This window comes from Zonotrichia leucophrys, chromosome 3, assembly GCF_028769735.1.
Source record: "Zonotrichia leucophrys gambelii isolate GWCS_2022_RI chromosome 3, RI_Zleu_2.0, whole genome shotgun sequence".
Taxonomy (NCBI): domain Eukaryota; kingdom Metazoa; phylum Chordata; class Aves; order Passeriformes; family Passerellidae; genus Zonotrichia; species Zonotrichia leucophrys.
The window spans coordinates 12,692,884-12,815,374 of NC_088172.1; the positions used below are offsets into that span (position 1 = coordinate 12,692,884).

Sequence of the window (122,491 nt, forward strand, 5' to 3'; positions counted from 1 at the left end):
CTGCTTCTAGTCTTCCAGGATTTATGTTGTCTTCTCCTAAACAGACTCTGAAAAGGGCACAAGCTCCTGTTTCCTGCTCTTTTTGCAAATTAAGAAGAATCTAGAGTGCAGTCAGTGCAGGTGGGCTTGGTTTGGACTATGGCTTTATGGCTCCTTTAAGACAGATGTGGTTAGGGTTTGTATGTGGGAAAAAAGCTTTTCCTCACCCCCACATTCACTCTCTGCTCACATGTACTCGAAATCATCCATAAAAGGTCTGCAACATAATCACTAAGCTGGTCAAATATGAAAGGCAGTCTTTGAAAATTTTACTTACTCATACTGCCTGTGTGAGTCACCTTTCATTTTCAGCAGTAAGTAAAGCATTTTTTGGCTCCTGTTGTCACCACTGATGAAAATAGGGATGAATAGATTTTCTGTAACTGTAAAGCAAATTCTTCTTCTGTGCTACTTTTCTCATGGCATTTTTGCAAGTTTGAATGCAAAGTTATGCATTTGTATCTGAATACAAATTTTCATCTATTTTTATTTTTTTTCTCAAAATTTATATGCTTCCTAGACATGAAGAGCACCCAGTGCATATGCAGAACCTCATCTTTTGATTTATCTGCAATTTTACTTTTCAGGATTTAATCAAATGACAATGATAGCCAGCTAACTTATGGAGAATTTTCCATGACTTCCTAGAGCAGTGAATAATTGTCTAAGTAGATGTTGCCCTCTGTTGTGTGTTCAGCTGTTGATGTCTAGCACTCCTGTCAATGGACACACTGGTAATGACCCAGTCTTAAACATATTCTGCCGTATTTGTGAAGGTGCCACAAAGTTGAAGATTTTTTCTTTATTCCTGAAACTGATTGATAAACCAGGCTAGATTGTAGGACTTCTGAAGAAAGCAATTGTTAATCAGTTGTGGGGCACTTGTAAGCAAGGAGGAGCAGCTTTCCAATTTTCTCACTCCTGTTTTTTATACATACTAGACCTCTTGGGAGTATCTGAAGCATTGCCAGAGGTAATTTTTATTTTCTTAGCTAACATGAGTAAAAGGTTGCAGATGCTGAATGCAGTTTACATTCTACTTAACTGTGCCACTGATTATGCTCACCTGGAGATGCAAACATGGCCTTCTTAGGAATACTTATGGAGAACTAGCTGCCAGTACAGCAAACAGCTGCCTTTTAGACCACTATTTCTCAAGAAGAGATCAACAAATTCTTAATTATTTTGGTTATTGTTTATGCAATTATTCATGCGGTGTTTTCCATCTGTGCACGTAAGTTCCCTGAAAACAACTTACCAATAGTCTAATTTGTTCCAGTGAACAGGATTCTTCAGGTCTTTGGTTTCTGGTATTTTTTTGATGTGATGATGGGAAGTTCAAGTTCAAAGCACTCACCATCTCTTAAATGTTGTAGTTAAAATCAGAATGAGAAATAACTTTTAAATGGAGGCCCATGACTGTTCTCCAGTACAGTATGATGTTATGTTATACCCAAAGACATTATTTGAGTACCTTGATAGAATGTACACAGAAATTTCCCCTGTGTGTTTTTGCAGCTCCCTTGGTAGCTGTATGCCTTGCAGTCTTCAGTGTATTTACCATAGCATAAATATATTCATTGGGCCTAGTCCCCACAATGGCAGACACTGTACCAGGTAATCCCTTCCTAAGACACTCTCTGGGTACCAACTTTGCCAGAATCAGATTGCTCCCGTAACATCCCACTCCTTAGACTCACCAATCCTCATCTCAAAACTCAGTGCATTTGTATGTTGAGCTTTTATCAGAGGTCTGTTTTCAAAAGTCACTGTGTTCCTACTTTCCAGGCCATTTTCAGAATTACACTCCACCTTTCCTGAGATTTACTAGTTCCTGCCCAATATGCATCTAGCTAGGAAAGTTTTTGTTATTTTTCTAATAGCTGAAGACTTGAGTCACAAGAAAATCCAGCACCCTGGAGGACTGGAACAGGTTGGATAAAGGCATCTTTCTTTTTGTAAGTGTGACTTGGATTTGAAAAAGCTGAATCTTTGAACTCTGGCCCACTGCCTGCATTTCCTGGTAACTATAACAGACATGGACCATTTGTGAACAGCTCAGATATTTGGACGCCACTTACATACACAAGACTTGATCCAAAACCCACTACAGTCAATGGAAAGACTTTTGGTTGACTTCCATTTTCTCTGGACCAGGAATATTTCATAGGGCTAGAACATACATGCTGTCTTTTGCTGCTTTTTCTCCACGTAGTAGCACATCCATATTGCCTTTTCAAATATTTTCCAAATAATGGTCCAAAACAAAGACTCAAGTGCCTCAGCACAAAGTTCCCTTCTTCATAGAAAAATTCCAAAGGGCATAAACAGCAACTGTGAGTCACCAAAACAACAAATCAGTGAGTAGCAAATGCTCAGTAAAGATAATACATCATCTATAATGTGCAGAAAACAGACAGAAAAGCTTTGAAACAGGATTACCACTATGAAGGCATGAGTCTGTACAAAAGCTGATCCATTTATGAAACACTGCAGCAATCAGAATTGCCAGGGAAATTAACAAGAGAATAATGTGGGATTGTACCCTAGAAGCCACAGGCACATTATTTTTTGTATATAAAAAATAAAATATTTCTGCCAGTTTCTAGTGGAAGTCATTGATTGTTTTCACTGACAAAAAAATATTGTTAGATTGCCAAAATTGTAAAATAATCATAAGATGTTTCATCAAGCGTGACAATTGCTGAGCTCCTGGAAGAACAGGAAAACTTGGCACACTGAAAACTTTGGGCTTTTTGCACAGCCTGTGAGCAAAAGGAGATTTTCCCCGCAAACTGTTATGAAAGGATCTTAATGTGTCTGAGAGAGGGAGCACAGGAACTCCTCTGCCTGGGGCTGCTGGACTTGGATTTTTTGGAGAGGGGAAACCCTAGAGCTCCTGGGACACTGATGGGCTAATTGCATGAGTGCAGCTGGTGCTGGGAAAAGCAGCAGTGGCCCTGCTGGCTCTGCAGCCCATGGAATCACAGCAGTCTCACTGAGGTGGCACAAGTGTCAGCGTGTACATCCAGAGCCACCACAGCGGCACAAGGCAAAATTAGGGGTTGTTAGTAATAGAACAGCAGATTCAGTCTCCAAGGAGGGCACCAGGTTCAGAGCAGGTGGACCTGCTGCCCTGCCCAGACATGCGGGCACTTGGAGGCTCTGGGCTCCAGGCCCTGCACACACAGCCACTGTACACTTGCCCTGTTGCTGCTCCCCACTGAGGAACACCCAGCTCTCACAGCCATGAGACCCTCAGAATGGTCTAAGGGCAGAGCCCAAGGCACTGCCATGAAAACAGTCTATTTATTGTGTCCTTGCTCTTGTGAGGCTGCTCCTGGGTTTGAAGGTGGGGCCAAGTGCTTCAATTCATGAATTTCCAAATGTTCTGGAGTAGCGTTATGGTTTTAAATCACCCAAATTTGATTGTAAGGTTGAAGTAATTGAAATTATCATCATAAATCTGAATATACCAAACCAAAGTTTCTCTTTGGGAATGCAAAAATAACAGGAAAATATAGAAATCCACCTGGTTTTCCAGTTGCAGGTAAACACTGTACAATCAAGGCCACTGACCAACCCAATCAATACTGGATTAGTGTCAAGGAGGACTAGAACAACAATCAGAAAAATTAAAATTACAAATAAAAGATCAAAAGAGAAGATGTCTATAGATATAAAACATAATATTTGTTTTTCTTTCCAAACCATGTGTGAGAACCCAACATTCTTCAAGAACAGACTGTACTGGCACGGGCAGACAAAAAGCAAGGGAAAGACCAGTAAATCCCCCTTCAACCACATAAACAAACTTGTCTCTAGGCATGACATCACAACCCATAAAAGCCTCCAGTGCTAGGGTTTCATTCTGCTTCGAGTGTCATAAGCATTAATTTCAGACTTGAGCTGTTGAATAACCCCAGAGGGGAAAGGAAAACAAGCCATCAAGACTTTCCTTTATTCATCAAGTTCTGAAGGCAGTTTCCCACCAGCTGACACTATGTATTTCAGCCTTTTTCTTGAACAGCAGCATAGCTAGAAAGAGCTATGGGGCATGGATTTTCCTCCCCAGCAGGGATGTGAACTGCTGGTTTATATACTGAAGAGTCAGATGCTTTTGTTTGTTCACAGTATACTGACAGTAATAGAACCAAGAGGGTCTATGTTGACATATATAAACATATAATTCATCCTTTCCTGAAAATGTTTTTGTTTGTGATAATGCTGGGCAATAAAACCAGCTTTCACTGAAAAGCCTGAATCTACATCTCCAGAAAGAATAATTTAGTGATAATGTCAAAATAATATGTTATATCCAAAAAATAATGGGCCACAAAGTGACAAACCACTGAGAGACAGATGTCAGTGATCTGTAAAGTCAACAAACTCCTTCAATGAACAAGAAGTTTCCCCCTTGGGCAAGTCACTGGTGTTCCATTTAGTGCTGGAGACCGTGCTCCAGATTTTTCTCTGTGTAGCAGCTAATGGTTAATTTGAAAGCAGAGCATCTGAGGGAAGGGAAAGATTCTTTCTCTTCCCTTGCTTTCAGAGCCTTAGGAGGAAAGAGAACCAAATCGGACAAAAAAGAGCTGAATCTATTGTTGCTTAACCTTTTAAGTCTAAAAATAAAAATTGTTCTTATAAAAATCTCATTTCCCATGCTGTCTACAATTATTTATTTTGCAAGGTGCTAGGGGAAGGTTAAGAGCAGAAATTGGATGAATACAGTCAGAAAATCAGCTATATTATGACCTACCAACTCCATTTCTCTTCATTTGTCCTAAGATGGCTCTTTCCCTAAAAGCTTTTCCATGGAATAAATCACCTCGATTTTGAATTCTACACAAAGCAGTTCAGAACTGCAGTCTTTCAAACCATGGTAGAAACTGATGTTTGAGATGAAGCACACAGTTCCTTGTGTGTGGGATCAGAGCTTTGACATGCTGAATAAACTGGGTGGGAAATTGTACAGTCCCTGGAACGGGGTCCATGGAGGACCCAGCAAAAATGCTTACATGCCTCTGCACACATCCTCCACCAAAACTGCAGCCACTAATTAGTATTTTGTCATCTGTTTACATAAAAATTTTGTCCTCTCTAAGGGTTCACTTCTGAAAATAAGCCTCTGTTTTAAATGCCTTGACAGTGACTGCATAAATTTACATGGTGCATTTCACAATCCTTGGAAAATTGCTTTGCTTATGATGGATACTCAACATTTCTTTGAGATAAGTTTGCAGTGGGAGCTGCGGGGGAAGGCTACACTGGCAAGACATCAAAATCTGAGGAAATCATAGAACACTGCTAATAACATCTTTGTGCTTTACCTCAACAATTATTTTTACAGCATAAGGAATTGTGCCAGAAATTCAAATTACATTCATTTTATTGCATTTGCCCAAGTGTTTTGTATGCAGGTATAATCCACTTTGCGTCACAAGAATTAAGTAGGGCTTAATAGTAATAGAACATATTACTGAATCATAGAATTAGAGAACTGTTGAGCTTGGAAGGAACCTCTGGAGGTCCAGTCCAACTAGAGCCAGTGGCCCAAGACTATGTCCAGAGAGTTTTTGGATGGAGGGAGCCACATATGGATGGAGATTCCACATAGTCTCAGGACAGCCTGTGACACTGCTCAGACACTCAGTGAATGAAAAAGCTTTGCCTGATTCTCAGAGGGAGCCTCCTGTGTTTCGGATTGTCCCCATTACCTCTGGTCCTGTCACTGGATACCACTGAAAGAGCCTGGCTCTGTCTTCTTTTCTCCCTCCTTCAGGTGTTTATACACATTGATGAGATCCACCCTGAGCCTTCTCTTGCCCAGAATGAACAGCCCATCCAGGTTCTTCCCCCACTGCCATGAGTGTAAATGTCCAGCTGGCAAATCTGACCTGTTGCTTCTTTACCCTCTGCCCAGTGCCCTTTGGAATGTGCTTAGATGATTACAACATGGGCATTTACTACATCGACTTTTTCCCCAGTTAAGAAAAGAAGCACTAAAATTGACCTAATTTTTCAATACATATGAAGTCACAATTGGATTGGAAGCAATCTCTGAAAATATTGTAAATGTTAAGGCAGAGAGATAAGTTGTTGTTGGTTTTGGGGTTTTTAAAATGTTCTTGTTCAACTACCTACATTTTATTTAAATCTATATGATGACAGAGAGACTTGTAAGAATTATAAAACTGATTTCAGTTTTATTTATCTTTTGCTAAAATAATTGGGCTTTAGTATAAAGCTAGCTCATATGCTTCTGTTCAGTGGGAGATTTCTGAGCAGATGTGCAGCTTGTGTCTTGCTTCTAAGGAAAGATGGATGGATTTTTTTAATATTAAAGACACAATTATTTTATCTATTGTATTTCTCCTTGGGGTATTTTCTTGTTTCTACACTAATGATTGCCCACGGGAAAATTATTCCGCATTATGCTTTTGTGCAATGTATGTATGTAACACATTTAGCTAAGAGATCCAAATTCACCCACTAAAAAATGATATTTTCCCAGTCTTGTGCTTGAGAAAGTTCAAGAGGAACTGAGGTTTTGTATCCCAAAACATCAACTAGGCATGAGATCCCCACCAAAGAGCACTTGCTATGCAATTTCTGTCCACATGTCCTGGTTGGCTAATCAGGGAGGAAAAGATTTTAGCAAAAGGCTTCATATTTTACTCTTGGCTCTCCACCTTTCTGCAAGATGGCATCTCCTCCTTCCCCATGGAAAGCACTGGGTGACTGCAAAGCACAATTTTATGATGTAAAGGAAGTGAGTTTACTGTAGTTATGGATGGCAAGTAAACTAACCAGTGCTCTATATGCACATTCATAGAAGCCTCACAATGAGTTCTTACATGGAAGGAATTCTTGAAAACATGACCACTTCACTTAAATTAAGGCTGCACAGAGGCACATGCTAACCCAACCTGCATCGGAAGATGGGGAGCTACAAGTCACCTCCCGTTCATAGGTTACTGAGATGTACTAATGTGATACTAGATCTCAGCAAATGCTGATATCCTACTCTGCCATCATCAAATCCCGCTAGTTGGGGCTCAGCACCATGGCAGCACAGCTGAACAGGCCTCTTTAGAAAGCTAGTTCTTGTCTGAAACCAGAGTGTAACCAGTTCCAGTGCCAAACAGAAGCTGAACTTTCCGGGATTAAAAAAATTAACTTAACTCAGGGTACTGAGACCTAATGAAAATCTGGCCAGAATTCATGAAATCCCATGCTGATTCATTTCCAATGAGTTTATTAAAGGCAAAACTCAATTGGTTTGGAAGGAACTTGCTTTTTCTCCAGTGGCATTTCCACCACACTGAGATGTGGCTTTTCCCACAGTACAATGCACAATGCTACTAATGTTACAGGATAACCATAGTCCAAGGTAATGTGCCAAAAAACTGCATTCTAAGCGAGAAATATTGGTTGTAAAATTTGGCTGCCAGAGCTGAATTGATTCATTCAGCTTTAGAAATTTGTATCCTTTTGCAGCAATGTGTGTAGTTATGCACCTGGGGAAAGACTAGCAAGAATAAGATCCAGTGCAGCTTATAAAGGAAGGTGAATTTTAAACTGGGACAAAATGCCATCCAATATTGGTACAAAAGGAAGATCTTCCCAGCTGCTGTAGCTGGAGCCATTCTTAAAACCATCAAAGCAAAATCAGTAGTATATGAGAAATATGTATATAAGACTATATATGTATATCTACAACTTATTAATCACTAATTTTCATAATTTGTCATAATGACCATAATTTATCATTCCATTCATTCTGTTTACAAAGAATGCAAAACAAGGAGAAAACAAAGCCATTTACATGTGAAATATAAGTTATTTGGATCTTGGGGTTGTAAAAGCACAGTTGACTACGCTTTCTTAATTTGCCATGTAGTGGAATGTCTAGGTGTCATAGTAATATTCTTCCAAAATGAAAAATATTTTCATGAAAGTTATGGTGTTGTAAGTTACCACAAAACCAATGTGTTATATTCTGACTTCCATACATCTTTGAAGCCTTGCAAAACATGCACGAAGTCTGACAAAGACTATTGACAGGTAAGAAAAATAAGGGAAATCTGCCTTTTTTTATAATTTCTAGGTAAGACCTATACCTTGATCTCAAATGAAACTGTTCTTGCATATGTCCTTACAGAGGGTTTTATACCTCTCCAGCATTTCTAAGTTCAGTTTGAACACCACCATCTTGTGAGACTATCTCAGAAGTACTTTTAAGAAGGAATGAAAAATATATTTTGGTTTTGAGATCTCAAGAACTCTTCATCTACTCCATCGTGCGAGATGGATCTATTGAAGTTCATTATATTACTATGCATAAAATAGTAAAAACTCTTCTTGTGATACCTAATCATATGTGTATAAATACACACAGACACACACACACACACACACATATATATATAGCTGTAATATTACCCATTCACCTCTGAATTAGAGACAAAGAATGATTCAGAACTAAGAAATTATTTTTTTTCATGTGAAAGAGGAATTTGAAATTATAAGTTGCAGGTCTGAGTAATGCATTTAGACTGAGTTTGAGACATTAAAACTAGACTGAGTCAGTCACACAGCTGAATGAGTACGGTTGTTAAAGAAAATCTTTATTTCAGGGAATCGGTAACATTGCTCCTGACACAGTCAGTGCTTGGCTGAAAGATTACAATTTATGTCTCCTTCTAATGTCTTTCCATTTAGAGCAAATTTCAATGAGAATTGTCTACAATATCTATTTATAAAAACTGCTTGTGACTCTCATCCATTCTACATTTCTAGGACTATATATACTGGTACAAAAGGCAGGATATAGCTATCATTCACATTTCTAACATATTCCCTTTTGAAAAAATATCAATCGCATTCTGCTCCCAATTACTGTGTTTTTAGAATATGCAGAAATTGTGCCTGTGTATCGTCTGCCAGAAAGGGATGCTGAGTGCATTTATTTTAAAGCGTAGACCTCTTACTTCTATTTTTATATTTCTGTAGATCATCAGTTACAATCTTCACCATGTTTCCACATAAGTCCCAATTAATCACAGCACAAAGCAATTTCTTAAATATTAACAAGAGGATTTGTGAGCAATACTGCAGGTTTTCTTAAATTTTACTTCTACTTCAGCGTCTGTAATTCAAGTATTTTATGCGCAATATCTCAGTTCTTAATTTATTCCACTTCTCTGTTTCCAGCAGAGGCCTCATTTTTATCTTTATGTAGTGACAAAACTCACCCTTTTCCATCCGTCCAGCAAGACTCTGCTGTGTCAACAGCCCTCCTAGCACACCTTCATTCAGCCTTGGTAGGAGCAGCCTGTACAGACCTGTCCCAAGGGAGAGGTTTTGTACAGTTTCACCATCCAACCCAGTGAAGGAATACTCCCAATGACAACCATTTAAGGATTTCCCAAACTAAATATTGTTAAAACACGGCATGAGCAGAAAATAGTATTTTCAGAGATAAATGCTGAGCCTGACTGTCCTTTCCAAACAAACATGGGGACCTCCCCACCCTCCTGTGCCCCAGGATGCCATTTCAGCCCAGCCTGGGGCAATCAGCCCCTGTCCCAGCACAGTTATGAATCATGAGAACACTTTAATTTCATATCCCTGTGTAAGGAAAGCTTTGGATCTTTACTGTACATATAAGCATCTTTCTCTTCAGTTTTCTGGAAGCTTTCTATTTCACTAGGAAATTTCTTGCCTTATTTGTAGGGTGTTGGATCTCAGGATCTCAGTCCTGAGGTGCTGAGCCACCGAGACCACCTTGGGGGGCTCGGGAGTCCTGGAATGTTGCCAGAAGTGTCTGGTAGCTGGACTTTGGTCCTACACAGGAGACGACAAGGATGAGGACTTCACCGGGGTGAATGGTGAAGGGATTAGCTAATTAGAGGGTGAGACAAAGGGTTTAGGATTTATGTACAGGGGGGTTTAGAGAAGTAAGATGGAGGAATTGGGGTGTGTCCTGTTCTTCTTCTTCTTTTTCTCCTCCATCTTCTTTGGCCATGGTGGCACTTTTGGATTGGTTATTACTGAGAGTGCACCGAGTAATAAGAATAAATGGTATTGGGGAAAAATGATAAATATTGTACACGTAACAATGGGTATAAAGATACGTGGCTGCCCCGGAGGGCAGACAGTGTGCTCATGGCTGACTGCTGAGAAGATCTCTGTTCGGCTGAAAGAAAATCTTTTAGATAAACAATTAATAAACATAAAAACCGAAAGAAGAACTGAAGCCTCTTCTCGTCCTTCGATACGCGGGCTGCCCCAAGGCCACCTCGGGCCTTTCCAGGCCCCTCAAACAGCCGAGATAACCGGACAGTAGGGAAGCAAGTGCCATAAAAGGAAGACACATCTTTAGACTGGACAGAAACTAGACAGATATAGGAAATGTTTGGTCCTGTTTTGACTTTTTTTGCTACTGAAAAGAGATCAGTTCAGGAGACAGAAATATAACTGCAGGATACTACCTTAGAGGACAGTCTGCAGGCATTTTCTGTCAAATATACTGTACACAAAGGCACTGCCAAATAACAACAGAGAGTATTCATGGTATTCTGAGGAGCTGCCAAAGAAAACAAGCCTGCAGATTATCCTTTATTTGATGTTATGCTGACATTTTTCACATGAGTGGGGTTTCTGGAACTGAAAATTAAAGGATGAACATCTAAGAATGGATTCTGGGCCAGGATTCCTGCTTTCTATTCAAACCTTGGTTATGGTTTTTATCTTTGCTTATTTACCCATAATGCAAAATAATGTTGAGATTAAAGGCCGTTGCAATTAAAAGACTCTTCTTTTCCACTGTTTTCCAGTGCACCAAAAAAGTATTTATGTTCCTTGGAATTGCAAACAAGTAATAGATTTGGGTTAAAATCATGATTTGAACCATCTCACTTCACAGTTGACAGCTGTGTAAAGCTGTTTATAAGAAGAAAATAATATAATCTACCCAGAAGACTTCTCACTTGTTAATCTATCACAACAGGAGTATAAAAACTGGAAGAGGTCTAACAGTTCAAAAAGATACAAGGGGACTTGGAAAGGCCAATACTTATAAAAGTGTCAGCTATAAGAAACCCTAAAACTCTGTGTCCAAGCCCCTGCTTTGGAGTTCTGGATGCAAGATGGAAAATAGCAAAATGCAAGCCACACAGAGTACATAATTCAGGAACCCTCGAGACTTTCCTAATCTTTTGTCCATATACTGCCAGAAAAATAACAAGTGCTTGGAATAGCAGGAAGGCAACGGGAGGGGAAGAGAGCAGAAAGATTCCTTCTTGTCAGACTTTCCTTTGCCAGGCTAAACAAGCCCAACTCATGAGCAGGTTCTCCAGGCCCTGGACCCCTTGGTGCTGCTGAGATGAACTAGCTGAAACGTGCCCTTATCCTTCATGGTTCCCAAGCTAAACAGGCAGGAGGCCTTAGAGTGGGGAAGGGCACATGAGCCTCAGGAAGGAAAGAGGGCATGGAAGGAGGGAAGGAACACCGTGCCAGGCATGACATGTTGGCATAACATGCGACACAAAAATGCTCCCCTACAATGTACAGTAATTTTAATTGCTTTGCTCTGTTCATTGTCATGAACGGAACCCAAAGCTGCAAACATTGAATAAAGTGTTGCAATTTTCCAGTAGAGGTTGTTATGAGGCATAAACATCTGGACACTAAAACTGATAAACTTTTTTTTTCAGTTTGGCAGCTGCAAAACCGGTATGACTCAAGGTATTTATCAGTTTTAAATACTTCTGCTTATTCTAGACAAGAATACTTTTTTTCATAATGCTGGAGCTCTGTTTCTTTCTCAGAGACCAATAATTCTGGTGAAGTTCACGACAGTAGGCCCTGGATATGTTCCCTATCTAATGGAAAAAGAGACAGCTTTTGTTTTCTTCTTTCTGGTATTTCCTGTGTATCTGAAGACTTTCTACTTTCATTACAGATGAAGGAAGAAAATACATCTCCTTCAGTATTTTTAACTTCAGAACTTTACAGGGACAACACACTCTGAAAATGAGAAATAGAAATTATTTTATTTCTTCTCTGTCCCATTTTAATTGATTTGTTCAATATTTAATATTATAGAAATAATATTTGTTGTGACTTGGAAGGTAACTCAAGGCTGGTTAAAGAGGCCAAGTTACGAGGGCCATATTGCTTTCTGAAACTCAGAGATCAATGGATGTCTCAAAGTAAGCACCCAGAAATGTCATGTTCTTAAAACTTTAGGAACTCTTGAAAATCCAGTGAGTAGCTTGCATCAGCCCAGGAAGTAATAAATATGAGCTTCACAAAGAAAATGTACAGTGGTAATGAATAAAAACCTCATGATGTCCTGGACTGCGTATAGAGGAATGACAGACAGGGGAGTCAAACTGTGCACAAAACTATTCTTTGTAAACAGTTCAGAAACAAACAGGAGTGCTCAAGGATGAAGAAATTCATAACCACAAAGCTGACACATAAATGAAACTGAGACCAGTGCTTATGTGGCAGCTCAATACAATCTTGCTGCATTTCCTCATCAAAAAGCAAATCTCTGATTACTAAGGGCTTTCTAAGTCTCCAAGCTTAGGGAACAGACTTGTTCACTCAAAGCAGGAGTAAAAATGCAACCTCACTAAATTTGGTGGAAAAAACATAGCTGATCATACAAGAGAATTTTGCAATCACTCTCAGAGGTGTAACAATCACAATTAGCTCAATGATTGCACAAAATAACAAAAACAAAAAGGTGGAAACATATTAAGCATAAATCAATGAAAACGCTAGTGTAGGAGTGTATCAGCACTAAAACCACTGTTGTATTCTATTTAGCTGAGTGTCATCTAAGAAATATTCAGATCTGGAGAAGTATTCAAGAGAATTTATTTTAATCCTCAAGTCCTTTTCCAGAACGTGAAAGTGATCAGGAAGCATTCTTTAACTAGTTGGTCAAGGCAAAACTGTGAGGAATTCTGCAGGATATTGAAGGTAATAAACCCTTTATTAGAAGCTGTGTTTTCTTGAGGGCTATAAGTTATATAAGGTATGATCTTTCCTACTTTGAAGACCAGAAATACAACTACCTTCATATCAGTAGGTTCAATGGTACATCAAAAATAAAATTATAGACAAGGTGTTCATTCTTATCTAAAAACTGACATGAAAACAATTTCTATTCTCACAATGCAACATCTTCCCATAATTTTTTCCCATCCATAGCTGTGATCTGGGCTGCAGTAAAAATATGCCAACACATTATTTCTTAACATCAAGGGACAACCTCCGGGATTATTTGCCTTCTTTAATGCGTTTTCCAGAAAGGATATATTTTTGAAACTTGCTAATAAGAATTATTAAGATCTTTAAGATCTGCACAGGTTGATCAATGTATCACTAATGTATGTATTTTAATTTTTTTTAGTACAAAGAGGGGCCTTCATGGGAACAAAGATCAACTGCTTGTATTGTTTTTGAAACCCTTTTTGTCTGGCCAAATAATTTTTTTTCCCTGTATCTTCTTCTTTTAGAAGTCTCTCTGTGCAGTCAGCACTAGGGAATTCTACAGATTACTGCAAAACCACAGCAAAAGTAAAAATGAAGGGCAGCACTATTACATCCTTTCCTTTGCTCTATTTTTGCACACTATTGCACAAAGAATTCAACAGAGATGCATTGCCACAATATTTAGCCTCCATAAATCAGGAACATTGGGTATTTTTTCAGTTTGGCTATCCATGCTATCAGAAAGGCAAAGCAGTTGCTCTCTGAGCAGGGGGATTGTGGAACAAAGACTGTCTTCATTATGCTCCTCTCTGCAAACACGGAATCACCAAAATCACAGAGTCACAGAATGGGCAAGTTTCAAAGGGATCACAGTGGGTCATGTGGTCCAGCCTCCCTGTTCAAACAGGGTCATCCTAGAGCATATGGCACACGATTGTATCCAGATGTTTCTTGAATGTGTCAAGTGAGGGAGACTCCACACCCTCCCTGGGAAATCTGTTCCAGTGCTCAGTCATTCACAAGAAGTTCTTCCTCATATTCAGGTGGAACTTCCTGTACAGCACTTTGTGCCCACTGCCTCTCATCCTGTTGCTTGGCACGGCTGAGCAGAGCCTGGAAACCTCCTCTAGGCACCTTCCCTTCAGGTACTGATGGAGTTTGAAGAGGTCCCCTCCCAGTCCTCTCTCCTCGAGGCTGAACAGGCTCAGCTCCCTCAGCCTGTCAGGGCTCCACGCTGATCCCAAGCAAGCAGCAGCCCCTTCCCACCTGCTTGTTTGTATCCTCAGCTTTTGCCAAAATGAAAGGAAATGTGCGTGCAATTTAATTCTGCTTTCAAACAATTTCTTTCTTTCGAACTGCCAGACTATGTAAACTGCTCAGTTGTATATGAAATATTCAGGAACTGAAATTTGTTTGTATCTGCATTGAATCTGTATTTTTCCAGAATTTCTTTGGCTTGCCTTTGCAACAGCTTTCCTAGAAGTGTCATTAGTAGCCCTTACCACCTCCTTAGAGCCATTTCCCTGAGAATTCCTGGAAATAAGTTTTCTTCTTTGTTGGCCTCCAACAGTAAACACTAGTTTATAATCTGCCCAAACATCTAAAGTATTTTCTTAATATTCTGCATGGCCCATTGAAAGTTCTTTTTGCTTCAAAATGTAGTCAAAAATCTGACACATGTCAAACAGGTGAAAGAAGTGTTGACCAGCTTTGGGGATTATGGGGATTTTTAAATGAAACATAAATGCTTATCAGCACTAATCTGAAGTACACAGATGGTCACAACTCATACTTTGCAATTCTGCAGGGAGCACACAATCTAGAGCTTACATCTACCCTACAGATCTGTGAGCAGAATTTTGTCATTAAAAATGCATTGACTACAAATAAGTTCAGGTTTCATTGAATGTTTAAATATTTTAGGCCACCAGATAATCAAATAGTGGCATGTCTATAAGGATTGATATCAAATAAAGAACACCAAAAAATCAAGGCATCCTTGGCAGACATTTGGTGTATTTGGTGTATTTTGTGAAGAAATAAAAAATTATTTAAAATATACGTTTTAAAAAAAGATAAAATTTTTTGTTTAAAGGACAGAAAGGAATCTTTTAAATGAAGACATGGGCATCAAGTTAAATTTGTCGTAGAGACAATGCCAGAAACAGACAGATGCAAGATCAATGCAAGATATCATTATTTTTAAATACAATTCAGATAAACCTTTTAATCACTTCTCCAAATTTCTACTTCTTCTTTTTCTGCCTGACACATGCCTTTCGTTATTGAACATGAAACTGCAAAACATGTTTTTGATACTCAAATCTGAACACTTAGAAAAAAAGCATAAAGAATTAATAGCTTTGATTCTCCTTCCTCAGTTCAACCCAGAATTAGTCTCTTGCAGACTAAAAGACATGTGGATGCAATCAGGACCGCTCTTTGAAATGCCATTTGTTTGTATTTCATTTCACTGATAACGAGCCAGGCAGTCTAAGGAACTGTGTAATTTCCATTTGTGGGCACTACAATTTGCCATGCAGCTTCCAGTGCAGATTCAGTGATCAGGAAGCCAGCCTACACGTCTAGCTTCACTTCTGTGACAGATGTCTTGCATGATGAGAAACACAGCTCCAGCTTTCCCAGTTGTGTCAAAAGGCTTTGCTCCAGGTCCTATGGCAAAAGCCATTTCTACTTATCAGGACAGTTGAGATACCATGGAAAAGGAGGATCACCACAGTCCGCTCTTTCCTCCTCAGTTAGTAAGTAACTCTCCAGGCCCACTGCTGCTCTCTCCCAAATCACTCTTATGACCCTCTGCAGGTAAAGCTCCATCACTGTGGCCAGAGCTTGTGTGCACACAGATGAGCTCCCCAGGAGGGAGGAGCCCTCTCCTGCAGTCCCAGAAGGATGGAACTCGGCAGACTCCACACCCCACTTCCTCAGGCAAGCTGTTTGCTCATGTCAGGGCGGCCACAGCGCTCACAGCACACCAGCACTCAGAGCCTGGGCAGCTCTAGGCACTCTCTGCAGTTCGAGCAGCTCCTCAGGTGGAAAGTCTCTCTCCCTGCAGCAGCCATCCACCAGAAATCCCTCAAAAGACAGCAATTAATCCTCACATTCGATCTCATTTTCCTCACAAAAAGCCTTGCAGACTGAATTTCCTAAAAGTTATTCATACCTCAGACAGAGCAGGCATCTCCTGCTTTCATCCCCCCACTTCTAGCCACCACAGCCCAAATACCTATTAAACTATGCTCATTCTAACTGATTTTTGATATCTGGCATTTCCAGATTATTGAGTAAAGAACACAAATACAATACAAATATGTCAGTCCCAAAATGCCTTTCAAAAAATGAATAGACACATACATTTTCAGTAGTTTTATTGAAAAATGCCTCTTTCATTTCAGAAATAAATAATATAAGGCAGTGAAATTCACAATTTGCAGTTAAAATATAAAAGCAGCAATTCTATATCCATAGTCTTGCAAACAATTTCCAACTGCTTTTGGTAACTAAGAAACATTGTATTCTGAAAAAAAAATCCATACTAAATATACAACATAAACATGCAATTCCATCTCTGCAGGATTGACTGCAATTTGGCATAAATGTAACTGTGTCTACAAACAAGGAGATTTCAGGCATTATTAAACTGTATCCAGTTGATACAATGATTTCAGCTACTTAATGTTTGTGGTGTTTAGAGGAGATGTATAAGAGCAGTATATGCTCCACAGATTGTAATTCAGAATAGAAGAAAATTACAATGATACTGGAAGGAGAGGGAAATTTTTGGTTCTTTTTAACTAGATATTGCAGACCTGTGATCTGACTGAACTGAAAACATGCATTTGAAAAAGAAGAAAAATGTAGAGCTAAAGCAGACAGTCCTTAGAAAATTTGCAACAGCTCTGTGGTTATTTTTGTTCTGGTTTTTGGTTTTCTTTTTTTTTAATGTATTTGTTTTTACATTATTTTAATGAAAAGGCAGCACTGGGATAACTGAATGCACACCTTAATCTGTATGCAACCACTATAAGCAACAGTATTTTACAAGCATTTCCAGAGCAACATGAAGTGTTTGGGTACACACATTGCTATCCCCACATAAGCAAGATACAAAACAGGGGTGCGTCTGACATGAAAAGGCCAGAAAGCCACATTGCAAAAGGATTGATGCACTCTCCCTGTGTGTATCTGCAAATGCAAGCACAGCAAAAGAAAAAACAAAAAAACCCCACCAACCAAAAAAACCCAAATCAAGACACACAGATCTTTTACGGATTTGTTTTTGCATTTCTTGATAGTGATCTTTTCCAGCGCATGTGCTCAGGGTATTCTGGTGAATGCATTTCAACTCCATAGTCCTCATACTCGTCCTCTCTCCTTTCTGACTCCATAGGTACTATAAAGGGTTCACCTTCAGGCTGATAGGGTCCACTTTCAGGCACGTATGGTTCTGGTTGAAAATAGTTGTCCGATTGAACATAATAGTTATCGCATGTCTTTGAATCCACATATGCAATGAATGTTAGTCTGGCTACATAATGTTAGTTCAACCTTATTTTCATATAATAAATATATAAATAATTAGTTCACTGGGGGTATTTCTCAGTTTTGCTCATGAATGCTTTTTTGGCAGTAAAATAATAAAAGGCTTTAAATTCATCTTGAAAGGCTTTGTATTTATAATACACAAAACAGTGCAGAAAGAGTCATAAATTAGGCAAGGGACAAATCATGGTAAAGCTATTTAAAAAAACCAAACAAAACCAAGAAAATCAAATAAAATTACTATTTTACAGCTACTTCAGTAAATCTAAGCATTGGGCTTTATTTTAAACTGCATAATTAATAGAAGACATGGAGCAGGTAAGGTGAAGAGATGGGTTTGGTGTATGCTAATTTTCTGTGAGAATGGGAAAGTAAGTGTAGACATAACTATCACCAGCGGCAATATACAGTACATGTCATTTTGTCGTGCTGTTCCTCGTAACAAACCGAGTTACAGCTGGTGCTTCAGGAACACCAAAAACTACAGCAAAACAGAAGAAAAATTATTATAAAACTTTGGTATTTATAACTGCAGTTACAGATCCAACAAGATTACACATAAAAAAAGGTATATGCCCCAATTCAGACATGTTGGTAACAAGCAACAGACAGGTAGGTTTCATAAGTTGTCAAAGATGTTATTCTGGCATACAGCAAGCAGCAGCAGGCTTTTATGCAAAAGTATCACATAGAGTTGTTAACAGATTTTAGTGGATACAGTCCCATACAAATCATCTACAAGCCACAATTAGTTTACTATTTACATAAGCTATTTCTCATTTTCCAGGTTAAATCTGTCTCTCTTCTAATGGCATTACCTTCGCTGGTTAGTAGTTTTACAAGCCTCCTTCGCCACTGAGGTTTTTGGTGGTCTAGATCTTTTTTAAAAAAGAAAGACTGTCTATTTTATTATTGAAATGCAATGGGCTTAATGAATTGATGTAACTGTCCTTTATCTCATTCATGAGTTGTGTTAGTAAAAGTATCTCCCCGTTCTATGAGGTCAACATGGTTCAAGAACCATATCCGTGGTGAAATATCCATACGGACTCATTTTCTAATAAGCACGTGCGCAAACATCTCAGAAACAGGATTTTCATGTATTCAAACTGTAAGCAGCACTGGCGACTTAGAAAATGTGTTAGCCGAAACCTGAAACAGGTCAAAGATGATGTTAGTCTTTTAAAAAGTCCATCTGATGTGCAAAAACATACTTTCATCCAACTAAATACATAACAGTTAAGTCTTAGGCATATATTTATATATGTATACAAAGCTGCTTGCTAGAAAGAACACTGCTGAATCACACGCACAATTTTCTTTATTTTTCACTTAAATAAGAATTTTTTTGTGAGATCTGCACAACGACCTGGCTCTTTAACCAGTATCACTGAGTCTGCAAGTGTGTACATATATATATATATATTTTTTCTTTTCTTCTTTTCATGGATACATGCACAATTACACTAACAGCAAACCACATCCAATAGTAGTATCACATACACTAATTTTGAGATCTGGCAAGGCATACATATTAATTTGTTACCAATACTGTGGTCCTGCAGGATCCCCATGTTAAAATATATTAGAATCTTTCCAGTCAAAAATTGGTGGTCACTGGGACCCCTCATTTTGGTTCCAGAAGCAGCCTACTGCTTTGAGCAAAGTCACAAAGTGGAAGGCTTATATGACTCAGGGCTAATCAGAGACTCCATGGCATTTAACTTGGTAGATATTGTAGGACAGTGGTGCTTTTCAGTTGTCTGCACTGTTATTAGCAAATGGATTTCCTTTGTGGAAATTTTTTATTTCAGGTATCAATTTTCTATAAATCCTGACATGGCTCAAAAAGAGACACATGGAAACTGCCAACCACAGCATTCCTTTTATTTTTCAAGAGAAACATGGAGAATTCAACCTTGTTCTGAAGACGATTGGAAGGGGTGGTGATAGAGGGGGAAAAAAGAAGAGAAGAAATTGGTCACTTAAATCCTATGAGCAACACCACCAGCTAATAACCATCTAAATTAAATAAAATAAAAAAAAAACAAGACTACAATATTTACTCAGTACTTCCTATTTAGAACAAATCATGCATAACATCAAGCAATCCTAGAGCAAAGTGTAAATGTCTGCTCATATACTCGAACATTACAATGAGGCAGGCCTGCTCACTGACCCATCTCCTCCTGACTCATCATGTTCAGATTAGCAGGACTGTCTCATGTAAAGCAGCTCAATATGAACAGCCACACCTGTGAAGGCTATTTAGGGCAAGGTTAAGGTTAAGTTGCTCATAACCTACCTGGGAATCCTTGGCCATTGTAAGGGATGCTAGCACACTGGGATGAATCACAATATCCTGGTGGCCCTGGGGGACCCCGAATGCCCGCATTTCCAGGACGGCCTGGGGGCCCTGGTGGTCCTCGTGATCCTGTGGAGCCTGGTGGACCAGTTCTAGATTCTCCTTGTGGACCTAATTTTAGAATTGAGAGGTTGAGAGGTTGTTTTTTTTTTTAAGAGACATCTTGATAAAATAGCTATCAATACTTCTGTTTAGACTATACAGCCCAGGCTGTCTTCGGTGAGAAAGCACTCGCAACTCTGTTGCTATATGGGGATCAACAGAAAGAAATACAAAAGAAATCTAGAAATGTGACTCATCATGAGTTGCCTCCCTGTGTGTGGCTTATTTAAGTATTTATTCTTAGAAACTAATTTAGTAAGGTTTGAGCCAAGTAAGAAATGTCAACGTATTCTCTGGTTAATTTCCCCTTTGTGTAAGATATGATCATCTCAAGGGAAACTACTAGATTAGACAAGCACACTGGATTTCTATTAAAATATAGGAGTACATCAATTATACTGCCCAGTAGCCCCAGGATAGATGAGGTAATGTTGTTTTTGGAACAAATCTTATTATGGTTAGCAGAAAAGTAAAGCTTCAAATAACTGGGGCTACAATTTGCTGCAAGCATATTATGATTCCTGTAATGAAAAGCCATTTTAGCCTAGTAAACTACAAGCAGAAACAAATGATGCAGCTGATTTATGCTAAGGCGTAAACAAAATTTCGTAACATGAAAACCAAAACTTATAATCAAATAATATGTCTCTATTGTCCAGTAACTCTGCATTTGGGAGTATTTTATAGTCCAGCAAGTAAAAGAAAAAAACCTACATACTACAAAAGAATCGTCTGACAAGACTTATGAAAATTATCTGTCAAATATTTGGACAATGCATTTTCATGAAACACATTTTCACATTAACAAACATGCCAGATGACTAAATTAAAAGATGAAGATAAACACCTATTAGCCATGTCCAAAAATCTTTCTAAATTGCTATTTTTGTGGTGATTTCCTACAGATTTATTAGAGTAAACGCTAATATATGTCAAAAACTTGAAGTGGGCAAAGGGTGTTCATTCACTATATCAAGTCTAGTTCTCTATGAAGAAATATTTGCTTTTCTCCTACTTTTCTGTAATCTGATCAAACAAAAAAAATTACCAGGTGGTCCTGGCAAACCTCGTGGTCCTTGGGATCCAGTCCCTCTTTCACCTTTCTCTCCAGGGATTCCTACAGAATAATACAAAGGCAATGAAAATCAAAGAAAGGAAACCACATCAACAGATATTTCTTCACACTCTCTCACTGACATTAATATTTACTTTCCATGATTTAATACAACAAAAGTGGTTAAAATGGATGTTTTGCAGATGTTCAAATGTTAATTTGCAAAAATAATTTGGATATAAATATAGTAACCCAAGAATAAAATAGGATGTAGATGTAACATAACATGAATAAACTCTCTCAAACATAGAAAAGTTTTGAGATACTGAAGCACCACAGAATCTTCTTATTTTAAACTAGAATCAGAAAGGCCTTTTCAGTCTTGCATACTTCTGCTATAAAGGATGGTTTACACTCTCTTAGGAACAGTTACAATCAAAAATGTTTAAGAAATTCTTCTGAATTCCTTGATTTATTCCTAGCCTTTTTAAAAGAGTGTATAAAATATATCCTAGAAAACATAGCACGGAGTCTATGCTATAGTAGAGTAGTGGAAATAAGAAAAGGCCACAAAAAAGTAGACTACAGACACCCCATGTGATTGCAGTGATCCAAGATAGATGTAAAGTAGTTTACCCATATGCTTACTTTCAGTTCAGTTGCTTCCCTCCCTCAGAATATTGTAAAGAGCTAAGGATGTTGATCTAATTCTTTAAATTCCTACATTTATATTTGTTAATAACTCATTTTCTCTCTTAATCAGTGTTCTACTTTGCAAAGAGTTGTCTTACTCCAAACAGCCTTTCAAGATGTAGCTCTATAGTGCCAAAACAGATCTGAGAACATTTGCTCTCCTGAGATTTTATGTGGAAGTCTCAGACAGCAGCCAAAATGTTATACCAATTTGTATTTCATGAAACTTCAGCAAGAGAGAGACAGGAAAGCACTGATCTAGTTAACCTTGTCCTTCAGTACCCCAGTGTTCCTCAGGCAATCCAACTGGCCTAGCAGAGCTTCCTAGTCTGACATGGTGAAAGGAGCAGACTGCTCCTCTGGCAACCTCTGCACTACGTCCACAGCACAGCTGCCTTGGAATTTATTCACCTCTTTCACCAGGTGGTCCTTGAACCCCAGGAGGTCCTGGGAATCCTGGTCTTCCTCCAGGTCCAGGTTCTCCTCTTGTCCCAGCAGCTCCTGGGGGACCAGGTGGACCTGGTGGCCCTGGCTGGTTTCGGTTTGAATAATAATCATTCGGGATTTGATTCAGCATTTGATTGAACCGGCTCATTTGACCTTCAAAAGAAAATAAAAATGTGAAATGAGTGAAAATCTTTCATCAGAGTGGGAAGGAATAAAATATTATCTCTCTTAATTAAATTCTATTCTTGTTTCTATTCAAGAAATTAGTACAGATTAATTAGAAAGACTTAAGATGAATGTCCGATAAGAAAGCTGAACATAAATGAAGAAGGGAGAGGGTTAGGGAGGAAAGGTAAGGGAGCTTCTGGAACCCAATGGCATTAAAACAATTATCACAGAACTATTAAAATCAACAAAGAGGCAAGTTTTTACAATACTCTTGCCCTTGAAGTTCTATTTAGAAGTTGTTTTTACTCTGACAAACAGAAAGGATTTGCTCCACTTCTAAAGCTGAAGTATCAAATTTCTCTGTACTTTCAGACCTCTGCAGCTACCACAGGCAATATAAATTATTCATGTGTAGAGTTAGCAGCACAATCCATGAAGTAAGTTTCTTAAGCCTGTAGGATGCACAGGCTTGTACTTATACACCTTCTGCATATGGTCAAATTTCATTTCCAAAAAAATGGTTTGTGAACAAAAGCAACACCATTTTGAAGCTATGCAGGAAGGAAGCATAATGGAAAGACACATCTGATTAGTATAATGTGTCAGTCCTAGCATAACACTGAAGAAAGAGATCAGCTGAACACGAAAAAAATAAGTCAGGGATGCACTAAGAAATGTTAAAAGATCTTGGACATGACATCCTTATTCATAAACCTAACACATTCACACATGTACTTTACTTCTTCTGTGATGGCTAACTATTAGAAATGTTTTTATAAGCAGCCATCACAGACATTTCAAAGGACATACTGTCCTCCTCCCTGTACACAAGCACTCTTAATGATCCAAAAGGGATACCTGTTTTCCTCTGTCAGCACTTAACATTGTAATAGATACAATATTAAAAACCAGTTTGCCTTTGTCTTTCTTGGCAGGTCTAGTGATAGCAAAAGCACTGATTCAAGATCAGAGAGAAAGCCTCTGTAGAGAGCAACTTCATGGGCTGCAGAGCTGCACTATGTGGCAGTAGAGGACTGAAATTAAATTTGAAGTCATTTTCCAAATAAATACTGTTTCTACTTGCATAGCACCACTGATTCTGTGCACAGTGTTTAACCAGCACTCATTTGTCTTCCCTGGCTGGCAAAGTACCTGCAGCAAGCATCCTTTTTCTCACTGAAGATCCTTTTTCTTCTCTTGAAGATAAGACATGTTTAATGAGAAAATATATGCTGATTTTATTGCAAAGATGAAGTAATTTTGGAAAAAAATTACAAAGGAAACTTCAGCAGAATGTTTAAATTGCATGTGTATTTCCAAAGGTCACAGATTAGCTCCAACTCAGTTTATTCTGTTATTCTGTGATTATCAAGCTAGCGTCTGGAACTAGCAAAAAATTGCTGCTACATTTTTTCCACCAAAACATTTGCATTGGACAGCTATCAGCTTGTCAAGATCTTGCTGTGCTCTGTGGCCAATATTTGTCACTTCAAATTTAAACCATTGTTTTATCTTTTTAAGAAAGTAGTTAATTACTTGTATGGGATACAAAGCAAGCAACACTGTTTACCATTTATAAGTTGTTCACAAACTTGTCTTGCAACTGCTCGCATCATGTTCTGAGAAGCAATATCACCCTAAATAATCAAATCCAAAACAAGTGTTTCATTAGCACTTTGTACTTTTAAACACATAGTGTTTAATTTTAAAATTATGAGAAGAATTGACTTTTAAGCAGACTTACTCTGTCACCTTTTTCTCCCTTCATTCCAGGTGCACCCTAAAATAAATAAGTAAAAATTAAGCAACTGATTATGTTATTTTGCCCCAACTATAAGTTTGAGATGTGTAATTCTAGAAAAAGTTTTGACTCCTTCAAGAAGAAATGTCTGGTTCTCATTGAACTTCTCATTTCAGAGATGCTAAAACAGATGCCAGAAAAGAGTGGAGAAATGATGATATTTTGTCTGTCATCAAACACACTAATAGATGCAGAAGAAAATGATCTGAAGGAAAAATTCAAACTAGGACCAAAAATGGATCACACTGTCAATTTCAAAGTTGAATTTCTAGCATCATATTTGTTTAAATGATCAATGGTCTTATATGAGTCATATATGACTGTTTAATTTTAAGACAATTTATTATAGAAGGTATGTTAGGAAGAATAACATATGTCAAGAAAAGGTAGTTTTCTTCTTGAATCCATATAAAAAGTATTCTATATTAAGAGAAATTCAGTTATGACAAGATGACACATAACATGGAGAGAGTGCTTATTCTATCTATACTGACAGCTTTCCTCTTAATTCTCAACCATTTCTAGTCTTTAAAATGTCTCATAGAAGTCTTAGTTTGAGCTCCTTTATAATTAATTACATTTGTCAGTCTAGCAGCACTTCCCATTTGCCTTTGAATAGTTTAGTGGTTGTGGTGTTTTCAGTTTTCAAGAGTGCTATGAAAGAAGCAAACCAGAAGGACTGATTCTAATTTTTATATATGTATGTGTGTGTGAAAAACACTGGGAATAATGATAGGGCTTGCATGAGTTCACGTGGATTTTGATTTCTAGGCTAAATTGCTACTTGAACATAAGGCATATTTGAAAGGTGAAAGATCAGTTTGGTCATCTGCTGCTCTGCATGGCTCTCTACATACTAACACACACATCCTGAGTGTTACTGCTTTTTGCAGTGTAGTATTTCTTTAAGGAATCTATTTCTCACCATTAACAAAGCAAAGACCAAGTGTGGGCTGCAGCTGTTTCTCATAACATTCCTACAGTACCCACAATTAATTTCAACAACACAGAGCACCAAATCATTCCACTGAGGTCACAGCAGACACCTCTCGAATGTGGTGACACTGTTTCACACACTTCTGTGAGGCCTTGGGCAGACAAACACCCTTGGAGTATGTCAGGGTGTGAGCTTAGTGTGGTCCCTGAGCGTCTCTGCTGCAGAGTTGCACACACCTACCCCATGACACGCCACAGAAAATATGAGACAGCTCATCCATCACTGAGTTAAGTAGTTGTCGTACGGTACATTTGCATCATGAATAACAGATCGTTCTTGCAAAATTAATTGTACAGACTCAAATGAAAGATTTAGAATGGTGACACCATAAATGTGCCATTGGAATAAATTATGCCACCAATGAGGCAGCTGCTAATATGGATAAAATATACCCATGAAGCTGATGAATATCCTTTCCCTTCTGTCCTTTGCTTTTCATCTATATTTTTCTTACTCTGTGAAGTCCATGGGGAAATGTTTGTCTTTTAGTTTTAGCTTATTACAGCCATATGCTGAAACAGACTATGGACTTGTAAATGCCATACCATAAATAAATGGTAACAAGTAAAACCATCAGGAAAATATGACATTTCTGTCTGTCATTCTCCAATAATTAACATTGTGGTAAATGATGATGTACTGAAATTCTAAAAAAACCTTAATTTGATTCCCAAATAAATAGACATTATTATCTCATTCATAAACTATTGCATGTACCTGAAATATTCATTGAACAGAACTGTAGGTTTTTAATTGCACTAGTCTATTACAGAAAAATATGTGGGGAGGGGGTAGATGGTAAAGAAAGTACTAATGCTTCTCTTTCTGTTTGAAACTTTCCAATTTTTCTATTTCCTACAAGTGTACTCATTTGAAATTATCTGCTGTGTATGTATTTATAATTCATTCTTGTTTTATTCTCATTCTTTCTATGGCTTTCACAGTAAGACCTTCTACCAGAAGCAAATCATACAGTACATCTTTTGTGTATTCACAAGGTAAGGGAAGAGGGAGAGGGATGAGGTGAGGCAAGACAAGGCAACAAGGTCCCCCAACAAGGAAAATGCTAATGCCATGTATGGCCAATTCTAAAATACATTGAAATAAAATGAAACTCATTCCTCAATTTGTGACGTTGCAAGCACACACTGATTCAGCCTTGTGGCTGGAAGTCTAGAGCCTATTTGGAACTACCTTTAAAATTGGAAGATTAGAGACTGACTGGCCATCTTAACAGTAAAGTACATTTTCCACCTGGATATTTTAGAATCAAATTTTCAAAAAAATAATTACAACTTCAGTTACTGCATTACTATTTGCATCTTCCTCCCTCTTGGCTATATGCCTCTTAAATTTCTTTTAATAGACAAAAAAGTGCAGTTTAGCCTACTGCTTGACAGCATTTTGAGAAACAGCAGCTGCTGCTGGCATTCTGGTTTTTTGCTGTCCTGCAGTGAAGGAGTCACTTGGGGTCAGTGCAAGGAGAAGCTGGTTTATGCTGCATGTGGGATTTTTTCTGAGCTGTGGGATGAAGGCTGGGGCCGCAGCATAGTTCTACTGCTGAAGAGGACAAAACAAAGGAAGTTTTGCTATTTTTACTTTTAAAGATAATGTGCTCAATTGTTTTTCCCAAAAGAATGTTCGCTTCCCTCAAGAACCACCAGTTCATTGCTCCCAAAGCAGTGCCTTTTTGAGACTTCATCTAGGACATCTGCATAGATGGATGCAAGAGCAGGGAACACATGGCAGCAGAGAATGCAAAATTCTCAAAACCTGCATGTAACTCACAACAGACTTGGGCTACTCTCGAAAGCTTTTCACAGTTTATCTGGTCCTGGAGGCATCAGTTCAATAGCACCTTACTTATTAAATTTAAATGCCTTGCATTTTTTCTCAGGAACTGTCTAAATCAACAAAATCAGACCCTGTTGTCAGAGAGTCTGTTTTATAAACAGGATACCTCTACCTTAATACAAATTACTCTGTCTACCCATCGTTACTGTTTCCATTCTCGCACCTATAAAACAAGAACTGGAACTTTTCCTTTCTAATAGTCCAGCATCTTTTATTTCCCATTATATTTATTCACAGAAAACATATCCATTATTTCTTGAAACAATATCCTCTTCTAGTTTACTAAGTCTTTCTTACTGTTGATGGTTGTTACCTTATGATATGTGTATGAACCACTATGGAATTCTCACTCTCTGACCAGACAGACAGCAGACATTTTAGTCTCCTCAAGGATAGTATGCATACAGTTCTCAATAAATTACCAACTTGTTTGTGTTCTTACGGTTCCTTTTTCTGTCATTTTGTTGCTACACTGGAAAAAACAACTAAGTTTCTCTTGGAGGCACTTGTAAGCAGACCAAAAAGCCAAATTTCCTACTTCCATGAAAATTCAGTTAACACTTCTAGGATTTACTTGTTCTAGTATAAGTACACAGTGAGGTAGTGAAATGTTTACAGTGTGGTCTGCCTCAGCTTAGCACATTAGTGGTATTGAATACATCAGGAAGGAGCTCCAGCTGACCACATTCACAGGCAGTAACTTCAGAACACCAAGGCTGCTCATAATTTGCAGGTAACTGTATACCTTTTACCTGGAATGCAATATAACCCTTGGCTTGCAGGGGTCTTTCTCCTCACTTTCATTTAATAGTACTAGCAATACAGATTGATCAGGGAGAAGAAAATCTGGCAGGATCTGGTGAAAAATTATTTATTCCTTGTATTTACTAGAGGCAAAGTGAAGCCTCATTATCTTTCTCTTCAGGCAAAATTATGATTCATGACAGTGCAAGTTGCATTTGGCTGTCAGGCTGCACCTTTGGCAGCTGTAATACTGCAAACAAAGGAAGGCCTTGAAATTCTGTCCACCAGGAATCTGATAAAACATCTGTACAAGGTACAAGCCAGAATTCCTGCTGGGATCTGTTCTAGAAACATTAGAAATGGTAAATACGATGCACAGTGTCCCATTACAGGAAAGTGCAATAAGTGCAGGGGAAAACATTTATTTTTAATTGAAAGGAACTCTTAAGAATTAGAGTGCAGGAGAATTTAGACATGGTGCCTGGACAGGAGTTGGCTGCCTTGCTTTGCAAAAGTCTTTAAACTGGGCTTGTAGCCAGAATTCCTTCTAAACACATGATTTACCTGCAGAAGATCTTTACTTCTGAACTGGGTACTTACCAGCTATCCATTGTCCCAGGTGAAGGAAAAATCAGATACACCTGACAATTTAAAGCTCCCTTGCGAGCAAAGCACAGCACTTTGTGCTCCAGCCATGTCTATTCAACATGTAACTGAGCACAAATATCCCACTAAAATGTATATCTAAAGGCAGGAAAGCTTCAAGACTTTCCTAAGACACTCCATGTCCTCTGCTCCAAGGAGAAATAGAATTTATAGTCTGGCAAACACAGACTGAATTCAACGTGTGTATGAGAAAACGACCCAGCTTCCAAGTACTCCTGGAGCTTCCGCTTCATGGCCATCAAGTTTCCCAGCCTACTACATATTCTTTCAAATTATCCAACTTTTTTATGTACAACTACACTGAGGCAGGATAGAAAATTCTAGATGACTGTGATACGTTTTCCACAAGTAACGAATGACTTCTCATTTCACTTGATGTCTTACTCAAGGTATAATTTCTCTGAGATACCATGAATGACTCAAATTAAATTTCCCCTGAAACTGTTGGTGGGAGGCAGCACCTCCTGCTCTTTCTCCCTGTTCAGGAAGCAGTTTAAAAGTTTGAATAGAACCCACAGAAACCACTCCTAAATAACTGTGAAATAACATTGTAAAAATAATGAAACATTTTCAAAACAGAACTGATTATGTAATATTATCAAAGGTTATCCACCTTCAGCAGTTTATCACTTTTATACTACACACGCATGCAGTAGTGTAAAGACTTCACAATCATTTTGCTGACCTAGTTTTCCATGCTTATGCAGTGTAGAAATTAATATATGTCTTGGCACATAATAGCCTACGATCTTTTTAGTGGAAACCAGAGACCACAATTTCCAGCCCCAACTATTAAACTCAGCAAAATGGCATACTGTAAAAATAAAATTATTTTTAAAAAAAGACTTGTGGGTTTAGGTCAGCTCCACTGTATTAACCACCATCATAAGTGCAAAACAACTATTTCAAGCAGCAGAAGTCTCATGTTCATCAACAGACTGTAATTTTAAATTTGATACTCTAAGTGTATCATTATCTTACTGGTGTCCCACGATCTCCTGGTTTCCCTGGTTTTCCACTTGGGCCAGCAACTCCTGGAACTCCGGGAGCACCCTGCAACAGAAGAGAAGTACAATGAATTGTGGAAATACACAATTACCTAAGCCCTAATAAGAAACATGTTATTGTATTGAGTACAAAGCAATATTGAAAGTAGTTCATATCAAGTTGTTTTCTGTTAGGTACATATCAGGCTTGAAAAATTTTTTATGGAATAAACAGTTTGTTTGGAAATGTGTTCTTTTATGTAACACCACAGTTTAACAGGCATTGTGGCACTGAAAGATGCAGAGGGTGAGTATATGTTTCTTGGTATCATTCTTAATGACCAATTCCTAAAACAGTACAAAATAGTTGGGCCTTCTAAGTTCACCTAGCAGATCTGTGATCCATGTTAAAATCCACAACAAGCAGACCAAAAGCCATTCTAGTGATCCCAGATAAATACAAAAAAATTAAAATAACAGTATCAGATTATGTGACAAAAGCTCATCTGCACATTCACAAAGGAACATGAGGAAGACAGTTGTGGGGATGTGGGGCCAGCCCAAATAATACTCTGCCTTAGAGACTGATCTCTATATATGTAATGCAAATATGTGTTCTGTGTGCATCTGCCTTTTGGAAATGCAGCTTCCAACTTGCTATAGGTTAGACCTGATGACATGGGGCTGCAGCAAATTGCCTATCTTGGGTTGTATGATCCACCATAGGCTTTTCTCCAACAGCCAGCCTCGTTTCTAGCATGGTCCCACAAAACACAGTGAAGCAGCTCTGAAAGCAAAAGCTAATCTTCAAATGCTCTTGTCAAGAAAAACTTGTATTAACAGTGTTTGTTTTCCCCAGTGTACAAGTAATAAGCCAACTGGTTTCAGGAGACCTAGCTATGCATTTAAAGATCATAACTAAAGAACCAGATAAACTGGTTCCCTTATTTACTCTGGCAGAAATCAGTTTCAAAACCACTGTTATGAACATTTGTGAATATATGCTTTGCCCAGCTCTCTGCTCACCTTCTACCAAGAGCTTTTCAGACCCATTTAGGAGATTGAGCAAAGGATCCATTACATATTTGACAGAAATTGAAAATGTCAATATGGCTCTCTCTTGGCTCAGGTCTCTTAATTCAGAGTATATCAAAGACAAAATTATATTTACCGCTGGTCCTGGTGGGCCTCTGGGACCTGTGGGACCATCTTTTCCTGTGAAACCCTATTCAAAAACAAAAGTAAGATTAGAGAAATGTGATCTTTACAATTATATAATTGTATATATATGGTTACTACTGTAATTTCTTTTAAAACCTATCCACAATACAAGTTAGAAAATAGCTATCACAAATCATGCTGGAGAAGGCTATGGAACACTGAGCTTCAGACACTTTAGACATTCAGCTGCTGTTGATTAACTAAAAATGAAATCAATGTTTCTTAATATTTTTAAGAAAAGGAATCATTATTCTATCCCAGAGGAGCAAAATCTCTCCTTTCACTGTTCCCTCATTCACAGTTTAGCTGGAATATCAGAGATTTATACTTAACTGGAGACCCCCCTCCCTCTCAGATATTTCCCCTGCAAGAATGAAGGCTGAGCAGAAATTTACTGAAGGTTCCCATTTCAGTAATCCAACATTCAGTAATGCACAAGTCAATGTTGATGGTCCATGACCCACCAATCCAACAGTATCTTCTTTGGCTATCACACAGCCATCTATTTTCATTTCCAGCTTGAATTCCCCCTAAAGGACAGCTATAAATGCATACATCAGCTATGAATTTTGCCTGTAAGGGCAAATAATTGCTTCAGTCATCTTAAAGGTGATATTCTACTGTGACAACAAGAGAGATTTACCTGACTGCAATTAGAAGAAAGGAATTGCAGCTACTCCACAATGACCTGTGTACATGCCCTTCATTAGGAAGACATTTCAGAGTTCTCTATCCAAAGAAGCTCCTGACAGTCAAAGGTTTAGGGGCAAGCCTGAGCTTCACAGTAAGTTTGGCACAGACAGATTCCTAACCAATATGGCATCTCCCAGATGTTGAGATAAGCAGAGTTTCAAAGGGATCCCCAGTAGCAGCAACAATGCAGGCAAGGCAGCAGGGCTGAGCCCCTCTGCAGAGCCCTGCCTGGGGGTCACACTGCCTGACCTAAGGGTGAAGGCAGCTGAGAACCTCGCCAGGAGAGGGAGCAGGGCAATTTTTACAGAACCTGTCTGGCTACCAATAGCTGTCTGGGGAGGTTTTCACCCCTGATGTGTTTCCAACCCTGCTACTTTCATCTCTCCAGAAGGGGTGCTGACAAAAGGACTCCTCTTGAAAAAAACATTTGAAAATTGAAAGACATATAAAGAACGGGAAAAATCTGACAAAACACAAAAATTACATTATTTGATCTTTTCAGAACATAAACTGAGGAAGCCTTACCCTTTCTCCTGGAGGTCCCACTGGTCCAGGTGGACCAGGTAAACCTGGTGTTCCCTGGAGGGACAAAGAGTGAGAAATTGTATCCATGACAGAACAAACATCTCTGTTATGTCATTCCATATATTTCAAGCATATATGTTCTTCCCTCCTTTCTGTCTAATCTCATTGTACACTGACATGTGGCATTGCTTCCTACAGGACATTACTACTCCCTAAAAGTATACTACTCAGAGTTATAAGGACTAATGAAACAGATAAAGAATACAAGGTCCTTGGCCCACGACTGACCTTATCTGATATATGAAACTAAGTCCACAACAGCACTTAAGCACTCCTCATGTAGTCTTTTTATCTTCACTAAATTAAGGACAATATAGTAACCCAGGAATATTCATTATTCCAGAACATGTGCAGATCAATGACCTTAGATTATTTATAAATTTGGTCAATTAAAAAAGGTCCTTTTTTTTTCTCCTCCTTTTATAGTTTACAGTACAGAAACTTGCAAGTAACTGAACTTAAATATTGTCTTCTTTCAGGAAGCATACAAATAATGTCCCAAGGCCATTTGTATTTCAAAAGTAAGTAGAAAGTAATTAGTAATTGCTAAAGAAGAGCTCAGCAAAGTTCTGCAATCTTTATTTTAGGAGGACATTCAACTGCAAGTGGTCAGAAGATGAGAGACCTTCCTTGGGAATTGAGTACTCTTCCTAATAGAATGGTCTGTTATTGTGCATTCACAACAGGGATGGGGATTCACAGTTGGGATGGGCACTTGGCTTGACCAAGCACAGTTGTTTTTTTCACATTTGCTGTTTTGAATGGTTTATTATTACCTATATTTCAAATTTCTAAGAGTAAGATAACTGTGTTTCCAAAACTGTGGCCCAGGGAGGTATGAGAAGAGCCCATGACTCCTAGTGATGTCAAAGACAGCTGTCCAGCAGCCAGGTTTCTTCAGGAATAGTGCAAAATGACATCACCTTGTCTAAGCGTCAACTTACCGATCGCCCTGGGAGTCCAGGCTGGCCAGCATCCCCTTTCATTCCTTGACGACCCTATAATTTTCACAAATGATTACAGAGTGCATCATACTTCCAGGACACAAGGTGTAGGAGGATATAAAGAAGCAATCTGCTGCCTTTCACAGCTAGCTTGCCTTCCATATATGCTACAACACTGTAGTATAAATGCACAGTCCAAACCCACATGAGCTAAACTAGACAAAACAATATTAATATTTTTACAGTGGCTTGCATGATAATCCAGCATTAACAACTGGTACTAATCAAAAAATTTGTAAACATAGACTGAGAACATGATTCTTAATTGATAGGAAAAACAAAAGTACATGACTCAAAAGTGCTCCAAATTTGTGTTAGCTAATGAGAAATTCCACGAATGTTGGTGTTTTCATTCTTCAGACTTTTTCAAGTGGATGTGACAAATAAATGGCTTATTTGCATTACGCATGTAAGAGGAATGTTTTTTCTTTCTTGCTATTTGATACCTCTATGTCTTCTTTAATAAATTTTTAAATTTATTAAATTTAAATTAGTGTGTAACAAAAAAAAATCATGAAAAGAATCTACATAGGGTAACAAAGTCATTCTACTTTGTCCTTACAAAACAGAAGGTGTTCCTAATGTCTACCTTAAAGCACATTTTGTTTTCCATTTCTCAAATTCCATTACAGATGGAGCAGGTAACCAATTTTCAAATGAAAAATGACACAGCATGCAATTAGACATCACTTCTTCTTTCCACAGACTTTATATTTTGATCAAAGACTTCATAAAAACAATCTCCTGAATATATTAAAATTCAAGTTAATCCCAAACAGGGAACATCAGAATTATATTGTTGCTTTCAGGGTGATTATTTATTGAAATAAGGCAAAAGCAGCCTTAATACATTCACGAAGAGTTATGCATGCAATCTTCTATAAAAACCAGAACATAGTGAAACTTCACCAGCATTGATAAGACTTGCTTTGGCTTTGAAGGCATGCACATGAAATCAGAAATAGCATCTTGCTAAAATATGGATGCTGTTGCCAAGAAAACTCCTAGCTACTGATTTTAGCCAGACAACAGAAGTTGAACATGTAAGTCTGTGAAAAAGTCTTCAAAGTATTACTGCATCCTTAATTTTCCTGTACCACAATTTGATATTTTTAAGTCCTTACACTGGAATGCCTAGCAACTCCACAGAATGCCATTAAGACTGATAAGAGAGTAGCACAATTTACATTACTGCACTCAGACCTTGTCCCTTCATTAGAATCCTATAAGCACATGTAACATTCAGGACAGAAAATGCTATTTTATTAAGAGCCTTGTTTCAGAAAGAGATGTGTTTCACAATGCTACTGCGTTGCAGGGACAAATGAATGCTCTGGCAAAGCTGCCACCCTCTTCCCAAGACCACCATCCCATGGGCAGCTCTGGCTTCACACACACTGCCTGCTGATGGCACTCAAAAGGGACACTCAGAGGGGGCACTCACCGGTTCACCTGGGATTGACAGCCCGTTGGGACCCTGTGGACCTGGGGGACCTTGAGGGCCTGGAGGACCTGTCTCACCACGAGGACCAGGAGGCCCCTTAAAGCAGGAAATTAAAACAAAATTGTAAATGACAATCCTGTCTGAAATTCGTAACTAAAATCCTTTGGATAAGACACTTAAGGTACATCAGAAGCCTGGAGACACATTTAATACTTCGGAAGAACAGTGGAAATAGCTGTTCAAGAGGCATACTCTTTCATAAGCTATTCTCTGATTTATGTTGGCAGTCTCAGGCCAATGCATGCCCTCTGGCAATGCCAATTAGAAGTATTGCCATGTCCTGTGTACCAATCAGAGAACAATAATGCTGCAGAGTTTGTACTAACACTCTGATGCACATAATCCCAGTATCCTGATGTGTGGTCAATGTAGCTACATAGACTGTGATATATAGTCTCAAATAGATAGGCTGCACATAAGTAATATAAAGGCATATTTTCAACTAAATTTTAATCAACATTCTTAGACTAAAACTAAGCATAAAAATTTTCATACAGGTAATCCTGTTTTAACATCTTTATAGATGCATTTTGGGAAACATACTTACAGATGATCCAGTCAAACCCCTTTCACCTCTGGGACCTTTAGCGCCTGGGCCACCCTAAATTGAGTATTTGGAAAGAAAATGTATTTCATACACAGAAAGCAAAGGTGCATAATACTTATGTGCATTATGAATTCTCTTTAACAAACTCTTAAGTGAAGCCCCAAAGTTTTGAAGTGTACAGATCATACTGCTAAAAAGAGTAGTAGAATGAAATATGCATCAGGAACTCAGGGAAACCACATCAGCTTCAGCCTTGCCAATTCAGCCCATAAAAAAATTATTATTTTGGTTTTTGTCTCTGCAGACATAAACTTCAATTTATATTCATCAAAAACTCTGAAGACCTCTCTAGTAGGCTACCAGGCAACTTAACTGGGCTTTAGATTCTTCATGCAGAACTTTTGATAGTTTCAAAGTATGACTACTAGGCTGGCTATAACTCCCTAATATGCAAAGCAATTGATAGGACTATGTCCATTCCATAAATTAATTAATATCTCTCCTCATAAAAAAATAATTTCTTTCCCTGACAGAGTAAAGAATCTTTCCTTGGAGTGAAATCTTGACTCTGTATTTAGAAAAAATATTTTTTCAGTTAATTAAAAATGTCTTGTACATGATGTGCAAGATACACCTGACAATTTAAAGCTCCCTTGTGAACAAAGCACAGCACTTTGAGCTGTGCCAGAGTCTTTCAGCCTATCAAACAATGAGGAACTAAACTCAGTGATCACACAGGAAATATAGGAAAAGATCATTCAAACAAGTAGATATGGTAGGATCTGATGAAAAGGGGATGGATTAGCATGTTGTTAAGGATATATTGACAGGAACTATGTCTCTGACTGACATTTGTTTCACAAAGCCACAGACCAACACAAAACTACTTCCATAAATTTAAAAATCAGAACATTTTCTATTGTGTATAGTTACAGCTGGTAACTTACAGCTGGTCCAGGAGGTCCTGGAGGTCCCACACTGTCCTGAGTACAGGTACAAGCATTTGGAAGAGCTGGGCACTTTGCTTCATCTCTCTGAAAATTCAATCACAACTTATTACTGTCCTTTTAAAGAAATGTACTCAGTGGAAGCACGCTTTTCTGAAACAATAGCAGGAAGATTCACTAATACCCTGTTTCCAAGTAAAACTCACAGCTAAACTGTGGTTTCCAAATGTTTCTACAGGATCTTTTATATATTTAGCAAATTTTATCTGTGATCTATGCAAGGCATTTACAATAGAGGCACGAGCAAAGTATTTATATACACTTGACAATCAGCTTGCACTGACAAAGAATAGTTACTTTTCGAATGCCACTCCAAGAACAGATTAAATAAATAAATAAATAAATTCCCCATTGATAATACCTAGAATTTGAAACATCACTGAAATACAAATGTGACAGACATTTTTTTGCAAAATTTCTAAGGGTCTCAATTCTAGCATTACAGCTTTACTGTCTCAGACACAAAACTTTGAAATATGGTGCAGTTGACTGGCTGCTCTGACAGGTGTGATTTAGATGTGTTGTCAGTACAAGGTCTAATGACATCCTAACAGTAATATTATTAAATTTTGTGTCAATACATTTTTCTGGGTAGCCTCTGGTTCATTCATACTTACCATAGAAGGGAGATCACAGCATCTGTCTCTGCTAGTCCAAACTGGACTGCATACAATGTCAAAATTCTGGATTTCTAACTGTAAAAGAAAGAAATACTCTTGAAAGATATATTAAGTTTGGTGTGTTGTTAAGTATGAAATCTATCAACATTATCATTAAAAAATCACTCCTCCACTTATTTCTAATGATAGAGTATCCACAGTATATGCACTCAATCACTGTCAGCTCTCCCTATTAAAAGAAAAAAATTCCTGCCCTTGTTTGAATTTACCTGATTGTGGCTTCCAGCTACTACATTTTTGTTCTTGCAGTTCTGCTAGAACAAGAAGCTGTAAAGATTAGACTCTCAAGTCTACTGACTTGACAGTACACATGCTTGGAAGCTTTGGATGATGCAACAGTGGTTTCCCAACAATCCCTAATCTCTACCCTCAGAAAATGTCAAGGTCTTGCAAAAATTCATATTTCTTGCTTACTGTTGCTGATCTTCGGTCGCCTTTTAGAAGTTTCCCAAGTATTTCATAGCCATCAGTTGTGATATTGCCAGCTTCCTTAATTGGTTTTTCCATTATTTCACTGCAGTCAATGTAAATCTTAACATTTGATGAAGTAACAACAATATGGACCTAAAAAAAGTTTAATGAAATATTTAGACATGGCACATGGGCACAGTTACTTTAACACCTTAATAGTACTTCACTGATTGGATAGTACTGTTTTAAATTTCACTCCTAGTAATCCTGATATACTTCCAGCTGGTGGAAAAATTCAAACTCAGGGAAAGTCTATGACATTTATAATCTCTTCTGAATGTGTTGAAGGTCAACAAGATGAACACACAAGCACAATTAAGAAATACTATTTAATGTAATAGTTGAACTATTATTAACTATTTTAAAAGCTTGCCTTATATTTTTTTAAGATGGCAGAAAAGTAAAAAAAAATAAAAACTTGTCAGAGGAAGTGAATATAAGCATTTCTTGTTCTCTTCTGATGGCTGGGACCACACAAGATGTTTATAAGCCTGGGACTGCCCACTGGCTAAGAGACTGTAGTTCAGAGAGAAGATTGTTTCAGACCCAAAGATGCAGAGTTCAGTTTCCACAGATGACTCAACCAGAGGCATTAATTACATTGAGATCCAGGAAGTGATCAGAGAAGCCTGCCCAGAGCAAGACAAAATAATGGAAGATGCAAGAGAAAATTTCCACAAAAGAAATATGGTTACACAAATATATGCCAAAACAAGGGGAAACAGAGTAGATGAAGAGATTAATTAATTTCCAGTAATTAATTAATTACTGGAAATAGAAGACACTTAGGAGGGAGAAAGGAAAGATTGTAATAAAGAGAGAGTATGTTTACCAGGAGACAAGAATGAAGAGCTTGTGGGAAACATAGTAAAGCTTAAACAGAGGAACATATAAAACCTAAGCAAAGATTATCTTTCCAAACATTTATAGTATGCATGGCAAATGTTACAAAAGTTAAGTTTCAACATTTCTCTGAAAGAGCAAAAAATATTTAGGGGTCTCTGAGAAATAAACAAGGGCCACTTTAGCATGTGTAATATGCCGTTCCTGATCTTCAGGCAAAAGAAAGTTTTCAGGGGCTTTATATACCTTACCAACAGCACATGTTTCATATAAGTCATTATAATATCTATGTACTAGTTAAAATGTCAACACAATAAGATCAGAAGTAAAGAATCCCTGAAATATATATTTTTTTTAAATTTTCTCTTATCACACTACACAACATACAGAAACATATTGCTATTTGATGACTGCTTAAAAATTGGCACAAAGTTGAGAGATTCCCCTAAATGTCCTGGGTCAATAAGTGCCTCAACAATCTCATGGGAATTTTTTCCTTTTTTTCCCTTTTGACTATTTTCCCATGCAGACTTGTCTCCAAGGCATCAGCACAGCTTATCTGAAACTCTTTTAAAATTATGTGCTTACACTTTATATCTCAGTGCTGTGTACACAAGTGGAGAGTTTAATTAAAATTCCCAACCATATTCATTGAACAAATAATAATGATAAAAAATTATTACTGCATCATCCAGTTTAAACACATCACAGATGTAATTTACCAGCTCTGAAAGGTACCTAATATGCAAGTCCTTTTAATGGAATGTTAAGTATTTGTCACAATTTAAATAAAATAGAACACATTGCAGAGCAAATATAGATTATTATATTTTCATTAGCACAAAAAAAATAGTAAAGATAAATCTACATCAGAATGTTGAATGAGATCAGCTTGAAAAAGGTTCAAACAGAAATAACTGCTGAGCATCACCTATCCATCCAAAGAAGAAGCAATCCCAACAATCAAAAATAAGGAGAGTTCTCCCAAGTCATTGCCTCAGTCACTTAAACACTTAAATCACTGCCAGATCTGCATTCCAGCCTGAATCTCTTGGCCTAGGCAATAAATCTAATTAAAGGAGGCATCTGGTGTTTACAGTAAATAACACGTCTCTGCATTCAACTCCAACACATTTTGTTTTCAACAGTTTCTAAGACACCAACATAAAGAATCTGTTCTGATTAGTTCTATTTATTTAATTTATGATATTTTAGGAAAGAAAACATACTTTATTTTTTCTCTCCAGATGCCTTATAAGATAAATTTTGATGGTGTTCTAATCCTCTGCTAAGCGAATCACATCAATAGGCAAAGCAAACTATTTTCCATATGTCTATCAGCAGAAAGATATATACTCATTATCAAATTTCCTCTTGCTAACTACTGCTAAATGGCAAGCTAAAAGGAAGTCTAGTGTGGTAAGAATAAGAAAGTAGAAGCTGTCTGTCTCTCCAAAACATCAGTTAGAAATTTAATGACTGTCTCAGGCAGTCAGAATTTTTCCTATGGAACTTGCCAGATTCAACAGCTTTCACCACGGCTCTGCTACACAGAGTGTTCAAGTATGCCAAAGTAAATTTCCCCACAGTTAGGTGTAGTTAACTGTATTTCAGTGAATAAGCCAGTAAGTCACCAAATGAAAGCCACAAAAATGTTTAATATTTTGGAAAACCTCTCCTTGAATTGTAAGGATTTGTCATTTCTTTGAAACTGGACAGTAGGAGAAATTGCAAACATACCTTTAGAAATGTGTTAATCTTACTTTCCTTCCTTCATCCATCTGAAACTACTGCTATCCATTATTAGGAGCTAATCAGCACAGCTGATGCATAAGGCTTTCCTAGCAGGTGGGCTGGGAAGCCCATTATGCCATCATTAACAACCTGACTGAGATAGCAATTTTAGTAATCATCTGGAGAGAAGCCAGAAAAGTCATCTTAGTTTCATGGTGAAAAATCCCAAATATCATTCTAAACCAAGACTCTTCCAGCTACTTTAAATTTCAAAATCTGAACTTTTGATTCCTTTCTGGGAAAAAAAGACAGGGAATTACATTGCATTAAGTAACTGAGAAATTTTTTTCTTAAGAAATAGTCTCTTCAGCAAGAATTCGTAATTGTAAAGCTTTAAGGTAATTTGCAAATCACTGCTACTCCTCTTCATTTTTTGGCATCTTAGGATCACTTTCTCTCCATATGTATTCATGTATTTCACTATTAAAATGATACAAAATTTTTGATTTTTATTTGCCCTATATTTTTTTTTTTTACTATCAAGTGTAATAGACCATTTTACATAACTTCTAATTTCTGGCAGCTAGCAAGGGTCACAGATTTTTCCCCATTTGCTCTGATAAATGAGCAGAGCATCACTGTAAGGCCTGTCAGATAAGTTTGCTCAGCTTTATCACATTTAGAGAAACTATAACAGAAAACATTATTCTAAACATCAACTAAATTAGCAACAGACATTTAAAACAGACTACTGGCAGTAGAGCATGTGGAGAGCTCCACACCACTGACCCTAAGAAGTGTCAGCTCTCACAGCGAGATCTAAAATGAGGAACACTACATACTGCTTTGCACCTAAACAGTACTTGGGGATAATTCACCCTTCATACCAAAACAAGATACATCCTAGCCTTTACTGAGAGTTTTTCTCACTCCAGTAGATTCTTATACTTCCTTAAAATTGTGTTGTCCTACCAAGCTATTAAAAAAAAAAGGCAAATGTCAAAGATAAAATAAAGGCTGCTTAATGTAGGTATGATCCAAAGCTACTCATAATTATTGGTTACAAAATCAATGACATAAAAATTTCTTCATATAGTCAAAAATAATCAGGCCTAAATTCTAAACTAACCAGGCATAAATTCTAAAACAAGAATAACTGGATATAATGTAAGACTAGTTCGGGAAGTTACTCCATATTCTGAGGAAACCAATAGCTTTTATAGTACTGTGTTATTTTCATAATCACCTGTTTTTTAAACAGATGAAGTCACAAAACATTATAATGCTGGCACCAGTTATCTTTCCTGGCTTTCAGTCTAGCCAAGCTCGGTTGACAATTTGGCCTCCAGTATCAAGAAGTTGACAGAGGCAACCCCTTATCAGTATCCTCAAAGGAATGCTGGTAGTGGCAAGTCATGCAGAAGATGGTATCATAAAGAAAACAAATGCTATACTCAAGCCATATTTAGTCATCAGATGAAAACTTAACTAAACAGAAGGGAGATAAATGAAAACATGAAAATATGCATTTCAGCTAACCAAAAATGTTGCAATTTCAGCTTACTTTCTTGCCCTAAACATATATACTTAACACAGCAAGAAAATGTTTTTAAAATGTTTTTAGGTGTACATGTAGCCTGAGTCAAGCAATTCCTGATGACTAGAGGTAAGAGAGCTTGGGAACACCAAATTTTCATAACTTGGTGCACAAAATTAGAAAAGCAAGCACAGATCTATGACGAGTGAAGACCCATGCAGCAACATGTAAAGATTTCACTAGCCATTTTGTCAATTCACAAACTGCAAGCTTCATTCTAAATGATAAAGTGACCCTTTATGGGCTCTCTCTTTGTTGCTTCCTCAGTTAACATGACATTGGAATATTTTAAGCCCAGTGTTTTTAAGCAAAAAAAAAAAATCACACTTATGAAATATACACACATGTATTATGTTTGTTAAACATACAAATCTTATCCAATATGTTATTTACCTCCCAAAACTGGTTCCCTGCCTACTTACTTTCTCTGGCTGTGTCTTCCTCTGCTCTGAATTATTTCAAATCATTACACTCCCATGCAATCTTTTCTCACCACAACTTCCTTTCCTTTCTTTCTTCCACTTTAACTTTTATTCTTCCTCTTTCATGTGGCAGGAACCAGGCTACAATTTCTTTTTCAGATATATCCCTCCACTTGCACAATCTTAACAAATTAACAAATTCTTGACAAATCTTTTACATTGATTCAAAGAAGACCTATAACTTCAGAGATCGTGTTTTGCATAATCTGCAGGTCCCTATGTCAACTTAAAATACTATCCAAAAACCAGGTACAGTCACCTGACAGTGACTTGTGCTTGGCTTTCTTTTATTTAAAGGAATGGTACTTCAGAAAGCAACATCATAATTTCAATCCTTTACCTTATGGAAGCTTCCATAAAAGATTTTCTTTACGACATCATTATCAAAAGTTACAGTTTGAACCTCTCCTCTTACATCCTTGTTAAAGAATGACAGCACTTTGCTGGCAGCTGCAACAAGTAAAAATAACACATTTCATTTCATACACACTACTGAAATCACCATACTTATACAACCTTAAAGATAAAATCTAGTTTACCCCTTATTTGGGTAAACACAAATCATAGATGATCTTAATGACCTGTAAGTATATAGATGTATTTTCCTTTGATTTTAGAGTTTATACTAAAATTGAAATGCTGTTTAGATTAATTACTCTTAGTTGAACTATAGATCTACAAAGTTTAAAAAAATTTCTTAAAACTAAAAATGTATAATCCTTTTATCATGTAGAAATGCTTTGGGTTTGGATATATTTGATAAGAACATATGCAAAGTAACATATAACTTCTCAATGCAATAAGTATAAACATCCTTACGATCAAGCACAACTCCAACTTGTGGTTTGTAATCTCTGTCTGTAATCTGCCAGATTGCAAAAGGCTCGTTGGGGGATTCAGGCAGAAGGCGGAACAAGAGAATGATCGTGTACGCCTGCGGCAGCCCCTCCGGGTGAATCTCCCTGGCAAGACAATATAAAGGCATTTTTTCACAGAAACACATGACGAAAATTAGATAGTCATCATTTGCTCTTTTTCAAAGAAAAGATACAAGACTAACAGGGAGACCACAGTGTTTAGTGGAACAGAGCATTTTCACTACTCTCTCAAAGATAAAAAAACATTGTGATATAAAAACACTGTGATTTGTTAAGATGAACTCACAACTGTCTTCAGCTGGTCCCAGAACCACAATTAGAAAGGTTGCTTGAGTATGACCAAGAACTCTTGGGTATGTATTCTTGTGGCAAAATTCTGTATAAATTACACATGTTTTAAATTCCTTGTTGGTAAGTACAGAGAAAAAAAGACCACAACTTTATTCATTTTTTCATCTAGCCTGCTTCAGTCAGGCAACAGCATTTAACTATTGCTGCCCTTCAGGCACAGATACAGAGATGGAATACTTAATGTCTTCTTTGCAATTGGTGATGCATTTGGGCTCCAGCTCATTCTTTAGTGGCTCAGGTTTAAATTTGTGATATTTGGACTGCTACACATTAAATAAGCAGAGAGCCAAAAGTACATAAAAAAACCATGCATGAAACAGCCTCCGGAATTTTTCTGTAGGGGAAAGGACGGGAATGCAGGAAGAGAATGGCAAGAAAAAAGATGATCACTGCTTCTCCTTAACAATTTTTATGGAGCTCAGAAGGAGATTCAGTCACATGAACATAAACATAAAAATCTTAAATTAAAAGAGGAGCTGCTTTGTATGCTGGACAAAGCTTATGAACCCATACAATTAGGAACACTGCAATAAAAACCACATCACTAAGTCAACAACATCACACAGTACAGTGCAAGAATTCAAATATTAAAGTAGATATAGCAACACAACTTGTAATTTGGATAACAAATTATTTCAGATATGGAAACAACTATGCCACTAGGATCAGTATGAGTTTATTGCTTTGCTGACTCAGTCTAGAGTTTTATTTTCTGGGTTCTTATGAAAAATAAGTGCCCAGAATACTCTGGCGAGTCTACTCCACCTCTTTAGCAGATATTAGACTATGTACCACAACATTTCTAACAAAATGAAATAAATACGAAGCCTATCTTTTTATTGTATTTTCATCAACTTATCCTAAATGCAATATCTATCAATGCAAGAGAGTTGCAAAACTGGAATTATATGTATTTCCCTAGACTTCAAAAATCCGTGCTGTCAGAGACCTATCATCCCTGCAGGTATTAATGGCATGCCAATAAACTTAAAAATCCTCAAGTCCTCACTTTTGAAGCTGTGATCTCAGAAGGCTAGCAAAAATAAATTATTTTTTCATAAATCTCAGCTTCTGTGCTTGTGATCTTGTCTTTACCCAATCTGGCAGGATTGCAGACAATTTCAAAGACTTCCATGAGAAGAAAACTAAATTTTCCTAAATTTAATGGAAACAATAGGCTATTTTTAGGCATCTCCTCTGAACCAGAATAACCCTTTTTGAAAGGAGAAAGGTATTTCCAGTAAAACTAATTGCGAACTAAGTCCTTTTTCTCTTTGGGAAAAAATGTTGGCAATATCCATAATATTACCATAACCAAGCTCTAAGACCACGGGCCCTTGAAAACTCTGCTCCATTTGCCAAATAAGGCAAGTCAAGTAGAGGAGAAACTATCCTAAGTCAATGGCATCAATGTGCTGCCTACTGCAGTAAGAACAATGCTTCTGGAAAAAGTGATGCTAATCCCTCCATATTGAAACCACTTCTGTCCAGCAACATGGAATTCATTGTACTAAGGAAGTTGTTGTTCAACTGTCTAGGTATAAACTGTGGATTATATGCAACTTGAACGGTTAAGAAGCATAATCTCAAAGAAAACTAAGCAACTAGATTAATAGTGAACTATGATTTCAGAGGGAGAAATAGATTAACATTTAATGAAAACAATGATAGATGTTCTTCAGAGCGCATTTCTTGAAGCTTAGTAAAAAGAACATTACATTAATGCATCTTCCATAACACACATATGCTGTCTATAAACTCTGTTAATCCTTCATCACCTGGTCGCCATAAATATAAGTCTTGAGGTTTACTTACCGTATTGGCTGGCTAACAAAGGCATTTTTGTGGAGTTTATATGCTACATAGCTTGGGAAAGAGCCTGATTCCAGTGAAACTCCTTGTACAGAAGCAAAATGCTTCTCTGTTAGATTGTATGATTCCAGCATCTTGAAACCTTTAAATCCAGAAAGAAAATAAAAAATAAGAAACACCATAGAGTTGTAAAAGACACAAAAGAACCTATGCCAAAATATTAGACAATTACTTACCAGGTGAAGTGTATCCATCCAAGTAAATAAGGGGACAAGCTGAAAGATATGAAACAATATATAATTCAAAACTACTAAGCCTAACAGGATATGAACATATGTATACTTCAGAAAGTTTTACTACCAAGAAGTCTATGCTATTATTAATTCTGAGACAGTCTTTTTTACATTTGTCATAATGTGTCCTATGGTAGTTCTAATGTCAAAATCTCTACCCATCACTTTTAGTAGGGTTTTTCTACTCTGAAAAATTGGAATGACAATATGGAATGACAAATGAACCCCAAATATTTTAAGATTATAATTTATAAGAAGAAAGGAGGACAATGACACAGTCTTTCCATTAATATTTAAGGCATGAGTCAAGCTGCATAATAGCTGTCAGATTCTCAAGAAACAACTGGAAATTTATGTGGCTCCTCAGGAGCCAGCAGATGAGGCAGTTAGGGAACATGCAGTTGCACATGACAGGCCTGAGAATTTCTTATTTTTGCCATAGAAGGATCTAACTTGAATAAACAACTGAGCTTTACTTAGATAAGTTAAAACAGCATCACACAGTATAGCTGTACATCTTTAACACTTATTCCAGGGGTAAATAAGAGAATTTTGTGCTCTGCAGTTAGGGCACATTAGGCATCATTCTACTTTTAAAAGTTTTCAGTGACTGTTACTCTTGCTTTCTTCTAGTAGTACTTTTGAAATGCAAAATTAGATTACATAAAACACAATACTCATTTCAATATTTTAAAAAGTAACTTACTCCCTTGAGCTATATCCAACTATTTTGAAATCTAACTTTGTAATATGAACATATCTTCTGATGTACCTTAAATAAGATGGCAAATTGTATTTGGTTTGCATGGCAAGGCTTTGGTAATGGGGGAGCTACAAGGGTGATTTCTGTGGGAAGCTGCCAGATGTTTCCCCTGTGTCCAACAGAGTCAGCTCCATCTGGTTCCAAGACAGACCTGCCACTGGCCAAGGCTGGGTCCATCAGCAGTGGTGGCAGTGACTGGGGGATTACACATTTAACAAGGGGCGGTGGCTGGGGTTGGGGGTTGCGTGTGTTGGAATGGCACAACAGCCTGCAGCTGCAGAGAGGAACGAGAATGTGTGAGGGACAAAACTCTGTCAGGCACCAGAGCAGAGATTCCAGTGCATTCCTGGTCTTCCCTGTGGTGAGGCAGGCTGTCCCTCTGCAGACTGTGGAAGTCCACAGAGGAGCAGATATCTGCCTGCAGCCCCTGAAGGACCCTAGGGCAGAGCAGGTCTGAAGGAGACTGACACTGTGGGAAGCCCATACTGGAGCAGGTTCCTGGCAGAACCTGTGGCTCCCCAGAGGGAGAAGCCCATGCCAGAATGGGTTTGCTGGCAGGACTTGTTGACCTCATAAGAGACCCACAATGGAGCAGGCTGTGCCTGAAAGACTGCACCATGTGGAAGGGACCTAATGAGGTTCAACAAGGGCAAGTGTAGCATCCTGCACATGGAGGGGAATTACTCCAAATTCCCATTGGGAGCTGACTTACTAGACAGCAGTTCTGCTGAAAAGGACATGGGAGCTTGAGTGGAAAACAGACTGACCATGAGCTGGCAGTGCCCTTGCAGCCAGAGAGGCCAGTAGTATCTATTCCATCAGGAAGAGTGGCCAGCAGGTCAAGGGGAGTGATCCTCTGCTCAGCCCTAGTGAGGCCACATCTGGAGGGCCATGTCTAGTTCTAGGCTCCTCAGTACAAGAAAGACTGGGAGCTACTGGAAAGGTTTCAGCAGCAGAGCATGAAGATGAGAGGTCTGGAGCAGCTCTCTTATGATGAGAGACTGAGGCAAGTGAGCCTGCTTAGTCTAGAGAGCACTGAGACTAAAATATGTATCTCATTAATACATATAAATATCTCAAAGGTTGGTCAAGAGGATGATGTCAGACTCTTTACAGGAGTGTCCAGCAACAGAAAAAGGAGCAAAGGCCACAAACTTAAACACAAGAAGCTTCACCTCAATATGAGGAAGAACTTTCTTGTGTTGAGGGTGGCAGAGCACTGGAACAGGCTGCCCAGGAAGGCTGTAGAGTCTCTCTCTCTGGAGAAATTCAATATCGACCTGGATGTGTTTCTGTGTAACCTGCTCTGGGTGATCAGAGGTGTTGGACTGGATGATCTCTAGAGCTCTGTTCCAATCCTAACAAGGGCATTCTGATTCTATGACTCACACTGGGACAGTTCATGAAGAGCTGCAACCCATGGGAAGGACCCATATTGAGACATTCATGGAGGACTGTCTCCCATGGTAGGGACCCTCAATGGAGCAGGGGAAGAGTTTGAAAACAACTTCCCCTGGGGAAGAAGGAGCAGCAGAGACAATATGTGATGAACTGACCACTGCCCTCATTCTCTGTACTCCTGTGGTGCCCAGGGTGAGGAGATAAAGAAATCTGGGAGTAAAGCTAACTCCAGGAAGAAGGGTGGGGTGGTGAGATGGTTTTTAATACCTGGTTTTATTTCTCTTTATCCTACTCTGATTTCATTGATAATAAAATAATTTTTCCCCACATTGAGTACAGCCCATTACAGTAACTGCTCAGTTATTTCTCCCTGCCCTTATCTCAAACCAGGAGCCTTTCACTGCATTTTCTCTTCCCTGTCCAGCTGAGAAGGGGAGCAATAGAGCAGCTTTGGTGAGTGCCCAGCATCCAGCCAAGGTCAGCCCACCACTCACTTTAAGCAGTATATAACCAGACATATTAATTTGGGTAAAGGGAAACCAATGTCTTCTACTTACTTGAGGTAGCTGTCTCACACACAAAGGTGACAAGGTTATCTTGAATCTTCTCAAAGGCATCAAAGTCATCAACAATAAATACATGGCGTTCACTGGGTTTGCTGGCAATCTTGGCCAGTTCGTTGTAATCCACATCAGCCACACCAACCACAAAGACACTGAAGCCTGTAAAAATAACACTTGTTACTTGAAATGCAGCAAACATACATCAACATTTTTAATGTTAATGTTGCACAAACCATTGACTTGTGATGAGCTACCTATGAGCACACATTCCAGACCTCTTTTCACCTTGTGAAAGCTCTGAAAGATGTTTTGCATCTTTCTTTCAAAACTTTCTCCTCTCTCGTTTTTTTGGGGCATTATCCAATCTCATGTGGTCTTGGCTACATAGTCTCCTCACTCTTCAATACAAAACATACAATTCTCTCAACTCTACAGCATCTCAAATCTGTTCTGTGGCCAAAACCTTACAGACCATTAGTTACCCAGGTGTCTATCTGTTTCCATCTCTTGCATTTCATGCTTCTCAGTTTCTCTTTCCTAGAGTGGTATTCACATCACCAACTTCTACTTTCCAAGCTGTCTAGTTTTTCTCTATAATCACCAGATATGGTCAGATTCAGAAAGCAATTCATCTTAGCACCCTCACATGCTGAATTCAGAATAGGAAAAGTCATTGTTTGTCGTTGCCTTCCTTTGCTCTCTTCATTAGTCATAAAAGGACCCTACACAATGACCTTACTCTAGACATTTAGTTGTCAGATGTCTTAAGTTAAATGAGAAGAACCAGACCACAGAAGTGAATCATATCGCCAGGTGTAAATTTCATTGAAGAGAAACTGCACAGACATTGGAAAAACCAGTTGGAGGCCGAAATTTGGATTCACATTTATTCCAAATGATAAAAGAAGCTTTTTTTTTTTTTTTTTAAAGAAGCTAATTATTCCCCTGTAGCCAATTATGGTGAAACTTTGGCTGAAATACTCTGTCCAGCTTTGAGCATGCTTTGATATGTGTAGAAAACAAAGCAAGAAGAGAGGAAACTAAAAATGATAAGGGGTCTCAAAAACATGATCAACATGACATTGAAGGAAAAATAGGTTTGTTAGGTCTACAAAAGAGAAGACAGAAAGAGGAGATGACAGTAAGTTTCAAATACCAAGGCCCATTACAGTGGACAGCAATCAGTTTCTTTCCTGATTAACTAGGCACATGAAGACAGCAATCTCACTAGCATGGAGAAAGACTTAGGTGAAATGCAAGACAAAGGTCTCCTACCAGTAGGGTAGTTAAGCCCTGAAGCATATTTTCCAGGGAGACTGAGAAACCATCTAGACAGAGTTAATTCTTCCACATTAAAGAGACAAAGAAGATGATAGTTTGTGCTTTACATGCACGTGATTCCCATAAGGATGTACAACATCTCCCTGCTCAGAGATCAGGACTGGGAGGTTCAAGCACTGAAACGCAAAATGCCAAGTGCTGGGACAAGAACAGATTACTACACCCACATAAGCCACAATCAAATCTGATGAGGAAGTGCTTCTTAGCTCAAAATGCAAAAGGCAACAGGTCTATTCAGACCCAGCTCCTCCAAAAACAGTTACTTAAACTGGAGATCCATGGGTTTATACCAGATAAAACATAAACCTCAGGAAACCAGGCCCATTAAAACACAAGCACTAGTATGGAGTATACTTCCCAGTGATTTCTGGGGTCCAAACATCAAAAAGAGGAAGCAGTAACCAAAAGCTACATCTTTGAAATGATATGCATATAAAATCTTTGGGAAGCCACATCCTTCCCCAGAGAGAAGGCTTAAGAAAGAAAATCTAAGTCTAGGTCCTGAGAGCACAAATTCTTTGAATAGTTCTGATGTTTTCTCAAATACTCAGAATACATTTCTGAGTCCATAAAGGATGAGTAAATGATTCCCAGATGATTGAAGCAATACAGAAAAGAAACAGCCAGGTAGGTGCTGTGGACTGCTTACCAGAGTGCTGTATGACTGTCGCTGCTTTCCTCACCTCATCCTGAGACCGACCATCAGTGACAACAACAAGTACCTTGGGAACGCCTCGCCTCATGCCACTCTCCCAAGTCAAAACCTTTTCTTTGATAAATGTTAGGGCTTTGCCTGTAAAGTGTGCAATAAACAAGAAATCATCCATATTATCCACAAGAGAAGAATTCTTTTACTTCTTAAGGGCAACAGCACAGAACTAAAACACCACAGAAAAATCCCCTTCTTCAGCCATTCAATATTTGGATAATTACACATTTTCTGAAAATATTTTATCTTAAATAAATATAATTACAGGCCAGAATTACCTGTCCTAGTGTTTCCTCCTCTGTACTGAATGTTTTGAAGAGCACCCAGGGCCTGGGCTTTGTCATCAAATGTATTCAGTTTAAATTCAGATTTTGCCTCGTCACTGTACTGCACAAATGAAACCTGAAATGGAATATAACAGTGTTCAGTCTTATACCTCCAGATTCAGGCCAACTCTCTCAATTGAAATATCTAAATTTTTTAATTAATAATTTTTAAATAATCAAAAATTATTTTTAAAATACGTCTGATTATGCACACACATACGTATTTATATATATAGACATCACACCAATATGCACACAATTGTTCTTTCTTTCTTTCTTTCTTTCTTTCTTTCTTTCTTTCTTTCTTTCTTTCTTCTGTGTATAAAATGTAATATGACCTTAAATGCATATGATCAAATTCTACCTTTTACTATGGTGAGGTATATATGCCTATTTTCTAATTCTGAGCAGAGGTACAGTATCTACTAAACTTCTTCCAGCTTTTTTTTTTAGGAATAAAAATGAATTTGTCAATAGAATGTCAATAAAGGTGAATACATGCACAAGTACATACCCACTTGCCTTAAGCACTGAACTACAATAACTAAAAATTTATTGCTACATAATCTTTACTTTTTTATTTTGTTCCTTTTAATATTCTGTAAAATTGCAATATCATAGCATTCTATTTTAATGCTGAATAGAAATATTTCTGTTATGTATATATTCACATTTGTTGTAGTAAATTCCCCCTTTAAAAGTATTAATTTTCAATTAAAAACCTCAGATTGTTGCATCTCAAGTGGTATGTGGCTTCAATATTTTATTAAACATTAGTGTTTATATGTGTCTGTCACCTTTATTGTCTTCCCTACTTCCTTATATATTAGCAAGAAAAATATATGAAGCAAAAACCAAATGAACAGGAAAACTACTCAGTATAGACTAGAGCTAAGAATGATAAAGATTGTCTGACACAAAAGGACTTTAAGTACTATCTTTTCTTCAAAAGTCTAGAGAGTTAAAGATAGGGAATCAAATTACTAAAAATATGCCTAGAAGATGAAAAGCAGACCTTTAACAATGTAAATATCCTGTCTGCCTTCTAACCAAAGAAAATGCATTGCACCTGCAGCTCTTTGCAACCAGAAATACCATGCAAGAAACTCCCTTGGACCTCATGTCATTCATTTCATTTAGTGAAAGAGAAGTGTTTATGGGAACCTAGACATTGATTTCATCCAGCCTCCTACAAGTAGAAGAAAACTGATAATGGTGCAATGGTTATGATAAGAAGCCAGACAGGAAGTTAGTTTGACATAACTATGAGCAGCTCAGAACTCCTGAAAGTCTATCCCTCATTAGCTATATCTGTTTACTCCCTCAAAATTCATTAAGAAGACCTTTTCATACTTTTACTATGCCCACTGTAGAGTGGACTCATGTTAGCACAGCATGAAAAGGCTTTTGCAAGTGCCTTTTTCAAAGGCATTCTGCTATTCAGTGCAGTGGGACTCTAGGGAGCTCAGCAATGGCAAGCCAGCTGGACCCTGCAGGCACAGGACTCATCTTTTACACTGAGAATTTAAAATGTGGCTCTCAATCAGAAGTCAGAATCTCACTAAAACAGACTTCTGATATGACAGAGACAAAACCTAGGATACAAGAACTAAGCAGTGTGCCAGATGCCATATACAAAGAAACAAAAACATAAAATTGACCATACATCATCCCAGTTTCTCTACCTGGAGGATTCCCACAAACTGTACTTGTATTTCAGAATATTAACATCTCAAAATAGAATGGATTTTCCTTGTATTTATAAAATGCAAAATATATTTCATAAATAATAGGCATGCACACCCAAATACACGTCTTTTACAGCAATCTAATATAAAAAATGACAGCATTCTGAAAGGAAGTAACAATTCAGGTAATCTTCAATTTCCCTCCAAAATGTACCCAATGGGAATAACAAACCTACCTGGATTCCAGCAGGATTGATTAAATCAAAGGCTCCTACTGTACTAAAAACAAATTTCACTACTTTGTTGAAATTATCATCACCAATACTCCAGGAAGCATCAGTCAAGAATACTATGTCTGCTTTGGCACCTCTGCATACTGAAAGTCCAAGAAAAGGAACCCTTAAAATACATCAACCATACCACCATGAAATAAATATTGCTTCAAAATTTGAAAATTCAAGAATAACAAATATTCAGCAAATGTCTACTACCACACATTCAACCTGGCACATGACTAATGCTCTACACAAAAACATTTATTAAAATATATCAAAGAAAGCTTCAAGAAATGTCAAAGAGTTCAAGATTAAAACGTAAAAATTGTAAATTACTTTTTTTCCTTGATCAGCTACCATAAAACATGAATTGTCTGTTGAGAGCAGAAAAAATCATAGACTTTCTGCAGAGCTATAGAATATCAATAATCTTTTCCCCAAAGGTGTGCATCTTGCTGTTCTAAACCAGGAAATGCTGAAGTCTAGCAAAGCTCTAGAGCAAAGGGATGGCATTAGGAAAGGTCTCAATATTCATTTCCCTAAAAGGCTGTGCTAGTTTTAAATCCACTTAAATTTATGAAAATTTGAGGTAAACTATGAAGTAGTAGAGCAACTACACACAAATATTGAATAATTCTAGAAACAAACATACCATCCCGAGCTGGAGGGATTGTGGGAGGTGGAGGAGGTGTAGGTGGTGGAGTCGGTGCCTCTGTAGGTTTGAGGACTGAAAAGAAATAATAATTTTATTCTACAGCTGAAACAAGACAAATTCTACACCTAAAACTTAAAGTTCACAATATCTGGTACCTACCTGTATGCTCCCTCATAGAGACTGGAGGTCCCTCAAGGTTAGGGGTCTGAACAAAGACAGTAGCATTGTATTCTGTGTCTGGTGAGAGGCCAGTAAAACAGTGGCTTGTTTCTGACCCACGAATTGTGATTTCCTGTCCTCTGGAACCTGTCAAAAAAAGCCCAATGGAAAGAAAGTTAGAACCTATTACTTCCCTTCTGATATATATATATACTAAAGTGTGGTAATGAAGAAACTTCTTGAGAGGAGGTTTGGACAGCGCTCTTATTCTTGTCCCATAACAACCTTTCTAGACCAAAATTGTGTGGTGATTGTGAACCCTGGAGCACACTGGAAAGTACAATTGCAGCTCACATGTGAAACCAGGCAACTGGTAGGTCCACTTGACAATAAACAGTAGTCCCTCTTTGCAGCCTTTTCACCACTCAAGAAAAACAGGTTATACTCAGAGCTTTAAAACTCAGTCAGATGTATCATTATGGCTGGTGCTTACCACCAATCCGAGTAAGTGGTGCTCTCACTGACATAAGACAATTATGTTTCTAGAAAATGCAAAAAAATAGAACACACTTACCATCAGTTGGGTTTAGCTTCAGTCTGTAGGAAGTTGCCGACCGATGAGGTGACCACCGGATACAGAGAGTATCCCAACCCACTTTGTAAGTTGTTAGGTCAGTGACATTCAAATATACTGTGAAAACCAGCACAACAAAATGAAAACCATATTAGCAGTGCTGGTTTGGAACTTGATTTTTAAAAACACTTGCAGAAAGAAAGAGCTTTTCTAGTCAAATCTCCCTATTTTACACCCTACAGATCCCCACCTAGCTATTTGCAAAGGCCCCAGATCTCATAATGGGTAACAGCCCATTTTATGAGTTTTCACACGAAGTTGATTTCTTCACAAAATAAGAAATCTCCAAAAATAAAAATCTGACCCATATATATAGCAGCATGAAAAGAATGTACTTGATTCATCATAATTGAAGAAATTTTTTGAAGTGCCTTAGCTGAGGCCATCATCAAAATCACTGGACATTGCTATGAGGTAAAAGCAGAGTATCAAAAAGCCTAGACCTGCTTAGTAACATGGTTAGATTTTGCAGTACCCTGGAGATGGGTAAAGATTGACTCCAAGTATAGCTTAACAAAATTTTAGGAAATAGACTAGAAAATTTTATTTCATCAAGTCATTACTTTAAAATATATTTTCATTACTCTTTCCACGATCAGTGTTTATAAGATCTACCTCATGGACAGATGACAAGTACTCTCCATGAGAGGATGCTCATGCTTCCTAGCAACCAGCCATCAAAATCTTCTCTTAATCAACATTATCTCTTACCAGCACATGTATCTAGCATGACTACAACAAAATTGTTCTGACTTACACGTAGTGCCTTGATCTGTCAAAGGTATGCTCATTCCAGAATCATACTGGGCATAAACATTCACATCATAAGTAGTACTGGGAGACAGGTTATGCAAAGTGTAGGAAGTCACTTCTCCCACAAAAAACTCCCTGGGCTCATTTGAACCTTGAATCAAGGAAGCATTAAGAACAGAGAAAGAAAGAATCATGATTACATGAACTACAAAACTATTCCGTCTCTTACACATCAGTAAATGTTAACCTCATTTTTCCTAAAATAAAGCATATTGATTTCTTAAATTTTAGCATATTACAATGCTGCAAACAGAACATACACATAGTTTTACAAACTATTGTGCAATTTTTGTTTTCAGCTTCTAGAAAGATATGTATATTGTTTGAAGGCCACATAAAACAAAAGTTCTGCAGGACATTAATACCCAAATACCTGTACAATATCCTCTCATATACACCAGTTCATAGCCTTAGAAGGACAAGAGGCATTAAAGAGGCTAAAAACAAATCAGGTCACTGTATAAAGTTTTAACTATACAATTCAATCCCTGTAATTGAATGTCTGATACTACAATTGACAGTTTGTGTTTATTATAGAATACTGATCATAAGACTAAAGTTTCCATGAAAATTGGTAAGCAGAGGAAATAAATAGATTGTTTAACACAAAATGATACTTATGATTCCTACTCTGGTCCGCCATTAGCTACTCACTGTTCTAAGACTGGTATACTCAGAATGAACAAGTTTTCTTACCCACAGGCTTGTATACAATTTTATAGCCAAGAACAGGGGATGGTGAAGGATCCCAGGAAACTCTGAAGCGTGTATACCATTCGTCAGTTATATACATATTTTGAGGAGGAAGCAGGCCAACTAAAAAGAAAGAAAAAAACCCATTCTAATTAGGCTACTAATTGTTTTTCAGTTTTTAGAAATGCAGATTGTTACTCTGCAAGTAACAATCATATCAAGGACATAATTAACTTAATAAAATCTTTACAATGTTGAAGTATTCAAGGAATATGTCTTAAATTTAAAAGCAATAATCAATATGAAAACTATAATTACCAGTTCTGCCATTTCCAGTCAGTTGACCACCATCTCCATCTTCATACACAGCAACAACAGTAATTTTATATGGCGTATCTGATTGTAGTGGTTGTAGTATCACATTATTCCTTATGCCAGGAACTGTTGTCTAGAACACAAAAGAAACAGAGGTAAACACATTCACAGTCTTGCAACTGATCAGTAGTGACAGTAGCTAGAAACAAAAATTTGTTCTGACATTTGGCACACTATGTTTTATGTCCATCATAGAAAAAGTCATTCAGGATACCTTAAGGGTTATAGCCTATAAACAATTATCAGTGTTTTTTTATTTTGAATGACAAAACATTGTGGCCAATACAAAAACATAAATCAAATTGATTCTTCAGTCCCAACACACATCAGACTGAGATGCTGCAGTTCTCCACCAAAATTTCAGTACTCTTCTCTCACAGAAATATAGAAGTCATAATGATGTGGGTTTTTTCTTGGGAGATACAAGTTATTCTGAGAAGGAACCTCTAAATACATTGACATATAAAAGTACTCCCATTTATGGATCCCTCAATCTCAACGTCCTTATGTAGCCATGCACTATTGCTCCCTTCTAATTGAAAATGTAGGTATAAATCCAAAAGTGATCCTGCTCCTTAAGGAAGACATAAAGCACTGAAACTAAGGGAAGTAATTTGAGGTATCTCTCTCAAAAGTGCATGCCAGTCAGTACTCGCTATGAATACTTGATTAAAATTTTCAGTTGTTTGAGACTTGCTGTTTTTATGGATTGTCCAATCTTTTTTGCAAAGATATGTGTGTTGACAATATGTGTGTCCTGAATAATGAGTCCAGTAGGGAATTTTCAAACAGTGAATTTTCAGCATGTGCTATACAGTAATAGAAAAGCAATCAAAATGTCATTTTGGCTGGTGGCAGTTGGCAGGAATTCTGCCATTGTCCTCTACAGGATCTGAGCTTTGCTTTGCTATAAATACTCTGTGAATTTTATAAGCTTCAGAATAACTTGTGCTATCATTAAGGTGCAGGAAATGAAACACACTTACAATTCATACTGAAACTTAGAACAGCAAGTTAGATGCTGAATCAAAGTTAACATTGGCATCTTATTAGACTCTGTCAATTCTCTTCAATTTAGGAAATGCAGATTTATGTTTATTCTGTATCCTGGAACACTGACTTTGTAATGAATACAGTATGAAGTAATAGATGGCTATTCAATCCATCACACTTCAATGAAATGCCAGGAAGCAGATTCTGTTCAGAATTTTCTGATTAGTGTGTGACTCGTATATTTAACATTATTTCACATACATATTTGTTCAAGAAACCATATATTTTCTTTAGCTTCATGGAAAAAAAAACCCTGTTTTATACAAACCATGGCTTCCTAACATTTACAGCAATGATCAGAAAACCCACAGAGCCTGCACAGTGTACTGCATGTAGAACACATCTTGATTTTTGTGTAGCCTAAAGAATTGACTGAAAATATCTCAGTGCTTACTAAGGAATTACAGAACTTACGTATTCATCAATAGGGTCTCCCACAGTGGGTGAATAAATGATTCTGTACTGCTGGACTGGCCCATCAGCATGGTCCCATTGCACAGAAAGGCTGTTTGTGGTCTCATCAAATACTCTCACATTCCTTGGACCACTGCGAGGCACTGAAGAATGAAAATACAGAAGGTTTTACAGGGCATGATACCTCTAGATCAGTGTCACCCTCATCAATTCAAATGTTGCCCTGAAGCCAAAGTCAAGGGCCCTTCCTGAAACCCTGAATAAATATATATACATGGGGAGATTAAGTCAATGATCATGCCTGAAGATCTTAAATAGAGACAGACAAACTGAAACAGTACAGAAGGGAGAGAATATCCAGATGTGCAAAGTGAGCATCCACACACATTCTGCTTCTCAAACTCCTGCAGACAAGTATTACTGTAGCCTGCCACATCTTCAAGTTTTAGATTAATATAGGGATTTTACAAGGAAAACATAGAAGAAGCAAAATTATTGTTGCAGACAGGTTTTTTTTCATGTTACTTCTAGTGTGAATTTTAAAGAATCTAAGCATAACACAACCAAGATCCTATGAGACAAGGAGATTTTGGTGTTTAGGTGTCTGCAGCAAAAAACAAACAGCTGGGGAGGGCAACACATACAATTACTATGTCAGACAGCAACCATGAAGCCCTTTTTTTCTATTGACCACTAATTCTACTCATCTTAATAGGCTATTTTTTTAATAAAAGTTATATTGTTATTCATTGGTAATTTGATTTTGAAAAGAGCTTTTTAACTCTTATATTTCCCAATTGAAAATACATTGCTAATAATTCAAGTACCACAACTGACAGACAGCGTAGCAAAAATTCCCTGCCACAGAGACCTATAATTGCTGCAGGCATAATTCAGATGCATTAATTCAGAGTTGCACTAAATAGCTTATATTATTTGTAATTGTAACTAACATATACGTTCTTCACACACCAGTTTTGAATTATATTTCACAACACAAGTACTGACTGTCTCTTACATGTTCTTCCCTGTGCTTGGCTTGGATTTCCCTCTCCATCCGCATACAGAGCTATAACATTTATTGAGTAAGCAGTGTCAGGAGTCAAGCGTTCCAGAATCACATCACGAGTATTGCCTGGCACCACAATCTAAACAGAAACAACAAGCACGTATATAAATAAAGTTTCTGCTTATACCATCCTTTTTTAGAAAATAATTTGAATGAAATATAGAAAAATTGGTAACATGACCATGCTGCACACTGTCCAAGAAAAATAACATAAATTCAAAATAAACATGTAATATTGAAAAAAATTCAATACCGGTGAAAAAAAGAACAAACAGTATAAGGAGCTCTCATTTTGCAAACACATTTGTTACTTTTTACATTTTACATTAAAATCATTCAGAAAAAATAGGAGAAACATTCATAATCTGAAACTAAAAAAGTAATTTCTGTAAAAATTTACTATGTATAAATTATACTATGTATAAAAAGTCCTTACAATTCCTTACATAAAAACATGTACATCTAAATGTACAATATGGGTCTTCATTTTATGTTAGTACATTCATAGTCAAAATTTTAAAACTGCACTTATTCACAGGAATTCTTACTTCACACCTGGAGGGTGCTTTTTTACCCATATCCAGATTTCACTGCTCACCAACCCCCACAAAAGACTAATGATTTAGGGTAAGCAGATGGCATCTGGTTTCCTAATTACAATTCCTGATAAATATTTGTTGTCTCTGACTCTCTTGAAAAAAACAATTATTTAACTCATATTTATCCTATGATATAGGATACTCAATCATCAATACAGAGTTTTAAATGGGAGAGTATTATTTCTTATTTCTTTCATTTTACCAAATTAAGCCTCTATTAACAATGGACTAGACTCCTATAAACACTGTGCTTTCTGCAGAGACTCTCCTGGGCAGACAGTTGGCCTGAGTTTACTGTTATTTTTTACACTCATCAAAGGAAGCAATAGTCTCTACACACATTTGACTAATAGTATAAAAGCTAAATTACTTACAGATTCTGATGGCCTTGGGCCAGAGAGTGGAGCATAATTAATTCTATATTGCTGTACTGGACCTGGAGCAGGTTCCCAACGGACATTCATGCTGTTTGGTGTGGGATTGTAAACGTGAATGTTTCTTGGTGTTCCTCGCTCCACTAGATAAAGGATAATTTAAATGAAGTTTTACAAAGTTGTAAGTTCTATTTCTAAATGAATTTACAACAGTGCTCAAAAGAACCTGAAAAGCACCTCAGTTCAAGATAAACATATTACTTTTGTTAGCCTAAAATTTACAAAGCTAAAAATCTCCATGTTCAGTCTTTCCAAACTTCCATACGAGGCAGCAAAGTACGTGTTTGTACTGCAAATTGAAAATATGATCATAACACTTTGTTTTCCTATTGTTGATCAGATATGTATGAAAAATAACCACAGACTACATATTTTAGGTCAAGCTGACATTAGTAGCCCAAACTTCTTAGAAAATTTTAAGTACACGCATGGACATTAGCATGGATTAACAGCAATATTCACTCTTTGTTCACAAGTATTTCTACTAGCACTGCAATTAAAATGTTACTGTTCTGTGAAGTAAACACTAAGTGTGCTGCACAACTTTTGGAGCTAAGCTTGCCTGAGTTAAGTGGACTGAAAGCCTCCACACAAATAAGCAAAGGAAACAGAATAATTTACAAAGCTGCAAAAATAACCAAACAGGTAAACCTTTAAAGTAAAATCAATTTCTAATGATCTGGGGCCATTCATAAAAAAATCCTAACATTTTCTTGAAAACGGCCATTTTACTTACAGGTGCGTCCGGTGTCAGAGGTACGTCCACCATCCCCCTCTTGGAAAACTGGAACCACAGTTACAGTGTAAGGTGTGTTGGGTTCAAGAGTCCTCAGGATGACATAGTTTGTATTTCCTGGTACTGTGGTCTATAAATTTAAAAAGAAAGGGTCAAGAAACTTACAAAAACATGCCAAAAAATAGTTTAAGCTTTTTTATTTATCACATACACCCCTACCATATCTAATTTCCAGACTGGATGTGATAAAAGCTTTACAAAAGGTGAAGCTTAAAATAACATGGTTTTTGGTATCTTCTAGTACTGCTTTTCAAGAAGATTCTCTCTCAGACTTAATACAAATAAGTTGTATTTGTACAACTCCTATTTAGCTCCCCTACAGCTCTCTCCACTTTTGGGTCCAGATCCTGCTGTACTAATGAAAGTAGCAGAATCTGCCATAAACTCTTTAATGTCTACTATTTAGCAGCTCAGATGCATTAAAATATCACTTTCTAAGTTTAAAAAAACCATTACATAGCACTACAACATGCTGATGACAAGAAGTATAATGAGCAGCTCATGTTAGGAAATAAAACTCCACAGCACTTAAGAATATTTGTCATCAGTAGCACCTTAGTTGCTTTTGAAACAATGGCATTCATTGTTTCATTGCATGTACGACTCATTTCATGTGCACATTGATTTGCAGTGATGTAGAAAAAGAAACACAACTGGGAAAAAAATATTTTCCAGTCTGCAGCAAGGGTTTTGTATTTTCAGGATTCTTTTAGCTCTTTAGCAATTAAATAATTTTGGGAGATTAGAATATGGATTTTTCTGATTCCACCAATACCATTGAAGCCTACAGTCACATGACTTCTTAGCAGTATAGATGGGTAGAAATGAAGTCTGCCAACTTTATAAGGTTTTTACACCCTGAAGTCAGCTTTACATTCACACACAGTGCCCTAAGGATAAAGAAACAAAAATTTGTGTGTGGTACTAAATCCCATGCTAAGAACTAATCACTGATGGCCTATTATATGAAATCAAACACCTGTGATACATATGGGAGGAACTTTCATGAAGTTGCTGCGAATTTTTTCCAGGGGGGCTATGAACAGAAAAAAAACCAGTGCATAGGCAAACAAGACCTACTTCACCCAGCAGCATTTCTCTCACCACCACCATGAGGTGTAATTTATCTGAGATGGTTAGTGAGATCCACATGAAGAATTTACCATTTCCTCTGCACCTCCAGCTGTAGGTCCATAAAACACTTTGTACTGGCGAGGACTTCCTTCTGCATGATCCCATCGAACATTCAGAGTACTGGTGGTTGGGTCATAAACTAGCAAGTTCTTCACAGTGGTGAGAGGTTCTGAAACAGATCAGTAAGATGTCAGAAATGTGGAATGCTGTTGTCTCCTTTTTGCTGTCAGTTCACCTCTGTAATGTATCCTTAGAAAAATTTTAAGATAGGTTTAATAGCTCATGTTAAATCTTATTTATCTTCATCACTCAGAATACATCAGCTCTATTCAACACCACAATGCTAAATTAGAAAAAATTATTTCTGGACACTATTTTAGAATTATGCAATGAGTTAATTACAATTTTTTCTTCATTCCTCACCAAACCCATTGCTGTGTCTGACTTCCCATTACAAGCTCATAATTAAAATAAATGCAACTGAATTAATAATTTTGTAGTTATATAATTATTTAAGTAAATACATTGAAATGGGTTTTATAACTGAAGTGTCTCTGATAGCAAATCACTTTGTGATTTCTATATCAGGATCAAACAAATGCATCACTATAAAATGGGAGAGTCCTAAAGTGCACACTATGAAGGTCAGCATCTCAATTGAAGATCCTTAAAAGCACACACATATGAGAGTAACATGCTCTCAGACACCTTGAGGTGTTTACTAAGTTCTGGCATAAAACAATTAAAGAAATTAAAATGAGGAAGAAGTTTCATAGTAAGATTAGGGTTTCTCTCAGCTGTAAAAACTGGGCATCCAGTCAAAGGCAGTGGTCCAGGGCTTCTCTAGAGCCAGTAGACTGACAGGTGCTGTTACTTCAGAAGCTTGAAAGCCACCAAAGGAAAAATGACAAATACAAACCGGATGAATTTCACAAGAAACTTTTCTCAGCTCTTCTGAAAGCAATATATTGATATTGTCTAAGAAGACCTGAAGTTACTTACTGGTTCTGCCTCGTCCTGTCATTCTCCCCCCCTCACCATCTGCATACATTGATGACACAGTAATAGCATATGGTGTGTCAGGCTGCAGCTTCTGTATCACCACACTGTTCTGTCGTCCCCCAACAGTAGTCTGCAGCAAAATAAAAGGAAAATATTAAAATCCCTTTTATACTCTCTATTTTGTGCTTATTGCTACAGTAAAGAACACAAGCATTTGATGCAGAGTGGAAAACACTGTGATGTGTTTTCCACACACAATGCTGCAATTTTCTTCTGACTGACACTGGCAGTAGACATTGAACAGTAGTAATATTTAGTACATATTGGTTTTAGCAAGTTTAGACACAAAGCCACTATTCTTTAAAATCTCCAAACTTGAATACCACTACAATTATATATAAACTCCCAGTTCTGTACCAGCACAAATTATATTGCAACTGCTATCATTCTTTGTACTTTTAAGACTATCTGCACATTTTCAAAGCCTGTTCAGCTAAGGTGTTTGGCATAACACTTCCAGTCATCTGCTGATGAAATGACAACGAGCAAGCATTTACACATCTTTACATTTCATAGCAGTAGATTATTTTAATTTACAAGCAGACTATTTTAACTTACGATCAAAGGGGTTTTTTGTACTCAAGTGTACAAAGCTCCTTTCAAAGCACAAATGCTTCTATCATCCCATCATGGCTGCCTCTACATTTTAGTATCTGATTGCCTTTCAAAACCTGACCCTAAATGATCATGATGGTCTCAGCAGTTCTGTGTGCAGTTTTTTCAGACCTTTTTTTTTTGTCTTCAGATCACCTGTGATTCCTCTTGGTGCTGAGGCCATTAAAAGTCAGACAGGACAATAAAAACCTCCCAGAAATTATATTTTAAATATTTTGGTGTGGACTATTCTACTGCCTACCCAGCACCTACAGTTTAATAAAATATCAGAGTAGCAAAAGAAGACAAGGAATTATGATCGTATGACTGCAAGTCATTTGCAAAGAGATATTAAATGCTGTGAGCAGAGTAGGAGAGTTCTGTGTGCTCTCCTCAAATAGAGGTGTTTTCTCCAACTGCCACTGCTTGACTCTATTCCAGCTGTAAGCAATCAAGTCTATTAACCATATTCTTTGCACGGATTTCAAGAGAATGATCATAATTCCCTTTTTACTCCACTGCCAGCAATTAATTACAGATGTTAATTAAACTTATTGCTGTTCCTTATTACTCTAGTGATTTCTCACTAAAATAGTGTTTGACTGCTCAATATACATTTCAATTACCTCAACCCAAATGCATGTTGTTCAGAAGAGAGTTAAAATGGGTGTGTAAATATCCAACTGATTCTAAAGTAAATATTCCTAGATATACTTCTGAACATGAGTGATCTCCAATTACAGAGGCGAGCTGAATGAATGTGGTTCTCATCTGAGACCGTTCCTCTGACTCATTTTAAAGTAACCACAACAGCCTCCCACTAAAGAACAGGGCATTTTTAAGTAGCACACATTTCTGATAAACAGCCTGACTGAATTACCACTCCCAGGCTGTGTTGCATAGACTGCCAGTAGCCAAAACCATTTGTGCTGACAACACAAGAAAAGCTGGCTGATCTTAAAGTACTGTCTCTCCATAGCATTATAGCTTCTCATCATAGTAAAAGAATCTAAAATACCTTAAATACTTCATTAGCACATGTTTTGCATGTATTTCTCTTTACAACTGCTACCTCTGTGTGTTTATTCTGACCCTAGAGTGGTGAGAGAGAGTCTCAACTGTTCACAGCATGTTCCATGGCAAAGTCTTCTGGTAACATGGGAACTACACTATGAAAATGATGGAAAACTCTGGACTATGAAAGTAGTCATGGTAGCTCATATTATTGATTGTCCTGACACCTCTATCTGTGACTTGTAGCCTTAGATGCTGATTGACTTATTCCTCAACGCACTTTATTTTAGTTTTATCCATAGATAAACAGCTGGAGTTTATGAACTCAAAGATCTTTTCCAACCTGAATGTATCTATGATTATATGATTTTTTGAGATAACAGGATGCATCCAAAATTATTGCTGCTCAACTAAGAGTGCTCTAACTTGGATTTGAAAGGGGAGAAAAAATCAGTGGGAATATATACTTATTCACTACAAATATAAATCTTCAAGTGAAAGATAATTAATATGTACAGCGTTGTGTTTTGAAAATAAATTATTTCAATGGATTACTTTACAGAAGTTTGCATTTAAGGCTGAATAATTTAAGCACTTCAAAATTAGTTACCGACTGTTCAGGGCCATCCCCACTGATAGGCTGGTAAATGATCCTGTATCTCTGCACTCGACCACTGGCAGGATCCCATTTGACAGTCAAGCTGTGTGAAGTTGCATTGTAGACCTGAAGGTTTCGTGGGCCACTCTTTGGGGCTGAGAAGCATAATAAAGAAAGGAATAAATATGTAGCTCACCCAAGAGCAGAGACAAACACTTCATTCTTACTTTTAGGGCTGCATGAATGCCTGATCAAGAGCTGAATGTATTAAGTACAGGGGAACATAAACTGTAATGTTTGTAAAATAATAAACATGTGGTAATCTAGTGTTTAGTATTCTTCCAAATACACAATAATATTTATTAAATGATCTCAGCTTTTTAATGTCAACATTCATCAAAGTTTAGAAAAAAGAAGCTATGAGTTTCCTTCAATAAAATGGTACCTGGAAATTCAGATTCTTACCTTGTGTAGTGATAGGTACCAAGGGTACTAGGAAAAAAGTAGAAAGAATTTTCAGAATTCTTGTATGTGTATGCCTTCTGTTTCAATAACTATGAATAACAACATGCAGAATCCCTTTATTTACTTACATGTTCTTTCACTGCCAATGAGCTCATCACTTTCTGATTCATCAGGATAAATGGCAGTAACTGAGACATCATATAATGTGTCTGGATTCAAATTTTCAAAGACCAAACTATTCTCTTCCCCATTTAAGATAGTCTTGTGAAGAAATTATAAAAAAAAAAGGAAAATATAAATAAACAAAACCAAAACATACAAATGAAACAGGCAAACAGAGTGGGATATAACTGAGTTTTTACTCAGTAACATCACTGAACATGCTCTAAGTATGTGTTCTACATCTTCTCACTGAATTTCCAAGTTACAGACGATTTATCAATAACATTTCTGAGTTGAAAAATACACCCTCTGAGGTATTTGCCCACAAATACATAAGGTGGCTGTCTATTCTTACCTCCTGTTTTTCTCCTCTTCCATAGGGCCCCCAAGTTATTCTATACAGAGAGACATCTGGAGCTCCATGATCCCAAGTACCTCTGAAACTATTCGTGGTTATATCTGTGATTCTGAGATTGACTGGTGCTGGCACAGGCTCTATTATGAGAAAAGGAAAAATGTTCCACAAAATGTAACTACAAAATAAATACAGTTAAACAAAAGAATTACTCAGACAAATAATTTAGAAGATTATGTAGAAGATTCATCTCTCAGCTGCCATGCTTCTAATGACTACAGTCAAACACTGTAGTATTACCCAGTCCACTTACACTAAGCAAATTATCCCTCATAAGGTCACATCATTAGGTCATTGTCTGATAAAACAGACCTCAGCAGAGGCCAAAACTCACAGGCCTACTCAAAACAACTGAAGCCCAGGCTGTTACATTTTGGAGTTATATGGAGTGAATGTGAGCTCCTATAAAGACAGGTCAAGTTCCCTGCAGGAGTTTCTCACAAATCTTAAAATTCTTTCTAAAAGCCAAATAAGTCGCCACTTATTTAGAAAGAATTCACTGAGGTTAACTGAAGGTTAAGGAGGGAAAATATTATAGCCACTGGGAAGAAATATGTAAATAGGTAGAACCAGAGAATTAAACTTGAAATAATTTCTTTGGCAGACCTTTCCTCTTCTTTCCTTACAAACACATTCACACAAAACCACAGGTACAGAGCAAAGACTAGCACAACAGCAAGCAGGAAATCTCACAAGCATTTTTATGCACATCAGACTACCAAATGAAAATAATAATGGGTTTTTTCTTCTTTTTCATACCAGATGGAGAGGCAGTGAAAAGGCAAAATTACTTTTTTCTGTTGTAGGTTTTCTGGCTAACTAAATTCTTAAATCCTAAGCTTTGATCAGGATGAGAACTTCCTTGATAGCTGCTTTCTCCTTTCAGTCTGGCACATATCTTGTATGGAGATCAGCTCTTACAGCTTGTGCAGCCCCATTTCCTTGCCTTTATTTGTTGAGGTTATTCAAATTCCACCTTTATGATTCTCTAAAAGTAAAGGCTGCTTTAGTATCCCATGATGCAAAAACTCTCTTGGATCAGAGTCAGGGTCATGTCTCTCTAATCTTCCAGTATATGGCCCAGCTTCTTACTCACTTGCCTAGATTTCTGCAAAGACCTGCTAAACCTTTCCTCTATTCTCATATTTTCTTATGGATTCTACACCTACAATTCTCCTTCAGTCTTTAAATAGAAATAGTTTTGCTTCAGTGGCTCTTCACCTCTCTGCAGACTGCAATGTCAGTGTTCACTGCAGTAAGACAAGTCATCTAAGATTTCTGCAGTTTATTATATGGCAAATAATGCTACAAGTGCAAATAAAGTATTTCTCAGATTAAATTAGAGCTTCACCTAAACTCAATAACATATTGCAACACACCATTTAAATCAAACATAAGACAAAAACAACCACAAGAATTATTATTAGGAAAACTTACGAGTGACAGCTTCTGCAGTTGTTGGTATGGATTCCCCTTCATCATATACAGCAACAACTTTTACATTGTACAGCGATTGGGAGGAAAGGTCAGAGAGAGTAATGCTCGTTTTGAGTCTGTCAAGTTCCACCTAAGAATAAAAACAGTGACTTAAAGAATTGTAAATTGCTCTCTTTCTTACTCTGCATTTACTCTAATGGCAGAAATTCCTGCACTGAAAAACAAAGTATTCTGCACTACATTTTACCATTTGCCCTTAAATTTACACTTAACACTGAGAGTTCTCTACTAATTCCTTTGCAAAACATATTATATCAGATACACATAGTCCTTGTGGATCATTCACTGCTTTATTCCTCTGGAAACAAGGATGCAGACTGAACCTTTGGAAAATTCTGGTTCCTTTAAAAAACAGATTTAATTCTCCAAGAGCTGGTTTATGCCTAGCAGCACAATTAAGGTAAACTTGTACATAACTAGAAGACATCTCTAACAATGCTCACTCGTGTTCTGTCAGTAGCCAAAGAGGCTAACATACCTTTATTCCACTATCCTGTCCCCTTAATTGTAAGCTATTCTTAGACCTTGGTAGTACGACATTTAGAGAGAGCATAGAAATGGCTATTTACCAAAACATATGAAAATTCTCCAGTCAGTTTAAGGATTTTTTCCTCCCTGGAGGAAGAGGAGGAGGAAGAAGGGAGTACCCAATAAATCTATCTTGCGCTCATTCAGTTTCGAAGAAATCCATACACTTTCTTGACTGCAATCACTATGAACTGATGTACTTTACTCTCACTGGTGAGTTATAATACTGCCTTTACTGTTATTTTAATAATCCAGCTTCTCAAAATAAAACTTTCCTAGTACTTTAAAAAATTTACCTCCTTTACATCAGCATCATCAGCTATTTTATATCTTAGGATGTATTTTCGAACTTTTCCTGGGGCAGCATCCCAAACGACATTCATGGTGCTGTGAGTAACATCCTGAATTTTTAAACCTCTGGGTCCAGGCAAAGGTACTGTAAAAAAAATGGCTGTAGTCAGTGAATGCTATTCATAGCAGAGGTACAGATCTCTCTTAGATGGAAGTGAATTCTCCTTATGCCTTTCAGTTAAAGTCTTTTCAGTGAATGGAAGCAACCACTTTCTGACAAGTTGATTGTCCTGGGTATTAGATAAGAGAGTTCAGAAGCTTATTTTCCCAGCAATGAGCAAAATAGCTATAAACTATGGTAGTTTCACCTTTGTAACTTATGAGCGCAATACTTCCAGAGGTATCAGGGATTAAGACCATAACATTTGGTGACAATAGCCAATTTTCATCTACAGTCAATGGTTTAAAATTTTTGAGAACATAAAAGTAGCCATGCTGCATGCATCTAGACCAGAAGCATGCCTTTGCCAATAGAAAATGTTTAAGGAAAGGTATAAAAAAGGAAACCGTTGTTAGATCTATGTTTTTCTTGATGCTACTTTAGTATTCTCTATGCTTAAGAGGATGTCTGAATTAGGGAACAAGGTTTCTAAATTAATACAAGCAAAATTGAAACCTTTTAAAAACACTGTGATCTCAAGATTTCCTTCTTTATTCAAGTTAAAAATTATATTGTTCCCCTTTTAGTAGCTGGACCCTTCTCAATGAAATTGCCTTTGAGGCCTTCAGGAAATATGTAAGTGTTAGAAAATACATAAAACATGGTTAACATGGTCTTCTAAATTAAACAGATTATAGAAAAACTGTTGCATGAAATTAAAATTAGGTGTTGCTGAAGCAATAACAAAGCAAAAATCAAGATGTCCATACATGTCACTTCCTGTGTGGTGAGTGGGTCACTCTGCATATCACCAAACAATACGTAAGCTGTTAAAGTGTACTCGGTGTTGGGGATGAGATCTACCAGCTGCACCTCGTTCACTGACGGTCCCACACGCATCTGCGCATGAAAAATAACACACCATGTTTAAAAACTGAAGAAAGCAACGGCAGAAAAGCAAACAATGATTTAACTTCAAGGGAATTTTGTTTGTGAGATTCACAGTATATTTACAGTTTCCTGACTGATGTCATTGTATATAATATCCCAGTAAGTTCACTGCACTTCAAGACGTGCATGCCAGTCTTTTGACTATTATGATAGTCTAACATTTTTTCTTAATTTATTTTTGGTAGAGAACAGGTAGCAAAGACAAATTCTCTTACCTCTTTCTCTGTGGCTGGGACTGTGGCATTCACAGGTTCATATGTTAACAAATAGCCAGTAGCCCCATTGAGAGGTTCCCATCTCACTCGCATGTAAGTTGATCCAATGTCATAGACATTCAGGTTTCTAACTGAGGAGATTGGCACTGTCAAATAAAAAATACATATTAGTTTATTTCATTCAGCTTCTTAATATTTTATATCACAATTCATACCACTGAGAATATTGCACATGCATATTAGGGCATGTTATGGGTAGTAGAGAGGCGACTTGCAAACAGTGGTATTTAAATCCTTAGTTTAAGAATGAGGTAATGGTAATACTGTTTTGAATGTGGCCACAGATTTTTTACATACACAGCTAAAACTCTTACAGGTAAGCACTGGAACATTTTAATCTTGTAAAAAGCACATTAACTCATTTTATTCAAAATTTAACATTGAAAATTCTAATATGAAACAACATGACTGGCTTGGGATCTGTATAAAGAGGATTTTTGTCCTCTCTTTTTGTTTTCTATATTTCTCAAATTACTAAAAAAATGAAAAGTTTCCATGAAACCAGACTTCATAAAAATTATATACATTTTAAGGATTTTTTGACAAGCCTAATACAAAATTAAGAAGTGAAATGAACATCAGACATTCAATATTATTAAAGAGGCAGAAGAGTCATTCTATGTTGCATACAGCATAAATGTGCCGGAAATCCACGTAGACAGCTCATAGGAGAAACATAGCTGAGTTACAACTCATAGGAGTGGCATAATTGTGTTGAATTAGCTTTTGCTAATTAGAAATAATTCTGTCTGGCAGTAGCAGGAATTAATTATGTAGCATAAACAATTTGGTTTTTATCAGATTTCAGGAATTTATAAACTTAGTCTTGTAATTCATGTCTGTCGTTCCAGTTTTGTACAGCCATGCTTTATGAGCCTAGAAAGAAGCTGGGACTAATATTTTCTACCACACTGTAGATTCACTTTGCTGAAGTCTTCAAGACAACAAGGTCTGGACAACCAGAGTAACACAATACAGTTTGGTAACTCAAATTAAATATTTTACTTCTGCTAAGAAGAAAATCCCTAGTGCTGAAAGTTCTACTGGACAGCTCCCCAGGTGCCAAACTGGCTGTTAACATGTTATTCAAGACCCATTTCTAACTTACAAGTTGTTTCCCTGCCGATCAGAGGTTCACTGCTTTCGTCTTCTACCACAGAAAACACGTTAACCACATATTCTGTTTCAGGTTGCAGATCTTTCAGAACTGTTGTTCTTTCCATCCTACTTACATAAAACTGAAAGAGAAGCAATGTTAATCACTGTAAGAAAAATATTTTTGTAATTTTATCTCTAAGAAAAGCAATCATTCCTTGTGAAACTGCAGGAATCAATGACAAGGAGATAAGTCTGCTCCTAATTTTGTATACATTTTGTCTGACAATATAGCATTATTTTTGCAAAGCAAGCTGTAGGGAATCTCAGACAGACACTTGATTCAAATTGCATTGGATCTGCTTAGCATCTCTTAGAGTGCATTCTGATTTCACACATGGTTTACACTTCTACATCACTAAAGAACATAAAAAGAGGATCAGGAAAAAGGGGCCAGTTTGGGAAAAAATTCAAAATCTGGGATAATCTAGGATAATCTAGATGGTTACAGCACAAGGCACTGGAAACACCTTGTAGAACAGAAATACCTGACAGAAGTCAAATTGTAAAGTCCGTTTGCACTGGAACAACAGCTCAAACTTTAATCAAAGGTCAAATCTTGAACTCTCCATGAGCCATATATAAGATTTAAAGCCACAATCAGAGATGGGACATTCCGAGCTAGGTACACAGCGGCACCTAACTACATTCTTCTAAACACTTCATATTCCTAGATACTATTCTGTTTGGTCAAAGACAGTAATGAGCATTTCAGATTTCCCAGGACCAAGAGTTGCCAACCACTGGCTTTCTGTGTAGAGAAGCAGTAACCACAAGTTTCATCCTGTGCAGTAAACAGTTTGGAGTCATATAATGTTAATCTGAGCACTTCTTACAACCTGTGCCCCCTACTGTCTTGTTCTCTGCAAAGAAGGAAATGCATTAAAAGGACAGGGGGCCTACACACGAGTATGATCAGAAAATTTCTGGTGCAGACATATTTGAACTAATATATGACAGTGGAATATGAAAATAAAGGAGTGACTAGAAATAGAAGACAACTCTTTATAAGAAATATATTTTATGACTGGATTCATGGCATTAAAACAACCACGGTAATATATATGCTCCTATTTTTTGTAATTTTGCATAACATTTACCAAGGCATTATATTCTTGACCTTAGGAGCATTTTTAAGTTGCTTTTACACCCTACTCAGCACAAATTCAGAATGATATTACCGTGATGTGGAAGTTCAAAATTATACTGGGCATTGTAAAAGATGAACATACAATACTAACCTGTTTAGGGCTGCCTCCAGAGGTAGGATAATATTCAACTCTGTATCTATCAACACTCTCAGGAGGTGGGCTCCATCTCAGTCTGAAAGAACGAGGTGTCACTTCTGAAATAACTAAATTTGAAGGAGGTGGCAAATCACCTGCAAGAGGGAAGCAAATTAAAAAGATACTCATTTATCTTGTCAGAAAGGGAAAAAACCACTTTGTGTACTTGCTTATATTTATTTTTCCTCAGGAATTCTTAAAACAACTGCATGAAGAGATAGCTCATATTAACCCATTCAAAATTAAACAAGTTCCCTGTAATTCCTGCTTACCACTTCAGCACCAGTGTTTCACTGAAGAACCATCAGCTAACATTACATACATGCTTTTTCATGCTCAGCTTTGGTTTTGGGCTGTCAGACATTAATACTTGAAAAGAGCAGGGCTGCTAAAATTTTCCTCATTGAATGAGTATCATCAAAAAACATGCCACAATGAATAAAAAGCTGACACACTAAGATACTTCATGATTCTGGGGAGAAAAAGAAGGCACATCCAGCAATGTCATGCTGTGTTAGTTACAACACAGTCACTGTTGGAAGGAAAGGAAGGAGCCCTGCAGGGTAGTCCAGGTGGTCTGCACTACTTCCGCACACCAGCAGCTGAAAAAACAGCCCACAGCTAGCACAGTGTTCCCAATAAGTAGTAAAAAGGAACTAGCAGTGCAAGCACATAAATGGATAAAGAATGAAATAGACTGAAAATGTGACGTACCTGGACCTTTCACACTGTTACACAGATTCGTGGTTACATTATCAACAATGGTAGCCAGGAAGGAGAAGTCTGCAACATTGTAGGCATGGATGTCATCTGGATCTGTTGCAATTTGCTTCAATTCATTTTCATCTGCATTTTTAATACCTTAAAAGAGAAGAAGCAAAAACCTGTTAGAAATTATGGCCAGGAAGCACAATAACATGCAATTAAGTCCCTAAACACATTCTTCAAATAACCTTTCATGTACTCATGTATGTGGCCACTTCCCTGTGGGTTTAGCAGATGAGCATGGGGGGTTGCTGCAGGCCATGCCTTCATGGAGTACTTACCAATTGCATACAGTTCCACTCCCTCATCTCTGAGTTTTCTTGAAGGGGCAACTACATCATCTTGTGATTTGCCATCAGTGATGAGAACACCAATTTTGCGAGCTCTTGGCCTTAAGCCAGCAACTGGCTTGAAGTTGTTTTTTAGGATGAAATCCAAGGCCATTCCTAGCATGACACAAAGAAAGTACCCATCACTGTAAACTGTTTGCATATAATAGTCATAGTAAAAGAAATTAGTGCATTCTAGTGACTTCATTCTGACAACATAGTTCCACTGTTTATTTCCTTATAGAAGCATTTTGAATCTAATTGCAGCCCATCATCTAGATCTGAGCAACTGATACTATTCAGGTGCTCTCTTACCTGGTGTTGATCACCCTCCTGACTTCCACTACCCCTCTTCTGGTTCCTGGTTGTCTTCATCCCAACCCTGAAATGGAACTGACCTTTCTTCTTTTCATAGGCTCAACAGCAACACAAGCTCTTCATCACCCAAAACCTCTTCTAACACATTTCCCCTGAGTTTATTAGCCTATGCTGTACCTCTTCTTTTCCAACCATACTGGACTGAACGGTTAAGTCCTTTTCATCTTAGACGCATTTGAGTTCACAGAACAAAATCAGGGTCAGCTACTAGAATAATTTTCATTGGAGCTAAAGTAAAATCCTGGCACTGTGACATACCTGTTAGAGTATTGCCTCCTTTATATGGTAAGTTGGCTACAGCCTCTAACAAAGACTGTTTGGTTCGGTAAGCATTGAGATTCCATTCTGTCCTGGGATCACCACTATACTGTGCAAGACCTGGGAAAAAAGCCACCATTTACTCAGTCATTATGTGTCTCTGTAGCAGTTATGCTCCATTTTCCCTCCAACATATGAGAACTTACCAATCTGCACTTTGTCAGGACCAATATCAAAAACTTCAACAATACGGGCAATGAAGTTCCTGATGGTTTTAAAATTTGGCCTCCCGATACTCCATGAGCCATCCACCAGCAGCACAATATCAGCTTCTGCTCTGGTTCTACATTCTAAACCTGCCGTGTCAACCAGAAAAATATAGCCTTAGCATGATGGCTTTCTTTCCCCATCCTTTTAGATGACATATGTCATTAGTTAGCTTCCAAAATAGCTCTAGTTTTATTCACTGGCACTCTGTCAAGTATGACCTATTTGAGAGCATTATTCACACTAGTCAGTGGTTCCATGGCAAAAGCTGTCTAAATTCCTTCATGTATGTTTCCTTTTAAAAATAAGCCTTTGCAAATGTCAAGGCCGTGTTCTCTATTGTCATGTCATTGTCTGTTTTGGCCTTTAAATATGGCTGATCACTTGATTTCAGAAGTTTTGTACAAGACTACTAAACGAACCACTGATATGGCAGTTAGCACTATTAGATTATACAATTTTATGGTATTTTAGTCTGTCGCATATAGCTAAATTACTGATTAATTTTCAACCATGTAATAGTGGGATTAACAGTATGTATTACAATCACTTTCACATAAATAGCATTCCTCAATTTTCAGGGGAAAAAGACATAATAATATGTGTGGTATAGAAGTTTGCATGTACAGAAAAGAAAGAGCACAATTCAGAGAAGACACACAAACATAAACACAGGTCAAGAGATACAGAGGGAACAAGAACAAACATTCATATAAAGCTGCAATAATCTCTAAAGGTAGGAAGTTATTTCAGATATCTTCAGTTTACAAATTACAAAATAAAATATGCATCATATTGTTTTCATCACAAGGAAAATCACAAAATATTTATACAAAACAGAAAGAGACACAATAATTTTATCCACAGCCATTTGCAAAAAAAAAAAAAAAAGCCAAAATCCTTTCTCTCTTTTTTCCTGTAGATTCTGTTACCAGCTGCAATTTTTCTGGATTCCTGCCATCAGAGCTTCTGGTCTTTATATGGAAGAAATCCCATTGAGAAAAATCATCCACACTCATCACAGTTGAAAGATATTGTGATTTCATATATGTTCCACAGAATTGATCCAACACTGTAGACTCATGAATATAACTATTCCATGTACCTGGGGGTTAAAAGCATGATCCTCTTCTGCACAGAAAATATAGATCTAGTCTTTAGTCAGGACAATAAAATCAGTTGGGAGTAGGGTTTAAGTCAAACCATGTTAGTTCAAAAAATTGCATGCATAACTTTTATATGAAAGTTAAAGTTAACTTTATGTACAATTAAAAAGTTAATCTATTTTGACTTTTATGTTTCTTTCAATATATTATAGTCCCCCACATGGAAAATTCTAGTAAATGTGCCAGATCTAGGGTGATTTTCCCCCCATTAATAAATAATTTACTGTTACATTTGCTGTCCAAGATATAAATTCGTTTTTCACATTAACCATTTCTCAAATCCATGCATTAATAAAACTAATTAGCTTAAAGAGTACAACACTGAAAACAGAAATGAGAGCTACTATAATGAAAAATAACAAACCACTCTTTGTGCAATTTTTTGTTGCCAGCCTTATGAAAGCTTTAGTCTAATGCCTCTCCTGGCCTGTTTTAGGGGTTTTTTTCAGTTTAACCTCATTATTAGATAGAGTAGGACAATTATTTAGGAAGCTTCTAAATATGTTTCAATAAAGTCATATACAAGATGATTATTTTTTACACAGCCCAATGTGAGCTAAGCAAAAACAGTATAGTCAGCTCTCAGAAACCTCTTTTTCTTTATTTAACTCTGAAAGGACTTTGCAGTTAGGTTCTTTCTCCTCACCAAATTCTCTCTGATGTTTATCCAAGCATTGAAATGGCAGAGGAGAAAAGGCTTTACTTATTCATGTATACTTGTCTATTCAGAAGCAGACCTGCTTTTTTATGCTTTCCATGAAGGACTGAGCCCTGAAACCTTCTTCAGCTGGTAGAATTGAGAGTATGGTGAGCACAAATATTAACAGAGGCCTATTAAGCACACCAAAGGGAGGTAAATATCATAAAAGTCAAAGAAGTCTTGAAAGAAAGGTTTACTAGCTACAGGTTTACTAGTGAGAAGCTCCCAGAGATACTGGTGAGCACTCTGCAATTGCCTCTGTGAAAAAGTCTCCTCCTATTATAGAAAAAAGAACCAAAAGACTAAACAATGACTATGTTGAATATAAACTTAAATAATATGCATTAACACTAGGACGTTCCAAACTATCAGATGTTTGTTCATTATATCATCTTAGTCTTAAAAGTCACCATATAAGGACAAGAAAAGGGCCAACAATCTGCTTAAAATTCCTTGCTCTACTCCTGTGAAGACCCCTGTAGATGAGCCATGATCTCTGTTCAAAAATTTGACCTTATGTGATCTAACACAGATGTGGAAAGCTTGAAAATGCAATGCAGATGGCTTTGAATAATCAGCAAAACACAGGCTGCCTGCATTATCATCTTTGTAAGATCATCTGGAGGGTGCAGAGGACTAGAACTGTGAACTGGGTCATGCTTTGTGGTCATTTCAGAACAGGGTTTATGTCATCAGGGAGGGGAATATAATGAATCCTGTAAACAAGTATGTGCATTAGAAAAACAAAAACGAAATGCAGTAAACTTTTTTATCCTTTTTTTTTTATCCAAAATACAAGACTGCCTTTTCTTCAATTCAGTCATGTTTACCTCTAGATAAAAATGGCTCCGTAGTAGTATCTGAAAGGGTAGTCATCTCTTGTCCAACCAGAGGGTTGCTCTCTCCTCCTTCAAACATCCCAAAAACATTTACCTTATAGGTAGTTCCTGCCCTGAAATAGTCAAAGAAGTGTACTTTAACTAAAGTCATTTGGCTAGTAAAATGCTAAACAGTTCACTTATTAAATTCTTACTGAAAAAAAAATACCTAATGGAAAAGAAGGTGCTAAAACTTGAAGCCCAAATACTGGCTCTTCCACAAGACATTGATGTTTCAACAATTCAAATGCTGATTTTACGCTCTATTGTTAAATTTATAGCCTTCCTCATTCAAGTTATTTAATTCTGTGAAGACAAATTTTCCAGGCAGCCAGAGATCAGGTTAAAAAAGCTAAAGACCTGATTGAATTAAATCAGGCCAGGAACATCAAGGACAACAAGCAAAGTTTTTATGGTACATTGATGATAAAAGGAAGACTAGGGAGAAAATGGGCCTCCTCCAGAAGAAAACAGGAGACCTGGTTACCTGGGATATAGAGAAGGCTGAGGTGCTGAATTATATTTTTGCCTCAGTTTTCACTGGAAAGTGCTCCAGCCACACTGCTGGAAGGTCACAGAGGGCGAATTAAGGGACTGGGAGTGATGCCTGGGCTGCATCACAGGAAGCAACCAGCAGGCCAAGAGAGTTGATTCTCACCCTCTATTCTGCTCATGTGAAGCCCCACCTGAAGTACAGGGTCCAGCTCTGGAGCCACCAATATAAGAAGAGCTTGGACCTCTTGAATGAGTCCAGAAGAAGATTGAAAAATGATCAGAGAGATGGAGTACTTATCCTGTGAAGACAGGCTGAGAGTTGGGGTTGTTCAGCATAGAGAAGAGAAGGGTCTGGGGAGATCTTATGGTAGGATTCCAGCACCTAAAGGGAGCCTAAGGAAGGTTGGAGAGGCACTTCTGACATGGGCCATGTAGGACAGAGAGTAATGGCTTTAAACTGAGACTAGGTTCAGATCAGATATTAGGAAGATGCTCTTTACTGTGAGGGTGGTGTGACACTTGAACAGGTGACTCAGAGAAGTTGTGGGTGTCCCATCCCAGGGAATGAAGGCCAGGTTGGATGGCAACCAGATCTACTGGAAGGTGCCCACAGCAATGAGGTTGGAACTAGATGATTTCTAAGGTTACTTTCAACCCAAACCGTTCTATGACTGTATGATTCTTTGACTTAATGATCCCATTTAAATTATATTTAGTATACTTGCCTAACAGATTTTGACTTGGTGGGAAGCCTGCTTTAAAAATCTTAGCCTCTGAGAAAATGAATCAAGAGCTAAACTAAGCATCTTTTGAGAAACATGAGCCAAGAAACTTTTGAAAGTAAACTTTAGAAATGTCAAATATCCTTCATTATTCCATTATCTTTCTCATATGTGAAATACAGCTCCAGCCTATATATCTTTGCCTCCTTCAGTTCCTGTGAGAACACCACAAGTGATGTAAATTGATAATCTTAGAAAGAGACCTGCCAGGTACCTTTCAGAGATGGCATAACAGGATTTGCATAGCTAATTGACAAAATTACTTGCTTAACTTGGAGCAGATTTTACAAGGCGTTTCAATACCAGATCGCATTTATACAAAATCCTACGCTAAAGTTATTTAAAGAAAACTGAACAAAGCAAAAAACCAATATGAGGGAGTATGCATACCTAAGCTCCTCCAATACGACTGTGCTGTCATAGGGCCCCACTATTAATTCTCCAAGGCTCCCATCATCTTCAGTGGGGTGGAAAGTTACTTTGTACCCCTTCACTCTCCCTGGGGCTGGCTCCCAGGTTACTCTGAAACTTGACATAGTTGAATCTGAAGTTCTCAGATTTCGAGGTGGCTTAAAGGGAGAGGCTGAAAGGGTGGGAAACAAAAGAGTTTAGATCAGGTCTACACATGGCAAAAAATCAACAAGTATGCTTTTAAGTATATATATATATATATATATATATATATATATATATATATGCAAATCTAGTATTAGTGAGAGTCCTAAACTCCTTGTTCCTTTCTTTAGCAAAGACAAGTATTAAGAGATGAAAGATGAGATTCCTGACACTTACTTTTAGCTATCTAACCAGTAGGTATGTGGGCTAAGTCTATTTTTGAGGCTCCCTCTGCAGTCAATGGACTGAGGGATAAATTGTCTGGCAGCTAAAGCAACTTCACCAACCACAGGCGTGGCAGTGTGTCAAAAACCAATTCTTCTGAGGGGTGCCAGCCAAACATCTGGTCAAGGTTTTTAGGTCAAGAGCAACTTCCTCAGAAGACTAACAGCTGCCCACTGCAGGGCAGCACTCACAGACAATGGTTACAAGCTGTTGCTAGCTTCTGCATTTTGTGCAACTTTTGCTTGTGTGCAACTCTAAAGTGTAGTCATGGAAAATAATGCATCAGTGTAAGCTCAAAGTACAAAAAAAAAATGGGAATTAGAGTAAACAAAAAACTACCACTATTGCCTTGGCCTGAAAGACAGAGGAAAAAACATTTGCCTTGTCCCTGGGCCTATGCCATTGTCTAGCTATAGCCAAAAGATCATAAATGTCCTCAAAATGTGAGTTCTGCTGAGAAACAGTAGATATACTCCTAACTCGCAAGGAAAAGTACAGATTTTCTGTCTCATCTCTCATCATACTCCCTGAATTATCATGATAGCTTCCACTAAAAAGATGACTCAGGCCTCACTTCCTTCCAAAGAGTGTTACCACCACAGTTATTTAGACTGAAAGCAGAGACATATCTGTATCAAGATGAAAAGTTCAAAAATCAAAAGCAGCTGGATTATCTAAAATTTATCTCAGTATAATTTTCAGCATTAAACAACTACATATTGGTTAAGCGCTGCTCAAGTTTTTGTGACTCCTTTATATCAAGCACATTTTAGGTTAAGAAGAAACCTTTCTTCAGTAACTGAGGTGCTGATATCTCCACTGTTAGGATACCTTTACCTTACTTCCTGTCATTCAATATAACGTATATTCAGTAAACAGAATGGCATGAACTATCTACAGAGTACCTCTGCAAATAGCACTAGTGTCAGACAGGCAGAAACATCTTGAAAAAGTTACTAGCTTTCTCTTTAGTTAATAGCTTTCCATCTATGGAAATAGAAAACTGACACTAAATCTGATTGATCTGAACATCTAGAGAACATTTCCTTACAAAATATAAGACCAGCATCACATTCCTACTAAAGGTAGAGTAGGAAATGAGTTTTGCTTTTTCCACAAAAATAACTTCACTCAGACTTAATAAACGTTTTAAAGTTTCAGTTTCTGAGGGAGAAGACAGCCAGTCCAAAAGACCATGAAGTCAGACTTCCACAGAAGAATCTTCAAAATCATCTACTCCCCCTTTTTAGTAGCTTGGGTTTTCCACAGAAAATATGGTGACCAGAGAAGACAAACCTAAATAACAGGATGATGGGTAGCTATTTAACCAATACCCACAAGCAAAAGGCAAAATATGCAACAGCAGACAACATTTGATTAAGTAGCCTGTCTTCCTCACAAAACACCTTGTTTGAACTTCTGATGACAGCATTTCAAAACAATTCTAGTATTTTCAAACAGATTTTACACTGTACTTACACCTCTTAATATCAACAGCAAAAAGCTGTGCTCAGGCTATGCCACAGTGAAATTTCAAACAAATCAAACTCTCTTCTCAACTTATAACATTTTCTTCAATTTTCCTGTCAATTCATGATCTTGGCAGACTCTGCCATGCTTTTCTATGTTTCCTGCTTATTAACTTTAAGCACAAAACTTGCATTATGAAATCCTGTACAACCTTGTGGTACATACCTGTTGTTCCTTCTCCTTTTCTTGATTTCCCGTGTCCAAAATCATAAATTGGAACAACAGTTATGTCGTACGTGGTGCGGGGCTTAAGTCGCTTGAGCACGATGCTGGTGGCAGGGGCATTTACTCTCCCAGACATTTGCCTGCCTCCGCTGCGTGCTCTGTAGTTCACACGGTAAGACAAGACTTTCCCAGGCGCAGGCTGCCACTTAACTCTCATTGTATTTTCCGTCTCGTTGTCTACTGTCAGAGTCCTGGCATTTGGTGACACTTTTCAGTGTAAAAATATGGATAAATTTTTACTTTTTCATGTACAGATATATTCAAACGCATGACTACAAAATTAGTGCTGCTGTACTAAAAAATAAAATTGACCTTTTTAAAATTCCAGTATTTGATTGTGGGGAAGACACAGGGGAATCTCACAGGCCATTGCTAATTATTTTTTAATTGTGATGGACTAAACAACCAGATGTTTGGTTTTCACTACTGAGACAAAAAAGAGGGAAGTATAAATCACATGATGACACAGCATGACACAGCATAACCGGGAGTTTTATTTAGTAATGTTTCTCATTAATCCATTAAATAACAGATTCAGCACTCTCAAATTGATAAATTATAAAGTCATTGATTTTCATTAACTCAATGTCCTATAGATTTTCTAAGTTTTGACTTCACAGGTCTGATAAGGTAGTGATGAATACCTAAACAGCTGGTTGTTGAACCCCATGCAAACTGTCCTTCAAATAGATGTGAGTGACTTTCCAAATGCTTGGAAAATCACTCATCACAACATAGCATATGTGCTGAAATAGGCCTTTGAACTAATAAAGCATTTTCTCAACAAATTGCAGCATTCAGCTTCTAAGAGATATTTTCCAGACTGTACAAATGGTATAAATAATCCCAAGTGAGCTGACAGGTATGAAATGCTGGCTGTCAGCCAAAATAAGCCATCTAGGTTTTGGCAAAGCTGAACCCTCTTGGCATGGTGGAATCGGTCAGTATTTCAACACACAGTAAGATAGGCGTTGTAGCTCCTAGGAACTGACAATTTCTAATTGTGTGTATGCCAGAAAGATACAATAGTTTCAGGCTATTAGCCCCAGGTGTGGGGCTATTGGTAGGCCTAATGGCAAGTTCCCTCAGTCAGCACAGAGAGAGTCAGTACAAATGATGAGGCTAGCTACCCACCTAACCTGGAAAAGCTAGAACAGCTGGTGTTGCTGTGCTTGAACCAAGAAGGAAGCTGTGGCACAGCAGTCTGCTAGTCTGCTTTGACTCTGGGGAGTCAGCTCTCACTAACAGCAGCAACCACTACTCTTGCAAAACCTTGAGAACAACTGCTCTGGGTCAAGGACAAAGGTTAACGTAATTCAGCAGCCTGTCTCCAGCAGTAGCCAAAACAGATGCTTAGGACGGAGCACAAGAACATGTAAACACACATGATGCTTCCCCAGAGCCCTCCCTCAGGCTCTGTCTTTGCATGGCCCCTTTAGGCAAACAACAGGAATGTCAAGCCTTATCCAGGACATCCCTTCATTCATTCTGACTCCTTCACTTGCAGTTCCTGCTACAAAGAAACAAGCCATCCCTGGGTTCTGTGTTTTTTCACTTTGCCTACACTGCAGGAGAGGCTTGAGCGTCCTTTGACCAAATACAATATAATGGTTTGCAAATAAGAAAAAGAAGAGCCCCAGAAAGGTAACTAACAAACAACAAAATCACCCAGTGAGCCTCAGTTTGAGGACTGTGAAGATTGGAAGGGCAATAACTTGGAAAGAAAACTCATGGATTCTGTGGGAATGCACCCCATCTTTCCTCCTTGCTCTATCCATATTTCCTTCACCTGATTTTTAGCAATCACACCAAACCTATAACAGGCTGAATTCAGAGTAATATGCAGACCAAATCATATCTTAATTTGGAAGTAATTCTTGCTGAATCCAAACCTATATGAAATAGAAGAGATTTTTTTTTTTCGGTTTTTTAATAGTCCAACAAGATGTCAAAATTGGCTGAGCTGAGGTGGCATTTTGGTTTGGGGAAACTTTACATAAAAAATAAAAAAGAAAGGGGAAAAATAAGGTCCATTTTATTTTAAAATTATAATTTCATCAAAAACAGAATGTTAAAAATGGTGGTAATGTATTACACTTACCATCAGTAAAAGCCTCTCCTTCTACTGGGTCTCCTTCTCCACTGCTGTAGGCTGCATATACTGAAATCCTGTATTTAGTCTCTGGCTCCAAGCCTTCTATTACAGCATCCACTGTATTTCCTGGGACTCTCTTCTCTCCCACGGTATCATCATAATGTGATTTCCATACTATCCTGTAATGGTTAACTGTTCCTGGAGCTGGTGTCCATGATAACCCAACTGTAGTGTCAGTTATGTCTGTGGTAACTAAATTACGTGGTGAACCACGTTCTGCAAGAAAGAAAACAGCAAATTCTCTCTTAAACACAAATAGCACAAGATAGCAAAGTACAAATGTAAAAGCCAAATGATCTTAAAAGCTAAACCAAACCTTTCCCATCAATATAATTTTCATGCGAGGGTAGTCCCAAGAGAAAACAGATGAAGGTTTCAACAAAATGCTTAAAGCTAACTTTAGACTATGAATGATCTTATCCCAACCATGTAAGATACTTAGCAGTCATGCTTTAGAATATGCAAAATAACAATGGCAGTATTCAAAGACCTGGAATGAAGCCAGTGCTTAAATGTGATGCAGCTCACTTAGGTAAATTTTAACTCTCAAAAAAATGATTTTGTTTCATTCATTCATCGTCATTGTTATGTGTGTACCTTTTTTCCAAGGGTTAAATAATGGAGACTTTTCACAGAATCACAGAATCTGTTGAGTTGGAAGGGACCCAGAAGGATCACCAACTACCAGGCCTGCACAGCACCATCCCCAGGAGTCACATCATGTTCCTGAGAGAATTGTCCAAACACTTCTCAAACTCTGTCAGGCTGGTGCTGTGACCACTGCCCTGGGAAGCCTGTTCCAGGGCCCAACCACCCTCTAGATGAAGAACCTTTTTCTAATATCCAACCTAAAAGTCCCCTAACACAGCTTCAGGCCATTCTTTTGGTCCTGTCACTGGTCACCACAGAAAAGAGATCAGTGTCTGCTCCTGTCTTCCCTTTCATAGTCAACTTTCCACCAAAAAGGACTCCCAGGTCCCTTTCCATGGCACTGCTTTCCAGCATCTTATTCCCTGCTGTGTCTGAACATCCAGGGTTGCCCATCCCAGGTGCAGAATCCAGCACTTGCCCTTATTGAACTCCATATGCTTGATGATTGCCCAGGCCTCTAATAAGAGTACCTTCTCTGACAACTTTATTTGGTGATTTATTAGTACTAGTATATTCCAGAGTCCCACTTACCAGATCAGCTATTTCATTTTATGTTCACAACTAATTTGCATGTGTTTACATCATCCCACACTTACTGTAGAAAACACTCTCCATCTTTCCATTCATAAGACCTTTACCTCTTTCCTCCCTGTAGTTTGTTTCAGCCAAAGGGAACAAAGGAAGCAGCTCATTAGTCTGTGAAATCCAGTGTCAGATGGATATGTGAGTCTCCCCTAACACACCAGAGTAGTTCCTCTGCTTAAAAATTCAGGTCATTGGTCTAAAGTGGTGCAGTGAAAGGAGTGCCTCTGCTTAATATTCAATGTACATTTATAACATATGTTCAATTTTCCTCTTGCAATGGCTTGCTTTTGATAGCAGGAAAGGAGCATTGACTGGTGGATTTAGTGCAACAGCCTCATCATAGAAAAATCTGCAAAAGGGCTCTATGAAACCAGATCCACATAGACAGAGAAGTTCAGTTCTTTGGTGTGTATTCTCTGTGGGATTTCTCACTGTACAGGACATTCCTGAGTGGCTCCTGCTTAGCAAGAGGACTTAAACACTTGGGGTGGCCTCATGGCATCACAGTTAAGTTTTACCCTCACTGATAAAAGTATGTCCTTATGCTAATCCATAGCAGCCACAGGAGCAGAATCAAAATTCTTTGAACACAGAGGAATTCAATACTTATCCACTTTCCACTACTTAGACTCATTGCAAGAACAGACCTCACTACATTCAGAAGTCTGAAGCAGTTTCAGGCCGAGCAGCGAATTGCTCAAAGTCATAGTCTGAGTTTCCACTTTTCATATTCATTTGTCTTTTACTTCCACCACAATCTGCAACATTTCCAAACACAATCCCAGTGGAGCAGAAAATATTATCTGTAGAAAGTTTGACTTTGGAAACATCTCCTTGCTGGTGCAGCTTCATTAAAAGTGAGATAACTAATCCCACTTGACTTAATGATGAATAGAAATTAATGTCAACCTATCAGAGATTCTCCAGCTACACAGAATGCAGAATCAGAGAGTACCACAACAATGACAAAGATGACTCTCAAGTACACCTAACAGAACAAGTGTTGTGGGGGGGTTCTGATTTTAATTCAGTCTTAGGGACATTCCATCATGTTTTCTGGAGACAGTTCTTCTTCTGTCCTAACTCTGCATCAGTTCTTAAAATTGTACCCTTCAAACTGATTTTTCTAGCCGTGTAATATAAATTACCACCATTTATGGCATCTTCTCTTCAAATAAAGGTTAAGATACAGAGGGTTTGGTAAAGTTCAGTTAACATTTCCCAACAGTGATTGCATATACTGAAAAAGTTATAGTGAAAAGGCCCAATTCAGCTCATGCTTCATGAAGTCTCACCAAATTCAGTGACTGCATTAAATGAAAGCCAGGGCAGAATCTTAGCTCCAAATAACAATTTTCCTGGAAGCCTGAAAAAAAGATTTACCCTCAAAAGTAAATTACAGCAATTTTTCTGTCTGCTCTTAAGCTCCTGCTCTCAAATCTTGGCTTTTTCATACAATAAAAAAAATATTAAGGCAATCCAAATGGAAAAAATATGGAAAACCTAACTTGATAGAATGCACAGATGTCTCACAATAAAAACCTTTCTTTCCATATTTTAATGTAATATAAATATACAAGTCACTTTATTTTGGCTACTTTAAAACATAGCTCTGCCACAACATGATTTCAGTATTCAAGTATCTGCTACCACAGCACAATTTTTTGCAAGTCTACTCTTGGATACTACAGCTAATGATATATGTTGGAAATACTGCAAAAATAACTTCTTATTTAAAACCCTTATTGATTAAGTCATTATTGAGGTCATTAAATAACAGAGGAAAATAATTTGTTTGGAATGGATTATAATGAACAGCAGTTACTGTAATATGTTGGTTCTGAAAGAAATATTCTTTGGAACTAAATGTCTTTTTTATAAGTCAAGGTAAAAGAGGGAAAAGGAACTGGGATTTCTACCAAACCACTAGAACTAAATGGAAAATTTTTACTTCAAATAGTTGGAAACTGCTGACAAGACAACTTACCTACTAAGGGAAATTGGACATTTTATATGTTACACTGCAACTGAGAACATTTCTTCAACATAACACGCTAACTTGATCTGCACCTCACGTGTGAGGTGGAAGTTCACTCACAGCTTTTTTTCTGCTTCACTTGATCTCCCACAGTGGTTTATTTTTAATTTATTATTAGGAGAACACCTATGTTTAAGATTAAGTCAAACTGTAAGTCTTAAACTGTTTGGATTCCATGAAATATTATCAAAGCTGCTACACTCAGAGTCAAGAAACACGTTTATCCTCCACAGTAACAATGGTATAATGTGGCCACTAACAAACATACAATGAGACCTATGAAATATTCTTCTCTTGTATTAAAACAAAATACCTGGTTAGCTTGCTTATATGTCATGTACATGACACGCACAAAAACCTGAATACTTATTTTTATTCTTTGGTCAATGTGTTCAGAAATGTGGTCAATGTGTTCAGAAATGTTTGCTGAATATCCACTTCTTGCCTGCTTGTTTAAACAGGATGATTAAGGAGCATGGAAGGACAATGCACATCATAAGAAAGAAAAGTGCTGGCTGGCTAGCAAAGGACTCCTGCTTTTTCTTGACTGGAAATGGAAGCTAATGTATGTTCATTACTTCATACAGCCCCCAAGACATCAGCAAACAAGGATTTTTTTATCTCAGAGCCCTTTTCACTGCCTACAGTCCCCTGTACAACTTTACCATCACTTAGAGCAGACACACTTTGAAAAATTCACTTGGTAACCTTCAGTCAGGTGCTTTTATACTCTGTTCTGTACTTCAGAAATGTCCAGTTTCCATATTAAGTTTTTCCACTGTAGTGTGCCAGAGACACAATAAAGCATTTCCCTCTGTCCACTTGGCTCACTTCCCGTAGCTCTCCAGCAATCACTGTTGTTATTGAACACAAGACTGAATCAGCTAAAATTAAAATGTTGACATTCATAAAAAACAAATGTCCTTATTCAAATGGCCTTTCCCCTCAGAGACATTTACACAACTCCAGCTGATCTCAGTGGGATTTTTACATGCAATTTGGGCCCAAATTTTAAACAGCTTTCTGCGTTTGTTTTTTTTAAAACCAGGTTTCAAAATCAATCTGCAGTGGTAAATTTTGTGCAGAGCTATGTTTCATTTCAGTTAAACATAGGATTTCTGTAAGCTAGCATCCTAAAATGTCAGAATCAACTAAATAAGCCTTCACTTGTAGAAATGTTCTGGCCTGAGTCCTGCCTTATTTACAATGGGCAAAAGTTCAGGAGTATCCCATTGTGTCAGCAGGCTAGATTGCCACAGCCAAGGATCCAAGTGCATGCATCAGATAAGATGACAGCAGATAATCCTCTAGATAGTAGATAGCAGATGATACTCCAGTGGTCAAACTCTCCTCAGCACTGGGCGAGGCAACCACTTGGTGGGCTGATATCCCTCTCTCCAAGACATAAAGTGGTTAGCAACCAGCCCTCAGGCAAGTAGAGAAGGGTGTGGCTGTGGTGCAGAGGAAAGCCAAAGACTTACTACACACTCACATAACCCCATTAAACCAGATTTATTCTCTTCTGCAGAAAGGCAAGAAGGCCAACCAGGAGAGTTCTAACCCAAAACAATGGTTAGAGGACCTTTAGGCAGAGCACTCCCAAGTCCCTGATGTAGGATAATGCCAACAGGTGTTCACATTCAGTCTCTTTAATATTCTATGTCTTTTCCAAAAGTTATTCAGTTAATACTGTGAAGAAATATCTTCTTATTATTCACTCAATCTTCTCCCACTGGGGATTTTTTCTGATAGATACTTTGTTTCCTAGAAAAACTAAGATAATTTTCCTCAGATTGTCCAGTCTGTTTCAAAGGTCACTCAAAAATCTTGGAATGTATAATTTTAAAAATGCATGATACAGCATTAAACCTCCTGAGGACACTGGGTCCTTGTTTCTGTCAGGGTGGAAGCAGCACTACGCTGTCTGACCATTACGTAAAGTGCCTGTGATAGGCTAAAAATCTCACTGTAAGAAAATGTCACTTGAATTTGTACTATTCTGTCTGTAGGAGGCCATTCATTTCTAAAGCATTCTTATGTTACTACAGAAACAGCAAAATAGAATAATTTATGTAGCAAAGAACTGCTACTCATTTTCTGACCAAAAATGAGCCTTCATCCAAAATCCCCAAACCTAAACTATAAGAAATATATACAACAGAAAATCACTTCAAACTGAAAATGATCTAGTTATGACAACTTTTTCTCATATCTTGTTTTGGTACGGCCTAATTCTCACAACACAAATAGCTACTCCTCAAACAGTATGGAAGATTTGGGCCCTGCATCACTGAAATAAAGATTCTCTTTCCAAAGCAGAAGACACAATGACATAATTATCTCTCAAATTTATTTATACTGTCCTGAATATAATACAATATGCCTGTTTTTGCTTATTCCAAAAAGGACAAAGATAAGAAAGAAAACAGGCTGACACCTCTGCTAATGCAGACCAGCAACCTCACATATGCCAATGAACTTTCTTCTGTTTTACCAATAGCATGTCTACCCTAGGATCTGCACTGATGTAAGTGGAAATACTTGGAATTTTCTCAGTGCAAGAAAGATGGAAACCTGATTACTGAGTGTTTTTCTGGAGGAAAAAAATGAACCAGCCTTTTTTCTAAATTTCTCTGAAATTTGTATTTAAAAGTGTAATGACTTCCCTGATTACAGTCAGTGGCTCAAATATTGTTAAAACTTTTTTGCAAACAATATAGCTGCCAGCAAAAGGACACATAAAACAGATCTTCAGCTTTCAAGCTTTTCAGACATTTATTAGGATTAAGCATTTCTGTATTGATTGCTTCATCTAGCAATGAATTTTTTAGTCTTTAAAACAACTGCAATTTATGAAAGTTAATCTGCTTAGCAGCTAATGTACAGTATGTTCTTTTCATCTGACAGCATGCATTTGGGCAGAAAATCAAATTCTTGCCAGACCTAAAACCACTTCTCTTATTAAAAAACAGATTAGAAAAACAGTAGCTCTCACAAACTGCCTGCTGTCTGCTGCATTTAGACTCACTGCCTTCACCATGTTTCTCATTGTATTTTATTTCTGGCATATGAGGACTTGGGTAAAGATCATACGATCCCAAGCAATATTGAAAGCCAAATGGTTTATTTGGAGTGTTTGGAGATAAGAGAATGACTTTTCCCTAAGACGTTCCATGACAGTTTCTTGCTTGTTCTTCAATCTATATTACATAACATCAATATAACCATCAGCGCAAATTTGTTTAGTTCCCCCAGCTGTCACAAGCCCTGTTCCACCCCAAGGCCAATGGCAGCCTTCACTGATTTAACTTACTTTAGCAGTTTCAACAACTTTGTGTGAGCTGAGGGGAATCATATCCAAAAAAGTATGTCTGAGGAAAATTTTTCCATGGTACCTTTATAGAAGTGCTCCAACCAAAGCTGCCCAGTGATGGATTGCCATGCACTTTTGAAAGTGAGAGAATAAAAGTGGAGAGTTTTCTACAGCACATATTTTGCACATGCAGTTATGTTTAAAGCAGTATGAAATATAAAGCTCCAGAATTTTCACCTCTGAATGGTACTTCATAACTGTAGACAAAATCAGCCAATGACTGAAAGAAGTCATACAAAAGATGAGAACACTATAAGTTTCCTAAAATCTGGATTTCTGAAGAAGGAAAGTATACTCCTTCAACAAAGGAGCAAACACGTTGTTTCCCTTTTCCTGCTCCAAAAACTCACGCACACAAAAAGAAATAAATCCATTCTCTCTGAATAACAATTACCTGGTAATGGAACAGCACTCAGAAATGAGTCATTTTCTGATTACTCATTTGCTAAGCTCTCTACACAGTGTTGTCTGTGAACAGTTCATAAAATGCTGATCCTCTGGCATGTGTTTATCTTTGGGCTGGACCGGAGAGCTATGCAAACAGTTTATAAAAGAGATTATCTACAGTAACTTGGGGGAATATTTGCCCGCTCTGTTTTATGCAGAGAAGCAATAAGGGCAAGCATATGCTTAGCAAAAGGAAAAACACAAGGAGAAACTGAGATTACCCACATGGTAAATTATATCAAGCACACAGAATGGTTTCTAGGTTTCTATGGATTGATTTTCCCATGAATCATGAAACAAACAAGCCACTTCAAAACACTGCAAAACTACTATGCAGAGCAAAGCAGAGGAACAGGGGGCAAATTGTAACTGCTCCAAAATATTTTGGAGATAACAAACATAACTGAAGGGCCTTCAAGGAATTCCTGGGCAGACATGTCCATGCAGATCAGGTTAGAGCAGCCTAAAAATTTCTGGGTTTTTCCTCTCTGCTGAAGGATACTCTTGTCTGAGAGTAACTGCCCATGTGGGTTCTACTACTAGATGCAGAACAAAATAAATCATTTCTGAAAGCAGGAAGAATGCTTGCCTACATCCTTAATCACAGGAGACCATTTAGTGATTCAGTAAAATTCCATAAACATCTGAGAGTTTGGATTTTTCATTTCCTGACGCTTGACTATAAGAGAGTTGGAGAAGGTACTGTATCCAGCTCTTCTTTTCTCACTTTTCTATTAGTGCTGAAATGTTCTCTACACTCAAACTCACTCCTCTTAGGCTACATATCAATTCCATGAGCTAGCAACCATCCCAGTTTGAAAGGCAATCTCAAGCCTAGCTCCTGACACAATGAGCAACTATGGCACCACTGACTGAATAGGTTTGGTGAGAATTCATATGGTGAAGACATCAAGTAAGCCCCATAGGGATTCCTGATACAGAAAAATACTTAAGTGCTCAGTCTTTCTGGGTTGTTGGCAATGAAAAACACACACCACACTATTTTGTTTCTCAGACACCATGGCTCATGGAAAAACTAACTAAAATACTAAACACTTTTTTATGCTTCCTTTCACAGCTTTTTTGTCATTACTGTTGATAAGTTTATTTCTCCAGAAGTTAAGACCTGTCCTATTTCCAGCCTCAGTCAGACAAGTTATTTCAGCTACTCATTAGTCAAGTATTCACTTCACTGACCTATGTAACTTTTCATCCTGGTCCAACAATATTTATTTTAGCTTCCCAGCCAGCATAACATCTCCTTTCATGTAAACTTCTATAATAAGATTTGAAATTTCAATGTTACCTTTCAGTTCCAAAATTGCAACTCTTTATTAATAATTTTCTGGGTTTCTTTAAAGGTTTTGTTATTTTATCCTTCACTGTGGTGAGATAGGGCCATATAGTGAAATACTGTCTTATATGCTGCAACAAATATTCTGAAAACCTTTCATACTGTTAGTCACAGTCTTTTAAAATATCTACAACTGTGTTCAAAGAGTTCTGGCCTAATTCAAGTACTTTTATTGCCCCATGAAACTGCAGATATGCTGATTACTGAAAGACATGGTAGATATTTCATGAGGAAATATAATGAATTAGGTCTTTGCTTCATGCAAAAAGAAATTTGTATTCTGTTGCTTCCCTTTGATCACCCAGTAAGGATTGGCATCTCTACAGTGCTTTTACTGATGTTTTATCTAACCAAGAAAATTTAAGAGACAGTTTTCATATGAAGCTAAATGTTTTCTGAAGAGCACCCTGATAGGATTTTCAAGTCCTTCTGAATCTTCAAAGAATTTACACTTGAGTTATAAAGCTATACATGTCAAAGTGGTAAGTAATTTTTAATTTGGTGTCCTCCCAGTTGAAGAATTGGATAAGAAGTCATCCAGTTGAGTGATAGGATGTTCTTTGCTTGTATTTATCCCAAAAAAAAAAAAACAACTGTCACTGAATTTTTAATGTAATGTTTCAATTCAGTTGCTTAGAGCAAAATTTCTTACAGAAATGCTTCTGTGACCTTTCAAGTCCAACACCCATTTTAAACTTCATCTGGTTTCATATAAGCCTATTCCTAAGATAGAGGCAAATATTCTTTTAAATTTATTCTTTAAATTGAGAATGTTTTTCTTCTTATTAACAATTTAGCAATGCAGAAAGTCCAAATAAGAATCAGAGCCCTCGAGGAAGACACAAAGCAGGGAGCACTGAAAGGACAAGACATTCTCTACCCGAGACTGAATTCTGTTTTTCTGATGATTTTGGCTTTTGGATTCTACTGTATTTCATTCACTGCTCTCTCTAGGATGTGTTTTAACTGAAGCTCTAGGCAGTGCCCTAAAAGATTTTTCTTTTGCTCAGGTTTTATGACAGGATAAAATGCTAAGCTTACTTTATGAATTTGAAACACACTTGACGTCTCCACAACTCCTTGTTAATAAAAGAGCTCTCCTAAGTTTACTGCAAACATACTCAATGAAAATGTTTCCACCAAATGTAAACAGCTAAATTGGTCAAACCTTTACTAAAATTTGAGGTATGTTCCTAAGGAAGTGAACCATTCAGTCTGTTTAACAGTGAGACAGAGGCTTCTCATGATTTGCAAAGGAAGACTGAGGCTACACACTGATAGCACAGATGAGAAAGCAGGGCTATCAGCTTCCTCTGTCTACTTGGGACTCAGTTTGTTTTTGTTATGAGGGTGAAATTTGTATTCCTGGGTGGACAGTGGCTCATGTTCAGTGGAAAGAATAAAGGAGACTCTTGCCTAATATATTCTGCGGTATTGTGAACCTGCTGGGGTGTGGAGGTAAATTCAAACTCTCCCACACAGTACAAAATCTACATTTTCATCCTCCCTCTTCCCTCCTAAAAATGTTAGACCAGAAAGTGGCAGCTCCACCACCAACAGGGAAGTTCATTATGTCCTGATCATCTCTAGCTTTTCTGGAGGCTATGGGCAGAATATTGATACTGATCTCATTTACCTGGATCTCAGCAATGTTCTGGGCAGGAGACAGGCTCTTTTCTCCTACAAAAGGAGTTTTTTGGACCCTGCATTTGCAGTGAAAACAAGGGAGTTAGGAAACTTTCAGCATGAACTGCAAGGTGCTTGATTCTCTGACAGCTGCATCCATCAGAGTAAGCAGGTCTCAGGCAGTGGGACAGGCAGGCAGTTGGTGTCTAGATCTGCCACTTACTCCTTGTATAGTCAGTGGACAGAGAAATGCTCGTTTGAAGGAAAAATGAGATCTCAGATGGACTATCTGCCTACTGGAAGTATTTGCCTTTCTTCATCAATCACAGAAGAATCCTAGGGAGCCCATGCTGCAAACAGCAGTGCTCAAGTGCCTACATTTTGTTAGGAAGAATTCAGCACATTGGTAAATCACTGAAACTGATTTTTTAAATTATTTTATTTTACATTTTCCTATTTAAAGTATGTTCTCTGGATTTTTTTGTAACCTATGTCATGAACAAAAAGTTGAACTGGTAGAGAAATCGAGAATCAAGTAACTTGACTAGCATCAAGAGACAAGCCTTAATGCCACATAATTCATTCATAAGATGCTTTCAAGTGTAGTGCCTACACAGCTGCAGTGCCAGATTTCAGCAGAGCATCCCTGGCCAGCACAGAGCAGAGTCACACTTCCTTTCAAGGCCTACAAGCTTTCCCTATCCTCTGACAATCTACAGATCACATTGAGAATGCTCACAGAGAATTAGTCTGGGAAATTATCTGCTCAATGTCAGAGAAAGAACAGCCTTTCCTCCTTATAAGAAAGCCTTTGGGTCTGACTTATGATTTTGCCAGCATTCTGTTTATGGTTAGCTGCAGGTTCTTTGTTAAAAGCAGGATTTGACTCTGTATGCCTAAAACTATGTGTTGTTTCTCTGATGCAAAAATGGCCACTGAACATGTTTCAAACTCAGTGCTGTAGAAATGTTGCAAACTTTTATATGGATGAGATATTTTAACCCCATTACTTAATCCCGTTACATTAAGAAGAATATGCCACTAAAACAGCTCGGAAGATAAGTTATAAGACAAAATATTTAATGAAGGCTGGTGTGGAAGCACAGTCAGTTGTGGTTGGTGCTTCTTGCAATAGCTTTTTCAAGAGACACAGAGTCTCCTCCACAACTAGTGATTTAACCCATTTTTTTCTTCTAGAGACAGAAGATTTGGAAAGTCCATGTAAAGTAAGAGAATGTCTATGTCTATTTTTCATTTAGATATTTACTTCTACAGAAAACTCAGGAAGACGCTTTAAGACACCATAAACATCGGTCTGATAATGAATAAATAATAACAGAAACAATAAATAATTACCTTCAAGTGTTTCTCCCTCTCCAGAAAGGGCATCTCCGGCTCCAGAGGCATACAAGGCAGACACAGTCAGTGCATACCTAGTGGCTTGGTCCAAGCCTTTCAGCACCTTAGAGGTGGTGTCACCTTTCACAGTCACTTCCTTGGTTTCACCTCCTGCGACTGGAGTGTATGTTATAAAGTACTGCTGCACTTTGCCAGGAGCAGCACCCCAAGACAGCTTCATTGTTGATGTTGTAGCATCAGAAACTCTCAAATTCCTTGGATTTCCTCGGACTGCACATGTTAAAAGATGTTGACAAAAAGTTGAAGCAAGCTTAATTTCTTGGTTTATCTTTAGTTTAACACTACATAGGATTTTATGCTAAAAAAATTTCTCTAATAGGCTGGACCAACCCTGCTACGGTGTATCTTTACTGTAATCAGGACTGTACATTCCCATCCCCACCCTCCTGAGGCAAAAATGCACAATAATGTCCTTTTTTTTTTTCCTGTTAAAGCAGGCTCAATCCTGGAGCACTTATACATACTAGCACCTCTAGATATGCTCAGATTCAACAAAGATCCATGTTGAAGTCACTGTATTCAGAATCAAGTCAAAGATGACAAATGAAATGTGAAATTAACACGTTTTGGTTTTCTAAAGAGGTCTTTTTGATGACGACTTTCATGGATCAGTGAAACTTCAACAATGATCAGGACAGTCACACTTTTGGTATTCTCTATATTTTGTTTAATCAGGCATGATACGTGTTAAAGGATCATGCATTTTCACATTCACTAAATCTACAGTGATAACTTGAGAAAATTAAATGTTCCATTAATTTCTTGCTAAACATTCAGCACAAAGTGCAAACAGAGTCTGAATTTATATCAAGTATAAAATTTATATCATTGACAATATAAAGAATCATGGGAACAACTAATTAAACATACAAGTAGATTCTTCACCCAAGTTACCTTGCCATATCAGGTTCAAGATACTATATTTTAAAATGAAATACTGCAATTTTGATAAATTCTATTGTCTTACGTTACCTCTCAGCTAGGCTTGAGCAATGTTATAACTCTCTGTTTATCTAAGATAATATATATGGACTATGTGGTTTATTGTCCTTTCAGTATGAATATGTCAACATGCAGCAAGTTTTTCTCATGCTTACTATGTTCACAGCATTGATCATGTACCTTCATCAGTTTTTGCATATCCATTCAATGAATTCCCAGGCCCAGACTGATACTCAGGAACAACAGAAACTTCATATCTTGTATCTTGGATCAAATTCTGCAGAGTAGTTGACCTATCATTTGCTGATACAGTCACTTGCCTCCTTTCTCCTCCAGTAAGTGGTCTATAAACAAGCCTGTACCTCAGGACATTTCCTGGTGCTGGAGTCCAGCCAACTACAAAGCTATCAGTAGTTTCATCTGTAATCCTTAAGTTTCGAGGAGCACCTTTAACTGCAAAAAAATATACACATGTAAGTTGTAAATATTTGTCTTTAATGAAGAAGTATCTGAAGCAAAACCACGTCAATCATTCTGTTAGCTCATCCAGGTTACCAAAACTGCTTCTATTGCCTACCCATTGCTTTAGGGTACACATACCTTTTGTGATTTCTGAAAATTTAGGATCATAGTTACATTCAGCAGTGGAACAAAGTTGCCTCCAAAAGTACATTCATCCCAGTTTATACAACTGCTTCTGAAACTTAAGATAGTCTGACTGTGTTTAGTGGTAACAGTAGAACTGAACTGTGTAAGGGACATTTGGGCATAGTGAGGAAACTTCTTAACACAACAAATGATAAAAGTTTCCTTGCTGCATCCATTTGATTCTGCACCCATTTCATTGGCAGTTGTTAGATACACCTGACTACACACCCAGCTATCCTGTTTCCAAGAACAAACAAGGAACAAAGAGCAAAAAAAAACCCCACCAAACCAATTCTATTTCTCTGAATTTCAAACAAAAAATATATTAATTGAAATACAAGTTGCATCTAATGTTTAAAAAAGGTTTCTTCATTTAGTCTCTAATTCAAAGAAATGGCTTGTTATCTTAGAAAGTAAAGAAAAAAAAAACTGTGGGGAATCCTTTAACCTAGCCTGCTCCTTGACAAAAGATACAGCAGTTCATATGAGCTCAGTGGGCACAGGAAAAAAGACTTGACTCTTCCAACAGAAATTAAGATCCACTGTACTGCACGCTGCCTAGCAGCACATAACATTGTCACTTAGGGAAAAAAAGTTCTGATTTTTTGTTGTTTGCTATCTATATTCCAAAAGTACTGTTCTTCAAAAGTAAGAGCAGAGTAATTAATAATCCAAGTTTTAAAGAAGAAACTTGTTTTCTATTAATCCGAAACACAATACTCAACCTCAAATTCTTTAAAAGCCTGAAACCAAAGTTAATTGCCAAGAAAGCCATCTGGCTCAAACTGTTAGCTAGATCTGCATGGAGAGCTGCTGATGTTTACGTGGCTGTAGAAGAACTCTGTCTTCTGAGACGTGCTGGGACATCATCAGATCACAATGTTAATAATTATTTAAGGTAGTATCAGTTACAAATGGGAAGGCAGATTATTTTTATTAAATCTTTTCCTTCTCCTGTTCCTTATGCACACAAGATACATGTTCTATCAGCCAAGAGTTGTCTGTTTTCCTAAGGGAAAATTATTCTGGCCAAAATATTCTGACTGGTACAGTCATGGAAATGTGCACGCTGACAGTGAAACCTGTATCTTCCAAACTTAACATCCAAACTAAGCAATTTTATAAGTGTTTATTTCTATCAGTCTTAAGAGGAAAGAGCAATTAACAAATCTTCAACCTGTTTCTTTTGCTCCCTTGGAACCATTTATGTCACCAAAGGTCACAAATGACAGCATGGAATAATGAAAAAGAGTAGATCAATATTTTTAAAAGCATGATTTAGAGTAGACTGAGTGTTCAACTACTGGAATAGCAAATCATATCTACTGTCATGCTGCTCTTTTCAATCAGGAGAAATGCATCATGGCAACTCTAACAAGGAAAAGTAAAGCTACCATGCTTAAATTTACAGCCACTGGTCACATTAAACACATGGACATCAATGGAAGTTTTGAATCAGTTATTGGATCAGACCAATGAATTTCTCATAAAAAAAAGTTAACCAAAACTCAAGGCTAGTGTATATAAAAAAAGATTTCTATTAGTGTTATATTAGATGCAGACATAGCAAATTGTGTAGGCACACATTTGTCTTTAAATGTATTGAAGTCAACATGCATTCCTGCATCAATCTCATAATTATTAAATAGGGTAGAATAGAACTGAATAGTTCCATTGGAAAGGGTCTGCAATGTTCATCTAGTCCAAGTTGAGTCTATATTGACAATTATTCATGCCATGGAATTTATTATCGAGAGCACACTACTTCACTTGAAAGCAGGCCACTGCAAAGGAACACAGCAGAGGAACGCAGCCAACCTCAGAAAAATTAAATTGCAATCTTAGCAACTTAATGCTTCCATATTATTAGAATTTTAAATCTTTACTGAATGCACTGAGATACAATAATGTTTATTCTCATCCTGCATGGCAGCACAGCTTTTCAGCCTTACTTGGCTCTTCCTCATTTCCTTGTTCTCCAGCTAAGCAAATTCTTATTTGAACATGTGAATCCCTTGTATCTGAGAATAATGGGAATCTTACCTTCTAAGGTGGTCTCCTCTCCATCCAAGGGAGGGCCATCACCATCTTCATATTCAGAAATCACGCTGACTGCATAGGTTGTTTCAGGTAGTAAGTTGGTGAGAACTGAGCTGGTACTTGAAGCTGGTACAGAAACAATGAATTCATCTCCACCAACTGCTACTTTATATTTAATGAGATAGGACAAAACCTCAGGTCCAGCTGGAGACCAGCTCACTTTGAAACTCTCTGATGTTATGTCAGAAAAGACCATGTTCTTTGCAGGTACGTAAGCTGTATGGAAATAAAAACGTGCATATGAGGCATACTTGCCAGAATATGTTAAACACAAAATTTATAAAATAAATAATTAAATGTTCTTCAATAATTGTATTTATTCTAATTTAACAGATTTTTTTTTTTGCATGTGCACAAGATTTGTTTTCTACACTTGTTTATATCTATCAAATTTCAAGAAGATCATACCTAGGCTGCCTAAAATCATTCACAGTAAGTAGAAGCACTACTCACTGATTTCTAGGTAAATGAAAACAGTCCATCTAAAAAATATATATATTTATGAAAACTTAATTTAGAATCTGATTATCAAGTTGTGTTCCCTACTTCATATGTCCAATGAACAGCAATAACATTATGTCCTCAATGGAAACTAAAAATTATTGGGTTTTTTTTTTCAGGTCTAGATTAAAAATAAGACAAAATAAAAACCAGTATTTTTTCGGGAATGAAGTCAAAGGGAGAACAAGGAATTTGACACAAGGAACAAACACAAATCTGACATCCTGGGCTTGTTTTGCTTGGCCTAGTCAGCCTGTCAGTGGGGATCTTAAAACTGTTCAAGCCCTCTAAAATAAAGGCTGCTTTGCTGGTTTGTTCCTTAAAGCTATCCTGAAACAAAAGGTTTAATTTTAAAGAGAATTGGGCTTTCAACAGTGGGGACTTTTCAATGTTAGTGTCCTACTAAGCATAGATAGGGGCGCTGTGGGTGCAACTAATCTCAAGTACCTTTATCTGACCGAAGATGGTAATTTAGAAAACTTTTGAATGTTAAACATTATCCATGCTGGCCTAATTTGGATGCAGGTGAAGACTTTCATGTGCTCTTCACTTCAGTCTGTACAGTTAGATTGCAATCACTATCACCTAGCATCTGCTGTCTCAAGTTGTCTTGTCTAAGCCCATTTCAGAGGGCCATTAATTTTACCCAAAAACTTAATCAAATTGCCCTCTAGAGTCGTTGGCCTTATTTCATTGCCTTTGAACATCTAAAAGACAAGCTTAGACTTGCCACCTCATTTTGTAGAGCTAAAAAAAGAATGCTCTGGTAAGTGTTTTACTCAAGACATTGAGTGCAAAAGCAGAGCATATCCACTAAGGTCATTCCAATAGGCACACATTTTATTAGCTTTTTAGATATCTAACAGGGGTGGGGGAAAAATTTTCTCAAATATTTTTTTTTCATTTCCATTTATCCATTAATGTTATCTGTTGCTTTTAATATATTTGAAAATGAGAAGCAAATCCCCAGTTATTAAAATTATCATTTGTATATGGACAATTTCATCAAAATAAATTCTTTAGGTAACTATAAGCACAAAACATTGGTTCAGATCCTCTTTTCATTGCATTTTCTACATTCCTGTAAGTAAGTAATAGTAGTTGCTTACACTTTCTCCTTATAGCAGCCAGCTCCTGCTCAATTCGTAGACAGACAGACTGTGTAAGTTCAAATGATATTCTTTGAAAAGCATCAAAATCTTCCACTGTGTAAACATGGGTGTCCGCAGGAGGTGATGCGATAGCTTCCAACTCTGTGCGCACTGCATCCTTCACACCAACTGCAAATATTTCTACATCTGCATCCCTCAGCTTAATTGCAGGTTCTTTAAAAGCATCTGATGATTTTCCATCAGTGATAAGAATCATTACTCTCGGCACATTTGGTCTTGATCCTTTGCTGGTAACAAATACCTTCTCCCTCACGTATGTCATTGCTTTGCCTGTGTTGGTAGATCCACCTCTGTAGGGGAAGGTGTTAATAGCCTGAATTATGTCTTCCACTCTGTTGTATCTGTTCAAAGAAAACTCCATATGGGGATCTCTGCTGTACTGGACAAGACTTATCTGTACTTTTCGAGGTGATATCTCAAAGCTTTTAACCAACACTTCCAAAAAGGCTCTTACTTTGACAAAATTGGCAATACCAATGCTGTAGGAACCATCCACTAAAAACACAACATCAGCTTTTACATCCACACCACGTGAGCATTCTGCAAAGGAAAAGAACAATCACTGTAAATGGATTTTCAATAGCCGCATAGCATTACAATCGCATCTGTAGTTTGTATATCACACACAACTGCTTATAAACAAAGTAAACCATGCTAAGCAAAGCTGTCTCAAAAATAATAAAGGTATAATATTAGAACAAGCATCAGAGATTTCATCAATGAAGCGAGACAATTTGAAAATTAGGTGGTTCCAAACTCACCCACTTGAACTTTTATTTGTTGTGTTTTTTCCATTATTGTTATTGGCTCACTGGGGGTCAGTCCTTTCATTGCATAAACATTAATTTGATACTCTGTGTCTGGAGAGAGATCTTTAACATTGAGAGCAGTTGTCTGAGGACCCACACTCAGTACATGCTGTTTTCCCCCAGCTATCATTGGAATGAACTGCAGACGATAGCCAGTTATTTGGCTTGTGGATGGATCCCAAGTGATTCTAACAGACTTTGAGGAGACTTGAGTTGCCACCAGATTTGAAGGAGGCTCCACCACTGAAAGAAATCAAAAACAAATCCAAATATTAGGTACAATTTATAAACATATTTGCTTAACAGTTTTTATTTCTGGAATAAGTTTAGTTATCTTTGCTTGATCTTTACTAAAAATCACTTTTGGGGTTTTTTTTAGCATAAATAGACAGAAATTAATTACAGGACAGTCCAAATGAGACATCAGTGAGAGGGCAAAAATATGAGCAATGCATTTGTGGTCCCCCAAGTATAGCATAAGTTCCAGAAGTGCTGCCCAGCTCTAAAACTGCTTCAATCAAAAGTGAAGGAACCACTTACAGGAACACGGTAGAAAATGTGAATAAATGCAGACTTGAGCAGAATACTACAACAGCAGAGTCATCTCTACTGCCATTTTTGTCAAAGAATAACTAGTTATTAAAACCTTACAGAGAGAGGAAGCTGCAATGATATAGCTTCATGTCTTTATTTTTTCAGTTTTCTCCAGTTTTCATGCTTTGGTTCTCAACGGTTCTCAATCCATTACATATTTTGACCCTTCACCAAGTAATTTTTTTCCCTTTAATACATTTTTCCACAGAAGTGATGCCTGTGTCCAAACTGCACATCACTGTGTTGCCTTTGAAACTATGGAATAATGGAGCTATTCCAAATCTGCTACACCACATGTTCTGTTATCCTGCATTTAAAGACACAAAACTGAAAACAGTTTTCCACACTTGCTAAGTGAGGCAACAGATGAAACTCCATAAATAAAGCAAAGGAAGTAGGAATAGTCTCTTCAATAGACATTGGGATAAACTGAAGCTACAAATACATTTTTATAAAGTGTCTCACCTTCTTCCCCACTAACCAGTTCACCTAGTTGTTCATCAACACCGGAGCACACTTGCAAGATAATTTCGTTCTGTATATCCACAATTCCATCAAAATTGGCCACATTGAACACATGCTTCAGTGACGGCTGAGATGCAATTAGTTTGAGTTCCTTTGCATCTGCTGCTTTGATACCTAGAAGTTGTAATAGACAGGGCTATGGTTAAGTAGCCATAAAATACAGACACCTTCAACATACCTGTGAAGTATTAAAACATCTTGGGGTAAGGCTGAGTTTAAATTAGTTCTGCCTTCTGTCATGATCAATAATCAAACCAGAAAATAATGATTAATGAAATGAGGTGGCAGACTCGATTTTCAACCAGGGAAAATAATGTGGTGTAAGAATAAGGCCAAGGTTTAAACTATGCTAGTCAGTCATATTAATCTCCACGTAGGAGCTACATAATTACCATCAAATTAACACAAGTGGTGTGTTCCACTCTGGAGGGCACAAATGACCCCATTCAAGGCATAAATATGAAAAGAGGGGCATAATGAAATTTTTCAACCCCACTGTCTGCAAAACTTATAAATTAACTCTTTTATCTCTCAATCATTAGAAAAACTCAACATACCCAAGGAAAAAACTTCAACTCCTATGTTGCGAAGCTCTCTTGCAGGAATTTCTACATCATCTTGAGCTTTTCCATCAGTAATGACAATGGCTACTTTGGGAAAGCCTTTTCTTGCTCCAGCAGACTCAGTGAAGGTGTTTTGAACAAGGTAATCAATAGCCTCACCTAAAACAAACATCACAAGTTGTGTGTTTTTAGACTTGCATAACTAGGATATGAAGCAAATTTGAACTATGAAATGAAATGCTTGAATAAGCATGTATGTGGGAAATCTGTACCTGTCATTGTGTTGCCACCTTTGTAAGGTATCCTTTTAATTGCATCAATAAGATCACTTCTTCTGAAATACTGATTTAAATTGAACTCTGTTCTTGTATCTGAACTATACTGAACAACTCCAACTCTCGTCTTTTCTTCCCCAATGTCAAAAGCTGATACAAGGGCAACCATGAAGTCCAGAATGTATCCGAAGTTATTTCTTCCTACACTCCATGAACCATCTACCAGGAAAACTAAATCTGTCATTGCACTTATGGAGCATCCTGGAACACAACAGGGAAAAAAGGAAAACCAACTCTATTAGCAAATTAGCAATTGCATTCTTACAAATCAGTGAGAAATGTCTAATGGAAACTTAGTAGGTAAAAGCCAAAGCAAACACATATTTAAAAGATTGGTCTTATCTGGGATACTTTGCTTGGGGAAACATTACTCACATAAGTGAACACTCATATGAGTTTTCTTACAGCCATTATCAAAAGGGAACTGCTTTGAGACACCTTTCACACTAATCCACAAGATCTGTTATGCCACAACAGATGAAAACACCCATACAAAACCTTTTGCAATGATTTGATGTTACAAAAAAATTTTATTTTGTTATCATTTGTGCCTCACATCTTTATTTTCCCATTGTAGCTGCACAGGTACTTCTGCAAAGCCTTTTATCCACAGCACAACACCTTTTGTTGATAGGACCATGACACTCATGGACTTGCTCAGTTTAGTTGCATGAAATCCCTAGTTTCAGTACCAGCTTTGCACCTTAATCTTTCAGTGTAGCTTATCTTTCTATCACAAGTCCCTTAACAAGTTTTCTTAACTCTACACAACTTTACAAGTTAACTTCTTGGTAGGTAGCACAGAAGCACAGTTTAACTTTGTGAGCTAGACTTCAGATAAGATAAATGTCAGATAAGTTGAAAAGCAAAGCACCTTACTTTGTAATTGAGCCTCAACCTTCTTTTCCTCTGGTATCCCCGGGCCGCCTGTCTGAACTACACAAAGCACAACATACACAAAATGAATAAGGGAAACACGGTCACATTTTTAAACATCAAAGAAAAGCACACAAGGAATTAGAGACATGCATCTAACAAGCCTCAGAACACAAAAATACAAATGCAGGTTCTGAAAATACCACCTGTACTTACAGATTTGACAACATAGTATTCAGCAGGACACAAAATACAGAAAATGTAAATATCTAAGAATCTTCTGTATTTGTACATCTTGTAGAGTCATTTCCTGACAATTAACTGCAACATGCCTGGAAGAAATACCAGTATTACCCTTCTCTATCACCTAAAAGAATTGATAATTTTCCCATGGTTCTTTGTGAAGCCTGAGACATGATACAAAATGTGTCATATAAAAGAGCCTGCTGTGCATTTTAATTTAATTAAATTTATTTTATGTTTTTTAAATTATTAATATAAATTATTAAAGCTTAAATTCCATATTTTAGTATGCATTTAGGTCTATTGTGTCACATTTTATTATTATTTGATGAATATAGTTTTCTTTCTCACACAGGATGCCAGTTCAATTCATTTGTTACTGAGGTCAATGATTGTCTTCCCCCTGAATCCAGCAAATGCAATTTATTGGAAGGAGGTATAGCTCAAAAAACATAGTGGCCTCCTGCCAAGAATTCTACAGAGGTTGGCAGACACTCTATCCATGTTAGTATCCTTTGACCTCTTGTAAATTTTCTCTGCTTCCACTAGGACTAATAGAAAAAGGCTGTTCAGACAGCTCCATTGAAGGAGAGTTTAGGTATGCGGCAATTTTGTTGGAGAACTGGATCAAAGCCAAGTTTTGTGCATGACCACTCAGTTATCTTGATTGGCTTTCTAATTGTACTGCAGCTACTTACTTGTCAGCTGGCCAAAAACAGGCAGACTCTCCTCTCTGTCGTCATATGAAGCTATTGATACAATATACTCTACATCAGGTGTAAGATCTGATATGACAGTTTGGGTAGTGCTAGGTGAAAGAGTAAATTCTTTAGTAGGTCCATCTGCAATAAATATATAAAACACTCAATGCAGCCTTAAAATACAATATTGGTAAGCTGATTGTAAAACAAAATGCAATAGGCAATAACCTATCTCAAATCCAATAATTTTAGAATTATACACTTTCTGTTTTCATGAAGTATAAATATTGAAACATGAAATTTTAGGCCAATGTGATTTTTTTAATAGTGAAAAAAAACGCTAAAGTGTTTGATAAATTCCAGGAAATTTGAAACTTGATATGCACATACAAAATATACTATCATCTAATAAATCATGTCCTGTTCTCATTCAATATCACTTTTACACTGATTATTTCTAAAAGTGAAATAGAATAATGGCTGTCTTACATAGCACAATACAATTTTTGAACTTTAGGGTGAAAGCACAGAAGAGGAGCAGAGTGATGATTCTACACCCTTTTTGCTCCCTACAAAGCAAAGGCATCCAAAACTTGCAGTCCCAAAATGGTAAACACTAAGGCAAGAATAGCTCTAACTTGGAAGAAAAACTGGTTTTTCTCTATGCCCTCTGCAGCTACCCAGCCCTGATCACCAGCTTACAAAAGATTTTAATGGCTACTCTCATACCTAAGTTAGATATAGGCAAAAATAAACTCAACATTTCAAAACGTAATCACATTTTAAAAGTTGACAGAACTCACCATTTGTTGGAACCACAGTTATTCTGTAACCCACTATTGCATCTGGTGGCCTTTTCCATGACATTTGAACATTATGTTCATCTATAATTGTAAAATTCAAGTCTGATGGTGGATTAACTGCAAAAGATTTATACCAGGTAGATGTTTAAAATCTTGACCAAGTTTTGGCAAATGAATAAATAAAACAAGGTTGAGCAAAGCTTACTAAAATTGTCTTTGCATAAATTTGTTTCCAACAAATATAAAGATATATTGTTGGAAAAAGAGTAAAATAAAAGCTGACAAAATATGACAAAACATCAAAGAGTATATGCATTACAGAGGACAGCACAGAACATATGTTTCTTGAGTTGCCAAGACATTCAAGAATGGCCAGCAAAATCAAGCACAATAGAAAACACATTTGGATACATGTACAATGAGTTCACAGATAATCACCACATATGCAAACATTTCACATAACAATTAAAGGAAATTTTTTTTACATGCTGGGTGCAATCCGTACAAGCATGCCAAATCACAACCTGCTTACAATATCATGAGATCATTTAGGATGTGGAGAACACAGTACTCTTCTAATTAGACATCAAAGAATTGATCAGCTTTTAAAATATAGTCTCTGCATATGATATTTCTTATCAATTTCACTGAATCTAGAAACTTGGCAGAGAAAATTAACTATTTAAAGAATACAGGAAAAGACTGGGCATTTAATGTTCAGTAAAACAATTTCTGTCAGGGTCTAGATAGGAATATACATGCAAAATGTATATCAGCAATAATGATACACTGATGTATCATTATATTCCAAAATATGGAGAATATGGAGAACTCCACCCCTTTGTTCCTAGAAGCCACTAAAGTGACTTACTTTGCATATAGCAACAAAGGATTTAGGAACTAAGGGAGTAATAAATGGCATTAGTAGTGGTTGCAATTTGCCAAAATATTCAAGCTGATGCGAAGTTCTCAAAAATAAATTCTACCTGTTTACACCAGATTTCTGTACAATTTCAAAGGTGTAAACTATTGTTTTCATGTTCCCTTTGCAGCAGGTGTACCCATACTAATAGTGGCATTTTAACATAAAATGCCAGTATGGTTCCAAACAACACAATGGTTAATTATGAAAAGACAACATCAAAATATATTTAAGGACATTTATTTTACAGAATTTATAGAAAATGGCAAAGAGGGCACCAGTGAACTGAACAAATGACTGCAAATAAAATTTGTAGGAGCTGATGACAGAAGTAACTGAACAGTACAGAAAGAAATAGTTTATATATGCTAATTTGCAGCATCATGCATACATAAATGAAATGTTGATTATTGGTTTTTTAGCTTCCCACAATGGACAAAGCCTCCATGTACAAGGTTCATTACACAAAGACATTTAATAAATATTTTATAATGATATTCTCTTTTTAAAATTGTCATGCTTATTCATGCAGTATTTTACTGACTCACTGTCAGTGCATGGTAGGTGTATTATATATTATTGTTTAAATAGGTCTACAAAGTATGATTAGATCCAGCCATACTTTCCTTAACTACTAGTAAGAGAGTTTTGCAGGCATTTTTAAAAGAAAGATCTTCTGTTTCATAGAAGATCTCCATCATATGTCAGATTTCATATCAGATCTGAATATAATTTTAAAAGCAGATAAAGTAGTAAACGCTAGAATGTTTAATTATGAAAAGGCACTGTCCAATTACAAAAAGTAAAACTGAGCTAAAAATATATGACATTTTTTTCCTTTTAATTTTCTGTAATTTCCGACCAGAGGATAATATGGCTTTATAATAGTGATACAATAGATAACACTAGTACTGAAGTAAATGTTATTTTTCCTGTTGTCCATACACAGGCAGTGAGATTAGCCCATTAACCTGCATGCACAGTTTATTCATCATTCAGTTTATGAGCACCACAATGCTAGAGATGGCAGAGTAGTTACTTAGTATCAAAATCATGCAACATGTGTTAATAGTAAAATACATTTAGATGATAAGAATATCATTATAAAATATTGTTTCAGTAGCAATGGCTCAGGACAAATTTAATGCAAAGGCAGAGACAACTGACCTGAGCATGCTTTTAAAAAAATTCAGTACATGGAAAAAGTAGCACCACCAACCTTGCAAGTAAATTGGCATGTTGCAGCAGAGACTTTAGGCTTTAACTGCTGAAGGACAGCAGCAGCCCAGCTTGTTGATATCCAAATGACCGGATTCCAGATAAACTGAAAAAGCTGACTGTGAGGAAAAGTCTTGAGCATTTTAAAGAATGGTTTTCCTTTTTATGAAAATTCAAATGTGGGTCTTGGCAGGTAACAAGAATAGTACATTGACACATGAGTGATGCATCCATTCATCCAGGTGATCATAAACAATGGCATTGCAGGGGAACTTGAAGGTCCCCTTGTCCATCCCATGGTCAAGACAAGATTGGCCACCCTCTGTCATTCCCGACATGTTTTCCTCAGATCATTCTTAAAGACCTCCACTATTGTCAAGACTGACAGCTTCCCACAGAAATCGCTCCAAAACCTCACTGCCTTTATCATCATAGTTATTTCTGACATCTAATCCCCACCTTCATTGCTGTACTTAAATCCATTCATTCTCAGCCTATGGCTGGCTTATCAAACTCAACCACGGAATACTTCTCTCATAGAAATCCAAAAAGGAATCTTTCTTGAGTGAAAAAAAAACAAAGCTCTTTGGATCCAATGTCATCAAAATGTCTTCCAGATGGCCTGTGAGCTTTTGATACTCAAACAGAATCTCCAAAACATCCATGGACCTTCACAGGGGTCAGATTTCACCCAAGTGAAACCAGCTGTGGGGTGATGACCAAACCATGGTCATATGACTGAGAGTAGTAAGCTGATCTGAAGTACAGAAAAATGTTTACATGATAAAAACCGTATTGTGATAATAAAACAGGGCAACTGTTACTCCATCTCATTAAAATTCTTCTTCTAGAAGGGAATTCACCAGTGGAAAAATAATACATTTGCAATACTGAATCAAACCAGAGTCTAGCAAAGAAATGCCCCTTGTTGTAGTAGGAGTTTGCCCCTTTACAGGGACAAACCTTAAAATTTCACTCAACAGAATCTTATGTGTGAGTGCAGCTTAACTCCAGCAAGCAGTCTTGATGTCAGGCTACTTGCAGCAGTGAAGTTGCACCTATTCTTAGTGTAGTGACACTGCTGATCCTGGGTCCATCAACATCCATGCCAAACCTCCCACTGACTTGTCAAGGTACAGGATCATGACCATAATGTGTCATGGTGTTGTAGTATTGCCTTCATACTATGATCCAATCCTGGATGCACAGAAATGCATGGCTCCCCTATAGGTTTCCAGAGTAGCAAAAACATATCCTGCTGTACAACAATCATGCTTCCACAGCATTAATTTTGACCACTCTTGGAACTGTGTTATGATCACTTCCTTAACAGGATCTTCTATATTATGCACCACAAAAGAAAAACAAAAGAAAAAAATCAGACAGAATGTACTTAAAACATTGCCAGTTTTTGTGTTATATACACATGTAATAAGGTTATAATTTCAGAAACAAAAAAAAAAGAGGGCAAAGCATCTTTCTCATGCTATGCAGGTCTTGCATGTCTTATATTAGCTTGTATCACTTCACAGGAAATATAAAAAAATTACAGCTTTTTTCAGATAACACAATGTGACTGCTAGAGGATCCCAGTGAATACCTTAACAAGATAGAAATAAAATGTAACTGCAATATCAAGTAATTTATATCTAGAACCAGATTTAGAAGTGATATAAGTTGGAAGTAGTTGCCATCCACAATCCCTATGTGAAAAATATTTTGTGATTCCATCACTAGAAAAGACATACTATAATTAGCATGTAAAATAATGTGCCAGCCCATGTTAAAATATCATACAATCTACAGAAGCTGAAGAGTAAGCTCAGCCTTACCACCCCAGTGATAAGGCCTCAGGCTAGAAGGCGCCAGAACTCCTCATTTACTCATTAACAACTAACTAGATGATGACCCCAGTTAAGCTCCTCTGAAGCCTGCTTTGTCAATGTGACTGGAATGACCTACAGCCTAGAAATGTAGTAAAGGGCAACTTCTAAAAAGAGCAGTTCTCAGACTTGTTAGGTATTCATTGCCAATCACAACACAGAAATTTTGCCATCTGTGTCTTTGCATTTTTTTAATTTTATATATGTTTATGAAGCTTCTTCAAATTTGAAGATGCAAAGCTCATAAATGTACTTCAAAAATTTCCTTTAAAACTATATACCTATACAAATAAAGACATACATATCTCGACCTAACCTATATATATATACACACATTGTATATATGAATATTTACCAAATTTTACACCTGTGTGCATATATATGTATATGCATGTGCATATACACTTACACATGCATGCATATTTTGCTTCTAATTAGCAGCAGGAAAAAGTAAAGTCACCCTCACGTATACAGAAATTTCAATTTCACATGTCAATCTACATGGCTCTCTATTTAGGAACTTGGAAATCAGCAGCTTCTTTCTCAAAAGATATTGCCATCAAAAGATAATAAAATAATGGTTCTACCAATGAGTTTCACAACTTCAAAAGTTTCAGCTATCTCAGATCACCTCTGAATTATTCAGTCAATGAAAATTAATGTACTCAATGCAGATTCATTACAAGCCAAAAATTCTAATTCTTTGTAACTGCTATGCTGCAATTATTTGTCACTTACTACACTGGTGTCCTGGTAACAGATTTTTCACCAGACAAACCTTTTTATGCAAAATACAAAGGTTCCACACCTGGATTAGTGATGCCCTCCTTCCCTACCTCCAGCTTAGAAAACCAATTCCTGAAAAACTGAAAAGTCAGCCCCTTCAGAAACTCAGTTAGGCTACACAAAACCAACGATTTCCTCATTTCTTTCCTGTGCCTTTGAAAATCCCTCTGTATTAAGAAACATGATATGCTACAGAAGCCATGAAAACATCACAGCAGTAACTGGAGGTTATAATTAATAGATTCTTCACATGCCAATGTACTTAACTATGACTAGAATAAGAGTCTTTGGCTCTTTGTGATCACAGATGAAAAAAATACTGTAACAGAAAAAAAATCTGACATGTGGACAGACATGGAATGCACTGGAGTATTGCTGTGCTGGACTAAAAAGGCACAAAACTTTAAGTATAAACAACTTTATGTCTAAGTATAAAATATAGAATCACATACGGGGAGTTTAAGCTGGGAGAGAGATATCAGAAGGATTGCAAAATAAAACAAGAAGAATTTCACTGTAAAAAAAAAAAGCAAAAATGCTGAGCATGAAAACAGATTTGCTTCCTTGACCACCATAAACAAACAACTTCCCCAGTGAAAGGGCATGAGTGCATTTAGACTATATGTGGGCTTTCCCCCCTCTACTCCTACAGTGACTGCCCAACTAGAAACTCCTGTTCTGCTGTACCTCTGTAGAAAAGCTCTAGAGCCATTATTGCAGCTCACTGCTCATTGCCAAGAGCAGCAGAGCACAGCTCTCACAAAGGACTTCAGAGCAGCTGTGATGCTGATGAAGAGCTAGTTTCATACTGGAAAGTTCAGGAATCTATGGACAGCAGCATCAGATAAACACCAGATCTCCTCCCAGGGGAGACTGAAAAACGAAAGCTGAAGGAGGGCAGAAAATAAAACTAAGCTTTTTCTTTCCTCTGCTCTCACCCCATCTTTCCACGTCATATCAAGAATTTTCATCACATTAAATGGCTCTCTCTCTTATTCTTCTCTCACCTTTTCATCCTATCAAGTGTCTGCCCACACCTTTGGGAAAGAAATTTTAAAATGCATATCCTGTGAATGGTATGTGGAGAGTCAAAAAGAACCAAGAAAAGAGACACAGGACTGACTAGTGGGGGAGGATATCTTTGCCACAAAGTAATCTGAAATTTGGAAAAATAAGACCAAGGGACAAATGTTCACAGGAGAAAGTCAGTTCAGCAAACAGGATCTACGATGCAATTACACCAAAATAAAGTAAATACGTAAGTAAGGAAATAACTTGCTAAAGTAAATAAGATGCAATTTAAAAAATTATGCAATCTTGCAGCACAAAATTAAAACAGTGCAGAAGAATGATCAGTATAGTGCAAACAAAAGTCCACTGTAAAAATCTCTACAGAAGCAATTCCCACCACAGCAAGTTCTAAGGCAGTCCTAGTTTTGAACTTTCATTTTCAGCACCACTATTTCTCACTCCGTTTTCAGCACCACATTTTTTCACCCCACACTTCCCTGCTCTTACTTCAAAACTCTGGAGCTAGGAGAATTTTCTCATAGAAAGAAGATCACTGTAAATTAGGTATTTTATTTATCAAACATTTTTGAGTGCAAAGTAATGTAAGTTCTGTCCAAGAGCCCTCTGCAACTCTCAAGATCAGGTTTTATCCACTCTTTTCCTTGGCAATAGTGCATCCTCCAACATCTAATCAAGGTCATCCAGCTATGTGTCAAGATTTGCTGTTATAACTCTGTTGCTCCAAATACATTTTTGTAGCTTGCTTTACCAGTGCTGAAGCTATGGCTGGTTTAGTCTACACTATAGCTAAATAAAACACCTTTGCTTACGTTCCGAAATAACATACTCCACACATGCAAATCGTAGCGCAGGACAACAGCAATATTAGTCCAGCTCTGAGTGAGATCCCTTCTAAGATGCGGAAGAATGCACAAACACATCCACTCCCTTCCTCCATCAAAAATGTACACTTTCTCTGCTTTCTCTGGCACAGCAGTTCTGCGTTTCAAATGCAGCTCTGAAATGACTTCAAATGACCTTTTTCGGTTCCTTTGCCAACAGCAACACAGCACAAGAGGAAGGCAGTGGACTGATTCTCTCCTAGGGTGACCAGATGTTGCACTACTGGCAAAAATGCCATCTTTTTCCAGAAAGCCAGTGTATTTTACATCTGCAAGCCCCAGGCGAGCACTATTACTACTGCCTGGGGGCCAAACACCGCAGAGGCATCTCTGACACCCCATGCTTTTAGAAGAGATCAGCCAAGGTGACCAGGTCCGGACAAGGGAGCTTGTGGCAGGCCATGATGAGGGAATTTTTTTCAGTTCAAGACAGAAAGGAATGCAAAAAAAAATAAATAATAATTATCAGTTGCTGGCTTCTGGCTTTTTCCAGTAAATCCAGGAGAGTTCACACCTATGATGGAGTCAGTTCCCAGAGGTCAGATCAAGTCATTTCAGTGCAGGACGTTCAGCCTTTTTATTTCCCCTGGAAGCCACAGCTGGCAGAAGCACCACGACTATGACCAAAGAGCCAAGCAGCTCACACTGAAGGTACAGGACACTGTTGCTGTTAATCCATTGGGGAGCAAAGGCCAGGCCAGGCCATGTTGAGCCACACTGCGCCAAGTGTGGCAGTGAAGATGGGTCTCCCCAGGTCTTCAGCTGGAGGCAAGATGCTGCCAGGGCTCACAGGGGCCTCAGCCCCCAGAGAGACTGCTCTGAGGGCTGAGGAGGAGAAGAAAAAGGAAAGCCTTTTTGGAGGTGACGGTACCACCTGCATGCCAGAGCCTTGGAGCCCCGGCTGCCACAGCAAGGCCTGGCCCAGCCTTCCCTTCAGCAGTGCCCATGACACATGTCACAGCGCTGGCAGCACCTCCCAGGCGTGTTCCCCGGGTCAGACCCAGCACAGAAGCTGAAGTGTCCCTGAGGGAGGGTCCGGCCTCCCCGAGGCTCAGCCGGGGGTCGCCCCGCCGAGCAGGGGAGGCCGATGCACCGGCAGGCAGGCCGGTGGGGCGGGGGCGAGGCGGCCGGCCGGACACAACACACAGGCGCAGAGAGCCAGACTCTGTTGGAGCATTTTATTTCAAAGTTGCAGGTTGTTGAGTAGTAGGTTTTCCGTGTCCTCTCTCAACATTACTAAACGAAGCCAGAGACCAGCCCTTCTTGGTCCATCCTGGGGGCAGAGCCATGGCCCCGGCCACGCCGGGCTGCCCGCCAGCGGCAAAGGGCTCCTCGGGCCCTGCGCCCGGGTGGCCACAGCGGCTGGCCCAGGTCCTGCCTGTGGGGTGGTGCGGACAGCACACCAGAGGGACAGAGAGAGGGAGCTACGCTCCGGCCCACTAGCCGGGAGAAACAGAACACAGAAGGAGCTGGGCAAGGAAGGAGAGGCGTTTCTCTGAAGGAGAGAAAGAAAGAAGGTGAAGTATTCACACTCAAAAACAGAGAGGGAGAGAGCCAGTAGCTCAAGGCTGATTGTGAGGTTTGCTGGTCAGCGGGGCACCAGGGCAAGAGGGCAGGGAGGAGAAGGTTACCTTCAGCCTCGATGGAGGAGAGGAGGGTGGCTGCACACAGAGCAGCGACTGCCGAGCACAGCGCTGTCTTCATTTCTGCCCTTTCAGATCACAACAACATGAATGAATCTGCAATGATGGGGAAGGGAGGAAGGGGGAGAAACGAGAAGGAAATGATACATGTGGATTAAAGGATTGCGTGGGTGTATTCATGAAACATAAAAAAGACAAACCGTGGATTTCGCTTTGTTCCCTTATCCCCAGCCCCCACCCACGGGACCAGGTTGAAACCTCTAGACTTGAAAGCTGTCCAAGACGACGAAAGATCTGTGTGACTAACTGGGGAGTCTCGTCTCACTATAATGTGCCTTTTGTTGCTGAACCTTTCCAATCACAGTAAGCACACGAAGCTTTAACCCAGTTAGGGTTAATTTGATCAGGGAAACGCAGTGAAGATCTGTGCCTCCGCACAGGCAGCAGCCAGAAGGGAGCTCCATGACTTCATCGCTGAATGTGATGATAGCTAATTCAGAGGTCATTCCTGCTTTGGATCAACTAAATGTCTCTTTCAGCTGGGGATTTTAATCGGCTCCTTTTTCATAACTGTTGAACCACTTAGTTAGCTTTGTTTTACTGGTCTCAAGGCAGTTTGGAAACTGTAATAAAACTTTTTTGAGGGGTTCTGCCTACAATTGCGCTATTCTTCATTTCTTGAAAGTCTGAAATAGGTTATACAGAAGTGTGTGTAACACACATCTGAAATTTGACACGTCTGTCTAGCCATGATGTTTCAACATCTGATAATTCATTTACATGTCCTGAGAGAAAATATATTTAAAATACACTATATAAAGCTGACAGGCATAAGAGTCTCACACCAACTGCTGGTTGTCTAGCAAAAGAAGTGGGATTAGGCCAAGTTAGTGGCTCCTAATTGCAAACAGCCATACCTTCATACCTATATGCTCCAATTCATGTAAAATTACTGCCAACTACTCTAGCAAAACTTTCCAAATTATTTCTTTGTCTAAGTAAAGTCTAGTATGAACCTACACATGCATGTAAGTGTTTCTATAGTTTCAGATTTTTTATCTCAAGAAGTAGGAGAGTGGCAATTTGTATGAATAAAGTCATACATGCATCATATATCATAATTAGGCTGGGGGAAAGACCATTCCAAAAGCAATTAGGCAACAAATTTTATCAGGAATGTTCCAAGAGCAAAACAAAAGAAGAAAACATAAATCATTAGTCTGCAGAAACAACTAAAAGGGAAAACTATATTCTTCTACCATCTAAAGAACTACCCAGCAAGGCACATTTGGTGGGAAGACGCTATGGAGATCCAGGAACTTCCCAGTTACTGATCTGAGCTTAATAGGCTTCATTTGAGCAGCTGTATATACTTGCCTTAGCCAAACGCCTTGACTGCACACGAAAATACCAAAATCTCAACAAAAATCTAAGTAAAGGTTTCAGTCTAATGGCAGTTCCAGTGGCTAAACAGAAAAGCAAGAGCAATATTGACCATAATGACACTAACACAAGAAAGGCCAAGGTTAGTATTAAGATGCTCTGAAAGCTCCAAAATCGTATCACTGCTCTGCGTGGGAAACGGCTGCCCCTGGGCAGATCTACAATATCCTGCAGAGAGTTGAAAGATCGCCTAAATTCAATGCTAAAGGACATTTTGTCCTGATAAGCTCGTGCAAGCTTTGACTGCCATCTTTTGATCGTTTTGAAAAGCAACAGAAATTAATCATCTCACAAAGGCATCTAGGAATTCTCCACTGCTGCAGGTCTTCCATTCCTTATACACGTTTTTATTTCATGAAAAACACCACCTCAGCCAAAGCATTAATTTGCTAACCTAAAAACACTGTTTCCTTCTCACAAATTTAGGTGTGTGAAAGAAACCCTGGAGGTGACAGAGGACCCCCTCCTGGCTCAGCATGGACGCAGCAGACTTTGTGTCAGTACTAAAGGTTTTCTCATTGATCTTTAGAGACCACTTAAAAAAAGTCAAACCCGGGCTTTCACACTGCCAATCCTATCTGAGGCTAATTCAACCTACAAAAGCTTAGCCAAAGCATTTCTAAACCACACAATGCATGACATTTAACACTTTCAAGAAGAAAAAAACTAACGTAAACAAAAAAGAAAAAAAAAGCGCAGGAAAAGCCTATCAAAGATATAAAAAACTGGAAGCAGGACAAAGCATCACCGGCAGCTGCACACACAAGGGAGGGAAGCGAGAGCTCCTGCCAAAGCCGCAGCGGTAGCATGCCTGCAGGCGCCCTGGGCGCTGACAGCAGGCTCCGCCTGGAGCCTCCGGCCACCCTGAGCCTCCGTCTCCGGGACACCTCCGCCCCTGCCCGCCTTTCTGCCCAGGCACCCGTCCGCGGGCAGCGCTGGGGGCCGCATCCCGCCGGGCTTCCCCGTGCCTTTCCCGGGCTGGCAGCCAGCAGCCCCGGGGCGCTCTGCCCTGAGCCTCTCGGCCCGCCCGACCGCAGCTGCAGCCGGCTCCGGCATGCCCAACGCGCACACGCTCCTTCCTCATCCCACGGCAGCTCCAGGGGCTGCGTGCGCGGTGCGAGCGGACAGAGCGGGACGCGGGACGCGGCGGGCAGGGACCCCGCTCCTGCGCGGGCACACACACACACAGACCTTCCGGGGTGGCCGCAGGGCGCCGGGGTCCGTAACGGGACAGCTCCTCCGGCGATGGCTCCGGTGGTGCCCGCAGCGGCGGGAGCCGCAGCCGTCGAACCTGGGTAAAGGGAGGAGGATTAAGGATGAAGCTCCGGGGGCACCTTGTGGAGGGAGCAGCAAGTAGCAGCAGCGGCGAATGAGGAGCAGCAGCAGCGGCAACAGTGAGCGCAGAGGAGGCGTCTCGATTACTGTAGCACCCGATGCGAGGGGTCTGTCTGGGAAGACTTGCCTTCTCCAAGTGGGAAGAGCCTCTTCTCAATCTGCTACTTAATAGAGGGCTGTTCCCAACTCTCAATTTACCCTCGTAAGCGGTTACGAAACTTCAGGGAAGGTGGACTGCTGCCACCGGGTGATATATGCGCTGCTGTGCTCCAGCAAGGAAGGGGATCCACTTCTGGAAACTGGCGCATACCTCCGCGCATTCCTGCGGCATGAGACGGGAGCCGCGGCGGCAGCGCGCCCGGAGGCAGGGGCCCGGCCCGCCGCCCCCTCCCTCCCTCCCCTAGGCTTCCCAATCGGGGAGGACGCGGGAGGGCAGTGGAAAAATTGAGTCTCCGGGCAGGCTTCGACGGACGGCGGCGCGGAGGGTGTCCCCGGGCGGGGGGTTCCACGCAGCCCCCGCCGCCCCCGCGGAGGACCCGAGGCTGGGCTGGTCCCTGGCACAATCTTCTTGCAAGGGAGTGCGGCACTCCCAGGAGCCTTGAGGGCAAAGGTGATAATAATCATGGTGTCACGGTTCAGGTGTGTCTAGCCTCAACCGTATGCAGCCATACATACATTAAACCTGCATTAAATACACACTCCTCCCGACAGCCCTCGCCTGCGGCGGGGCGGGTGCGGTTCCCCGGGCTGAGGGACGGGGCGCACGGCCGCACCGACCGTCCCTCCGACCCCGTAGCCCACGTCTGAAATTCCGTGCCTTCAGGAACTTCACCTTTCAAAATCGGATAATCCTCTGGGGACCAGGCTCCGCGAGGGTCTCCCATCACTCGCTCTCGTGAGCGTCCCCGGGCCCCCCGACGTGTTCCAGCCTCTGCAGCAGGCCGTGCCAGAGAGTGACACGGCAAAATAGCCGGGCCCTTCTCTGCCCGAGGGCCCAGACAGAGCATCCCGGGGGGCTCCGCGCCAGCAGCGGGGCTGCTCCCACACCCGTGGGGAACGGCATCCCCGGTAACACTCGCGGTCCTCCGGGACCCCTTCGGGCCAAAATAAGGGATGTCACGTCCCCTCGGAGCGGGTGCGCAAACTCGGGACGCGGAACAGAGATGAGCGAGGAGCAGGGTGATCAGGGAGGGGGGAAAGCTGGGGTTTCCTCCCGTCCGCAGCCCCGCTCGTTCCGCAGCCCCAGCGCCGCGGCCCCGCCGCACCGCCGCCATCCGTGGTGCCGGAGCGCCCCCCGGTGGCGGCGCCGGGCAGCAGCGGCGACCGACGGACCGACCGTCCGTCTGTCCGCCTGCCGAGGCTGCCGCTGGGCCCCGGGGCCACCGCTGTGGGGACCGGATGGAAAACAGGGCCGGGAAAGGCGGAGAGAGGGAGAGATGGGGCCATGCCTCAGCGCAGAGCTTGGGAGCCCCGCTCGGAGCGGCCGGGGGCGTTCCGGGGCCGCACTGGGTCCCTTTCGGCTCCGAGCACGACGTGGCTGCGGAGTCATCGCGGGGGCTCCCGCCGGCGTGGAAGGGACCGATAGCGGAGGTTAATATTTAATCAGAGGTCCGCTCCTGGACACTTTTCCGCAGGACTGGGAGATCAAGGACCTGTCAGCAGGAGGACCTGTGTCTCCTGAGCTTCATTTCTGCAACAGACCTGTCATCTACACCAGAAGCGAAATGCTGAAAAGAAAGTGATAACCAGAAGACATGCGCTGACATTTCCAGACACTTTGGAAGCGAGTCAGCTGTCTTTGGGACACGGCACAGTTTCAGCTCTCTGGTATTGGTAGAATGCACTTTCCAAAAGCAACATCTCCTGCGCTGATAAAACTCCTGACCTATTAAACCCCCTTGCCCAGCTGTTGAGTTGGATTTTCTCGTTTGGCATCATTTTGGCATGGGGAACTGGATTTCTTCCTATCCAGGTCTGATATGGAAAAGCAATATTTCTACGTAATAATACATTTTAAAATTTTTAGTTCCCTGAATGAACACAACAAGAACATGAGTATAAATGTGGTGTGGAAAATAGTTTCTTAAGAATGGACATCAGGGATTGCAATGAAATATCCTTCCACAGGAAGTGAATTCATGCAAATGAGGTATTTTTATCACTTGTGCACTACAACGATATTTTTTTACAATATACGGTGGATTTTTTCATCATAGGATCACCAAGATATTATGTTAATAGGGAAGAGCAATTAGTGCAAAAAATGAAGCTGGAAGAAAATATGTATTGTTCTATGTAAAAGTTGAATCACCCAGAAATATTTTTTAAATAATTTGGTGTATTGCTACAATTGGATTTACATTAGTGGAGGCTTTGAATGCAAGGGGTCTCTCAGGTCTGCAAAGATCTCATACACTCCCCTTCACAGACCTAGATGCTGCTGAGGGGAGTATCTCCCCTTCCTCTCAGCTGACCAGAGTTGCTTAATTCTTCATAGAAAATAAGATTCAGAGCTGACAAGAGCAAACAATTAATTGACTCCAAGGGCAGCAGGATTTTGTTCTTATCCTTAACTCCTTATTCTAACTCTTCTAACCATGATTCTCCTAAGATCATTTATGTGCAAAATACACCATCAAATTGCATTTAGAGTGTGTCCTTCCATATATCACAGTAATTAAATGGGTTGTTTTCAATCAGCACTGTTGCTATGTACATTCATAGTCTGAGTACATAGTATGTGATGCAGAAGGCATTTCTGAAATGCATAAACATTTACTAACATTCTCCTGTCTGCTTGTTTCTTAGACAAGTGTTAAACACATTAAGACCATTGCACTCCAACTCCACAATTTTCTTTGCTATCTAATCTGAACACACTGAAACAGTGGCAGATTTAAATACAATAATCAACATTTAAATTCATATTTATACTTTTAATAAAATTTTCCATTTCTGGTAGATGTGTAATAGTAATGTTGCAGATAACCAGGAATTTCTTAGAAATTTTGAAATGGTTTTGGATCTAGAGTAATTCAGGAAACTTTGTCTTTCTGACACCTCTTTTTTTTTTTTCTTTTTTTTTTTTTTTTTTCTCTCAAACTGCATTGCCAGGGCAAAATAAAACAGTATATTCTGCATTTCAGCACTGTAAACCTTAAATATAATTTCCATGTGGCTATCACACTAGATTTGGCCTCTGTATTGTTTTGACAGTTAGTTGCATCTGCTTTACATATTAATATGGTAAATGTGTTCTTCATATGTATATATGCATTTGAGTGTATGTCTTGCTCAGAGGAAGAATTTTAAAAAAGTGTCAGCTCTTTGAACATCAAACAATATATAGATTAAGCATTAAGTATAGTTGTACAAGCAAAATTGTGCTGCTGCCAGTGACTTGCAGCCAGTACAGTACATCTGCCTGGGAAGAACTTTGCTGGTCAGGCTGTCACTGCATCCATCACTACAGTGCATCTAAATTAAACACTGTCTTAGTACAGTCATTTAAGAGGCCCATTTATTCCTGACTGCACAATGGACAGCCTTTCCAGTATATTTTCTGTTCTCTATTAAATCAGCCATAAGACTAATATTGCACAGGATCATAAAATGCAGAAGGACAAAACACATTTAATAGTTTCCACAAGGCTCTTCCTTATATGAGAGATTTCTAGTCAATGGCAGGAGAAAAACTCAGTCTGGTGTTTGTTTATTTGGATAAGTTCATTTCAGAGCTGGAATTCAGAGAGCAGAACTAGTCTGACCTCTCATAATGAGGATTGGCTTCTTACATTAGCAGTGTTCAGAGAGGATTTGTTCTATCTGAAATCTGCTCATTCAGTGGAACAACTACAGAAGCAGCATCCCTGGAAAGTGTGACAGCCATGAAATAATTATCTGCCTTACCAGGTATGTTTTCCTTAGCAACTATTTATTTCTCTAATTTGTGTAACTGTTTTTTCCCATCATGTAATGTTGTGAAAGTTAATTATTGTGGCTCCAGATAAGTAGAACTGGAAAAGCAAATAAATCTTTCAAAAGCAGAGTTATAAATAGAAAGAAGCTGGTATTTAGTGGAGTTTGTGAGTCTGAGAAATTCCAGTTAATTTGTAGGCAGTCATTTAAAAAAAAGAAATAGATCTTTAATACTAAAATTGGAAAAAATAGATGCAACGATCTTATAGTCCCTTATATATTCATAAACACACTTTATATTGTAACATTTCTAAATAAAGTTGCTTTCTTTCAAAGAAGCTGGTTCATTATTTCATGACAGAGTCCTAATCTATTCAGGAAGCATTCCTCTATGAAACCAGTACAAATATTGCTTGATTAAAGAGGACAAGAAAATAAATTGAGGATGGTGACTCTGTATATTTTTCAGGTATGTTTTAATGTAATTGTTCCTGTCACAGCTATGGACTGGCCACAGAGAATTGTGAATGCAGATCTAAGCATTCATCTTTCACTGAGGGTTTCTTGGTGAAACAATGATGATTCACTGAGAAAACCCATAATTTTGAAAAATTAAAATATTTTTAGAAATCACTAGCCACTAGCTGCTACTTGCAGAACATTGTAGTACAGTGCTCACTGAGTACCTAATTGAATTCAACATCTGCTGAAGGGTTAATAGCCATGGGTTTCCCTATATTTGGTAGGATTTCAACTATTGGAAAGTAATTTCTTCCTATGAAGAAGCTCTTGATATTAATCGGCAACAAATGCTGAAATGTCACAGTGCCAAGCTCTGAATTTATTGGGACAGCAGGGTCTGTGGCAGGTAGTCTTACAGAGAAGATAAGCTTGTGTCTGAATGTAAAGTATTCAAAGCTGCTGAAAGTTCAGGTTGCATTAGCTAATGAGTGACCTGATCCTTTTGTTGCAGACAGTGGAATAATTAATGATGGGAGGGAATTTTAAGACTCAATACCTTGTGATCAGGCTGACTGCTGATGCTGGCCTTCTCTCCCCCACAGACACAAAAGGCACTGAGGATGTGGTGATTTCTCTGACTGAAGAGCAGGTTGGAGGAAAGCTGTCAAGGGGGAATAATCAGCTGCTGCTGCACTCTATCCCAATATGTATCTTTCCCAAAAGGTTTAGAGGATGTAAAGGTCAAACCCAAATCCTCAGTTCAGCAGGACAAACATTCAAAACTTTAAGCATTCTGACAAGTGAATCTGATGTGAATGCACAGAACCATAGTAAATGAGGCTGGAAAAGGTCCCTAGAAGCCATCTAGTTCATGATCTGTTATTTCAAGTACCCCAGGACTTCAAAGAGAAATTCTCCATACTGTACTTAGTACTAACAGCATACTTTGGGGAGCTGTTTTGTACCAGCTGACAATAGATAATAACTTGTTTTAGGTGAGTTGCAAGTTGTCCAGAATTATGACTATGAGCACAGCCATCAGAAATAAAAATACAACTACACCAGAGAAGCCAGTATCTTTGGATCAGAGAATCATAAAATGGTATGGGTTGGAAAGGACCGTAAGTACCATCAAGTTCCAATCCACAAAAATAGCCTTGGATTATTGTGAAAAATTGCTTGCTTGCAATTGCTTGCTGGCATGTCTGCAAACGCTCAGGGAGCAAGGAAGCCAGACTGGGAAAATCCTTCTTGTATGTGACTATCAGAGGTACAAACCAGTCTTGCTAAAACCCCTTTTACTGTTACAGTATGTCTGCATATGATAGTCACGTAATTTTTTTGACCATTTCTAAACTTTGTGGGAGGTGGACTCCATGGTCACCACCATCTCTGCTCCCCACTCCCCCCAGCTTCTCAGTCTGAGTGCCTTCATATTCAAACTGGCAGACTGTGGCATCAATCACAGTTTTTTCCTCTGCAAAAGAAACAGCACCAGAAGCAAAACTTGGGCTAGGACACATCTATGGAATGCACCAGGCCCAAGGAGCTGGATAGCCTAAATTATACATACTTTCCTGGGACATACCATCTGGGGATCTCATCCGAATGTCACCTATCACAGATATTGATGGACACTTGGACACTTTAAGAGTTTGTGGAAAAAAGAGTCAGGCAAGAGTTTAGCTTAAAGGCATTGAAAACACAGCCTAGGTATCACCTGTCACAACATTTATGAACTCCACATGAGCCAGCTTTGAAAAAGAAACCTGTTTCTTTTGCAAAAGTCTTAACTGGCAAGTGACTAAGGAGGAAAATACATGGACCAAAACAATGCAGAACTAAATCAGTATTTCTTAATGCAGCCTTGGGGCTGCTGCTTCCCAATATGTTGAATATGGACAGTTCCAAATACCAGAACACAAGATTTATTTGGATTATAAATAGATGTTGCCATGTGCTTCAGTATCAGAAGCACTCTATTGTGTAAACAGAAAACTATTGGCTTTTGTTTCTACTTTTAAAAGTTACTTGAAAGCTTCCATGTACTCTTTGCTGACAGCCTTTTTCACCTGTTGGAGTTGAGTCTCACTTGGGTATCAACACCTCTACAGCCTGCTGAGAGGCTTCACTTGAAGCTGTTAAAATGTCTCCTCTCATATGCCCTTTCCTCTGATCTCTTGGATGCTCTCCAGCTGGCCTCGCTACTCTGTTAGCTTTTAGTCAGCCCAGTGTAGTGCACATGTCTTGGGTTTGGCATTGTTTTGATTTCTGCATGTATTTTTTATCCAGAGAAATGTGTTTGCTACTAGCTCCAATATCTCTTATTTGTTTAACAAAACTAATAAATAAATAA

The 122,491-nt window shown here is 38.2% G+C and overlaps 1 protein-coding gene across 1 annotated transcript; it reads right to left on the bottom strand.

Moving 5' to 3' along the window:
• Positions 1-16,422: 16,422 nt before the first annotated feature.
• COL12A1 (collagen type XII alpha 1 chain) lies at positions 16,423-116,041 on the bottom strand. Its single transcript, XM_064707404.1, has 66 exons — positions 115,612-116,041; positions 112,966-113,073; positions 104,613-104,729; positions 103,807-103,950; positions 102,869-102,925; positions 101,927-102,190; positions 101,649-101,813; positions 101,032-101,205; positions 99,925-100,215; positions 99,101-99,703; positions 97,434-97,706; positions 94,923-95,195; positions 93,738-94,010; positions 82,254-82,523; positions 80,093-80,359; positions 77,948-78,140; positions 76,233-76,354; positions 73,476-73,625; positions 73,270-73,389; positions 72,586-72,750; positions 72,254-72,400; positions 71,495-71,634; positions 70,207-70,336; positions 69,039-69,184; positions 68,643-68,772; positions 67,718-67,857; positions 66,834-66,963; positions 65,337-65,476; positions 64,948-65,080; positions 64,820-64,846; positions 64,367-64,509; positions 62,089-62,218; positions 61,116-61,255; positions 59,893-60,022; positions 59,097-59,239; positions 58,073-58,202; positions 57,055-57,197; positions 55,531-55,660; positions 55,216-55,335; positions 54,464-54,610; positions 53,647-53,763; positions 53,073-53,219; positions 52,911-52,985; positions 52,220-52,359; positions 50,248-50,371; positions 49,910-50,053; positions 47,914-48,078; positions 45,136-45,174; positions 44,903-45,041; positions 42,678-42,820; positions 42,199-42,308; positions 37,146-37,295; positions 36,669-36,746; positions 35,992-36,078; positions 35,045-35,098; positions 34,438-34,533; positions 32,934-32,987; positions 31,930-31,983; positions 30,662-30,715; positions 29,486-29,557; positions 24,187-24,222; positions 24,013-24,079; positions 22,239-22,427; positions 21,129-21,197; positions 19,919-20,089; positions 16,423-17,518 (listed from the first exon to the last, which is right to left on the bottom strand). Exons 2-66 carry the CDS (start codon positions 113,036-113,038, stop codon positions 17,337-17,339), a joined length of 9,369 nt encoding a protein of 3,122 aa, XP_064563474.1. The 5' UTR covers positions 113,039-113,073; positions 115,612-116,041; the 3' UTR covers positions 16,423-17,336.
• Between the last annotated feature and the right edge of the window lie 6,450 nt (positions 116,042-122,491).

Coding starts and splice junctions, on each gene's coding strand:
- COL12A1 (XM_064707404.1), bottom strand. CDS start 113,038: ATGAAGACAGCGCTGTGCTCGGCAGTCGCTGCTCTGTGTGCAGCCACC. Junction 59,240..59,892: donor CTCTGACACCGGACGCACCT/GTAAGTAAAATG, acceptor TCCTTTATCTAG/TGGAGCGAGGAACACCAAGA. Junction 58,203..59,096: donor GCCCAAGGCCATCAGAATCT/GTAAGTAATTTA, acceptor GTTTCTGTTTAG/ATTGTGGTGCCAGGCAATAC.